Source organism: Pleurodeles waltl, chromosome 3_1 (genome assembly GCF_031143425.1).
Source record: "Pleurodeles waltl isolate 20211129_DDA chromosome 3_1, aPleWal1.hap1.20221129, whole genome shotgun sequence".
Classification (NCBI taxonomy): domain Eukaryota; kingdom Metazoa; phylum Chordata; class Amphibia; order Caudata; family Salamandridae; genus Pleurodeles; species Pleurodeles waltl.
Window position 1 is genome coordinate 678844666 of NC_090440.1, and position 144179 is coordinate 678988844.

Below are 144179 nucleotides of genomic sequence, written 5' to 3' on the forward strand. Positions count from 1 at the left end.
CACAACATGGACACATCACATTTTTTTAAAGAAAACAGAGGTGTTTTTTGCAAAGTGCCTACCTGTAGGTTTTGGCCTCTAGCTCAGCTGGCACCTAGGGAAACCTACCAAACCTGTGCATTTTTTAAAACTAGAGACTTAGGGGAATCCAAGAGGGGGTGACTTGTGGGGCTCTGACCAGGTTCTGTTACCCAGAATCCTTTGCAAACCTCAACATTTGGCTTAAAAAACACATGTTCCTCACATTTCTGTGACAGAAAGTTCTGGAATCTGAGAGGAGGCACAAATTTCCTTCCACCCAGCGTTCCCCCAAGTCTCCCGATAAAAATGATACCTCACTTGTGTGGGTAGGCCTAGCACCCGCTATAGGAAATGCCCCAAAGCACAACGTGGACACATCCCATTTTTTGACAGAAAACAGAGCTGTTTTTTGCAAAGTGCCTTCCTGTAGATTTTGGCCTCTAGCTCAGCCGGCACCTAGGGAAACCTACCAAACCGGTGCATTTTTTAAAACTAGAGATCTAGGGGAATCCAAGATGGGGTGACTTGTGGGGCTCTGACCAGGTTCTGTTACCCAGAATCCTCTGCAAACCTCAAACTTTGGCTAAAAAAAACACATTTTCCTTAAATTTTGGTGATAGAAAGTCCTTGATTCAGAGAGGAGGCACAAATTTCCTTCCACCCAGCGTTCCCCCAAGTCTCCCGATACAAATGATACCTCACTTGTTTGGGTAGGCCTAGCGCCCGTGACAGGAAACGCCCCAAAACACAACGTGGACACATCCCATTTTTTGACAGAAAACAGAGGTGTTTTTTGCAAAGTGCCTACCTGTAGATTTTGGCCTCTAGCTCAGCCGGCACCTAGGGAAACCTACCAAACCTGTGCATTTTTTAAAACTAGAGACCTAGGGGAATCCAAGATGGGGTGACTTGTGGGGCTCTGACCAGGTTCTGTTACCCAGAATCCTCTGCAAACCTCAAACTTTGGCTAAAAAAACACATTTTCCTCACATTTCGGGGACAGAAAGTTCTGGAATCTGAGAGGAGCAACAAATTTCCTGCCACCCAGTGTTCCCCCAAGTCTCCCGATAAAAATGATACCTCACTTGTGTGGGTAGGCCTAGCGCCCGCGACAGGAAACGCCACAAAAGACAACGTGGACACATCACATATTTTGAAAGAAAACAGAGGTGTTTTTTGCAAACTGCCTACCTGTAGATTTTGGCCTCTAGCTCAACCGGCACATAGGGAAACCTACAAAACCTGTGCATTTGTGAAAACTAGAGACCTAGGAGAATCCAAGGTGGGGTGACTTGTGGGGCTCTGACCAGGTTCTGTTATCCAGAATCCTTTGCAAACCTCAAACTTTGGCTAAAAAAAACACATTTTCCTTAAATTTTGGTGATAGAAAGTCCTTGAATCAGAGAGGAGGCACAAATTTCCTTCCACCCAGCGTTCCCCCAAGTCTCCCGATAAAAATGATACCTCACTTGTGTGGGTAGGCCTAGCGCCCACGACAGGAAACGCCCCAAAAGACAACGTGGACACATCACATATTTTGAAAGAAAACAGAGGTGTTTTTTGCAAAGTGCCTACCTGTAGATTTTGGCGTCTAGCTCAGCCGGCACCTAGGGAAACCTACCAAACCTGTGCATTTTTGAAAACTAGAGACCTAGGGAAATCCAAGATGGGGTGATTTGTGGGGCTCTGACCACTTCTGTTACCCAGAATCCTTTGCAAACCTCAAACTTTGGCTAAAAAAACACATTTTCCTCATATTTTGGTGATAGAAAGTCCTTGATTCAGAGAGGAGGCACAAATTTCCTTCCACCCAGCGTTCCCCCAAGTCTTCCGATACAAATGATACCTCACTTGTTTGGGTAGGCCTAGCGCCCGCGACAGGAAACACCCCAAAACACAACGTGGACACATCCCATTTTTTGACAGAAAACAGAGGTGTTTTTTGCAAAGTGCCTACCTGTAGATTTTGGCCTCTAGCTCAGCCGGCACCTAGGGAAACCTACCAAACCTGTGTATTTTTTAAAACTAGAGACCTAGGGGAATCCAAGATGGGGTGATTTGTGGGGCTCTGACCACTTCTGTTACCCAGAATCCTTTGCAAACCTCAAACTTTGGCTAAAAAAACACATTTTCCTCATATTTTGGTGACAGTAAGTCCTGGAATCAGAGAGGAGGCACAAATTTCCTGCCACCCAGCGTTCCCCCAAGTCTCCCGATAAAAATGATACCTCACTTGTGTGGGTAGGCCTAGCGCCCGCGACAGGAAACGCCCCAAAAGACAACATGGACACATCACATTTTTTTAAAGAAAACAGAGGTGTTTTTTGCAAAGTGCCTACCTGTAGATTTTGGCCTCTAGCTCAGCCGGCACCTAGGGAAACCTACCAAACCTGTGCATTTTTGAAAACTAGAGACCTAGGGGAATCCAAGATGGGATGACTTGTGGGGCTCTGACCAAGTTCTCTTACCCAGAATCCTTTGCAAACCTCAAAATTTGGCTAAAAAAACACATTTTCCTCACATTTCGGTGAAAGCAAGTTTTGGAATCTGAGAGGAGGGACAAATTTCCTTCCACCCAGCGTTCCCCCAAGTCTCCCAATAGAAATGGTACCTCACTTGTGTGGGTAGGCCTAGGGTTCGCAACAGGATATGCCCCAAAACACAACGTGAACACATCCCATTTTTTCACAGAAAACAGAGCTGTTTTTTGCAAAGTGCCTACCTGTAGATTTTGGCCTCTAGCTCAGCCGGCACCTAGGGAAACCTAGCACACCTGTGCATTTTTTAAAACTAGAGACCTAGGGGAATCCAAGATGGGGTGACTTGTGGGGCTCTGACCAAGTTCTGTTACCCAGAATCCTCTGCAAACCTCAAACTTTGGCTAAAAAAAACACATTTTCCTTAAATTTTGGTGACAGAAAGTCCTGGAATCTGAGAGGAGGCACAAATTTCCTTCCACCCAGCGTTCCCCCAAGTCTCCCGATAAAAATGATACCTCACTTGTGTGGGTAGGCCTAGCACCCGCGACAGGAAATGCCCCAAAGCACAACGTGGACACATCCTATTTTTTGACAGAAAACAGAGCTGTTTTTTGCAAAGTGCCTTCCTGTAGATTTTGGCCTCCAGGTCAGCCGGCACCTAGGGAAACCTACCAAACCGGTGCATTTTTTAAAACTAGAGATCTAGGGGAATCCAAGATGGGGTGACTTGTGGGGCTCTGACCAGGTTCTGTTACCCAGAATCCTCGGCAAACCTCAAACTTTGGCTAAAAAAAACAAATTTTCCTTAAATTTTGGTGATAGAAAGTCCTTGATTCAGAGAGGAGGCACAAATTTCCTTCCACCCAGCGTTCCCCCAAGTCTTCCGATACAAATGATACCTCACTTGTTTGGGTAGGCCTAGCGCCCGCGACAGGAAACACCCCAAAACACAACGTGGACACATCCCATTTTTTGACAGAAAACAGAGGTGTTTTTTGCAAAGTGCCTACCTGTAGATTTTGGCCTCTAGCTCAGCCGCCACCTAGGGAAACCTACCAAACCTGTGCATTTTTTAAAACTAGAGACCTAGGGGAATCCAAGATGGGGTGATTTGTGGGGCTCTGACCACTTCTGTTACCCAGAATCCTTTGCAAACCTCAAACTTTGGCTAAAAAAACACATTTTCCTCATATTTTGGTGATAGAAAGTCCTTGATTCAGAGAGGAGGCACAAATTTCCTTCCACCCAGCGTTCCCCCAAGCCTTCCGATACAAATGATACCTCACTTGTTTGGGTAGGCATAGCGCCCGCGACAGGAAACACCCCAAAACACAACGTGGACACATCCCATTTTTTGACAGAAAACAGAGGTGTTTTTTGCAAAGTGCCTACCTGTAGATTTTGGCCTCTAGCTCAGCCGGCACCTAGGGAAACCTACCAAACCTGTGCATTATTTAAAACTAGAGACCTAGGGGAATGCAAGAGGGGGTGACTTGTGGGGCTCTGACCAGATTCTGTTACCCAGAATCCTTTGCAAACGTCAAAATGTGGCTAAAAAAACACATGTTCCTCAAACTTCTGTGACAGAAAGTTCTGGAATGTGAGAGGAGGCACAAATTTCCTTCCACCCAGCGTTCCCCCAAGTCTCCCGATACAAATTATACCTCACTTGTGTGGGTAGGACTAGCACCTGCGACAGGAAATGCCCCAAAGCACAACGTGGACACATCCCATTTTTTGACAGAAAACAGAGCTGTTTTTTGCAAAGTGCCTACCTGTAGATTTTGGCCTCTAGCTCAGCCGGCACCTAGGGAAACCTACCAAACCTGTGCCTCTTTGAAAACTAGAGATCTAGGGGAATCCAAGATGGGGTGACTTGTGGGGCTCTGACCAGGTTCTGTTACCCAGAATCCTCTGCAAACCTCAAACTTTGGCTAAAAAAAACAAATTTTCCTTAAATTTTGGTGACAGAAAGTCCTTGATTCAGAGAGGAGGCACAAATTTCCTTCCACCCAGCGTTCCCCCAAGTCTCCCGATAAAAATGATACCTCACTTGTTTGGGTAGGCCTAGCGCCCGCGACAGTAAACGCCCCAAAACACAACGTGGACACATCCCATTTTTTCACAGAAAACAGAGCTGTTTTTTGCAAAGTGCCTACCTGTAGATTTTGGCCTCTAGCTCAGCTGGCACCTAGGGAAACCTAGCACACCTGTGCATTTATGAAAACTAGAGACCTAGGGGAATCCAAGATGGGGTGACTTGAGGGGCTCTGACCAGGTTCTGTTATCCAGAATCCCTTGCAAACCTCAAAATTTGGCTGAAGGAACACATTTTCCTCACATTTCGTTGACAGAAAGTTCTGGAATCTAAGCGGAGGGACAAATTTCCTTCCAGCCAGCGTTCCCCCAAGTCTCCCGATAAAAATGATATCTCACTTGTGTGGGTAGGCCTCGCGCCCGTGACAGGAAACGCCCCAAAACACAACATGGACACATCACATTTTTTTAAAGAAAACAGAGGTGTTTTTTGCAAAGTGCCTACCTGTAGGTTTTGGCCTCTAGCTCAGCTGGCACCTAGGGAAACCTACCAAACCTGTGCATTTTTTAAAACTAGAGACTTAGGGGAATCCAAGAGGGGGTGACTTGTGGGGCTCTGACCAGGTTCTGTTACCCAGAATCCTTTGCAAACCTCAACATTTGGCTTAAAAAACACATGTTCCTCACATTTCTGTGACAGAAAGTTCTGGAATCTGAGAGGAGGCACAAATTTCCTTCCACCCAGCGTTCCCCCAAGTCTCCCGATAAAAATGATACCTCACTTGTGTGGGTAGGCCTAGCACCCGCTACAGGAAATGCCCCAAAGCACAACGTGGACACATCCCATTTTTTGACAGAAAACAGAGCTGTTTTTTGCAAAGTGCCTTCCTGTAGATTTTGGCCTCTAGCTCAGCCGGCACCTAGGGAAACCTACCAAACCGGTGCATTTTTTAAAACTAGAGATCTAGGGGAATCCAAGATGGGGTGACTTGTGGGGCTCTGTCCAGGTTCTGTTACCCAGAATCCTCTGCAAACCTCAAACTTTGGCTAAAAAAAACACATTTTCCTTAAATTTTTGTGATAGAAAGTCCTTGATTCAGAGAGGAGGCACAAATTTCCTTCCACCCAGCGTTCCCCCAAGTCTCCCGATACAAATGATACCTCACTTGTTTGGGTAGGCCTAGCGCCCGCGACAGGAAACGCCCCAAAAGACAACGTGGACACATCACATTTTTTTAAAGAAAACAGAGGTGTTTTTTGCAAAGTGCCTACCTGTAGATTTTGGCCTCTAGCTCAGCCGGCACCTAGGGAAACCTACCAAACCTGTGCATTTTTGAAAACTAGAGACCTAGGGGAATCCAAGATGGGATGACTTGTGGGGCTCTGACCAAGTTCTCTTACCCAGAATCCTTTGCAAACCTCAAAATTTGGCTAAAAAAACACATTTTCCTCACATTTCGGTGAAAGCAAGTTTTGGAATCTGAGAGGAGGGACAAATTTCCTTCCACCCAGTGTTCCCCCAAGTCTCCCAATAGAAATGGTACCTCACTTGTGTGGGTAGGCCTAGGGTTCGCAACAGGATATGCCCCAAAACACAACGTGAACACATCCCATTTTTTCACAGAAAACAGAGCTGTTTTTTGCAAAGTGCCTACCTGTAGATTTTGGCCTCTAGCTCAGCCGGCACCTAGGGAAACCTAGCACACCTGTGCATTTTTTAAAACTAGAGACCTAGGGGAATCCAAGATGGGGTGACTTGTGGGGCTCTGACCAAGTTCTGTTACCCAGAATCCTCTGCAAACCTCAAACTTTGGCTAAAAAAAACAAATTTTCCTTAAATTTTGGTGACAGAAAGTCCTGGAATCTGAGAGGAGGCACAAATTTCCTTCCACCCAGCGTTCCCCCAAGTCTCCCGATAAAAATGATACCTCACTTGTGTGGGTAGGCCTAGCACCCGCGACAGGAAATGCCCCAAAGCACAACGTGGACACATCCCATTTTTTGACAGAAAACAGAGCTGTTTTTTGCAAAGTGCCTTCCTGTATATTTTGGCCTCTAGGTCAGCCGGCACCTAGGGAAACCTACCAAACCGGTGCATTTTTTAAAACTAGAGATCTAGGGGAATCCAAGATGGGGTGACTTGTGGGGCTCTGACCAGGTTCTGTTACCCAGAATCCTCGGCAAACCTCAAACTTTGGCTAAAAAAAACAAATTTTCCTTAAATTTTGGTGATAGAAAGTCCTTGATTCAGAGAGGAGGCACAAATTTCCTTCCACCCAGCGTTCCCCCAAGTCTTCCGATACAAATGATACCTCACTTGTTTGGGTAGGCCTAGCGCCCGCGACAGGAAACACCCCAAAACACAACGTGGACACATCCCATTTTTTGACAGAAAACAGAGGTGTTTTTTGCAAAGTGCCTACCTGTAGATTTTGGCCTCTAGCTCAGCCGCCACCTAGGGAAACCTACCAAACCTGTGCATTTTTTAAAACTAGAGACCTAGGGGAATCCAAGATGGGGTGATTTGTGGGGCTCTGACCACTTCTGTTACCCAGAATCCTTTGCAAACCTCAAACTTTGGCTAAAAAAACACATTTTCCTCATATTTTGGTGATAGAAAGTCCTTGATTCAGAGAGGAGGCACAAATTTCCTTCCACCCAGCGTTCCCCCAAGCCTTCCGATACAAATGATACCTCACTTGTTTGGGTAGGCATAGCGCCCGCGACAGGAAACACCCCAAAACACAACGTGGACACATCCCATTTTTTGACAGAAAACAGAGGTGTTTTTTGCAAAGTGCCTACCTGTAGATTTTGGCCTCTAGCTCAGCCGGCACCTAGGGAAACCTACCAAACCTGTGCATTATTTAAAACTAGAGACCTAGGGGAATGCAAGAGGGGGTGACTTGTGGGGCTCTGACCAGATTCTGTTACCCAGAATCCTTTGCAAACGTCAAAATGTGGCTAAAAAAACACATGTTCCTCAAACTTCTGTGACAGAAAGTTCTGGAATGTGAGAGTAGGCACAAATTTCCTTCCACCCAGCGTTCCCCCAAGTCTCCCGATACAAATTATACCTCACTTGTGTGGGTAGGACTAGCACCTGCGACAGGAAATGCCCCAAAGCACAACGTGGACACATCCCATTTTTTGACAGAAAACAGAGCTGTTTTTTGCAAAGTGCCTACCTGTAGATTTTGGCCTCTAGCTCAGCCGGCACCTAGGGAAACCTACCAAACCTGTGCCTCTTTGAAAACTAGAGATCTAGGGGAATCCAAGATGGGGTGACTTGTGGGGCTCTGACCAGGTTCTGTTACCCAGAATCCTCTGCAAACCTCAAACTTTGGCTAAAAAAAACACATTTTCCTTAAATTTTGGTGACAGAAAGTCCTTGATTCAGAGAGGAGGCACAAATTTCCTTCCACCCAGCGTTCCCCCAAGTCTCCCGATAAAAATGATACCTCACTTGTTTGGGTAGGCCTAGCGCCCGCGACAGTAAACGCCCCAAAACACAACGTTGACACATCCCATTTTTTCACAGAAAACAGAGCTGTTTTTTGCAAAGTGCCTACCTGTAGATTTTGGCCTCTAGCTCAGCTGGCACCTAGGGAAACCTAGCACACCTGTGCATTTATGAAAACTAGAGACCTAGGGGAATCCAAGATGGGGTGACTTGAGGGGCTCTGACCAGGTTCTGTTATCCAGAATCCCTTGCAAACCTCAAAATTTGGCTGAAGGAACACATTTTCCTCACATTTCGTTGACAGAAAGTTCTGGAATCTAAGCGGAGGGACAAATTTCCTTCCAGCCAGCGTTCCCCCAAGTCTCCCGATAAAAATGATATCTCACTTGTGTGGGTAGGCCTCGCGCCCGTGACAGGAAACGCCCCAAAACACAACATGGACACATCACATTTTTTTAAAGAAAACAGAGGTGTTTTTTGCAAAGTGCCTACCTGTAGGTTTTGGCCTCTAGCTCAGCTGGCACCTAGGGAAACCTACCAAACCTGTGCATTTTTTAAAACTAGAGACTTAGGGGAATCCAAGAGGGGGTGACTTGTGGGGCTCTGACCAGGTTCTGTTACCCAGAATCCTTTGCAAACCTCAGCATTTGGCTTAAAAAACACATGTTCCTCACATTTCTGTGACAGAAAGTTCTGGAATCTGAGAGGAGGCACAAATTTCCTTCCACCCAGCGTTCCCCCAAGTCTCCCGATAAAAATGATACCTCACTTGTGTGGGTAGGCCTAGCACCCGCTACAGGAAATGCCCCAAAGCACAACGTGGACACATCCCATTTTTTGACAGAAAACAGAGCTGTTTTTTGCAAAGTGCCTTCCTGTAGATTTTGGCCTCTAGCTCAGCCGGCACCTAGGGAAACCTACCAAACCGGTGCATTTTTTAAAACTAGAGATCTAGGGGAATCCAAGATGGGGTGACTTGTGGGGCTCTGACCAGGTTCTGTTACCCAGAATCCTCTGCAAACCTCAAACTTTGGCTAAAAAAAACACATTTTCCTTAAATTTTGGTGATAGAAAGTCCTTGATTCAGAGAGGAGGCACAAATTTCCTTCCACCCAGCGTTCCCCCAAGTCTCCCGATACAAATGATACCTCACTTGTTTGGGTAGGCCTAGCGCCCGTGACAGGAAACGCCCCAAAACACAACGTGGACACATCCCATTTTTTGACAGAAAACAGAGGTGTTTTTTGCAAAGTGCCTACCTGTAGATTTTGGCCTCTAGCTCAGCCGGCACCTAGGGAAACCTACCAAACCTGTGCATTTTTTAAAACTAGAGACCTAGGGGAATCCAAGATGGGGTGACTTGTGGGGCTCTGACCAGGTTCTGTTACCCAGAATCCTCTGCAAACCTCAAACTTTGGCTAAAAAAACACATTTTCCTCACATTTCGGGGACAGAAAGTTCTGGAATCTGAGAGGAGCAACAAATTTCCTGCCACCCAGTGTTCCCCCAAGTCTCCCGATAAAAATGATACCTCACTTGTGTGGGTAGGCCTAGCGCCCGCGACAGGAAACGCCACAAAAGACAACGTGGACACATCACATATTTTGAAAGAAAACAGAGGTGTTTTTTGCAAACTGCCTACCTGTAGATTTTGGCCTCTAGCTCAACCGGCACATAGGGAAACCTACAAAACCTGTGCATTTGTGAAAACTAGAGACCTAGGAGAATCCAAGGTGGGGTGACTTGTGGGGCTCTGACCAGGTTCTGTTATCCAGAATCCTTTGCAAACCTCAAACTTTGGCTAAAAAAAACACATTTTCCTTAAATTTTGGTGATAGAAAGTCCTTGAATCAGAGAGGAGGCACAAATTTCCTTCCACCCAGCGTTCCCCCAAGTCTCCCGATAAAAATGATACCTCACTTGTGTGGGTAGGCCTAGCGCCCACGACAGGAAACGCCCCAAAAGACAACGTGGACACATCACATATTTTGAAAGAAAACAGAGGTGTTTTTTGCAAAGTGCCTACCTGTAGATTTTGGCGTCTAGCTCAGCCGGCACCTAGGGAAACCTACCAAACCTGTGCATTTTTGAAAACTAGAGACCTAGGGAAATCCAAGATGGGGTGATTTGTGGGGCTCTGACCACTTCTGTTACCCAGAATCCTTTGCAAACCTCAAACTTTGGCTAAAAAAACACATTTTCCTCATATTTTGGTGATAGAAAGTCCTTGATTCAGAGAGGAGGCACAAATTTCCTTCCACCCAGCGTTCCCCCAAGTCTTCCGATACAAATGATACCTCACTTGTTTGGGTAGGCCTAGCGCCCGCGACAGGAAACACCCCAAAACACAACGTGGACACATCCCATTTTTTGACAGAAAACAGAGGTGTTTTTTGCAAAGTGCCTACCTGTAGATTTTGGCCTCTAGCTCAGCCGGCACCTAGGGAAACCTACCAAACCTGTGTATTTTTTAAAACTAGAGACCTAGGGGAATCCAAGATGGGGTGATTTGTGGGGCTCTGACCACTTCTGTTACCCAGAATCCTTTGCAAACCTCAAACTTTGGCTAAAAAAACACATTTTCCTCATATTTTGGTGACAGTAAGTCCTGGAATCAGAGAGGAGGCACAAATTTCCTGCCACCCAGCGTTCCCCCAAGTCTCCCGATAAAAATGATACCTCACTTGTGTGGGTAGGCCTAGCGCCCGCGACAGGAAACGCCCCAAAAGACAACGTGGACACATCACATTTTTTTAAAGAAAACAGAGGTGTTTTTTGCAAAGTGCCTACCTGTAGATTTTGGCCTCTAGCTCAGCCGGCACCTAGGGAAACCTACCAAACCTGTGCATTTTTGAAAACTAGAGACCTAGGGGAATCCAAGATGGGATGACTTGTGGGGCTCTGACCAAGTTCTCTTACCCAGAATCCTTTGCAAACCTCAAAATTTGGCTAAAAAAACACATTTTCCTCACATTTCGGTGAAAGCAAGTTTTGGAATCTGAGAGGAGGGACAAATTTCCTTCCACCCAGCGTTCCCCCAAGTCTCCCAATAGAAATGGTACCTCACTTGTGTGGGTAGGCCTAGGGTTCGCAACAGGATATGCCCCAAAACACAACGTGAACACATCCCATTTTTTCACAGAAAACAGAGCTGTTTTTTGCAAAGTGCCTACCTGTAGATTTTGGCCTCTAGCTCAGCCGGCACCTAGGGAAACCTAGCACACCTGTGCATTTTTTAAAACTAGAGACCTAGGGGAATCCAAGATGGGGTGACTTGTGGGGCTCTGACCAAGTTCTGTTACCCAGAATCCTCTGCAAACCTCAAACTTTGGCTAAAAAAAACACATTTTCCTTAAATTTTGGTGACAGAAAGTCCTGGAATCTGAGAGGAGGCACAAATTTCCTTCCACCCAGCGTTCCCCCAAGTCTCCCGATAAAAATGATACCTCACTTGTGTGGGTAGGCCTAGCACCCGCGACAGGAAATGCCCCAAAGCACAACGTGGACACATCCTATTTTTTGACAGAAAACAGAGCTGTTTTTTGCAAAGTGCCTTCCTGTAGATTTTGGCCTCCAGGTCAGCCGGCACCTAGGGAAACCTACCAAACCGGTGCATTTTTTAAAACTAGAGATCTAGGGGAATCCAAGATGGGGTGACTTGTGGGGCTCTGACCAGGTTCTGTTACCCAGAATCCTCGGCAAACCTCAAACTTTGGCTAAAAAAAACAAATTTTCCTTAAATTTTGGTGATAGAAAGTCCTTGATTCAGAGAGGAGGCACAAATTTCCTTCCACCCAGCGTTCCCCCAAGTCTTCCGATACAAATGATACCTCACTTGTTTGGGTAGGCCTAGCGCCCGCGACAGGAAACACCCCAAAACACAACGTGGACACATCCCATTTTTTGACAGAAAACAGAGGTGTTTTTTGCAAAGTGCCTACCTGTAGATTTTGGCCTCTAGCTCAGCCGCCACCTAGGGAAACCTACCAAACCTGTGCATTTTTTAAAACTAGAGACCTAGGGGAATCCAAGATGGGGTGATTTGTGGGGCTCTGACCACTTCTGTTACCCAGAATCCTTTGCAAACCTCAAACTTTGGCTAAAAAAACACATTTTCCTCATATTTTGGTGATAGAAAGTCCTTGATTCAGAGAGGAGGCACAAATTTCCTTCCACCCAGCGTTCCCCCAAGCCTTCCGATACAAATGATACCTCACTTGTTTGGGTAGGCATAGCGCCCGCGACAGGAAACACCCCAAAACACAACGTGGACACATCCCATTTTTTGACAGAAAACAGAGGTGTTTTTTGCAAAGTGCCTACCTGTAGATTTTGGCCTCTAGCTCAGCCGGCACCTAGGGAAACCTACCAAACCTGTGCATTATTTAAAACTAGAGACCTAGGGGAATGCAAGAGGGGGTGACTTGTGGGGCTCTGACCAGATTCTGTTACCCAGAATCCTTTGCAAACGTCAAAATGTGGCTAAAAAAACACATGTTCCTCAAACTTCTGTGACAGAAAGTTCTGGAATGTGAGAGGAGGCACAAATTTCCTTCCACCCAGCGTTCCCCCAAGTCTCCCGATACAAATTATACCTCACTTGTGTGGGTAGGACTAGCACCTGCGACAGGAAATGCCCCAAAGCACAACGTGGACACATCCCATTTTTTGACAGAAAACAGAGCTGTTTTTTGCAAAGTGCCTACCTGTAGATTTTGGCCTCTAGCTCAGCCGGCACCTAGGGAAACCTACCAAACCTGTGCCTCTTTGAAAACTAGAGATCTAGGGGAATCCAAGATGGGGTGACTTGTGGGGCTCTGACCAGGTTCTGTTACCCAGAATCCTCTGCAAACCTCAAACTTTGGCTAAAAAAAACAAATTTTCCTTAAATTTTGGTGACAGAAAGTCCTTGATTCAGAGAGGAGGCACAAATTTCCTTCCACCCAGCGTTCCCCCAAGTCTCCCGATAAAAATGATACCTCACTTGTTTGGGTAGGCCTAGCGCCCGCGACAGTAAACGCCCCAAAACACAACGTGGACACATCCCATTTTTTCACAGAAAACAGAGCTGTTTTTTGCAAAGTGCCTACCTGTAGATTTTGGCCTCTAGCTCAGCTGGCACCTAGGGAAACCTAGCACACCTGTGCATTTATGAAAACTAGAGACCTAGGGGAATCCAAGATGGGGTGACTTGAGGGGCTCTGACCAGGTTCTGTTATCCAGAATCCCTTGCAAACCTCAAAATTTGGCTGAAGGAACACATTTTCCTCACATTTCGTTGACAGAAAGTTCTGGAATCTAAGCGGAGGGACAAATTTCCTTCCAGCCAGCGTTCCCCCAAGTCTCCCGATAAAAATGATATCTCACTTGTGTGGGTAGGCCTCGCGCCCGTGACAGGAAACGCCCCAAAACACAACATGGACACATCACATTTTTTTAAAGAAAACAGAGGTGTTTTTTGCAAAGTGCCTACCTGTAGGTTTTGGCCTCTAGCTCAGCTGGCACCTAGGGAAACCTACCAAACCTGTGCATTTTTTAAAACTAGAGACTTAGGGGAATCCAAGAGGGGGTGACTTGTGGGGCTCTGACCAGGTTCTGTTACCCAGAATCCTTTGCAAACCTCAACATTTGGCTTAAAAAACACATGTTCCTCACATTTCTGTGACAGAAAGTTCTGGAATCTGAGAGGAGGCACAAATTTCCTTCCACCCAGCGTTCCCCCAAGTCTCCCGATAAAAATGATACCTCACTTGTGTGGGTAGGCCTAGCACCCGCTACAGGAAATGCCCCAAAGCACAACGTGGACACATCCCATTTTTTGACAGAAAACAGAGCTGTTTTTTGCAAAGTGCCTTCCTGTAGATTTTGGCCTCTAGCTCAGCCGGCACCTAGGGAAACCTACCAAACCGGTGCATTTTTTAAAACTAGAGATCTAGGGGAATCCAAGATGGGGTGACTTGTGGGGCTCTGTCCAGGTTCTGTTACCCAGAATCCTCTGCAAACCTCAAACTTTGGCTAAAAAAAACACATTTTCCTTAAATTTTTGTGATAGAAAGTCCTTGATTCAGAGAGGAGGCACAAATTTCCTTCCACCCAGCGTTCCCCCAAGTCTCCCGATACAAATGATACCTCACTTGTTTGGGTAGGCCTAGCGCCCGCGACAGGAAACGCCCCAAAAGACAACGTGGACACATCACATTTTTTTAAAGAAAACAGAGGTGTTTTTTGCAAAGTGCCTACCTGTAGATTTTGGCCTCTAGCTCAGCCGGCACCTAGGGAAACCTACCAAACCTGTGCATTTTTGAAAACTAGAGACCTAGGGGAATCCAAGATGGGATGACTTGTGGGGCTCTGACCAAGTTCTCTTACCCAGAATCCTTTGCAAACCTCAAAATTTGGCTAAAAAAACACATTTTCCTCACATTTCGGTGAAAGCAAGTTTTGGAATCTGAGAGGAGGGACAAATTTCCTTCCACCCAGTGTTCCCCCAAGTCTCCCAATAGAAATGGTACCTCACTTGTGTGGGTAGGCCTAGGGTTCGCAACAGGATATGCCCCAAAACACAACGTGAACACATCCCATTTTTTCACAGAAAACAGAGCTGTTTTTTGCAAAGTGCCTACCTGTAGATTTTGGCCTCTAGCTCAGCCGGCACCTAGGGAAACCTAGCACACCTGTGCATTTTTTAAAACTAGAGACCTAGGGGAATCCAAGATGGGGTGACTTGTGGGGCTCTGACCAAGTTCTGTTACCCAGAATCCTCTGCAAACCTCAAACTTTGGCTAAAAAAAACAAATTTTCCTTAAATTTTGGTGACAGAAAGTCCTGGAATCTGAGAGGAGGCACAAATTTCCTTCCACCCAGCGTTCCCCCAAGTCTCCCGATAAAAATGATACCTCACTTGTGTGGGTAGGCCTAGCACCCGCGACAGGAAATGCCCCAAAGCACAACGTGGACACATCCCATTTTTTGACAGAAAACAGAGCTGTTTTTTGCAAAGTGCCTTCCTGTATATTTTGGCCTCTAGGTCAGCCGGCACCTAGGGAAACCTACCAAACCGGTGCATTTTTTAAAACTAGAGATCTAGGGGAATCCAAGATGGGGTGACTTGTGGGGCTCTGACCAGGTTCTGTTACCCAGAATCCTCGGCAAACCTCAAACTTTGGCTAAAAAAAACAAATTTTCCTTAAATTTTGGTGATAGAAAGTCCTTGATTCAGAGAGGAGGCACAAATTTCCTTCCACCCAGCGTTCCCCCAAGTCTTCCGATACAAATGATACCTCACTTGTTTGGGTAGGCCTAGCGCCCGCGACAGGAAACACCCCAAAACACAACGTGGACACATCCCATTTTTTGACAGAAAACAGAGGTGTTTTTTGCAAAGTGCCTACCTGTAGATTTTGGCCTCTAGCTCAGCCGCCACCTAGGGAAACCTACCAAACCTGTGCATTTTTTAAAACTAGAGACCTAGGGGAATCCAAGATGGGGTGATTTGTGGGGCTCTGACCACTTCTGTTACCCAGAATCCTTTGCAAACCTCAAACTTTGGCTAAAAAAACACATTTTCCTCATATTTTGGTGATAGAAAGTCCTTGATTCAGAGAGGAGGCACAAATTTCCTTCCACCCAGCGTTCCCCCAAGCCTTCCGATACAAATGATACCTCACTTGTTTGGGTAGGCATAGCGCCCGCGACAGGAAACACCCCAAAACACAACGTGGACACATCCCATTTTTTGACAGAAAACAGAGGTGTTTTTTGCAAAGTGCCTACCTGTAGATTTTGGCCTCTAGCTCAGCCGGCACCTAGGGAAACCTACCAAACCTGTGCATTATTTAAAACTAGAGACCTAGGGGAATGCAAGAGGGGGTGACTTGTGGGGCTCTGACCAGATTCTGTTACCCAGAATCCTTTGCAAACGTCAAAATGTGGCTAAAAAAACACATGTTCCTCAAACTTCTGTGACAGAAAGTTCTGGAATGTGAGAGTAGGCACAAATTTCCTTCCACCCAGCGTTCCCCCAAGTCTCCCGATACAAATTATACCTCACTTGTGTGGGTAGGACTAGCACCTGCGACAGGAAATGCCCCAAAGCACAACGTGGACACATCCCATTTTTTGACAGAAAACAGAGCTGTTTTTTGCAAAGTGCCTACCTGTAGATTTTGGCCTCTAGCTCAGCCGGCACCTAGGGAAACCTACCAAACCTGTGCCTCTTTGAAAACTAGAGATCTAGGGGAATCCAAGATGGGGTGACTTGTGGGGCTCTGACCAGGTTCTGTTACCCAGAATCCTCTGCAAACCTCAAACTTTGGCTAAAAAAAACACATTTTCCTTAAATTTTGGTGACAGAAAGTCCTTGATTCAGAGAGGAGGCACAAATTTCCTTCCACCCAGCGTTCCCCCAAGTCTCCCGATAAAAATGATACCTCACTTGTTTGGGTAGGCCTAGCGCCCGCGACAGTAAACGCCCCAAAACACAACGTTGACACATCCCATTTTTTCACAGAAAACAGAGCTGTTTTTTGCAAAGTGCCTACCTGTAGATTTTGGCCTCTAGCTCAGCTGGCACCTAGGGAAACCTAGCACACCTGTGCATTTATGAAAACTAGAGACCTAGGGGAATCCAAGATGGGGTGACTTGAGGGGCTCTGACCAGGTTCTGTTATCCAGAATCCCTTGCAAACCTCAAAATTTGGCTGAAGGAACACATTTTCCTCACATTTCGTTGACAGAAAGTTCTGGAATCTAAGCGGAGGGACAAATTTCCTTCCAGCCAGCGTTCCCCCAAGTCTCCCGATAAAAATGATATCTCACTTGTGTGGGTAGGCCTCGCGCCCGTGACAGGAAACGCCCCAAAACACAACATGGACACATCACATTTTTTTAAAGAAAACAGAGGTGTTTTTTGCAAAGTGCCTACCTGTAGGTTTTGGCCTCTAGCTCAGCTGGCACCTAGGGAAACCTACCAAACCTGTGCATTTTTTAAAACTAGAGACTTAGGGGAATCCAAGAGGGGGTGACTTGTGGGGCTCTGACCAGGTTCTGTTACCCAGAATCCTTTGCAAACCTCAGCATTTGGCTTAAAAAACACATGTTCCTCACATTTCTGTGACAGAAAGTTCTGGAATCTGAGAGGAGGCACAAATTTCCTTCCACCCAGCGTTCCCCCAAGTCTCCCGATAAAAATGATACCTCACTTGTGTGGGTAGGCCTAGCACCCGCTACAGGAAATGCCCCAAAGCACAACGTGGACACATCCCATTTTTTGACAGAAAACAGAGCTGTTTTTTGCAAAGTGCCTTCCTGTAGATTTTGGCCTCTAGCTCAGCCGGCACCTAGGGAAACCTACCAAACCGGTGCATTTTTTAAAACTAGAGATCTAGGGGAATCCAAGATGGGGTGACTTGTGGGGCTCTGACCAGGTTCTGTTACCCAGAATCCTCTGCAAACCTCAAACTTTGGCTAAAAAAAACACATTTTCCTTAAATTTTGGTGATAGAAAGTCCTTGATTCAGAGAGGAGGCACAAATTTCCTTCCACCCAGCGTTCCCCCAAGTCTCCCGATACAAATGATACCTCACTTGTTTGGGTAGGCCTAGCGCCCGTGACAGGAAACGCCCCAAAACACAACGTGGACACATCCCATTTTTTGACAGAAAACAGAGGTGTTTTTTGCAAAGTGCCTACCTGTAGATTTTGGCCTCTAGCTCAGCCGGCACCTAGGGAAACCTACCAAACCTGTGCATTTTTTAAAACTAGAGACCTAGGGGAATCCAAGATGGGGTGACTTGTGGGGCTCTGACCAGGTTCTGTTACCCAGAATCCTCTGCAAACCTCAAACTTTGGCTAAAAAAACACATTTTCCTCACATTTCGGGGACAGAAAGTTCTGGAATCTGAGAGGAGCAACAAATTTCCTGCCACCCAGTGTTCCCCCAAGTCTCCCGATACAAATGATACCTCACTTGTGTGGGTAGGCCTAGCGCCCGCGACAGGAAACGCCACAAAAGACAACGTGGACACATCACATATTTTGAAAGAAAACAGAGGTGTTTTTTGCAAAGTGCCTACCTGTAGATTTTGGCCTCTAGCTCAACCGGCACATAGGGAAACCTACAAAACCTGTGCATTTGTGAAAACTAGAGACCTAGGAGAATCCAAGGTGGGGTGACTTGTGGGGCTCTGACCAGGTTCTGTTATCCAGAATCCTTTGCAAACCTCAAACTTTGGCTAAAAAAAACACATTTTCCTTAAATTTTGGTGATAGAAAGTCCTTGAATCAGAGAGGAGGCACAAATTTCCTTCCACCCAGCGTTCCCCCAAGTCTCCCGATAAAAATGATACCTCACTTGTGTGGGTAGGCCTAGCGCCCACGACAGGAAACGCCCCAAAAGACAACGTGGACACATCACATATTTTGAAAGAAAACAGAGGTGTTTTTTGCAAAGTGCCTACCTGTAGATTTTGGCGTCTAGCTCAGCCGGCACCTAGGGAAACCTACCAAACCTGTGCATTTTTGAAAACTAGAGACCTAGGGAAATCCAAGATGGGGTGATTTGTGGGGCTCTGACCACTTCTGTTACCCAGAATCCTTTGCAAACCTCAAACTTTGGCTAAAAAAACACATTTTCCTCATATTTTGGTGATAGAAAGTCCTTGATTCAGAGAGGAGGCACAAATTTCCTTCCACCCAGCGTTCCCCCAAGTCTTCCGATACAAATGATACCTCACTTGTTTGGGTAGGCCTAGCGCCCGCGACAGGAAACACCCCAAAACACAACGTGGACACATCCCATTTTTTGACAGAAAACAGAGGTGTTTTTTGCAAAGTGCCTACCTGTAGATTTTGGCCTCTAGCTCAGCCGGCACCTAGGGAAACCTACCAAACCTGTGCATTATTTAAAACTAGAGACCTAGGGGAATCCAAGAGGGGGTGACTTGTGGGGCTCTGACCAGATTCTGTTACCCAGAATCCTTTGCAAACGTCAAAATGTGGCTAAAAAAACACATGTTCCTCACATTTCTGTGACAGAAAGTTCTGGAATCTGAGAGGAGGCACAAATTTCCTTCCACCCAGCGTTCCCCCAAGTCTCCCGATACAAATGATACCTCACTTGTGTGGGTAGGCCTAGCACCCGCGACAGGAAATGCCCCAAAGCACAACGTGGACACATACCATTTTTTGACAGAAAACAGAGCTGTTTTTTGCAAAGTGCCTACCTGTAGATTTTGGCCTCTACCTCAGGGAAACCTAGGGAAACCTACCATACCTGTGCATTTTTGAAAGCTAGAGACCTAGGGGAATCCAAGATGGGGTGACTTGTGGGGCTCTGACCAGATTCTGTTACCCAGAATTCTTTGCAAACCTCAAAATTTGGCTAAAAAAACAAATTTTCCTCACGGTTTGGTGACAGCAAGTTTTGGAAACTGAGAGGAGGGACACATTTTCCTTCCACCCAGCGTTCCCCCAAGTCTCCCAATAGAAATGGTACCTCACTTGTGTGGGTAGGCCTAGCACCTGCGACAGGATATGCCCCAAAACACGTGAAAACATCCCATTTTTTCACAGAAAACAGAGCTGTTTTTTGCAAAGTGCCTACCTGTAGATTTTGGACTCTAGCTCAGCCGGCACCTAGGGAAACCTTCCAAACCTGTGCATTTTTGAAAACTAGAGACCTAGGGGAATCCAAGATGTGGTGAGTTGTGGGGCTCTGACCAGGTTCTGTTACACAGAATCCGTTGCAAACCTCTACATTTGGCTAAAAGAACACATTTTCCTCACATTTCGGGGACAGAAAGTTCTGGAATCTGAGAGGAGCCACAAATTTCCTTCCACCCAGCGTTCCCCCAAGTCTCCCGATAAAAATTATACCTCACTTGTGTGGGTAGGCCTATCACCCGTGACAGGAAACGCCCCAAAACACAACGTGGACACATCACATTTTTTGAAAGAAAACAGAGGTGTTTTTTGCAAAGTGCCTACCTGTAGATTTTGGCTTCTAGCTCAGCCAGCACCTAGGGAAACCTACCAAACCTGTGCATTATTTAAAACTAGGGACCTAGGGGAATCCAAGAGGGGGTGACTTGTGGGGCTCTGACCAGATTCTGTTACCCAGAATCCTTTGCAAACGTCAAAATGTGGCTAAAAAAACACATGTTCCTCAAACTTCTGTGACAGAAAGTTCTGGAATGTGAGAGGAGGCACAAATTTCCTTCCACCCAGCGTTCCCCCAAGTCTCCCGATACAAATTATACCTCACTTGTGTGGGTAGGACTAGCACCTGCGACAGGAAATGCCCCAAAGCACAACGTGGACACATCCCATTTTTTGACAGAAAACAGAGCTGTTTTTTGCAAAGTGCCTACCTGTAGATTTTGGCCTCTAGCTCAGCCGGCACCTAGGGAAACCTACCAAACCTGTACCTCTTTGAAAACTAGAGATCTAGGGGAATCCAAGATGGGGTGACTTGTGGGGCTCTGACCAGGTTCTGTTACCCAGAATCCTCTGCAAACCTCAAACATTGGCTAAAAAAAACAAATTTTCCTTAAATTTTGGTGACAGAAAGTCCTTGATTCAGAGAGGAGGCACAAATTTCCTTCCACCCAGCGTTCCCCCAAGTCTCCCGATAAAAATGATACCTCACTTGTTTGGGTAGGCCTAGCGCCCGCGACAGTAAACGCCCCAAAACACAACGTGGACACATCCCATTTTTTTACAGAAAACAGAGCTGTTTTTTGCAAAGTGCCTACCTGTAGATTTTGGCCTCTAGCTCAGCTGGCACCTAGGGAAACCTAGCACACCTGTGCATTTATGAAAACTAGACACCTAGGGGAATCCAAGATGGGGTGACTTGAGGGGCTCTGACCAGGTTCTGTTATCCAGAATCCCTTGCAAACCTCAAAATTTGGCTGAAGGAACACATTTTCCTCACATTTCGTTGACAGAAAGTTCTGGAATCTAAGCGGAGGGACAAATTTCCTTCCAGCCAGCGTTCCCCCAAGTCTCCAGATAAAAATGATATCTCACTTGTGTGGGTAGGCCTCGCGCCCGTGACAGGAAACGCCCCAAAACACAACATGGACACATCACATTTTTTTAAAGAAAACAGAGGTGTTTTTTGCAAAGTGCCTACCTGTAGGTTTTGGCCTCTAGCTCAGCTGGCACCTAGGGAAACCTACCAAACCTGTGCATTTTTTAAAACTAGAGACTTAGGGGAATCCAAGAGGGGGTGACTTGTGGGGCTCTGACCAGGTTCTGTTACCCAGAATCCTTTGCAAACCTCAACATTTGGCTTAAAAAACACATGTTCCTCACATTTCTGTGACAGAAAGTTCTGGAATCTGAGAGGAGGCACAAATTTCCTTCCACCCAGCGTTCCCCCAAGTCTCCCGATAAAAATGATACCTCACTTGTGTGGGTAGGCCTAGCACCCGCTACAGGAAATGCCCCAAAGCACAACGTGGACACATCCCATTTTTTGACAGAAAACAGAGCTGTTTTTTGCAAAGTGCCTTCCTGTAGATTTTGGCCTCTAGCTCAGCCGGCACCTAGGGAAACCTACCAAACCGGTGCATTTTTTAAAACTAGAGATCTAGGGGAATCCAAGATCGGGTGACTTGTGGGGCTCTGACCAGGTTCTGTTACCCAGAATCCTCTGCAAACCTCAAACTTTGGCTAAAAAAACCACATTTTCCTTAAATTTTGGTGATAGAAAGTCCTTGATTCAGAGAGGAGGCACAAATTTCCTTCCACCCAGCGTTCCCCCAAGTCTCCCGATACAAATGATACCTCACTTGTTTGGGTAGGCCTAGCGCCCGCGACAGTAAACGCCCCAAAACACAACGTGGACACATCCCATTTTTTCACAGAAAACAGAGCTGTTTTTTGCAAAGTGCCTACCTGTAGATTTTGGCCTCTAGCTCAGCTGGCACCTAGGGAAACCTAGCACACCTGTGCATTTATGAAAACTAGAGACCTAGGGGAATCCAAGATGGGGTGACTTGAGGGGCTCTGACCAGGTTCTGTTATCCAGAATCCCTTGCAAACCTCAAAATTTGGCTGAAGGAACACATTTTCCTCACATTTCGTTGACAGAAAGTTCTGGAATCTAAGCGGAGGGACAAATTTCCTTCCAGCCAGCGTTCCCCCAAGTCTCCCGATAAAAATGATATCTCACTTGTGTGGGTAGGCCTCGCGCCCGTGACAGGAAACGCCCCAAAACACAACATGGACACATCACATTTTTTTAAAGAAAACAGAGGTGTTTTTTGCAAAGTGCCTACCTGTAGGTTTTGGCCTCTAGCTCAGCTGGCACCTAGGGAAACCTACCAAACCTGTGCATTTTTTAAAACTAGAGACTTAGGGGAATCCAAGAGGGGGTGACTTGTGGGGCTCTGACCAGGTTCTGTTACCCAGAATCCTTTGCAAACCTCAACATTTGGCTTAAAAAACACATGTTCCTCACATTTCTGTGACAGAAAGTTCTGGAATCTGAGAGGAGGCACAAATTTCCTTCCACCCAGCGTTCCCCCAAGTCTCCCGATAAAAATGATACCTCACTTGTGTGGGTAGGCCTAGCACCCGCTATAGGAAATGCCCCAAAGCACAACGTGGACACATCCCATTTTTTGACAGAAAACAGAGCTGTTTTTTGCAAAGTGCCTTCCTGTAGATTTTGGCCTCTAGCTCAGCCGGCACCTAGGGAAACCTACCAAACCGGTGCATTTTTTAAAACTAGAGATCTAGGGGAATCCAAGATGGGGTGACTTGTGGGGCTCTGACCAGGTTCTGTTACCCAGAATCCTCTGCAAACCTCAAACTTTGGCTAAAAAAAACACATTTTCCTTAAATTTTGGTGATAGAAAGTCCTTGATTCAGAGAGGAGGCACAAATTTCCTTCCACCCAGCGTTCCCCCAAGTCTCCCGATACAAATGATACCTCACTTGTTTGGGTAGGCCTAGCGCCCGTGACAGGAAACGCCCCAAAACACAACGTGGACACATCCCATTTTTTGACAGAAAACAGAGGTGTTTTTTGCAAAGTGCCTACCTGTAGATTTTGGCCTCTAGCTCAGCCGGCACCTAGGGAAACCTACCAAACCTGTGCATTTTTTAAAACTAGAGACCTAGGGGAATCCAAGATGGGGTGACTTGTGGGGCTCTGACCAGGTTCTGTTACCCAGAATCCTCTGCAAACCTCAAACTTTGGCTAAAAAAACACATTTTCCTCACATTTCGGGGACAGAAAGTTCTGGAATCTGAGAGGAGCAACAAATTTCCTGCCACCCAGTGTTCCCCCAAGTCTCCCGATAAAAATGATACCTCACTTGTGTGGGTAGGCCTAGCGCCCGCGACAGGAAACGCCACAAAAGACAACGTGGACACATCACATATTTTGAAAGAAAACAGAGGTGTTTTTTGCAAACTGCCTACCTGTAGATTTTGGCCTCTAGCTCAACCGGCACATAGGGAAACCTACAAAACCTGTGCATTTGTGAAAACTAGAGACCTAGGAGAATCCAAGGTGGGGTGACTTGTGGGGCTCTGACCAGGTTCTGTTATCCAGAATCCTTTGCAAACCTCAAACTTTGGCTAAAAAAAACACATTTTCCTTAAATTTTGGTGATAGAAAGTCCTTGAATCAGAGAGGAGGCACAAATTTCCTTCCACCCAGCGTTCCCCCAAGTCTCCCGATAAAAATGATACCTCACTTGTGTGGGTAGGCCTAGCGCCCACGACAGGAAACGCCCCAAAAGACAACGTGGACACATCACATATTTTGAAAGAAAACAGAGGTGTTTTTTGCAAAGTGCCTACCTGTAGATTTTGGCGTCTAGCTCAGCCGGCACCTAGGGAAACCTACCAAACCTGTGCATTTTTGAAAACTAGAGACCTAGGGAAATCCAAGATGGGGTGATTTGTGGGGCTCTGACCACTTCTGTTACCCAGAATCCTTTGCAAACCTCAAACTTTGGCTAAAAAAACACATTTTCCTCATATTTTGGTGATAGAAAGTCCTTGATTCAGAGAGGAGGCACAAATTTCCTTCCACCCAGCGTTCCCCCAAGTCTTCCGATACAAATGATACCTCACTTGTTTGGGTAGGCCTAGCGCCCGCGACAGGAAACACCCCAAAACACAACGTGGACACATCCCATTTTTTGACAGAAAACAGAGGTGTTTTTTGCAAAGTGCCTACCTGTAGATTTTGGCCTCTAGCTCAGCCGGCACCTAGGGAAACCTACCAAACCTGTGTATTTTTTAAAACTAGAGACCTAGGGGAATATAAGATGGGGTGATTTGTGGGGCTCTGACCACTTCTGTTACCCAGAATCCTTTGCAAACCTCAAACTTTGGCTAAAAAAACACATTTTCCTCATATTTTGGTGACAGTAAGTCCTGGAATCAGAGAGGAGGCACAAATTTCCTGCCACCCAGCGTTCCCCCAAGTCTCCCGATAAAAATGATACCTCACTTGTGTGGGTAGGCCTAGCGCCCGCGACAGGAAACGCCCCAAAAGACAACGTGGACACATCACATTTTTTTAAAGAAAACAGAGGTGTTTTTTGCAAAGTGCCTACCTGTAGATTTTGGCCTCTAGCTCAGCCGGCACCTAGGGAAACCTACCAAACCTGTGCATTTTTGAAAACTAGAGACCTAGGGGAATCCAAGATGGGATGACTTGTGGGGCTCTGACCAAGTTCTCTTACCCAGAATCCTTTGCAAACCTCAAAATTTGGCTAAAAAAACACATTTTCCTCACATTTCGGTGAAAGCAAGTTTTGGAATCTGAGAGGAGGGACAAATTTCCTTCCACCCAGCTTTCCCCCAAGTCTCCCAATAGAAATGGTACCTCACTTGTGTGGGTAGGCCTAGGGTTCGCAACAGGATATGCCCCAAAACACAACGTGAACACATCCCATTTTTTCACAGAAAACAGAGCTGTTTTTTGCAAAGTGCCTACCTGTAGATTTTGGCCTCTAGCTCAGCCGGCACCTAGGGAAACCTAGCACACCTGTGCATTTTTTAAAACTAGAGACCTAGGGGAATCCAAGATGGGGTGACTTGTGGGGCTCTGACCAAGTTCTGTTACCCAGAATCCTCTGCAAACCTCAAACTTTGGCTAAAAAAAACACATTTTCCTTAAATTTTGGTGACAGAAAGTCCTGGAATCTGAGAGGAGGCACAAATTTCCTTCCACCCAGCGTTCCCCCAAGTCTCCCGATAAAAATGATACCTCACTTGTGTGGGTAGGCCTAGCACCCGCGACAGGAAATGCCCCAAAGCACAACGTGGACACATCCCATTTTTTGACAGAAAACAGAGCTGTTTTTTGCAAAGTGCCTTCCTGTAGATTTTGGCCTCCAGGTCAGCCGGCACCTAGGGAAACCTACCAAACCGGTGCATTTTTTAAAACTAGAGATCTAGGGGAATCCAAGATGGGGTGACTTGTGGGGCTCTGACCAGGTTCTGTTACCCAGAATCCTCGGCAAACCTCAAACTTTGGCTAAAAAAAACAAATTTTCCTTAAATTTTGGTGATAGAAAGTCCTTGATTCAAAGAGGAGGCACAAATTTCCTTCCACCCAGCGTTCCCCCAAGTCTTCCGATACAAATGATACCTCACTTGTTTGGGTAGGCCTAGCGCCCGCGACAGGAAACACCCCAAAACACAACGTGGACACATCCCATTTTTTGACAGAAAACAGAGGTGTTTTTTGCAAAGTGCCTACCTGTAGATTTTGGCCTCTAGCTCAGCCGCCACCTAGGGAAACCTACCAAACCTGTGCATTTTTTAAAACTAGAGACCTAGGGGAATCAAAGATGGGGTGATTTGTGGGGCTCTGACCACTTCTGTTACCCAGAATCCTTTGCAAACCTCAAACTTTGGCTAAAAAAACACATTTTCCTCATATTTTGGTGATAGAAAGTCCTTGATTCAGAGAGGAGGCACAAATTTCCTTCCACCCAGCGTTCCCCCAAGCCTTCCGATACAAATGATACCTCACTTGTTTGGGTAGGCATAGCGCCCGCGACAGGAAACACCCCAAAACACAACGTGGACACATCCCATTTTTTGACAGAAAACAGAGGTGTTTTTTGCAAAGTGCCTACCTGTAGATTTTGGCCTCTAGCTCAGCCGGCACCTAGGGAAACCTACCAAACCTGTGCATTATTTAAAACTAGAGACCTAGGGGAATGCAAGAGGGGGTGACTTGTGGGGCTCTGACCAGATTCTGTTACCCAGAATCCTTTGCAAACGTCAAAATGTGGCTAAAAAAACACATGTTCCTCAAACTTCTGTGACAGAAAGTTCTGGAATGTGAGAGGAGGCACAAATTTCCTTCCACCCAGCGTTCCCCCAAGTCTCCCGATAAAAATGATACCTCACTTGTTTGGGTAGGCCTAGCGCCCGCGACAGTAAACGCCCCAAAACACAACGTGGACACATCCCATTTTTTGACAGAAAACAGAGCTGTTTTTTGCAAAGTGCCTACCTGTAGATTTTGGCCTCTAGCTCAGCCGGCACCTAGGGAAACCTACCAAACCTGTGCCTCTTTGAAAACTAGAGATCTAGGGGAATCCAAGATGGGGTGACTTGTGGGGCTCTGACCAGGTTCTGTTACCCAGAATCCTCTGCAAACCTCAAACTTTGGCTAAAAAAAACACATTTTCCTTAAATTTTGGTGACAGAAAGTCCTTGATTCAGAGAGGAGGCACAAATTTCCTTCCACCCAGCGTTCCCCCAAGTCTCCCGATAAAAATGATACCTCACTTGTTTGAGTAGGCCTAGCGCCCGCGACAGTAAACGCCCCAAAACACAACGTGGACACATCCCATTTTTTCACAGAAAACAGAGCTGTTTTTTGCAAAGTGCCTACCTGTAGATTTTGGCCTCTAGCTCAGCTGGCACCTAGGGAAACCTAGCACACCTGTGCATTTATGAAAACTAGAGACCTAGGGGAATCCAAGATGGGGTGACTTGAGGGGCTCTGACCAGGTTCTGTTATCCAGAATCCCTTGCAAACCTCAAAATTTGGCTGAAGGAACACATTTTCCTCACATTTCGTTGACAGAAAGTTCTGGAATCTAAGCGGAGGGACAAATTTCCTTCCAGCCAGCGTTCCCCCAAGTCTCCCGATAAAAATGATATCTCACTTGTGTGGGTAGGCCTCGCGCCCGTGACAGGAAACGCCCCAAAACACAACATGGACACATCACATTTTTTTAAAGAAAACAGAGGTGTTTTTTGCAAAGTGCCTACCTGTAGGTTTTGGCCTCTAGCTCAGCTGGCACCTAGGGAAACCTACCAAACCTGTGCATTTTTTAAAACTAGAGACTTAGGGGAATCCAAGAGGGGGTGACTTGTGGGGCTCTGACCAGGTTCTGTTACCCAGAATCCTTTGCAAACCTCAGCATTTGGCTTAAAAAACACATGTTCCTCACATTTCTGTGACAGAAAGTTCTGGAATCTGAGAGGAGGCACAAATTTCCTTCCACCCAGCGTTCCCCCAAGTCTCCCGATAAAAATGATACCTCACTTGTGTGGGTAGGCCTAGCACCCGCTACAGGAAATGCCCCAAAGCACAACGTGGACACATCCCATTTTTTGACAGAAAACAGAGCTGTTTTTTGCAAAGTGCCTTCCTGTAGATTTTGGCCTCTAGCTCAGCCGGCACCTAGGGAAACCTACCAAACCGGTGCATTTTTTAAAACTAGAGATCTAGGGGAATCCAAGATGGGGTGACTTGTGGGGCTCTGACCAGGTTCTGTTACCCAGAATCCTCTGCAAACCTCAAACTTTGGCTAAAAAAAACACATTTTCCTTAAATTTTGGTGATAGAAAGTCCTTGATTCAGAGAGGAGGCACAAATTTCCTTCCACCCAGCGTTCCCCCAAGTCTCCCGATACAAATGATACCTCACTTGTTTGGGTAGGCCTAGCGCCCGTGACAGGAAACGCCCCAAAACACAACGTGGACACATCCCATTTTTTGACAGAAAACAGAGGTGTTTTTTGCAAAGTGCCTACCTGTAGATTTTGGCCTCTAGCTCAGCCGGCACCTAGGGAAACCTACCAAACCTGTGCATTTTTTAAAATTAGAGACCTAGGGGAATCCAAGATGGGGTGACTTGTGGGGCTCTGACCAGGTTCTGTTACCCAGAATCCTCTGCAAACCTCAAACTTTGGCTAAAAAAACACATTTTCCTCACATTTCGGGGACAGAAAGTTCTGGAATCTGAGAGGAGCAACAAATTTCCTGCCACCCAGTGTTCCCCCAAGTCTCCCGATAAAAATGATACCTCACTTGTGTGGGTAGGCCTAGCGCCCGCGACAGGAAACGCCACAAAAGACAACGTGGACACATCACATATTTTGAAAGAAAACAGAGGTGTTTTTTGCAAAGTGCCTACCTGTAGATTTTGGCCTCTAGCTCAACCGGCACATAGGGAAACCTACAAAACCTGTGCATTTGTGAAAACTAGAGACCTAGGAGAATCCAAGGTGGGGTGACTTGTGGGGCTCTGACCAGGTTCTGTTATCCAGAATCCTTTGCAAACCTCAAACTTTGGCTAAAAAAAACACATTTTCCTTAAATTTTGGTGATAGAAAGTCCTTGAATCAGAGAGGAGGCACAAATTTCCTTCCACCCAGCGTTCCCCCAAGTCACCCGATAAAAATGATACCTCACTTGTGTGGGTAGGCCTAGCGCCCACGACAGGAAACGCCCCAAAAGACAACGTGGACACATCACATATTTTGAAAGAAAACAGAGGTGTTTTTTGCAAAGTGCCTACCTGTAGATTTTGGCGTCTAGCTCAGCCGGCACCTAGGGAAACCTACCAAACCTGTGCATTTTTGAAAACTAGAGACCTAGGGAAATCCAAGATGGGGTGATTTGTGGGGCTCTGACCACTTCTGTTACCCAGAATCCTTTGCAAACCTCAAACTTTGGCTAAAAAAACACATTTTCCTCATATTTTGGTGATAGAAAGTCCTTGATTCAGAGAGGAGGCACAAATTTCCTTCCACCCAGCGTTCCCCCAAGTCTTCCGATACAAATGATACCTCACTTGTTTGGGTAGGCCTAGCGCCCGCGACAGGAAACACCCCAAAACACAACGTGGACACATCCCATTTTTTGACAGAAAACAGAGGTGTTTTTTGCAAAGTGCCTACCTGTAGATTTTGGCCTCTAGCTCAGCCGGCACCTAGGGAAACCTACCAAACCTGTGCATTATTTAAAACTAGAGACCTAGGGGAATCCAAGAGGGGGTGACTTGTGGGGCTCTGACCAGATTCTGTTACCCAGAATCCTTTGCAAACGTCAAAATGTGGCTAAAAAAACACATGTTCCTCACATTTCTGTGACAGAAAGTTCTGGAATCTGAGAGGAGGCACAAATTTCCTTCCACCCAGCGTTCCCCCAAGTCTCCCGATACAAATGATACCTCACTTGTGTGGGTAGGCCTAGCACCCGCGACAGGAAATGCCCCAAAGCACAACGTGGACACATACCATTTTTTGACAGAAAACAGAGCTGTTTTTTGCAAAGTGCCTACCTGTAGATTTTGGCCTCTACCTCAGGGAAACCTAGGGAAACCTACCATACCTGTGCATTTTTGAAAGCTAGAGACCTAGGGGAATCCAAAATGGGGTGACTTGTGGGGCTCTGACCAGATTCTGTTACCCAGAATTCTTTGCAAACCTCAAAATTTGGCTAAAAAAACAAATTTTCCTCACGGTTTGGTGACAGCAAGTTTTGGAAACTGAGAGGAGGGACACATTTTCCTTCCACCCAGCGTTCCCCCAAGTCTCCCAATAGAAATGGTACCTCACTTGTGTGGGTAGGCCTAGCACCTGCGACAGGATATGCCCCAAAACACGTGAAAACATCCCATTTTTTCACAGAAAACAGAGCTGTTTTTTGCAAAGTGCCTACCTGTAGATTTTGGACTCTAGCTCAGCCGGCACCTAGGGAAACCTTCCAAACCTGTGCATTTTTGAAAACTAGAGACCTAGGGGAATCCAAGATGTGGTGAGTTGTGGGGCTCTGGCCAGGTTCTGTTACACAGAATCCGTTGCAAACCTCTACATTTGGCTAAAAGAACACATTTTCCTCACATTTCGGGGACAGAAAGTTCTGGAATCTGAGAGGAGCCACAAATTTCCTTCCACCCAGCGTTCCCCCAAGTCTCCCGATAAAAATTATACCTCACTTGTGTGGGTAGGCCTATCACCCGTGACAGGAAACGCCCCAAAACACAACGTGGACACATCACATTTTTTGAAAGAAAACAGAGGTGTTTTTTGCAAAGTGCCTACCTGTAGATTTTGGCTTCTAGCTCAGCCAGCACCTAGGGAAACCTACCAAACCTGTGCATTATTTAAAACTAGAGACCTAGGGGAATCCAAGAGGGGGTGACTTGTGGGGCTCTGACCAGATTCTGTTACCCAGAATCCTTTGCAAACGTCAAAATGTGGCTAAAAAAACACATGTTCCTCAAACTTCTGTGACAGAAAGTTCTGGAATGTGAGAGGAGGCACAAATTTCCTTCCACCCAGCGTTCCCCCAAGTCTCCCGATAAAAATTATACCTCACTTGTGTGGGTAGGCCTATCACCCGTGACAGGAAACGCCCCAAAACACAACGTGGACACATCACATTTTTTGAAAGAAAACAGAGGTGTTTTTTGCAAAGTGCCTACCTGTAGATTTTGGCTTCTAGCTCAGCCAGCACCTAGGGAAACCTACCAAACCTGTGCATTATTTAAAACTAGAGACCTAGGAGAATCCAAGGTGGGGTGACTTGTGGGGCTCTGACCAGGTTCTGTTATCCAGAATCCTTTGCAAACCTCCAACTTTGGCTAAAAAAAACACATTTTCCTTAAATTTTGGTGATAGAAAGTCCTTGAATCAGAGAGGAGGCACAAATTTCCTTCCACCCAGCGTTCCCCCAAGTCACCCGATAAAAATGATACCTCACTTGTGTGGGTAGGCCTAGCGCCCACGACAGGAAACGCCCCAAAAGACAACGTGGACACATCACATATTTTGAAAGAAAACAGAGGTGTTTTTTGCAAAGTGCCTACCTGTAGATTTTGGCGTCTAGCTCAGCCGGCACCTAGGGAAACCTACCAAACCTGTGCATTTTTGAAAACTAGAGACCTAGGGAAATCCAAGATGGGGTGATTTGTGGGGCTCTGACCACTTCTGTTACCCAGAATCCTTTGCAAACCTCAAACTTTGGCTAAAAAAACACATTTTCCTCATATTTTGGTGATAGAAAGTCCTTGATTCAGAGAGGAGGCACAAATTTCCTTCCACCCAGCGTTCCCCCAAGTCTTCCGATACAAATGATACCTCACTTGTTTGGGTAGGCCTAGCGCCCGCGACAGGAAACACCCCAAAACACAACGTGGACACATCCCATTTTTTGACAGAAAACAGAGGTGTTTTTTGCAAAGTGCCTACCTGTAGATTTTGGCCTCTAGCTCAGCCGGCACCTAGGGAAACCTACCAAACCTGTGCATTATTTAAAACTAGAGACCTAGGGGAATCCAAGAGGGGGTGACTTGTGGGGCTCTGACCAGATTCTGTTACCCAGAATCCTTTGCAAACGTCAAAATGTGGCTAAAAAAAAACATGTTCCTCACATTTCTGTGACAGAAAGTTCTGGAATCTGAGAGGAGGCACAAATTTCCTTCCACTCAGCGTTCCCCCAAGTCTCCCGATACAAATGATACCTCACTTGTGTGGGTAGGCCTAGCACCCGCGACAGGAAATGCCCCAAAGCACAACGTGGACACATACCATTTTTTGACAGAAAACAGAGCTGTTTTTTGCAAAGTGCCTACCTGTAGATTTTGGCCTCTACCTCAGGGAAACCTAGGGAAACCTACCATACCTGTGCATTTTTGAAAGCTAGAGACCTAGGGGAATCCAAAATGGGGTGACTTGTGGGGCTCTGACCAGATTCTGTTACCCAGAATTCTTTGCAAACCTCAAAATTTGGCTAAAAAAACAAATTTTCCTCACGGTTTGGTGACAGCAAGTTTTGGAAACTGAGAGGAGGGACACATTTTCCTTCCACCCAGCGTTCCCCCAAGTCTCCCAATAGAAATGGTACCTCACTTGTGTGGGTAGGCCTAGCACCTGCGACAGGATATGCCCCAAAACACGTGAAAACATCCCATTTTTTCACAGAAAACAGAGCTGTTTTTTGCAAAGTGCCTACCTGTAGATTTTGGACTCTAGCTCAGCCGGCACCTAGGGAAACCTTCCAAACCTGTGCATTTTTGAAAACTAGAGACCTAGGGGAATCCAAGATGTGGTGAGTTGTTGGGCTCTGACCAGGTTCTGTTACACAGAATCCGTTGCAAACCTCTACATTTGGCTAAAAGAACACATTTTCCTCACATTTCGGGGACAGAAAGTTCTGGAATCTGAGAGGAGCCACAAATTTCCTTCCACCCAGCGTTCCCCCAAGTCTCCCGATAAAAATTATACCTCACTTGTGTGGGTAGGCCTATCACCCGTGACAGGAAACGCCCCAAAACACAACGTGGACACATCACATTTTTTGAAAGAAAACAGAGGTGTTTTTTGCAAAGTGCCTACCTGTAGATTTTGGCTTCTAGCTCAGCCAGCACCTAGGGAAACCTACCAAACCTGTGCATTATTTAAAACTAGAGACCTAGGGGAATCCAAGAGGGGTGACTTGTGGGGCTCTGACCAGATTCTGTTACCCAGAATCCTTTGCAAACGTCAAAATGTGGCTAAAAAAACACATGTTCCTCAAACTTCTGTGACAGAAAGTTCTGGAATGTAAGAGGAGGCACAAATTTCCTTCCACCCAGCGTTCCCCCAAGTCTCCCGATAAAAATTATACCTCACTTGTGTGGGTAGGCCTATCACCCGTGACAGGAAACGCCCCAAAACACAACGTGGACACATCACATTTTTTGAAAGAAAACAGAGGTGTTTTTTGCAAAGTGCCTACCTGTAGATTTTGGCTTCTAGCTCAGCCAGCACCTAGGGAAACCTACCAAACCTGTGCATTATTTAAAACTAGAGACCTAGGAGAATCCAAGGTGGGGTGACTTGTGGGGCTCTGACCAGGTTCTGTTATCCAGAATCCTTTGCAAACCTCAAACTTTGGCTAAAAAAAACACATTTTCCTTAAATTTTGGTGATAGAAAGTCCTTGAATCAGAGAGGAGGCACAAATTTCCTTCCACCCAGCGTTCCCCCAAGTCACCCGATAAAAATGATACCTCACTTGTGTGGGTAGGCCTAGCGACCACGACAGGAAACGCCCCAAAAGACAACGTGGACACATCACATATTTTGAAAGAAAACAGAGGTGTTTTTTGCAAAGTGCCTACCTGTAGATTTTGGCGTCTAGCTCAGCCGGCACCTAGGGAAACCTACCAAACCTGTGCATTTTTGAAAACTAGAGACCTAGGGAAATCCAAGATGGGGTGATTTGTGGGGCTCTGACCACTTCTGTTACCCAGAATCCTTTGCAAACCTCAAACTTTGGCTAAAAAAACACATTTTCCTCATATTTTGGTGATAGAAAGTCCTTGATTCAGAGAGGAGGCACAAATTTCCTTCCACCCAGCGTTCCCCCAAGTCTTCCGATACAAATGATACCTCACTTGTTTGGGTAGGCCTAGCGCCCGCGACAGGAAACACCCCAAAACACAACGTGGACACATCCCATTTTTTGACAGAAAACAGAGGTGTTTTTTGCAAAGTGCCTACCTGTAGATTTTGGCCTCTAGCTCAGCCGGCACCTAGGGAAACCTACCAAACCTGTGCATTATTTAAAACTAGAGACCTAGGGGAATCCAAGAGGGGGTGACTTGTGGGGCTCTGACCAGATTCTGTTACCCAGAATCCTTTGCAAACGTCAAAATGTGGCTAAAAAAAAACATGTTCCTCACATTTCTGTGACAGAAAGTTCTGGAATCTGAGAGGAGGCACAAATTTCCTTCCACTCAGCGTTCCCCCAAGTCTCCCGATACAAATGATACCTCACTTGTGTGGGTAGGCCTAGCACCCGCGACAGGAAATGCCCCAAAGCACAACGTGGACACATACCATTTTTTGACAGAAAACAGAGCTGTTTTTTGCAAAGTGCCTACCTGTAGATTTTGGCCTCTACCTCAGGGAAACCTAGGGAAACCTACCATACCTGTGCATTTTTGAAAGCTAGAGACCTAGGGGAATCCAAAATGGGGTGACTTGTGGGGCTCTGACCAGATTCTGTTACCCAGAATTCTTTGCAAACCTCAAAATTTGGCTAAAAAAACAAATTTTCCTCACGGTTTGGTGACAGCAAGTTTTGGAAACTGAGAGGAGGGACACATTTTCCTTCCACCCAGCGTTCCCCCAAGTCTCCCAATAGAAATGGTACCTCACTTGTGTGGGTAGGCCTAGCACCTGCGACAGGATATGCCCCAAAACACGTGAAAACATCCCATTTTTTCACAGAAAACAGAGCTGTTTTTTGCAAAGTGCCTACCTGTAGATTTTGGACTCTAGCTCAGCCGGCACCTAGGGAAACCTTCCAAACCTGTGCATTTTTGAAAACTAGAGACCTAGGGGAATCCAAGATGTGGTGAGTTGTGGGGCTCTGACCAGGTTCTGTTACACAGAATCCGTTGCAAACCTCTACATTTGGCTAAAAGAACACATTTTCCTCACATTTCGGGGACAGAAAGTTCTGGAATCTGAGAGGAGCCACAAATTTCCTTCCACCTAGCGTTCCCCCAAGTCTCCCGATAAAAATTATACCTCACTTGTGTGGGTAGGCCTATCACCCGTGACAGGAAACGCCCCAAAACACAACGTGGACACATCACATTTTTTGAAAGAAAACAGAGGTGTTTTTTGCAAAGTGCCTACCTGTAGATTTTGGCTTCTAGCTCAGCCAGCACCTAGGGAAACCTACCAAACCTGTGCATTATTTAAAACTAGAGACCTAGGGGAATCCAAGAGGGGGTGACTTGTGGGGCTCTGACCAGATTCTGTTACCCAGAATCCTTTGCAAACGTCAAAATGTGGCTAAAAAAACACATGTTCCTCAAACTTCTGTGACAGAAAGTTCTGGAATGTGAGAGGAGGCACAAATTTCCTTCCACCCAGCGTTCCCCCAAGTCTCCCGATACAAATTATACCTCACTTGTGTGGGTAGGACTAGCACCTGCGACAGGAAATGCCCCAAAGCACAACGTGGACACATCCCATTTTTTGACAGAAAACAGAGCTGTTTTTTGCAAAGTGCCTACCTGTAGATTTTGGCCTCTAGCTCAGCCGGCACCTAGGGAAACCTACCAAACCTGTACCTCTTTGAAAACTAGAGATCTAGGGGAATCCAAGATGGGGTGACTTGTGGGGCTCTGACCAGGTTCTGTTATCCAGAATCCTCTGCAAACCTCAAACATTGGCTAAAAAAAACAAATTTTCCTTAACTTTTGGTGACAGAAAGTCCTTGATTCAGAGAGGAGGCACAAATTTCCTTCCACCCAGCGTTCCCCCAAGTCTCCCGATAAAAATGATACCTCACTTGTTTGGGTAGGCCTAGCGCCCGCGACAGTAAACGCCCCAAAACACAACGTGGACACATCCCATTTTTTTACAGAAAACAGAGCTGTTTTTTGCAAAGTGCCTACCTGTAGATTTTGGCCTCTAGCTCAGCTGGCACCTAGGGAAACCTAGCACACCTGTGCATTTATGAAAACTAGAGACCTAGGGGAATCCAAGATGGGGTGACTTGAGGGGCTCTGACCAGGTTCTGTTATCCAGAATCCCTTGCAAACCTCAAAATTTGGCTGAAGGAACACATTTTCCTCACATTTCGTTGACAGAAAGTTCTGGAATCTAAGCGGAGGGACAAATTTCCTTCCAGCCAGCGTTCCCCCAAGTCTCCAGATAAAAATGATATCTCACTTGTGTGGGTAGGCCTCGCGCCCGTGACAGGAAACGCCCCAAAACACAACATGGACACATCACATTTTTTTAAAGAAAACAGAGGTGTTTTTTGCAAAGTGCCTACCTGTAGGTTTTGGCCTCTAGCTCAGCTGGCACCTAGGGAAACCTACCAAACCTGTGCATTTTTTAAAACTAGAGACTTAGGGGAATCCAAGAGGGGGTGACTTGTGGGGCTCTGACCAGGTTCTGTTACCCAGAATCCTTTGCAAACCTCAACATTTGGCTTAAAAAACACATGTTCCTCACATTTCTGTGACAGAAAGTTCTGGAATCTGAGAGGAGGCACAAATTTCCTTCCACCCAGCGTTCCCCCAAGTCTCCCGATACAAATGATACCTCACTTGTTTGGGTAGGCCTAGCGCCCGCGACAGTAAACGCCCCAAAACACAACGTGGACACATCCCATTTTTTCACAGAAAACAGAGCTGTTTTTTGCAAAGTGCCTACCTGTAGATTTTGGCCTCTAGCTCAGCTGGCACCTAGGGAAACCTAGCACACCTGTGCATTTATGAAAACTAGAGACCTAGGGGAAACCAAGATGGGGTGACTTGAGGGGCTCTGACCAGGTTCTGTTATCCAGAATCCCTTGCAAACCTCAAAATTTGGCTGAAGGAACACATTTTCCTCACATTTCGTTGACAGAAAGTTCTGGAATCTAAGCGGAGGGACAAATTTCCTTCCAGCCAGCGTTCCCCCAAGTCTCCCGATAAAAATGATATCTCACTTGTGTGGGTAGGCCTCGCGCCCGTGACAGGAAATGCCCCAAAACACAACATGGACACATCACATTTTTTTAAAGAAAACAGAGGTGTTTTTTGCAAAGTGCCTACCTGTAGGTTTTGGCCTCTAGCTCAGCTGGCACCTAGGGAAACCTACCAAACCTGTGCATTTTTTAAAACTAGAGACTTAGGGGAATCCAAGAGGGGGTGACTTGTGGGGCTCTGACCAGGTTCTGTTACCCAGAATCCTTTGCAAACCTCAACATTTGGCTTAAAAAACACATGTTCCTCACATTTCTGTGACAGAAAGTTCTGGAATCTGAGAGGAGGCACAAATTTCCTTCCACCCAGCGTTCCCCCAAGTCTCCCGATAAAAATGATACCTCACTTGTGTGGGTAGGCCTAGCACCCGCTACAGGAAATGCCCCAAAGCACAACGTGGACACATCCCATTTTTTGACAGAAAACAGAGCTGTTTTTTGCAAAGTGCCTTCCTGTAGATTTTGGCCTCTAGCTCAGCCGGCACCTAGGGAAACCTACCAAACCGGTGCATTTTTTAAAACTAGAGATCTAGGGGAATCCAAGATGGGGTGACTTGTGGGGCTCTGACCAGGTTCTGTTACCCAGAATCCTCTGCAAACCTCAAACTTTGGCTAAAAAAAACACATTTTCCTTAAATTTTGGTGATAGAAAGTCCTTGATTCAGAGAGGAGGCACAAATTTCCTTCCACCCAGCGTTCCCCCAAGTCTCCCGATACAAATGATACCTCACTTGTTTGGGTAGGCCTAGCGCCCGTGACAGGAAACGCCCCAAAACACAACGTGGACACATCCCATTTTTTGACAGAAAACAGAGGTGTTTTTTGCAAAGTGCCTACCTGTAGATTTTGGCCTCTAGCTCAGCCGGCACCTAGGGAAACCTACCAAACCTGTGCATTTTTTAAAACTAGAGACCTAGGGGAATCCAAGATGGGGTGACTTGTGGGGCTCTGACCAGGTTCTGTTACCCAGAATCCTCTGCAAACCTCAAACTTTGGCTAAAAAAACACATTTTCCTCACATTTCGGGGACAGAAAGTTCTGGAATCTGAGAGGAGCAACAAATTTCCTGCCACCCAGTGTTCCCCCAAGTCTCCCGATAAAAATGATACCTCACTTGTGTGGGTAGGCCTAGCGCCCGCGACAGGAAACGCCACAAAAGACAACGTGGACACATCACATATTTTGAAAGAAAACAGAGGTGTTTTTTGCAAAGTGCCTACCTGTAGATTTTGGCCTCTAGCTCAACCGGCACATAGGGAAACCTACAAAACCTGTGCATTTGTGAAAACTAGAGACCTAGGAGAATCCAAGGTGGGGTGACTTGTGGGGCTCTGACCAGGTTCTGTTATCCAGAATCCTTTGCAAACCTCAAACTTTGGCTAAAAAAAACACATTTTCCTTAAATTTTGGTGATAGAAAGTCCTTGAATCAGAGAGGAGGCACAAATTTCCTTCCACCCAGCGTTCCCCCAAGTCTCCCGATAAAAATGATACCTCACTTGTGTGGGTAGGCCTAGCGCCCACGACAGGAAACGCCCCAAAAGACAACGTGGACACATCACATATTTTGAAAGAAAACAGAGGTGTTTTTTGCAAAGTGCCTACCTGTAGATTTTGGCGTCTAGCTCAGCCGGCACCTAGGGAAACTTACCAAACCTGTGCATTTTTGAAAACTAGAGACCTAGGGAAATCCAAGATGGGGTGATTTGTGGGGCTCTGACCACTTCTGTTACCCAGAATCCTTTGCAAACCTCAAACTTTGGCTAAAAAAACACATTTTCCTCATATTTTGGTGATAGAAAGTCCTTGATTCAGAGAGGAGGCACAAATTTCCTTCCACCCAGCGTTCCCTCAAGTCTTCCGATACAAATGATACCTCACTTGTTTGGGTAGGCCTAGCGCCCGCGACAGGAAACACCCCAAAACACAACGTGGACACATCCCATTTTTTGACAGAAAACAGAGGTGTTTTTTGCAAAGTGCCTACCTGTAGATTTTGGCCTCTAGCTCAGCCGGCACCTAGGGAAACCTACCAAACCTGTGCATTATTTAAAACTAGAGACCTAGGGGAATCCAAGAGGGGGTGACTTGTGGGGCTCTGACCAGATTCTGTTACCCAGAATCCTTTGCAAACGTCAAAATGTGGCTAAAAAAACACATGTTCCTCACATTTCTGTGACAGAAAGTTCTGGAATCTGAGAGGAGGCACAAATTTCCTTCCACCCAGCGTTCCCCCAAGTCTCCCGATACAAATGATACCTCACTTGTGTGGGTAGGCCTAGCACCCGCGACAGGAAATGCCCCAAAGCACAACGTGGACACATACCATTTTTTGACAGAAAACAGAGCTGTTTTTTGCAAAGTGCCTACCTGTAGATTTTGGCCTCTACCTCAGGGAAACCTAGGGAAACCTACCATACCTGTGCATTTTTGAAAGCTAGAGACCTAGGGGAATCCAAGATGGGGTGACTTGTGGGGCTCTGACCAGATTCTGTTACCCAGAATTCTTTGCAAACCTCAAAATTTGGCTAAAAAAACAAATTTTCCTCACGGTTTGGTGACAGCAAGTTTTGGAAAGTGAGAGGAGGGACACATTTTCCTTCCACCCAGCGTTCCCCCAAGTCTCCCAATAGAAATGGTACCTCACTTGTGTGGGTAGGCCTAGCACCTGCGACAGGATATGCCCCAAAACACGTGAAAACATCCCATTTTTTCACAGAAAACAGAGCTGTTTTTTGCAAAGTGCCTACCTGTAGATTTTGGACTCTAGCTCAGCCGGCACCTAGGGAAACCTTCCAAACCTGTGCATTTTTGAAAACTAGAGACCTAGGGGAATCCAAGATGTGGTGAGTTGTGGGGCTCTGACCAGGTTCTGTTACACAGAATCCGTTGCAAACCTCTACATTTGGCTAAAAGAACACATTTTCCTCACATTTCGGGGACAGAAAGTTCTGGAATCTGAGAGGAGCCACAAATTTCCTTCCACCCAGCGTTCCCCCAAGTCTCCCGATAAACATTATACCTCACTTGTGTGGGTAGGCCTATCACCCGTGACAGGAAACGCCCCAAAACACAACGTGGACACATCACATTTTTTGAAAGAAAACAGAGGTGTTTTTTGCAAAGTGCCTACCTGTAGATTTTGGCTTTTGCTCAGCCAGCACCTAGGGAAACCTACCAAACCTGTGCATTATTTAAAACTAGAGACCTAGGGGAATCCAAGAGGGGGTGACTTGTGGGGCTCTGACCAGATTCTGTTACCCAGAATCCTTTGCAAACGTCAAAATGTGGCTAAAAAAACACATGTTCCTCAAACTTCTGTGACAGAAAGTTCTGGAATGTGAGAGGAGGCACAAATTTCCTTCCACCCAGCGTTCCCCCAAGTCTCCCGATACAAATTATACCTCACTTGTGTGGGTAGGACTAGCACCTGCGACAGGAAATGCCCCAAAGCACAACGTGGACACATCCCATTTTTTGACAGAAAACAGAGCTGTTTTTTGCAAAGTGCCTACCTGTAGATTTTGGCCTCTAGCTCAGCCGGCACCTAGGGAAACCTACCAAACCTGTACCTCTTTGAAAACTAGAGATCTAGGGGAATCCAAGATGGGGTGACTTGTGGGGCTCTGACCAGGTTCTGTTACCCAGAATCCTTTGCAAACCTCAACATTTGGCTTAAAAAACACATGTTCCTCACATTTCTGTGACAGAAAGTTCTGGAATCTGAGAGGAGGCACAAATTTCCTTCCACCCAGCGTTCCCCCAAGTCTCCCGATAAAAATGATACCTCACTTGTGTGGGTAGGCCTAGCACCCGCTACAGGAAATGCCCCAAAGCACAACGTGGACACATCCCATTTTTTGACAGAAAACAGAGCTGTTTTTTGCAAAGTGCCTTCCTGTAGATTTTGGCCTCTAGCTCAGCCGGCACCTAGGGAAACCTACCAAACCGGTGCATTTTTTAAAACTAGAGATCTAGGGGAATCCAAGATGGGGTGACTTGTGGGGCTCTGACCAGGTTCTGTTACACAGAATCCTCTGCAAACCTCAAACTTTGGCTAAAAAAAACAAATTTTCCTTAAATTTTGGTGATAGAAAGTTCTTGATTCAGAGAGGAGGCACAAATTTCCTTCCACCCAGCGTTCCCCCAAGTCTCCCGATACAAATGATACCTCACTTGTTTGGGTAGGCCTAGCGCCCGTGACAGGAAACGCCCCAAAACACAACGTGGACACATCCCATTTTTTGACAGAAAACAGAGGTGTTTTTTGCAAAGTGCCTACCTGTAGATTTTGGCCTCTAGCTCAGCCGGCACCTAGGGAAACCTACCAAACCTGTGCATTTTTTAAAACTAGAGACCTAGGGGAATCCAAGATGGGGTGACTTGTGGGGCTCTGACCAGGTTCTGTTACCCAGAATCCTCTGCAAACCTCAAACTTTGGCTAAAAAAACACATTTTCCTCACATTTCGGGGACAGAAAGTTCTGGAATCTGAGAGGAGCAACAAATTTCCTGCCACCCAGTGTTCCCCCAAGTCTCCCGATAAAAATGATACCTCACTTGTGTGGGTAGGCCTAGCGCCCGCGACAGGAAACGCCACAAAAGACAACGTGGACACATCACATATTTTGAAAGAAAACAGAGGTGTTTTTTGCAAAGTGCCTACCTGTAGATTTTGGCGTCTAGCTCAGCCGGCACCTAGGGAAACCTACCAAACCTGTGCATTTTTGAAAACTAGAGACCTAGGGAAATCCAAGATGGGGTGACTTGTGGGGCTCTGACCAGGTTCTGTTACCCAGAATCCTTTGCAAACCTCAAAATTTGGCTAAAAAAACACATTTTCCTCACGTTTCGGTGACAGCAAGATTTGGAAACTGAGAGGAGGGACACATTTCCTTCCACCCATAGTTCCCCCAAGTCTCCCGATAAAAATTATACCTCACTTGTGTGGGTAGGCCTAGCGCCCGTGACAGGAAACGCCCCAAAACACAACGTGGACACATCACATTTTTTGAAAGAAAACAGAGGTGTTTTTTGCAAAGTGCCTACCTGTAGATTTTGGCTTCTAGCTCAGCCGGCACCTAGGGAAACCTAACAAACCTGTGCATTATTTAAAACTAGAGACCTAGGAGAATCCAAGAGGGGGTGACTTGTGGGGCTCTGACCAGATTCTGTTACCCAGAATCCTTTGCAAACCTCAAAATGTGGCAAAAAAACACATGTTCCTCATATTTATGTGACAGAGAGTTCTGGAATCTGAGAGGAGGCAAAACTTTCCTTCCACCCAGCGTTCCCCCAAGTCTCCCGATAAAAATGATACCTCACTTGTGTGGGTAGGCCTAGGTCCCACGACAGGAAATGCCCCAAAGCACAACGTGGACACATCCCATTTTTTGATAGAAAACAGAGCTGTTTTTTGCAAAGTGCCTACCTGTAGATTTTGGCCTCTAGCTCAGCTGGCACCTAGGGAAACCTAGCACACCTGTGCATTTTTGAAAACTAGAGACCTAGGGGAATCCAAGATGGGGTGACTTGAGGGGCTCTGACCAGGTTCTGTTACCCAGAATCCTTTGCAAACCTCAAAATTTGGCTAAAAAAACACATGTTCCTCACATTTCTGTGACAGAAAGTTCTTGAATCTGAGAGGAGGCACAAATTTCCTTCCACCCAGCGTTCCCCCAAGTCTCCCGATAAAAATGATGTCTCACTTGTGTGGGTAGGCCTAGCGCCCGTGACAGGAAACTCCCCAAAACACAACGTGGACACATCACATTTTTTGAAAGAAAACAGAGGTGTTTTTTGCAAAGTGCCTACCTGTAAATTTTGGCCTCTAGCTCAGCCGGCACCTAGGGAAATCTACCAAACCTGTGCATTTTCTAAAACTAGAGACTTAGGGGAATCCAAGAGGGGGTGACTTGGGTGGCTCTGACCAGGCTCTGTTACCCAGAATCCTTTGCAAACCTCAAAATTTGGTTAAAAAACACATGTTCCTCACATTTCTGTGACAGAAAGTTCTGGAATCTGAGAGGAGGCACAAATTTCCTTCCACCCAGCATTCCCCCAAGTCTCCCGATAAAAATGATATCTCACTTGTGTGGGTAGGCCTAGCTCACGCGACAGGAAATGCCCTAAAGCACAACGTGGACACATCCCATTTTTTGATAGAAAACAGAGCTGTTTTTTGCAAAGTGCCTACGTGTAGATGTTGGCCTCTAGCTCAGCTGGCACCTAGGGAAACCTAGCACACCTGTGCATTTTTGAAAACTAGAGACCTAGGGGAATCCAAGATGGGGTGACTTGAGGGGCTCTGACCAGGTTCTGTTACACAGAATCCTTTGCAAACCTCAAAATTTGGCTAAAAGAACACATTTTCCTCACATTTCGTTGACAGCAAGTTCTGGAATCTAAGAGGAGGGACAAATTTCCTTCCACCCAGCGTTCCCCCAAGTCTCCCGATAAAAATGATCTCTCACTTGTGTGGGTAGGCCTAGCGCCCGTGACAGGAAACGCCCCAAAACACAACGTGGACACATCACATTTTTTTAAAGAAAACAGAGGTGTTTTTTGCAAAGTGCCTACCTGTAGGTTTTGGCCTCTAGCTCAGCCGGCACCTAGGGAAACCTACCAAACCTGTGCATTTTTTAAAACTAGAGACTTAGGGGAATCCAAGAGGGGGTGACCTGTGGGGCTCTGACCAGGCTCTGTTACCCAGAATCCTTTGCAAACCTCACAATTTGGCTAAAAAAACACATGTTCCTCACGTTTCTATGACAGAAAGTTCTGGAATCTGAGAGGAAGCACAAATTTCCTTCCACCCAGCGTTCCCCCAAGTCTCCCGATACAAATGATACCTCACTTGTGTGGGTAGGCCTAACACCCCCGACAGGAAATGCCCCAAAGCACAACATGGACACATCCCATTTTTTGACAGAAAACAGAGCTGTTTTTTGCAAAGTGCCTTCCTGTAGATTTTGGCCTCTAGCTCAGCCGGCACCTAGGGAAACCTACCAAACCTGTGCATTTTTTAAAACTAGAGATCTAGGGGAATCCAAGATGGGGTGACTTGTGGGGCTCTGACCAGGTTCTGTTACCCAGAATCCTCTGCAAACCTCAAACTTTGGCTAAAAAAAACACATTTTCCTTAAATTTTGGTGATAGGAAGTCCTTGATTCAGAGAGGAGGCACAAATTTCCTTCCACCCAGCGTTCCCCCAAGTTTCCCGATACAAATGATACCTCACTTGTTTGGGTAGGCCTAGCGCCCGTGACAGGAAACGCCCCAAAACACAATGTGGACACATCCCATTTTTTGACAGAAAACAGAGGTGTTTTTTGCAAAGTGCCTACCTCTAGATTTTGGCCTCTAGCTCAGCCGGCACCTAGGGAAACCTACCAAACCTGTGCATTTTTTAAAACTAGAGACTTAGGGGAATCCAAGAGGGGGTGACTTGTGGGGCTCTGACCAGGCTCTGTTACCCAGAATCCTTTGCAAACCTCACAATTTGGGTAAAAAAACACATGTTCCTCATATTTCTGTGACAGAATGTTCTGGAATCTGAGAGGAGGCACAAATTTCCTTCCACCCAGCGTTCCCCCAGGTCTCCCGTTAAAAATGATACCTCACTTGTCTGGGTAGGCCTAGCACCCGCGACAGGAAATGCCCCAAAGCACAACGTGGACACATCCCATTTTTTGACAGAAAACAGAGCTGTTTTTTGCAAAGTGCCTTCCTGTAGATTTTGGCCTCTAGCTCAGCCGGCACCTAGGGAAACCTACCAAACCGGTGCATTTTTTTAAACTAGAGATCTAGGGGAATCCAAGATGGGGTGACTTGTGGGGCTCTGACCAGGTTCTGTTACCCAGAATCCTCTGCAAACCTCAAACTTTGGCTAAAAAAAACACATTTTCCTTAAATTTTGGTGATAGAAAGTCCTTGATTCAGAGAGGAGGCACAAATTTCCTTCCACCCAGCGTTCCCCCAAGTCTCCCGATACAAATGATACCTCACTTGTTTGGGTAGGCCTGGCGCCCGTGACAGGAAACGCCCCAAAACACAACGTGGACACATCCCATTTTTTGACAGAAAACAGAGGTGTTTTTTGCAAAGTGCCTACCTGTAGATTTAGGCCTCTAGCTCAGCCGGCACCTAGGGAAACCTACCAAACCTGTGCATTTTTTAAAACTAGAGACCTAGGGGAATCCAAGATGGGGAGACTTGTGGGGCTCTGACCAGGTTCTGTTACCCAGAATCCTCTGCAAACCTCAAACTTTGGCTAAAAAAACACATTTTCCTCACATTTCGGGGACAGAAAGTTCTGGAATCTGAGAGGAGCAACAAATTTCCTGCCACCCAGTGTTCCCCCAAGTCTCCCGATAAAAATGATACCTCACTTGTGTGGGTAGGCCTAGCGCCCGCGACAGGAAACGCCACAAAAGACAACGTGGACACATCACATATTTTGAAAGAAAACAGAGGTGTTTTTTGCAAACTGCCTACCTGTAGATTTTGGCCTCTAGCTCAACCGGCACATAGGGAAACCTACAAAACCTGTGCATTTGTGAAAACTAGAGACCTAGGAGAATCCAAGGTGGGGTGACTTGTGGGGCTCTGACCAGGTTCTGTTATCCAGAATCCTTTGCAAACCTCAAACTTTGGCTAAAAAAAACACATTTTCCTTAAATTTTGGTGATAGAAAGTCCTTGAATCAGAGAGGAGGCACAAATTTCCTTCCACCCAGCGTTCCCCCAAGTCTCCCGATAAAAATGACACCTCACTTGTGTGGGTAGGCCTAGAGCCCACGACAGGAAACGCCCCAAAAGACAACGTGGACACATCACATATTTTGAAAGAAAACAGAGGTGTTTTTTGCAAAGTGCCTACCTGTAGATTTTGGCGTCTAGCTCAGCCGGCACCTAGGGAAACCTACCAAACCTGTGCATTTTTGAAAACTAGAGACCTAGGGAAATCCAAGATGGGGTGACTTGTGGGGCTCTGACCAGGTTCTGTTACCCAGAATCCTTTGCAAACCTCAAAATTTGGCTAAAAAAACACATTTTCCTCACGTTTCGGTGACAGCAAGATTTGGAAACTGAGAGGAGGGACACATTTCCTTCCACCCATAGTTCCCCCAAGTCTCCCGATAAAAATTATACCTCACTTGTGTGGGTAGGCCTAGCGCCCGTGACAGGAAACGCCCCAAAACACAACGTGGACACATCACATTTTTTGAAAGAAAACAGAGGTGTTTTTTGCAAAGTGCCTACCTGTAGATTTTGGCTTCTAGCTCAGCCGGCACCTAGGGAAACCTAACAAACCTGTGCATTATTTAAAACTAGAGACCTAGGAGAATCCAAGAGGGGGTGACTTGTGGGGCTCTGACCAGATTCTGTTACCCAGAATCCTTTGCAAACCTCAAAATGTGGCAAAAAAACACATGTTCCTCATATTTATGTGACAGAAAGTTCTGGAATCTGAGAGGAGGCAAAACTTTCCTTCCACCCAGCGTTCCCCCAAGTCTCCCGATAAAAATGATACCTCACTTGTGTGGGTAGGCCTAGGTCCCACGACAGGAAATGCCCCAAAGCACAACGTGGACACATCCCATTTTTTGATAGAAAACAGAGCTGTTTTTTGCAAAGTGCCTACCTGTAGATTTTGGCCTCTAGCTCAGCTGGCACCTAGGGAAACCTAGCACACCTGTGCATTTTTGAAAACTAGAGACCTAGGGGAATCCAAGATGGGGTGACTTGAGGGGCTCTGACCAGGTTCTGTTACCCAGAATCCTTTGCAAACCTCAAAATTTGGCTAAAAAAACACATGTTCCTCACATTTCTGTGACAGAAAGTTCTTGAATCTGAGAGGAGGCACAAATTTCCTTCCACCCAGCGTTCCCCCAAGTCTCCCGATAAAAATGATGTCTCACTTGTGTGGGTAGGCCTAGCGCCCGTGACAGGAAACTCCCCAAAACACAACGTGGACACATCACATTTTTTGAAAGAAAACAGAGGTGTTTTTTGCAAAGTGCCTACCTGTAAATTTTGGCCTCTAGCTCAGCCGGCACCTAGGGAAACCTACCAAACCTGTGCATTTTCTAAAACTAGAGACTTAGGGGAATCCAAGAGGGGGTGACTTGGGTGGCTCTGACCAGGCTCTGTTACCCAGAATCCTTTGCAAACCTCAAAATTTGGTTAAAAAACACATGTTCCTCACATTTCTGTGACAGAAAGTTCTGGAATCTGAGAGGAGGCACAAATTTCCTTCCACCCAGCATTCCCCCAAGTCTCCCGATAAAAATGATATCTCACTTGTGTGGGTAGGCCTAGCTCACGCGACAGGAAATGCCCTAAAGCACAACGTGGACACATCCCATTTTTTGATAGAAAACAGAGCTGTTTTTTGCAAAGTGCCTACGTGTAGATGTTGGCCTCTAGCTCAGCTGGCACCTAGGGAAACCTAGCACACCTGTGCGTTTTTGAAAACTAGAGACCTAGGGGAATCCAAGATGGGGTGACTTGAGGGGCTCTGACCAGGTTCTGTTACACAGAATCCTTTGCAAACCTCAAAATGTGGCTAAAAGAACACATTTTCCTCACATTTCGTTGACAGCAAGTTCTGGAATCTAAGAGGAGGGACAAATTTCCTTCCACCCAGCGTTCCCCCAAGTCTCCCGATAAAAATGATCTCTCACTTGTGTGGGAAGGCCTAGCGCCCGTGACAGGAAACGCCCCAAAACACAACGTGGACACATCACATTTTTTGAAAGAAAACAGAGGTGTTTTTTGCAAAGTGCCTACCTGTAGGTTGTGGCCTCTAGCTCAGCCGGCACCTAGGGAAACCTACCAAACCTGTGCATTTTTTAAAACTAGAGACTTAGGGGAATCCAAGAGGGGGTGACCTGTGGGGCTCTGACCAGGCTCTGTTACCCAGAATCCTTTGCAAACCTCACAATTTGGCTAAAAAAACACATGTTCCTCACGTTTCTATGACAGAAAGTTCTGGAATCTGAGAGGAAGCACAAATTTCCTTCCACCCAGCGTTCCCCCAAGTCTCCCGATACAAATGATACCTCACTTGTGTGGGTAGGCCTAGCACCCCCGACAGGAAATGCCCCAAAGCACAACATGGACACATCCCATTTTTTGACAGAAAACAGAGCTGTTTTTTGCAAAGTGCCTTCCTGTAGATATTGGCCTCTAGCTCAGCCGGCACCTAGGGAAACCTACCAAACCTGTGCATTTTTTAAAACTAGAGATCTAGGGGAATCCAAGATGGGGTGACTTGTGGGGCTCTGACCAGGTTCTGTTACCCAGAATCCTCTGCAAACCTCAAACTTTGGCTAAAAAAAACACATTTTCCTTACATTTTGGTAACAGAAAGTCCATGATTCAGAGAGGAGGCACAAATTTCCTTCCACCCAGCGTTCCCCCAAGTCTCCCGATAAAAATGATGACTCACTTGTGTGGGTAGGCCTCGCGCCCGTGACAGGAAATGCCCCAAAACACAACATGGACACATCACATTTTTTTAAAGAAAACAGAGGTGTTTTTTGCAAAGTGCCTACCTGTAGGTTTTGGCCTCTAGCTCAGCTGGCACCTAGGGAAACCTACCAAACCTGTGCATTTTTTAAAACTAGAGACTTAGGGGAATCCAAGAGGGGGTGACTTGTGGGGCTCTGACCAGGTTCTGTTACCCAGAATCCTTTGCAAACCTCAACATTTGGCTTAAAAAACACATGTTCCTCACATTTCTGTGACAGAAAGTTCTGGAATCTGAGAGGAGGCACAAATTTCCTTCCACCCAGCGTTTCCCCAAGTCTCCCGATAAAAATGATACCTCACTTGTGTGGGTAGGCCTAGCACCCGCTACAGGAAATGCCCCAAAGCACAACGTGGACACATCCCATTTTTTGACAGAAAACAGAGCTGTTTTTTGCAAAGTGCCTTCCTGTAGATTTTGGCCTCTAGCTCAGCCGGCACCTAGGGAAACCTACCAAACCGGTGCATTTTTTAAAACTAGAGATCTAGGGGAATCCAAGATGGGGTGACTTGTGGGGCTCTGACCAGGTTCTGTTACCCAGAATCCTCTGCAAACCTCAAACTTTGGCTAAAAAAAACACATTTTCCTTAAATTTTGGTGATAGAAAGTCCTTGATTCAGAGAGGAGGCACAAATTTCCTTCCACCCAGCGTTCCCCCAAGTCTCCCGATACAAATGATACCTCACTTGTTTGGGTAGGCCTAGCGCCCGTGACAGGAAACGCCCCAAAACACAACGTGGACACATCCCATTTTTTGACAGAAAACAGAGGTGTTTTTTGCAAAGTGCCTACCTGTAGATTTTGGCCTCTAGCTCAGCCGGCACCTAGGGAAACCTACCAAACCTGTGCATTTTTTAAAACTAGAGACCTAGGGGAATCCAAGATGGGGTGACTTGTGGGGCTCTGACCAGGTTCTGTTACCCAGAATCCTCTGCAAACCTCAAACTTTGGCTAAAAAAACACATTTTCCTCACATTTCGGGGACAGAAAGTTCTGGAATCTGAGAGGAGCAACAAATTTCCTGCCACCCAGTGTTCCCCCAAGTCTCCCGATAAAAATGATACCTCACTTGTGTGGGTAGGCCTAGCGCCCGCGACAGGAAACGCCACAAAAGACAACGTGGACACATCACATATTTTGAAAGAAAACAGAGGTGTTTTTTGCAAACTGCCTACCTGTAGATTTTGGCCTCTAGCTCAACCGGCACATAGGGAAACCTACAAAACCTGTGCATTTGTGAAAACTAGAGACCTAGGAGAATCCAAGGTGGGGTGACTTGTGGGGCTCTGACCAGGTTCTGTTATCCAGAATCCTTTGCAAACCTCAAACTTTGGCTAAAAAAAACACATTTTCCTTAAATTTTGGTGATAGAAAGTCCTTGAATCAGAGAGGAGGCACAAATTTCCTTCCACCCAGCGTTCCCCCAAGTCTCCCGATAAAAATGATACCTCACTTGTGTGGGTAGGCCTAGCGCCCACGACAGGAAACGCCCCAAAAGACAACGTGGACACATCACATATTTTGAAAGAAAACAGAGGTGTTTTTTGCAAAGTGCCTACCTGTAGATTTTGGCGTCTAGCTCAGCCGGCACCTAGGGAAACTTACCAAACCTGTGCATTTTTGAAAACTAGAGACCTAGGGAAATCCAAGATGGGGTGATTTGTGGGGCTCTGACCACTTCTGTTACCCAGAATCCTTTGCAAACCTCAAACTTTGGCTAAAAAAACACATTTTCCTCATATTTTGGTGATAGAAAGTCCTTGATTCAGAGAGGAGGCACAAATTTCCTTCCACCCAGCGTTCCCTCAAGTCTTCCGATACAAATGATACCTCACTTGTTTGGGTAGGCCTAGCGCCCGCGACAGGAAACACCCCAAAACACAACGTGGACACATCCCATTTTTTGACAGAAAACAGAGGTGTTTTTTGCAAAGTGCCTACCTGTAGATTTTGGCCTCTAGCTCAGCCGGCACCTAGGGAAACCTACCAAACCTGTGCATTATTTAAAACTAGAGACCTAGGGGAATCCAAGAGGGGGTGACTTGTGGGGCTCTGACCAGATTCTGTTACCCAGAATCCTTTGCAAACGTCAAAATGTGGCTAAAAAAACACATGTTCCTCACATTTCTGTGACAGAAAGTTCTGGAATCTGAGAGGAGGCACAAATTTCCTTCCACCCAGCGTTCCCCCAAGTCTCCCGATACAAATGATACCTCACTTGTGTGGGTAGGCCTAGCACCCGCGACAGGAAATGCCCCAAAGCACAACGTGGACACATACCATTTTTTGACAGAAAACAGAGCTGTTTTTTGCAAAGTGCCTACCTGTAGATTTTGGCCTCTACCTCAGGGAAACCTAGGGAAACCTACCATACCTGTGCATTTTTGAAAGCTAGAGACCTAGGGGAATCCAAGATGGGGTGACTTGTGGGGCTCTGACCAGATTCTGTTACCCAGAATTCTTTGCAAACCTCAAAATTTGGCTAAAAAAACAAATTTTCCTCACGGTTTGGTGACAGCAAGTTTTGGAAAGTGAGAGGAGGGACACATTTTCCTTCCACCCAGCGTTCCCCCAAGTCTCCCAATAGAAATGGTACCTCACTTGTGTGGGTAGGCCTAGCACCTGCGACAGGATATGCCCCAAAACACGTGAAAACATCCCATTTTTTCACAGAAAACAGAGCTGTTTTTTGCAAAGTGCCTACCTGTAGATTTTGGACTCTAGCTCAGCCGGCACCTAGGGAAACCTTCCAAACCTGTGCATTTTTGAAAACTAGAGACCTAGGGGAATCCAAGATGTGGTGAGTTGTGGGGCTCTGACCAGGTTCTGTTACACAGAATCCGTTGCAAACCTCTACATTTGGCTAAAAGAACACATTTTCCTCACATTTCGGGGACAGAAAGTTCTGGAATCTGAGAGGAGCCACAAATTTCCTTCCACCCAGCGTTCCCCCAAGTCTCCCGATAAAAATTATACCTCACTTGTGTGGGTAGGCCTATCACCCGTGACAGGAAACGCCCCAAAACACAACGTGGACACATCACATTTTTTGAAAGAAAACAGAGGTGTTTTTTGCAAAGTGCCTACCTGTAGATTTTGGCTTTTGCTCAGCCAGCACCTAGGGAAACCTACCAAACCTGTGCATTATTTAAAACTAGAGACCTAGGGGAATCCAAGAGGGGGTGACTTGTGGGGCTCTGACCAGATTCTGTTACCCAGAATCCTTTGCAAACGTCAAAATGTGGCTAAAAAAACACATGTTCCTCAAACTTCTGTGACAGAAAGTTCTGGAATGTGAGAGGAGGCACAAATTTCCTTCCACCCAGCGTTCCCCCAAGTCTCCCGATACAAATTATACCTCACTTGTGTGGGTAGGACTAGCACCTGCGACAGGAAATGCCCCAAAGCACAACGTGGACACATCCCATTTTTTGACAGAAAACAGAGCTGTTTTTTGCAAAGTGCCTACCTGTAGATTTTGGCCTCTAGCTCAGCCGGCACCTAGGGAAACCTACCAAACCTGTACCTCTTTGAAAACTAGAGATCTAGGGGAATCCAAGATGGGGTGACTTGTGGGGCTCTGACCAGGTTCTGTTTCCCAGAATCCTCTGCAAACCTCAAACTTTGGCTAAAAAAAACAAATTTTCTTTAAATTTTGGTGACAGAAAGTCCTTGATTCAGAGAGGAGGCACAAATTTCCTTCCACCCAGCGTTCCCCCAAGTCTCCCGATAAAAATGATACCTCACTTGTTTGGGTAGGCCTAGCGCCCGCGACAGTAAACGCCCCAAAACACAACGTGGACACATCCCATTTTTTCACAGAAAACAGAGCTGTTTTTTGCAAAGTGCCTACCTGTAGATTTTGGCCTCTAGCTCAGCTGGCACCTAGGGAAACCTAGCACACCTGTGCATTTATGAAAACTAGAGACCTAGGGGAATCCAAGATGGGGTGACTTGAGGGGCTCTGACCAGGTTCTGTTATCCAGAATCCCTTGCAAACCTCAAAATTTGGCTGAAGGAACACATTTTCCTCACATTTCGTTGACAGAAAGTTCTGGAATCTAAGCGGAGGGACAAATTTCCTTCCAGCCAGCGTTCCCCCAAGTCTCCCGATAAAAATGATATCTCACTTGTGTGGGTAGGCCTCGCGCCCGTGACAGGAAACGCCCCAAAACACAACATGGACACATCACATTTTTTTAAAGAAAACAGAGGTGTTTTTTGCAAAGTGCCTACCTGTAGGTTTTGGCCTCTAGCTCAGCTGGCACCTAGGGAAACCTACCAAACCTGTGCATTTTTTAAAACTAGAGACTTAGGGGAATCCAAGAGGGGGTGACTTGTGGGGCTCTGACCAGGTTCTGTTACCCAGAATCCTTTGCAAACCTCAACATTTGGCTTAAAAAACACATGTTCCTCACATTTCTGTGACAGAAAGTTCAGGAATCTGAGAGGAGGCACAAATTTCCTTCCACCCAGCGTTCCCCCAAGTCTCCCGATAAAAATGATACCTCACTTGTGTGGGTAGGCCTAGCACCCGCTACAGGAAATGCCCCAAAGCACAACGTGGACACTTCCCATTTTTTGACAGAAAACAGAGCTGTTTTTTGCAAAGTGCCTTCCTGTAGATTTTGGACTCTAGCTCAGCCGGCACCTAGGGAAACCTACCAAACCGGTGCATTTTTTAAAACTAGAGATCTAGGGGAATCCAAGATGGGGTGACTTGTGGGGCTCTGACCAGGTTCTGTTACCCAGAATCCTCTGCAAACCTCAAACTTTGGCTAAAAAAAACACATTTTCCTTAAATTTTGGTGATAGAAAGTCCTTGATTCAGAGAGGAGGCACAAATTTCCTTCCACCCAGCGTTCCCCCAAGTCTCCCGATACAAATGATACCTCACTTGTTTGGGTAGGCCTAGCGCCCGTGACAGGAAACGCCCCAAAACACAACGTGGACACATCCCATTTTTTGACAGAAAACAGAGGTGTTTTTTGCAAAGTGCCTACCTGTAGATTTTGGCCTCTAGCTCAGCCGGCACCTAGGGAAACCTACCAAACCTGTGCATTTTTTAAAACTAGAGACCTAGGGGAATCCAAGATGGGGTGACTTGTGGGGCTCTGACCAGGTTCTGTTACCCAGAATCCTCTGCAAACCTCAAACTTTGGCTAAAAAAACACATTTTCCTCACATTTCGGGGACAGAAAGTTCTGGAATCTGAGAGGAGCAACAAATTTCCTGCCACCCAGTGTTCCCCCAAGTCTCCCGATAAAAATGATACCTCACTTGTGTGGGTAGGCCTAGCGCCCGCGACAGGAAACGCCACAAAAGACAACGTGGACACATCACATATTTTGAAAGAAAACAGAGGTGTTTTTTGCAAACTGCCTACCTGTAGATTTTGGCCTCTAGCTCAACCGGCACATAGGGAAACCTACAAAACCTGTGCATTTGTGAAAACTAGAGACCTAGGAGAATCCAAGGTGGGGTGACTTGTGGGGCTCTGACCAGGTTCTGTTATCCAGAATCCTTTGCAAACCTCAAACTTTGGCTAAAAAAAACACATTTTCCTTAAATTTTGGTGATAGAAAGTCCTTGAATCAGAGAGGAGGCACAAATTTCCTTCCACCCAGCGTTCCCCCAAGTCTCCCGATAAAAATGATACCTCACTTGTGTGGGTAGGCCTAGCGCCCACGACAGGAAACGCCCCAAAAGACAACGTGGACACATCACATATTTTGAAAGAAAACAGAGGTGTTTTTTGCAAAGTGCCTACCTGTAGATTTTGGCGTCTAGCTCAGCCGGCACCTAGGGAAACCTACCAAACCTGTGCATTTTTGAAAACTAGAGACCTAGGGAAATCCAAGATGGGGTGACTTGTGGGGCTCTGACCAGGTTCTGTTACCCAGAATCCTTTGCAAACCTCAAAATTTGGCTAAAAAAACACATTTTCCTCACGTTTCGGTGACAGCAAGATTTGGAAACTGAGAGGAGGGACACATTTCCTTCCACCCATAGTTCCCCCAAGTCTCCCGATAAAAATTATACCTCACTTGTGTGGGTAGGCCTAGCGCCCGTGACAGGAAACGCCCCAAAACACAACGTGGACACATCACATTTTTTGAAAGAAAACAGAGGTGTTTTTTGCAAAGTGCCTACCTGTAGATTTTGGCTTCTAGCTCAGCCGGCACCTAGGGAAACCTAACAAACCTGTGCATTATTTAAAACTAGAGACCTAGGAGAATCCAAGAGGGGGTGACTTGTGGGGCTCTGACCAGATTCTGTTACCCAGAATCCTTTGCAAACCTCAAAATGTGGCAAAAAAACACATGTTCCTCATATTTATGTGACAGAGAGTTCTGGAATCTGAGAGGAGGCAAAACTTTCCTTCCACCCAGCGTTCCCCCAAGTCTCCCGATAAAAATGATACCTCACTTGTGTGGGTAGGCCTAGGTCCCACGACAGGAAATGCCCCAAAGCACAACGTGGACACATCCCATTTTTTGATAGAAAACAGAGCTGTTTTTTGCAAAGTGCCTACCTGTAGATTTTGGCCTCTAGCTCAGCTGGCACCTAGGGAAACCTAGCACACCTGTGCATTTTTGAAAACTAGAGACCTAGGGGAATCCAAGATGGGGTGACTTGAGGGGCTCTGACCAGGTTCTGTTACCCAGAATCCTTTGCAAACCTCAAAATTTGGCTAAAAAAACACATGTTCCTCACATTTCTGTGACAGAAAGTTCTTGAATCTGAGAGGAGGCACAAATTTCCTTCCACCCAGCGTTCCCCCAAGTCTCCCGATAAAAATGATGTCTCACTTGTGTGGGTAGGCCTAGCGCCCGTGACAGGAAACTCCCCAAAACACAACGTGGACACATCACATTTTTTGAAAGAAAACAGAGGTGTTTTTTGCAAAGTGCCTACCTGTAAATTTTGGCCTCTAGCTCAGCCGGCACCTAGGGAAATCTACCAAACCTGTGCATTTTCTAAAACTAGAGACTTAGGGGAATCCAAGAGGGGGTGACTTGGGTGGCTCTGACCAGGCTCTGTTACCCAGAATCCTTTGCAAACCTCAAAATTTGGTTAAAAAACACATGTTCCTCACATTTCTGTGACAGAAAGTTCTGGAATCTGAGAGGAGGCACAAATTTCCTTCCACCCAGCATTCCCCCAAGTCTCCCGATAAAAATGATATCTCACTTGTGTGGGTAGGCCTAGCTCACGCGACAGGAAATGCCCTAAAGCACAACGTGGACACATCCCATTTTTTGATAGAAAACAGAGCTGTTTTTTGCAAAGTGCCTACGTGTAGATGTTGGCCTCTAGCTCAGCTGGCACCTAGGGAAACCTAGCACACCTGTGCGTTTTTGAAAACTAGAGACCTAGGGGAATCCAAGATGGGGTGACTTGAGGGGCTCTGACCAGGTTCTGTTACACAGAATCCTTTGCAAACCTCAAAATTTGGCTAAAAGAACACATTTTCCTCACATTTCGTTGACAGCAAGTTCTGGAATCTAAGAGGAGGGACAAATTTCCTTCCACCCAGCGTTCCCCCAAGTCTCCCGATAAAAATGATCTCTCACTTGTGTGGGTAGGCCTAGCGCCCGTGACAGGAAACGCCCCAAAACACAACGTGGACACATCACATTTTTTTAAAGAAAACAGAGGTGTTTTTTGCAAAGTGCCTACCTGTAGGTTTTGGCCTCTAGCTCAGCCGGCACCTAGGGAAACCTACCAAACCTGTGCATTTTTTAAAACTAGAGACTTAGGGGAATCCAAGAGGGGGTGACCTGTGGGGCTCTGACCAGGCTCTGTTACCCAGAATCCTTTGCAAACCTCACAATTTGGCTAAAAAAACACATGTTCCTCACGTTTCTATGACAGAAAGTTCTGGAATCTGAGAGGAAGCACAAATTTCCTTCCACCCAGCGTTCCCCCAAGTCTCCCGATACAAATGATACCTCACTTGTGTGGGTAGGCCTAGCACCCCCGACAGGAAATGCCCCAAAGCACAACATGGACACATCCCATTTTTTGACAGAAAACAGAGCTGTTTTTTGCAAAGTGCCTTCCTGTAGATTTTGGCCTCTAGCTCAGCCGGCACCTAGGGAAACCTACCAAACCTGTGCATTTTTTAAAACTAGAGATCTAGGGGAATCCAAGATGGGGTGACTTGTGGGGCTCTGACCAGGTTCTGTTACCCAGAATCCTCTGCAAACCTCAAACTTTGGCTAAAAAAAACACATTTTCCTTAAATTTTGGTGATAGGAAGTCCTTGATTCAGAGAGGAGGCACAAATTTCCTTCCACCCAGCGTTCCCCCAAGTTTCCCGATACAAATGATACCTCACTTGTTTGGGTAGGCCTAGCGCCCGTGACAGGAAACGCCCCAAAACACAATGTGGACACATCCCATTTTTTGACAGAAAACAGAGGTGTTTTTTGCAAAGTGCCTACCTCTAGATTTTGGCCTCTAGCTCAGCCGGCACCTAGGGAAACCTACCAAACCTGTGCATTTTTTAAAACTAGAGACTTAGGGGAATCCAAGAGGGGGTGACTTGTGGGGCTCTGACCAGGCTCTGTTACCCAGAATCCTTTGCAAACCTCACAATTTGGGTAAAAAAACACATGTTCCTCATATTTCTGTGACAGAATGTTCTGGAATCTGAAAGGAGGCACAAATTTCCTTCCACCCAGCGTTCCCCCAGGTCTCCCGTTAAAAATGATACCTCACTTGTCTGGGTAGGCCTAGCACCCGCGACAGGAAATGCCCCAAAGCACAACGTGGACACATCCCATTTTTTGACAGAAAACAGAGCTGTTTTTTGCAAAGTGCCTTCCTGTAGATTTTGGCCTCTAGCTCAGCCGGCACCTAGGGAAACCTACCAAACCGGTGCATTTTTTAAAACTAGAGATCTAGGGGAATCCAAGATGGGGTGACTTGTGGGGCTCTGACCAGGTTCTGTTACCCAGAATCCTCTGCAAACCTCAAACTTTGGCTAAAAAAAACACATTTTCCTTAAATTTTGGTGATAGAAAGTCCTTGATTCAGAGAGGAGGCACAAATTTCCTTCCACCCAGCGTTCCCCCAAGTCTCCCGATACAAATGATACCTCACTTGTTTGGGTAGGCCTGGCGCCCGTGACAGGAAACGCCCCAAAACACAACGTGGACACATCCCATTTTTTGACAGAAAACAGAGGTGTTTTTTGCAAAGTGCCTACCTGTAGATTTAGGCCTCTAGCTCAGCCGGCACCTAGGGAAACCTACCAAACCTGTGCATTTTTTAAAACTAGAGACCTAGGGGAATCCAAGATGGGGAGACTTGTGGGGCTCTGACCAGGTTCTGTTACCCAGAATCCTCTGCAAACCTCAAACTTTGGCTAAAAAAACACATTTTCCTCACATTTCGGGGACAGAAAGTTCTGGAATCTGAGAGGAGCAACAAATTTCCTGCCACCCAGTGTTCCCCCAAGTCTCCCGATAAAAATGATACCTCACTTGTGTGGGTAGGCCTAGCGCCCGCGACAGGAAACGCCACAAAAGACAACGTGGACACATCACATATTTTGAAAGAAAACAGAGGTGTTTTTTGCAAACTGCCTACCTGTAGATTTTGGCCTCTAGCTCAACCGGCACATAGGGAAACCTACAAAACCTGTGCATTTGTGAAAACTAGAGACCTAGGAGAATCCAAGGTGGGGTGACTTGTGGGGCTCTGACCAGGTTCTGTTATCCAGAATCCTTTGCAAACCTCAAACTTTGGCTAAAAAAAACACATTTTCCTTAAATTTTGGTGATAGAAAGTCCTTGAATCAGAGAGGAGGCACAAATTTCCTTCCACCCAGCGTTCCCCCAAGTCTCCCGATAAAAATGATACCTCACTTGTGTGGGTAGGCCTAGCGCCCACGACAGGAAACGCCCCAAAAGACAACGTGGACACATCACATATTTTGAAAGAAAACAGAGGTGTTTTTTGCAAAGTGCCTACCTGTAGATTTTGGCGTCTAGCTCAGCCGGCACCTAGGGAAACCTACCAAACCTGTGCATTTTTGAAAACTAGAGACCTAGGGAAATCCAAGATGGGGTGACTTGTGGGGCTCTGACCAGGTTCTGTTACCCAGAATCCTTTGCAAACCTCAAAATTTGGCTAAAAAAACACATTTTCCTCACGTTTCGGTGACAGCAAGATTTGGAAACTGAGAGGAGGGACACATTTCCTTCCACCCATAGTTCCCCCAAGTCTCCCGATAAAAATTATACCTCACTTGTGTGGGTAGGCCTAGCGCCCGTGACAGGAAACGCCCCAAAACACAACGTGGACACATCACATTTTTTGAAAGAAAACAGAGGTGTTTTTTGCAAAGTGCCTACCTGTAGATTTTGGCTTCTAGCTCAGCCGGCACCTAGGGAAACCTAACAAACCTGTGCATTATTTAAAACTAGAGACCTAGGAGAATCCAAGAGGGGGTGACTTGTGGGGCTCTGACCAGATTCTGTTACCCAGAATCCTTTGCAAACCTCAAAATGTGGCAAAAAAACACATGTTCCTCATATTTATGTGACAGAAAGTTCTGGAATCTGAGAGGAGGCAAAACTTTCCTTCCACCCAGCGTTCCCCCAAGTCTCCCGATAAAAATGATACCTCACTTGTGTGGGTAGGCCTAGGTCCCACGACAGGAAATGCCCCAAAGCACAACGTGGACACATCCCATTTTTTGATAGAAAACAGAGCTGTTTTTTGCAAAGTGCCTACCTGTAGATTTTGGCCTCTAGCTCAGCTGGCACCTAGGGAAACCTAGCACACCTGTGCATTTTTGAAAACTAGAGACCTAGGGGAATCCAAGATGGGGTGACTTGAGGGGCTCTGACCAGGTTCTGTTACCCAGAATCCTTTGCAAACCTCAAAATTTGGCTAAAAAAACACATGTTCCTCACATTTCTGTGACAGAAAGTTCTTGAATCTGAGAGGAGGCACAAATTTCCTTCCACCCAGCGTTCCCCCAAGTCTCCCGATAAAAATGATGTCTCACTTGTGTGGGTAGGCCTAGCGCCCGTGACAGGAAACTCCCCAAAACACAACGTGGACACATCACATTTTTTGAAAGAAAACAGAGGTGTTTTTTGCAAAGTGCCTACCTGTAAATTTTGGCCTCTAGCTCAGCCGGCACCTAGGGAAACCTACCAAACCTGTGCATTTTCTAAAACTAGAGACTTAGGGGAATCCAAGAGGGGGTGACTTGGGTGGCTCTGACCAGGCTCTGTTACCCAGAATCCTTTGCAAACCTCAAAATTTGGTTAAAAAACACATGTTCCTCACATTTCTGTGACAGAAAGTTCTGGAATCTGAGAGGAGGCACAAATTTCCTTCCACCCAGCATTCCCCCAAGTCTCCCGATAAAAATGATATCTCACTTGTGTGGGTAGGCCTAGCTCACGCGACAGGAAATGCCCTAAAGCACAACGTGGACACATCCCATTTTTTGATAGAAAACAGAGCTGTTTTTTGCAAAGTGCCTACGTGTAGATGTTGGCCTCTAGCTCAGCTGGCACCTAGGGAAACCTAGCACACCTGTGCGTTTTTGAAAACTAGAGACCTAGGGGAATCCAAGATGGGGTGACTTGAGGGGCTCTGACCAGGTTCTGTTACACAGAATCCTTTGCAAACCTCAAAATGTGGCTAAAAGAACACATTTTCCTCACATTTCGTTGACAGCAAGTTCTGGAATCTAAGAGGAGGGACAAATTTCCTTCCACCCAGCGTTCCCCCAAGTCTCCCGATAAAAATGATCTCTCACTTGTGTGGGAAGGCCTAGCGCCCGTGACAGGAAACGCCCCAAAACACAACGTGGACACATCACATTTTTTGAAAGAAAACAGAGGTGTTTTTTGCAAAGTGCCTACCTGTAGGTTGTGGCCTCTAGCTCAGCCGGCACCTAGGGAAACCTACCAAACCTGTGCATTTTTTAAAACTAGAGACTTAGGGGAATCCAAGAGGGGGTGACCTGTGGGGCTCTGACCAGGCTCTGTTACCCAGAATCCTTTGCAAACCTCACAATTTGGCTAAAAAAACACATGTTCCTCACGTTTCTATGACAGAAAGTTCTGGAATCTGAGAGGAAGCACAAATTTCCTTCCACCCAGCGTTCCCCCAAGTCTCCCGATACAAATGATACCTCACTTGTGTGGGTAGGCCTAGCACCCCCGACAGGAAATGCCCCAAAGCACAACATGGACACATCCCATTTTTTGACAGAAAACAGAGCTGTTTTTTGCAAAGTGCCTTCCTGTAGATATTGGCCTCTAGCTCAGCCGGCACCTAGGGAAACCTACCAAACCTGTGCATTTTTTAAAACTAGAGATCTAGGGGAATCCAAGATGGGGTGACTTGTGGGGCTCTGACCAGGTTCTGTTACCCAGAATCCTCTGCAAACCTCAAACTTTGGCTAAAAAAAACACATTTTCCTTACATTTTGGTAACAGAAAGTCCATGATTCAGAGAGGAGGCACAAATTTCCTTCCACCCAGCGTTCCCCCAAGTCTCCCGATAAAAATGATGACTCACTTGTTTGGGTAGGCCTAGCGCCCGTGACAGGAAACGCCCCAAAACACAACGTGGACACATCCCATTTTTTGACAGAAAATAGAGGTGTTTTTTGCAAAGTGCCTACCTGTAGATTTTGGCCTCTAGCTCAGCTGGCACCTAGGGAAACCTACCAAACCTGTGCATTTTTTTAAACTAGAGACTTAGGGGAATCCAAGAGGGGGTGACTTGTGGGGCTCTGACCAGGTTCTGTTACCCAGAATCCTTTGCAAACCTCAACATTTGGCTTAAAAAACACATGTTCCTCACATTTCTGTGACAGAAAGTTCTAGAATCTGAGAGGAGGCACAAATTTCCTTCCACCCAGCGTTCCCCCAAGTCTCCCGATAAAAATGATACCTCACTTGTGTGGGTAGGCCTAGCACCCGCGACAGGAAATGCCCCAAAGCACAACGTGGACACATCCCATTTTTTGACAGAAAACAGAGCTGTTTTTTGCAAAGTGCCTTCCTGTAGATTTTGGCCTCTAGCTCAGCCGGCACCTAGGGAAACCTACCAAACCGGTGCATTTTTTAAAACTAGAGATCTAGGGGAATACAAGATGGGGTGACTTGTGGGGCTCTGACCAGGTTCTGTTACCCAGAATCCTCTGCAAACCTCAAACTTTGGCTAAAAAAAACACATTTTCTTTAAATTTTGGTGATAGGAAGTCCTTGATTCAGAGAGGAGGCACAAATTTCCTTCCACCCAGCGTTCCCCCAAGTTTCCCGATACAAATGATACCTCACTAGTTTGGGTAGGCCTAGCGCCCGTGACAGGAAACGCCCCAAAACACAATGTGGACACATCCCATTTTTTGACAGAAAACAGAGGTGTTTTTTGCAAAGTGCCTACCTGTAGATTTTGGCCTCTAGCTCAGCCGGCACCTAGGGAAACCTACCAAACCTGTGCATTTTTTAAAACTAGAGACTTAGGGGAATCCAAGAGGGGGTGACTTGTGGGGCTCTGACCAGGCTCTGTTACCCAGAATCCTTTGCAAACCTCACAATTTGGCTAAAAAAACACATGTTCCTCATATTTCTGTGACAGAATGTTCTGGAATCTGAGAGGAGGCACAAATTTCCTTCCACCCAGCGTTCCCCCAGGTCTCCCGTTAAAAATGATACCTCACTTGTCTGGGTAGGCCTAGCACCCGCGACAGGAAATGCCCCAAAGCACAACGTGGACACATCCCATTTTTTGACAGAAAACAGAGCTGTTTTTTGCAAAGTGCCTTCCTGTAGATTTTGGCCTCTAGCTCAGCCGGCACCTAGGGAAACCTACCAAACCGGTGCATTTTTTAAAACTAGAGATCTAGGGGAATCCAAGATGGGGTGACTTGTGGGGCTCTGACCAGGTTCTGTTACCCAGAATCCTCTGCAAACCTCAAACTTTGGCTAAAAAAAACACATTTTCCTTAAATTTTGGTGATAGAAAGTCCTTGATTCAGAGAGGAGGCACAAATTTCCTTCCACCCAGCGTTCCCCCAAGTCTCCCGATACAAATGATACCTCACTTGTTTGGGTAGGCCTAGCGCCCGTGACAGGAAACGCCCCAAAACACAACGTGGACACATCCCATTTTTTGACAGAAAACAGAGGTGTTTTTTGCAAAGTGCCTACCTGTAGATTTTGGCCTCTAGCTCAGCCGGCACCTAGGGAAACCTACCAAACCTGTGCATTTTTTAAAACTAGAGACCTAGGGGAATCCAAGATGGGGTGACTTGTGGGGCTCTGACCAGGTTCTGTTACCCAGAATCCTCTGCAAACCTCAAACTTTGGCTAAAAAAACACATTTTCCTCACATTTCGGGGACAGAAAGTTCTGGAATCTGAGAGGAGCAACAAATTTCCTGCCACCCAGTGTTCCCCCAAGTCTCCCGATAAAAATGATACCTCACTTGTGTGGGTAGGCCTAGCGCCCGCGACAGGAAACGCCACAAAAGACAACGTGGACACATCACATATTTTGAAAGAAAACAGAGGTGTTTTTTGCAAACTGCCTACCTGTAGATTTTGGCCTCTAGCTCAACCGGCACATAGGGAAACCTACAAAACCTGTGCATTTGTGAAAACTAGAGACCTAGGAGAATCCAAGGTGGGGTGACTTGTGGGGCTCTGACCAGGTTCTGTTATCCAGAATCCTTTGCAAACCTCAAACTTTGGCTAAAAAAAACACATTTTCCTTAAATTTTGGTGATAGAAAGTCCTTGAATCAGAGAGGAGGCACAAATTTCCTTCCACCCAGCGTTCCCCCAAGTCTCCCGATAAAAATGATACCTCACTTGTGTGGGTAGGCCTAGCGCCCACGACAGGAAACGCCCCAAAAGACAACGTGGACACATCACATATTTTGAAAGAAAACAGAGGTGTTTTTTGCAAAGTGCCTACCTGTAGATTTTGGCGTCTAGCTCAGCCGGCACCTAGGGAAACCTACCAAACCTGTGCATTTTTGAAAACTAGAGACCTAGGGAAATCCAAGATGGGGTGACTTGTGGGGCTCTGACCAGGTTCTGTTACCCAGAATCCTTTGCAAACCTCAAAATTTGGCTAAAAAAACACATTTTCCTCACGTTTCGGTGACAGCAAGATTTGGAAACTGAGAGGAGGGACACATTTCCTTCCACCCATAGTTCCCCCAAGTCTCCCGATAAAAATTATACCTCACTTGTGTGGGTAGGCCTAGCGCCCGTGACAGGAAACGCCCCAAAACACAACGTGGACACATCACATTTTTTGAAAGAAAACAGAGGTGTTTTTTGCAAAGTGCCTACCTGTAGATTTTGGCTTCTAGCTCAGCCGGCACCTAGGGAAACCTAACAAACCTGTGCATTATTTAAAACTAGAGACCTAGGAGAATCCAAGAGGGGGTGACTTGTGGGGCTCTGACCAGATTCTGTTACCCAGAATCCTTTGCAAACCTCAAAATGTGGCAAAAAAACACATGTTCCTCATATTTATGTGACAGAAAGTTCTGGAATCTGAGAGGAGGCAAAACTTTCCTTCCACCCAGCGTTCCCCCAAGTCTCCCGATAAAAATGATACCTCACTTGTGTGGGTAGGCCTAGGTCCCACGACAGGAAATGCCCCAAAGCACAACGTGGACACATCCCATTTTTTGATAGAAAACAGAGCTGTTTTTTGCAAAGTGCCTACCTGTAGATTTTGGCCTCTAGCTCAGCTGGCACCTAGGGAAACCTAGCACACCTGTGCATTTTTGAAAACTAGAGACCTAGGGGAATCCAAGATGGGGTGACTTGAGGGGCTCTGACCAGGTTCTGTTACCCAGAATCCTTTGCAAACCTCAAAATTTGGCTAAAAAAACACATGTTCCTCACATTTCTGTGACAGAAAGTTCTTGAATCTGAGAGGAGGCACAAATTTCCTTCCACCCAGCGTTCCCCCAAGTCTCCCGATAAAAATGATGTCTCACTTGTGTGGGTAGGCCTAGCGCCCGTGACAGGAAACTCCCCAAAACACAACGTGGACACATCACATTTTTTGAAAGAAAACAGAGGTGTTTTTTGCAAAGTGCCTACCTGTAAATTTTGGCCTCTAGCTCAGCCGGCACCTAGGGAAACCTACCAAACCTGTGCATTTTCTAAAACTAGAGACTTAGGGGAATCCAAGAGGGGGTGACTTGGGTGGCTCTGACCAGGCTCTGTTACCCAGAATCCTTTGCAAACCTCAAAATTTGGTTAAAAAACACATGTTCCTCACATTTCTGTGACAGAAAGTTCTGGAATCTGAGAGGAGGCACAAATTTCCTTCCACCCAGCATTCCCCCAAGTCTCCCGATAAAAATGATATCTCACTTGTGTGGGTAGGCCTAGCTCACGCGACAGGAAATGCCCTAAAGCACAACGTGGACACATCCCATTTTTTGATAGAAAACAGAGCTGTTTTTTGCAAAGTGCCTACGTGTAGATGTTGGCCTCTAGCTCAGCTGGCACCTAGGGAAACCTAGCACACCTGTGCGTTTTTGAAAACTAGAGACCTAGGGGAATCCAAGATGGGGTGACTTGAGGGGCTCTGACCAGGTTCTGTTACACAGAATCCTTTGCAAACCTCAAAATGTGGCTAAAAGAACACATTTTCCTCACATTTCGTTGACAGCAAGTTCTGGAATCTAAGAGGAGGGACAAATTTCCTTCCACCCAGCGTTCCCCCAAGTCTCCCGATAAAAATGATCTCTCACTTGTGTGGGAAGGCCTAGCGCCCGTGACAGGAAACGCCCCAAAACACAACGTGGACACATCACATTTTTTGAAAGAAAACAGAGGTGTTTTTTGCAAAGTGCCTACCTGTAGGTTGTGGCCTCTAGCTCAGCCGGCACCTAGGGAAACCTACCAAACCTGTGCATTTTTTAAAACTAGAGACTTAGGGGAATCCAAGAGGGGGTGACCTGTGGGGCTCTGACCAGGCTCTGTTACCCAGAATCCTTTGCAAACCTCACAATTTGGCTAAAAAAACACATGTTCCTCACGTTTCTATGACAGAAAGTTCTGGAATCTGAGAGGAAGCACAAATTTCCTTCCACCCAGCGTTCCCCCAAGTCTCCCGATACAAATGATACCTCACTTGTGTGGGTACGCCTAGCACCCCCGACAGGAAATGCCCCAAAGCACAACATGGACACATCCCATTTTTTGACAGAAAACAGAGCTGTTTTTTGCAAAGTGCCTTCCTGTAGATATTGGCCTCTAGCTCAGCCGGCACCTAGGGAAACCTACCAAACCTGTGCATTTTTTAAAACTAGAGATCTAGGGGAATCCAAGATGGGGTGACTTGTGGGGCTCTGACCAGGTTCTGTTACCCAGAATCCTCTGCAAACCTCAAACTTTGGCTAAAAAAAACACATTTTCCTTACATTTTGGTAACAGAAAGTCCATGATTCAGAGAGGAGGCACAAATTTCCTTCCACCCAGCGTTCCCCCAAGTCTCCCGATAAAAATGATGACTCACTTGTTTGGGTAGGCCTAGCGCCCGTGACAGGAAACGCCCCAAAACACAACGTGGACACATCCCATTTTTTGACAGAAAATAGAGGTGTTTTTTGCAAAGTGCCTACCTGTAGATTTTGGCCTCTAGCTCAGCTGGCACCTAGGGAAACCTACCAAACCTGTGCATTTTTTTAAACTAGAGACTTAGGGGAATCCAAGAGGGGGTGACTTGTGGGGCTCTGACCAGGTTCTGTTACCCAGAATCCTTTGCAAACCTCAACATTTGGCTTAAAAAACACATGTTCCTCACATTTCTGTGACAGAAAGTTCTAGAATCTGAGAGGAGGCACAAATTTCCTTCCACCCAGCGTTCCCCCAAGTCTCCCGATAAAAATGATACCTCACTTGTGTGGGTAGGCCTAGCACCCGCGACAGGAAATGCCCCAAAGCACAACGTGGACACATCCCATTTTTTGACAGAAAACAGAGCTGTTTTTTGCAAAGTGCCTTCCTGTAGATTTTGGCCTCTAGCTCAGCCGGCACCTAGGGAAACCTACCAAACCGGTGCATTTTTTAAAACTAGAGATCTAGGGGAATACAAGATGGGGTGACTTGTGGGGCTCTGACCAGGTTCTGTTACCCAGAATCCTCTGCAAACCTCAAACTTTGGCTAAAAAAAACACATTTTCTTTAAATTTTGGTGATAGGAAGTCCTTGATTCAGAGAGGAGGCACAAATTTCCTTCCACCCAGCGTTCCCCCAAGTTTCCCGATACAAATGATACCTCACTAGTTTGGGTAGGCCTAGCGCCCGTGACAGGAAACGCCCCAAAACACAATGTGGACACATCCCATTTTTTGACAGAAAACAGAGGTGTTTTTTGCAAAGTGCCTACCTGTAGATTTTGGCCTCTAGCTCAGCCGGCACCTAGGGAAACCTACCAAACCTGTGCATTTTTTAAAACTAGAGACTTAGGGGAATCCAAGAGGGGGTGACTTGTGGGGCTCTGACCAGGCTCTGTTACCCAGAATCCTTTGCAAACCTCACAATTTGGCTAAAAAAACACATGTTCCTCATATTTCTGTGACAGAATGTTCTGGAATCTGAGAGGAGGCACAAATTTCCTTCCACCCAGCGTTCCCCCAGGTCTCCCGTTAAAAATGATACCTCACTTGTCTGGGTAGGCCTAGCACCCGCGACAGGAAATGCCCCAAAGCACAACGTGGACACATCCCATTTTTTGACAGAAAACAGAGCTGTTTTTTGCAAAGTGCCTTCCTGTAGATTTTGGCCTCTAGCTCAGCCGGCACCTAGGGAAACCTACCAAACCGGTGCATTTTTTAAAACTAGAGATCTAGGGGAATCCAAGATGGGGTGACTTGTGGGGCTCTGACCAGGTTCTGTTACCCAGAATCCTCTGCAAACCTCAAACTTTGGCTAAAAAAAACACATTTTCCTTAAATTTTGGTGATAGAAAGTCCTTGATTCAGAGAGGAGGCACAAATTTCCTTCCACCCAGCGTTCCCCCAAGTCTCCCGATACAAATGATACCTCACTTGTTTGGGTAGGCCTAGCGCCCGTGACAGGAAACGCCCCAAAACACAACGTGGACACATCCCATTTTTTGACAGAAAACAGAGGTGTTTTTTGCAAAGTGCCTACCTGTAGATTTTGGCCTCTAGCTCAGCCGGCACCTAGGGAAACCTACCAAACCTGTGCATTTTTTAAAACTAGAGACCTAGGGGAATCCAAGATGGGGTGACTTGTGGGGCTCTGACCAGGTTCTGTTACCCAGAATCCTCTGCAAACCTCAAACTTTGGCTAAAAAAACACATTTTCCTCACATTTCGGGGACAGAAAGTTCTGGAATCTGAGAGGAGCAACAAATTTCCTGCCACCCAGTGTTCCCCCAAGTCTCCCGATAAAAATGATACCTCACTTGTGTGGGTAGGCCTAGCGCCCGCGACAGGAAACGCCACAAAAGACAACGTGGACACATCACATATTTTGAAAGAAAACAGAGGTGTTTTTTGCAAACTGCCTACCTGTAGATTTTGGCCTCTAGCTCAACCGGCACATAGGGAAACCTACAAAACCTGTGCATTTGTGAAAACTAGAGACCTAGGAGAATCCAAGGTGGGGTGACTTGTGGGGCTCTGACCAGGTTCTGTTATCCAGAATCCTTTGCAAACCTCAAACTTTGGCTAAAAAAAACACATTTTCCTTAAATTTTGGTGATAGAAAGTCCTTGAATCAGAGAGGAGGCACAAATTTCCTTCCACCCAGCGTTCCCCCAAGTCTCCCGATAAAAATGATACCTCACTTGTGTGGGTAGGCCTAGCGCCCACGACAGGAAACGCCCCAAAAGACAACGTGGACACATCACATATTTTGAAAGAAAACAGAGGTGTTTTTTGCAAAGTGCCTACCTGTAGATTTTGGCGTCTAGCTCAGCCGGCACCTAGGGAAACCTACCAAACCTGTGCATTTTTGAAAACTAGAGACCTAGGGAAATCCAAGATGGGGTGACTTGTGGGGCTCTGACCAGGTTCTGTTACCCAGAATCCTTTGCAAACCTCAAAATTTGGCTAAAAAAACACATTTTCCTCACGTTTCGGTGACAGCAAGATTTGGAAACTGAGAGGAGGGACACATTTCCTTCCACCCATAGTTCCCCCAAGTCTCCCGATAAAAATTATACCTCACTTGTGTGGGTAGGCCTAGCGCCCGTGACAGGAAACGCCCCAAAACACAACGTGGACACATCACATTTTTTGAAAGAAAACAGAGGTGTTTTTTGCAAAGTGCCTACCTGTAGATTTTGGCTTCTAGCTCAGCCGGCACCTAGGGAAACCTAACAAACCTGTGCATTATTTAAAACTAGAGACCTAGGAGAATCCAAGAGGGGGTGACTTGTGGGGCTCTGACCAGATTCTGTTACCCAGAATCCTTTGCAAACCTCAAAATGTGGCAAAAAAACACATGTTCCTCATATTTATGTGACAGAAAGTTCTGGAATCTGAGAGGAGGCAAAACTTTCCTTCCACCCAGCGTTCCCCCAAGTCTCCCGATAAAAATGATACCTCACTTGTGTGGGTAGGCCTAGGTCCCACGACAGGAAATGCCCCAAAGCACAACGTGGACACATCCCATTTTTTGATAGAAAACAGAGCTGTTTTTTGCAAAGTGCCTACCTGTAGATTTTGGCCTCTAGCTCAGCCTGCACCTAGGGAAACCTAGCACACCTGTGCATTTTTGAAAACTAGAGACCTAGGGGAATCCAAGATGGGGTGACTTGAGGGGCTCTGACCAGGTTCTGTTACCCAGAATCCTTTGCAAACCTCAAAATTTGGCTAAAAAAACACATGTTCCTCACATTTCTGTGACAGAAAGTTCTTGAATCTGAGAGGAGGCACAAATTTCCTTCCACCCAGCGTTCCCCCAAGTCTCCCGATAAAAATGATGTCTCACTTGTGTGGGTAGGCCTAGCGCCCGTGACAGGAAACTCCCCAAAACACAACGTGGACACATCACATTTTTTGAAAGAAAACAGAGGTGTTTTTTGCAAAGTGCCTACCTGTAAATTTTGGCCTCTAGCTCAGCCGGCACCTAGGGAAACCTACCAAACCTGTGCATTTTCTAAAACTAGAGACTTAGGGGAATCCAAGAGGGGGTGACTTGGGTGGCTCTGACCAGGCTCTGTTACCCAGAATCCTTTGCAAACCTCAAAATTTGGTTAAAAAACACATGTTCCTCACATTTCTGTGACAGAAAGTTCTGGAATCTGAGAGGAGGCACAAATTTCCTTCCACCCAGCATTCCCACAAGTCTCCCGATAAAAATGATATCTCACTTGTGTGGGTAGGCCTAGCTCACGCGACAGGAAATGCCCTAAAGCACAACGTGGACACATCCCATTTTTTGATAGAAAACAGAGCTGTTTTTTGCAAAGTGCCTACGTGTAGATGTTGGCCTCTAGCTCAGCTGGCACCTAGGGAAACCTAGCACACCTGTGCGTTTTTGAAAACTAGAGACCTAGGGGAATCCAAGATGGGGTGACTTGAGGGGCTCTGACCAGGTTCTGTTACACAGAATCCTTTGCAAACCTCAAAATTTGGCTAAAAGAACACATTTTCCTCACATTTCGTTGACAGCAAGTTCTGGAATCTAAGAGGAGGGACAAATTTCCTTCCACCCAGCGTTCCCCCAAGTCTCCCGATAAAAATGATCTCTCACTTGTGTGGGTAGGCCTAGCGCCCGTGACAGGAAACGCCCCAAAACACAACGTGGACACATCACATTTTTTGAAAGAAAACAGAGGTGTTTTTTGCAAAGTGCCTACCTGTAGGTTTTGGCCTCTAGCTCAGCCGGCACCTAGGGAAACCTACCAAACCTGTGCATTTTTTAAAACTAGAGACTTAGGGGAATCCAAGAGGGGGTGACCTGTGGGGCTCTGACCAGGCTCTGTTACCCAGAATCCTTTGCAAACCTCACAATTTGGCTAAAAAAACACATGTTCCTCACGTTTCTATGACAGAAAGTTCTGGAATCTGAGAGGAAGCACAAATTTCCTTCCACCCAGCGTTCCCCCAAGTCTCCCGATACAAATGATACCTCACTTGTCTGGGTAGGCCTAGCACCCCCGACAGGAAATGCCCCAAAGCACAACATGGACACATCCCATTTTTTGACAGAAAACAGAGCTGTTTTTTGCAAAGTGCCTTCCTGTAGATTTTGGCCTCTAGCTCAGCCGGCACCTAGGGAAACCTACCAAACCTGTGCATTTTTTAAAACTAGAGATCTAGGGGAATCCAAGATGGGGTGACTTGTGGGGCTCTGACCAGGTTCTGTTACCCAGAATCCTCTGCAAACCTCAAACTTTGGCTAAAAAAAACACATTTTCCTTAAATTTTGGTAACAGAAAGTCCATGATTCAGAGAGGAGGCACAAATTTCCTTCCACCCAGCGTTCCCCCAAGTCTCCCGATAAAAATGATGACTCACTTGTTTGGGTAGGCCTAGCGCCCGTGACAGGAAACGCCCCAAAACACAACGTGGACACATCCCATTTTTTGACAGAAAATAGAGGTGTTTTTTGCAAAGTGCCTACCTGTAGATTTTGGCCTCTAGCTCAGCTGGCACCTAGGGAAACCTACCAAACCTGTGCATTTTTTTAAACTAGAGACTTAGGGGAATCCAAGAGGGGGTGACTTGTGGGGCTCTGACCAGGTTCTGTTACCCAGAATCCTTTGCAAACCTCAACATTTGGCTTAAAAAACACATGTTCCTCACATTTCTGTGACAGAAAGTTCTGGAATCTGAGAGGAGGCACAAATTTCCTTCCACCCAGCGTTCCCTCAAGTCTCCCGATAAAAATGATACCTCACTTGTGTGGGTAGGCCTAGCACCCGCGACAGGAAATGCCCCAAAGCACAACGTGGACACATCCCATTTTTTGACAGAAAACAGAGCTGTTTTTTGCAAAGTGCCTTCCTGTAGATTTTGGCCTCTAGCTCAGCCGGCACCTCGGGAAACCTACCAAACCGGTGCATTTTTTAAAACTAGAGATCTAGGGGAATACAAGATGGGGTGACTTGTGGGGCTCTGACCAGGTTCTGTTACCCAGAATCCTCTGCAAACCTCAAACTTTGGCTAAAAAAAACACATTTTCCTTAAATTTTGGTGATAGAAAGTCCTTGATTCAGAGAGGAGGCACAAATTTCCTTCCACCCAGCGTTCCCCCAAGTTTCCCGATACAAATGATACCTCACTTGTTTGGGTAGGCCTAGCGCCCGTGACAGGAAACGCCCCAAAACACAATGTGGACACATCCCATTTTTTGACAGAAAACAGAGGTGTTTTTTGCAAAGTGCCTACCTGTAGATTTTGGCCTCTAGCTCAGCCGGCACCTAGGGAAACCTACCAAACCTGTGCATTTTTTAAAACTAGAGACTTAGGGGAATCCAAGAGGGGGTGACTTGTGGGGCTCTGACCAGGCTCTGTTACCCAGAATCCTTTGCAAACCTCACAATTTGGCTAAAAAAACACATGTTCCTCATATTTCTGTGACAGAATGTTCTGGAATCTGAGAGGAGGCACAAATTTCCTTCCACCCAGCGTTCCCCCAGGTCTCCCGTTAAAAATGATACCTCACTTGTCTGGGTAGGCCTAGCACCCGCGACAGGAAATGCCCCAAAGCACAACGTGGACACATCCCATTTTTTGACAGAAAACAGAGCTGTTTTTTGCAAAGTGCCTTTCTGTAGATTTGGGCCTCTAGCTCAGCCGGCACTTAGGGAAACCTACGAAACCTGTGCATTTTTTAAAACTAGAGATGTAGGGGAATCAAAGATGGGGTCACTTGTGGGGCTCTGACCAGGTTCTGTTACCCAGAATCCTCTGCAAACCTCAAACTTTGGCTAAAAAAAACACATTTTCCTTAAATCTTGGTAACAGAATGTCCTTGATTCAGAGAGGAGTCACAAATTTCCTTCCACCCAGCGTTCCCCCAAGTCTCCCGATAAACATGATAACTCACTTGTTTGGGTAGGCCTAGCGCCCGCGACAGGAAACGCCCCAAAACACAACGTGGACACATCCCATTTTTTGACAGAAAACAGAGGTGTTTTTTGCAAAGTGCTTACCTGTAGATTTTGGCCTCTAGCTCAGCCGGCACCTAGGGAAACCTACCAAACCTGTGCCTTTTTTGTAAACTAGAGACCTAGGGGAATCAAAGATGAGGTGACTTGTGGGACTCTGACCAGGTTCTGTTACCCAGAATCCTTTGCAAACCTCAAAATTTGGCTAAAAAAACACATTTTCCTCACGTTTCGGTGACAGCAAGTTTTGGAAACTGAGAGGAGGGACAAATTTCCTTCCACCCAGCATTCCCCCAAGTCTCCCAATAGAAATGGTACCTCACTTGTGTGGGTAGGCCTAGCACCCGCGACAGGATATGCCCCAAAACACAACGTGAACACATCCCATTTTTTCACAGAAAACAGAGCTGTTTTTGCAAAGTGTCTACCTGTAGATTTTGGCCTCTAGCTCAGCCGGCACCTAGGGAAAACTCCAAACCTGTGCATTTTTCAAAACTAGAGACTTAGGGGAATCCAAGAGGGGGTGACTTGTGGGGCTCTGACCAGGTTCTGTTACCCAGAATCCTTTGCAAACCTCAAAATGTGGCTAAAAAAACACATGTTCCTCACATTTCTGTGACAGAAAGTTCTGGAATCTGAGAGGAGGCACGAATTTCCTTCCACCCAGCGTTCCCCCAAGTCTCCCGATAAAAATGATACCTCACTTGTGTGGGTAGGCCTAGCACCCGCGACACGAAATGCCCCATAGCACAACGTGGACACATCCCATTTTTTGACAGAAAACAGAGCTTTTTTTTTGCAAAGTGCCTACCTGTAGATTTTGGCCTCTAGCTCAGCCGGCACCTAGGGAAACCTACCAAAACTGTGCATTTTTTAAAACTAGAGACCTAGGGGAATCCAAGATGGGGTGACTTGTGGGGCTCTGACCAGGTTCTGTTACCCAGAATCCTCTGCAAACCTCAAACTTTGGCTAAAAAAAACAAATTTTCCTTAAATTTTGGTGATAGAAAGTCCTTGAATCAGAGAGGAGGCACAAATTTCCTTCCACCCAGCATTCCCCCAAGTCTCCCGCTAAAAATTGTGCCTCACTTGTGTGGGTAGGCCTAGCTCCCGCGACAGGAAATGCCCCAAAGCACAACGTGGACACATCCCATTTTTTGATAGAAAACAGAGCTGTTTTTTGCAAAGTGCCTACGTGTAGATTTTGGCCTCTAGCTCAGCTGGCACCTAGGGAAACCTAGCACACCTGTGAATTTTTGAAAACTAGAGACCTAGGGGAATCCAAGATGGGGTGACTTGAGGGGCTCTGACCAGGTTCTGTTACCCAGAATCCTTTGCAAACCTGAAAATGTGGCTAAAAGAACACATTTTCCTCACATTTCGTTGACAGGAAGATCTGGAATCTAAGAGGAGGGACAAATTTCCTTCCACCCAGCGTTCCCCCAAGTCTCCCAATAAAAATGAAATCTCACTTGTGTGGGTAGGCCTAGCGCCCGTGACAGGAAACACCCCAAAACACAACATGGACACATCACATTTTTTGAAAGAAAACAGAGGTGTTTTTTGCAAAGTGCCTACCTGTAGGTTTTGGCCTCTAGCTCAGCCGGCACCTAGGGAAACCTACCAAACCTGTGCATTTTTTTAAACTAGAGACTTAGGGGAATCCAAGAGGGGGTGACTTGTGGGGCTCTGACCAGGCTCTGTTAGCCAGAATCCTTTGCAAACCTCACAATTTGGTTAAAAAAACACATTTTCCTTACATTTTGGTGACAGAAAGTCCTTGATTCAGAGAGGAGGCACAAATTTCCTTCCACCCAGCATTCCCCCAAGTCTCCCGATAAAAATGATATCTCACTTGTGTGGGTAGGCCTAGCTCACGCGACAGGAAATGCCCTAAAGCACAACGTGGACACATCCCATTTTTTGATAGAAAACAGAGCTGTTTTTTGCAAAGTGCCTACGTGTAGATGTTGGCCTCTAGCTCAGCTGGCACTTAGGGAAACCTAGCACACCTGTGCGTTTTTGAAAACTAGAGACCTAGGGGAATCCAAGATGGGGTGACTTGAGGGGCTCTGACCAGGTTCTGTTACACAGAATCCTTTGCAAACCTCAAAATGTGGCTAAAAGAACACATTTTCCTCACATTTCGTTGACAGCAAGTTCTGGAATCTAAGAGGAGGGACAAATTTCCTTCCACCCAGCGTTCCCCCAAGTCTCCCGATAAAAATGATCTCTCACTTGTGTGGGTAGGCCTAGCGCCCGTGACAGGAAACGCCCCAAAACACAACGTGGACACATCACATTTTTTGAAAGAAAACAGAGGTGTTTTTTGCAAAGTGCCTACCTGTAGGTTTTGGCCTCTAGCTCAGCCGGCACCTAGGGAAACCTACCAAACCTGTGCATTTTTTAAAACTAGAGACTTAGGGGAATCCAAGAGGGGGTGACCTGTGGGGCTCTGACCAGGCTCTGTTACCCAGAATCCTTTGCAAACCTCACAATTTGGCTAAAAAAACACATGTTCCTCACATTTCTGTGACAGAAAGTTCTGGAATCTGAGAGGAGGCACAAATTTCCTTCCACCCAGCGTTCCCCCAAGTCTCCCGATAAAAATGATGACTCACTTGTTTGGGTAGGCCTAGCGCCCGTGACAGGAAACGCCCCAAAACACAACGTGGACACATCCCATTTTTTGACAGAAAATAGAGGTGTTTTTTGCAAAGTGCCTACCTGTAGATTTTGGCCTCTAGCTCAGCTGGCACCTAGGGAAACCTACCAAACCTGTGCATTTTTTAAAACTAGAGACTTAGGGGAATCCAAGAGGGGGTGACTTGTGGGGCTCTGACCAGGTTCTGTTACCCAGAATCCTTTGCAAACCTCAACATTTGGCTTAAAAAACACATGTTCCTCACATTTCTGTGACAGAAAGTTCTGGAATCTGAGAGGAGGCACAAATTTCCTTCCACCCAGCGTTCCCCCAAGTCTCCCGATAAAAATGATACCTCACTTGTGTGGGTAGGCCTAGCACCCGCGACAGGAAATGCCCCAAAGCACAACGTGGACACATCCCATTTTTTGACAGAAAACAGAGCTGTTTTTTGCAAAGTGCCTTCCTGTAGATTTTGGCCTCTAGCTCAGCCGGCACCTAGGGAAACCTACCAAACCGGTGCATTTTTTAAAACTAGAGATCTAGGGGAATACAAGATGGGGTGACTTGTGGGGCTCTGACCAGGTTCTGTTACCCAGAATCCTCTGCAAACCTCAAACTTTGGCTAAAAAAAAACACATTTTCCTTAAATTTTGGTGATAGAAAGTCCTTGAATCAGAGAGGAGGCACAAATTTCCTTCCACCCAGCGTTCCCCCAAGTCTCCCGCTAAAAATTGTGCCTCACTTGTGTGGGTAGGCCTAGCTCCCGCGACAGGAAATGCCCCAAAGCACAACGTGGACACATCCCATTTTTTGATAGAAAACAGAGCTGTTTTTTGCAAAGTGCCTACGTGTAGATTTTGGCCTCTAGCTCAGCTGGCACCTAGGGAAACCTAGCACACCTGTGAATTTTTGAAAACTAGAGACCTAGGGGAATCCAAGATGGGGTGACTTGAGGGGCTCTGACCAGGTTCTGTTACCCAGAATCCTTTGCAAACCTGAAAATGTGGCTAAAAGAACACATTTTCCTCACATTTCGTTGACAGGAAGATCTGGAATCTAAGAGGAGGGACAAATTTCCTTCCACCCAGCGTTCCCCCAAGTCTCCCAATAAAAATGAAATCTCACTTGTGTGGGTAGGCCTAGCGCCCGTGACAGGAAACACCCCAAAACACAACATGGACACATCACATTTTTTGAAAGAAAACAGAGGTGTTTTTTGCAAAGTGCCTACCTGTAGGTTTTGGCCTCTAGCTCAGCCGGCACCTAGGGAAACCTACCAAACCTGTGCATTTTTTTAAACTAGAGACTTAGGGGAATCCAAGAGGGGGTGACTTGTGGGGCTCTGACCAGGCTCTGTTAGCCAGAATCCTTTGCAAACCTCACAATTTGGTTAAAAAAACACATTTTCCTTACATTTTGGTGACAGAAAGTCCTTGATTCAGAGAGGAGGCACAAATTTCCTTCCACCCAGCATTCCCCCAAGTCTCCCGATAAAAATGATATCTCACTTGTGTGGGTAGGCCTAGCTCACGCGACAGGAAATGCCCTAAAGCACAACGTGGACACATCCCATTTTTTGATAGAAAACAGAGCTGTTTTTTGCAAAGTGCCTACGTGTAGATGTTGGCCTCTAGCTCAGCTGGCACTTAGGGAAACCTAGCACACCTGTGCGTTTTTGAAAACTAGAGACCTAGGGGAATCCAAGATGGGGTGACTTGAGGGGCTCTGACCAGGTTCTGTTACACAGAATCCTTTGCAAACCTCAAAATGTGGCTAAAAGAACACATTTTCCTCACATTTCGTTGACAGCAAGTTCTGGAATCTAAGAGGAGGGACAAATTTCCTTCCACCCAGCGTTCCCCCAAGTCTCCCGATAAAAATGATCTCTCACTTGTGTGGGTAGGCCTAGCGCCCGTGACAGGAAACGCCCCAAAACACAACGTGGACACATCACATTTTTTGAAAGAAAACAGAGGTGTTTTTTGCAAAGTGCCTACCTGTAGGTTTTGGCCTCTAGCTCAGCCGGCACCTAGGGAAACCTACCAAACCTGTGCATTTTTTAAAACTAGAGACTTAGGGGAATCCAAGAGGGGGTGACCTGTGGGGCTCTGACCAGGCTCTGTTACCCAGAATCCTTTGCAAACCTCACAATTTGGCTAAAAAAACACATGTTCCTCACATTTCTGTGACAGAAAGTTCTGGAATCTGAGAGGAGGCACAAATTTCCTTCCACCCAGCGTTCCCCCAAGTCTCCCGATAAAAATGATGACTCACTTGTTTGGGTAGGCCTAGCGCCCGTGACAGGAAACGCCCCAAAACACAACGTGGACACATCCCATTTTTTGACAGAAAATAGAGGTGTTTTTTGCAAAGTGCCTACCTGTAGATTTTGGCCTCTAGCTCAGCTGGCACCTAGGGAAACCTACCAAACCTGTGCATTTTTTAAAACTAGAGACTTAGGGGAATCCAAGAGGGGGTGACTTGTGGGGCTCTGACCAGGTTCTGTTACCCAGAATCCTTTGCAAACCTCAACATTTGGCTTAAAAAACACATGTTCCTCACATTTCTGTGACAGAAAGTTCTGGAATCTGAGAGGAGGCACAAATTTCCTTCCACCCAGCGTTCCCCCAAGTCTCCCGATAAAAATGATACCTCACTTGTGTGGGTAGGCCTAGCACCCGCGACAGGAAATGCCCCAAAGCACAACGTGGACACATCCCATTTTTTGACAGAAAACAGAGCTGTTTTTTGCAAAGTGCCTTCCTGTAGATTTTGGCCTCTAGCTCAGCCGGCACCTAGGGAAACCTACCAAACCGGTGCATTTTTTAAAACTAGAGATCTAGGGGAATACAAGATGGGGTGACTTGTGGGGCTCTGACCAGGTTCTGTTACCCAGAATCCTCTGCAAACCTCAAACTTTGGCTAAAAAAAACACATTTTCCTTAAATTTTGGTGATAGAAAGTCCTTGAATCAGAGAGGAGGCACAAATTTCCTTCCACCCAGCGTTCCCCCAAGTCTCCCGCTAAAAATTGTGCCTCACTTGTGTGGGTAGGCCTAGCTCCCGCGACAGGAAATGCCCCAAAGCACAACGTGGACACATCCCATTTTTTGATAGAAAACAGAGCTGTTTTTTGCAAAGTGCCTACGTGTAGATTTTGGCCTCTAGCTCAGCTGGCACCTAGGGAAACCTAGCACACCTGTGAATTTTTGAAAACTAGAGACCTAGGGGAATCCAAGATGGGGTGACTTGAGGGGCTCTGACCAGGTTCTGTTACCCAGAATCCTTTGCAAACCTGAAAATGTGGCTAAAAGAACACATTTTCCTCACATTTCGTTGACAGGAAGATCTGGAATCTAAGAGGAGGGACAAATTTCCTTCCACCCAGCGTTCCCCCAAGTCTCCCAATAAAAATGAAATCTCACTTGTGTGGGTAGGCCTAGCGCCCGTGACAGGAAACACCCCAAAACACAACATGGACACATCACATTTTTTGAAAGAAAACAGAGGTGTTTTTTGCAAAGTGCCTACCTGTAGGTTTTGGCCTCTAGCTCAGCCGGCACCTAGGGAAACCTACCAAACCTGTGCATTTTTTTAAACTAGAGACTTAGGGGAATCCAAGAGGGGGTGACTTGTGGGGCTCTGACCAGGCTCTGTTAGCCAGAATCCTTTGCAAACCTCACAATTTGGTTAAAAAAACACATTTTCCTTACATTTTGGTGACAGAAAGTCCTTGATTCAGAGAGGAGGCACAAATTTCCTTCCACCCAGCATTCCCCCAAGTCTCCCGATAAAAATGATATCTCACTTGTGTGGGTAGGCCTAGCTCACGCGACAGGAAATGCCCTAAAGCACAACGTGGACACATCCCATTTTTTGATAGAAAACAGAGCTGTTTTTTGCAAAGTGCCTACGTGTAGATGTTGGCCTCTAGCTCAGCTGGCACTTAGGGAAACCTAGCACACCTGTGCGTTTTTGAAAACTAGAGACCTAGGGGAATCCAAGATGGGGTGACTTGAGGGGCTCTGACCAGGTTCTGTTACACAGAATCCTTTGCAAACCTCAAAATGTGGCTAAAAGAACACATTTTCCTCACATTTCGTTGACAGCAAGTTCTGGAATCTAAGAGGAGGGACAAATTTCCTTCCACCCAGCGTTCCCCCAAGTCTCCCGATAAAAATGATCTCTCACTTGTGTGGGTAGGCCTAGCGCCCGTGACAGGAAACGCCCCAAAACACAACGTGGACACATCACATTTTTTGAAAGAAAACAGAGGTGTTTTTTGCAAAGTGCCTACCTGTAGGTTTTGGCCTCTAGCTCAGCCGGCACCTAGGGAAACCTACCAAACCTGTGCATTTTTTAAAACTAGAGACTTAGGGGAATCCAAGAGGGGGTGACCTGTGGGGCTCTGACCAGGCTCTGTTACCCAGAATCCTTTGCAAACCTCACAATTTGGCTAAAAAAACACATGTTCCTCACATTTCTGTGACAGAAAGTTCTGGAATCTGAGAGGAGGCACAAATTTCCTTCCACCCAGCGTTCCCCCAAGTCTCCCGATAAAAATGATGACTCACTTGTTTGGGTAGGCCTAGCGCCCGTGACAGGAAACGCCCCAAAACACAACGTGGACACATCCCATTTTTTGACAGAAAATAGAGGTGTTTTTTGCAAAGTGCCTACCTGTAGATTTTGGCCTCTAGCTCAGCTGGCACCTAGGGAAACCTACCAAACCTGTGCATTTTTTAAAACTAGAGACTTAGGGGAATCCAAGAGGGGGTGACTTGTGGGGCTCTGACCAGGTTCTGTTACCCAGAATCCTTTGCAAACCTCAACATTTGGCTTAAAAAACACATGTTCCTCACATTTCTGTGACAGAAAGTTCTGGAATCTGAGAGGAGGCACAAATTTCCTTCCACCCAGCGTTCCCCCAAGTCTCCCGATAAAAATGATACCTCACTTGTGTGGGTAGGCCTAGCACCCGCGACAGGAAATGCCCCAAAGCACAACGTGGACACATCCCATTTTTTGACAGAAAACAGAGCTGTTTTTTGCAAAGTGCCTTCCTGTAGATTTTGGCCTCTAGCTCAGCCGGCACCTAGGGAAACCTACCAAACCGGTGCATTTTTTAAAACTAGAGATCTAGGGGAATACAAGATGGGGTGACTTGTGGGGCTCTGACCAGGTTCTGTTACCCAGAATCCTCTGCAAACCTCAAACTTTGGCTAAAAAAACACATTTTCCTTAAATTTTGGTGATAGAAAGTCCTTGATTCAGAGAGGAGGCACAAATTTCCTTCCACCCAGCGTTCCCCCAAGTTTCCCGATACAAATGATACCTCACTTGTTTGGGTAGGCCTAGCGCCCGTGACAGGAAACGCCCCAAAACACAATGTGGACACATCCCATTTTTTGACAGAAAACAGAGGTGTTTTTTGCAAAGTGCCTACCTTTAGATTTTGGCCTCTAGCTCAGCCGGCACCTAGGGAAACCTACCAAACCTGTGCATTTTTTAAAACTAGAGACTTAGGGGAATCCAAGAGGGGGTGACTTGTGGGGCTCTGACCAGGCTCTGTTACCCAGAATCCTTTGCAAACCTCACAATTTGGATAAAAAAACACATGTTCCTCATATTTCTGTGACAGAATGTTCTGGAATCTGAGAGGAGGCACAAATTTCCTTCCACCCAGCGTTCCCCCAAGTCTCCCGATAAAAATGATACCTCACTTGTGTGGGAAAGCCTAGCACCCGCGACAGGAAATGCCCCAAAGCACAACGTGGACACATCCCATTTTTTGACAGAAAACAGAGCTGTTTTTTGCAAAGTGCCTTCCTGTAGATTTGGGCCTCTAGCTCAGCCGGCACTTAGGGAAACCTACGAAACCTGTGCATTTTTTAAAACTAGAGATGTAGGGGAATCAAAGATGGGGTCACTTGTGGGGCTCTGACCAGGTTCTGTTACCCAGAATCCTCTGCAAACCTCAAACTTTGGCTAAAAAAAACACATTTTCCTTAAATTTTGGTAACAGAAAGTCCTTGATTCAGAGAGGAGTCACAAATTTCCTTCCACCCAGCGTTCCCCCAAGTCTCCCGATAAACATGATAACTCACTTGTTTGGGTAGGCCTAGCGCCCGCGACAGGAAACGCCCCAAAACACAACGTGGACACATCCCATTTTTTGACAGAAAACAGAGGTGTTTTTTGCAAAGTGCTTACCTGTAGATTTTGGCCTCTAGCTCAGCCGGCACCTAGGGAAACCTACCAAACCTGTGCCTTTTTTGTAAACTAGAGACCTAGGGGAATCAAAGATGAGGTGACTTGTGGGACTCTGACCAGGTTCTGTTACCCAGAATCCTTTGCAAACCTCAAAATTTGGCTAAAAAAACACATTTTCCTCACGTTTCGGTGACAGCAAGTTTTGGAAACTGAGAGGAGGGACAAATTTCCTTCCACCCAGCATTCCCCCAAGTCTCCCAATAGAAATGGTACCTCACTTGTGTGGGTAGGCCTAGCACCCGCGACAGGATATGCCCCAAAACACAACGTGAACACATCCCATTTTTTCACAGAAAACAGAGCTGTTTTTGCAAAGTGTCTACCTGTAGATTTTGGCCTCTAGCTCAGCCGGCACCTAGGGAAAACTCCAAACCTGTGCATTTTTCAAAACTAGAGACTTAGGGGAATCCAAGAGGGGGTGACTTGTGGGGCTCTGACCAGGTTCTGTTACCCAGAATCCTTTGCAAACCTCAAAATGTGGCTAAAAAAACACATGTTCCTCACATTTCTGTGACAGAAAGTTCTGGAATCTGAGAGGAGGCACGAATTTCCTTCCACCCAGCGTTCCCCCAAGTCTCCCGATAAAAATGATACCTCACTTGTGTGGGTAGGCCTAGCACCCGCGACACGAAATGCCCCATAGCACAACGTGGACACATCCCATTTTTTGACAGAAAACAGAGCTTTTTTTTTGCAAAGTGCCTACCTGTAGATTTTGGCCTCTAGCTCAGCCGGCACCTAGGGAAACCTACCAAAACTGTGCATTTTTTAAAACTAGAGACCTAGGGGAATCCAAGATGGGGTGACTTGTGGGGCTCTGACCAGGTTCTGTTACCCAGAATCCTCTGCAAACCTCAAACTTTGGCTAAAAAAAACACATTTTCCTTAACTTTTGGTGATAGAAAGTCCTTGAATCAGAGAGGAGGCACAAATTTCCTTCCACCCAGCGTTCCCCCAAGTCTCCCGCTAAAAATTGTGCCTCACTTGTGTGGGTAGGCCTAGCTCCCGCGACAGGAAATGCCCCAAAGCACAACGTGGACACATCCCATTTTTTGATAGAAAACAGAGCTTTTTTTTGCAAAGTGCCTACGTGTAGATTTTGGCCTCTAGCTCAGCTGGCACCTAGGGAAACCTAGCACACCTGTGATTTTTTGAAAACTAGAGACCTAGGGGAATCCAAGATGGGGTGACTTGAGGGGCTCTGACCAGGTTCTGTTACCCAGAATCCTTTGCCAACCTGAAAATGTGGCTAAAAGAACACATTTTCCTCACATTTCGTTGACAGGAAGATCTGGAATCTAAGAGGAGGGACAAATTTCCTTCCACCCAGCGTTCCCCCAAGTCTCCCAATAAAAATGAAATCTCACTTGTGTGGGTAGGCCTAGCGCCCGTGACAGGAAACACCCCAAAACACAACATGGACACATCACATTTTTTGAAAGAAAACAGAGGTGTTTTTTGCAAAGTGCCTACCTGTAGGTTTTGGCCTCTAGCTCAGCCGGCACCTAGGGAAACCTACCAAACCTGTGCATTTTTTTAAACTAGAGACTTAGGGGAATCCAAGAGGGGGTGACTTGTGGGGCTCTGACCAGGCTCTGTTAGCCAGAATCCTTTGCAAACCTCACAATTTGGTTAAAAAAACACATTTTCCTTACATTTTGGTGACAGAAAGTCCTTGATTCAGAGAGGAGGCACAAATTTCCTTCCACCCAGCATTCCCCCAAGTCTCCCGATAAAAATGATATCTCACTTGTGTGGGTAGGCCTAGCTCACGCGACAGGAAATGCCCTAAAGCACAACGTGGACACATCCCATTTTTTGATAGAAAACAGAGCTGTTTTTTGCAAAGTGCCTACGTGTAGATGTTGGCCTCTAGCTCAGCTGGCACCTAGGGAAACCTAGCACACCTGTGCGTTTTTGAAAACTAGAGACCTAGGGGAATCCAAGATGGGGTGACTTGAGGGGCTCTGACCAGGTTCTGTTACACAGAATCCTTTGCAAACCTCAAAATGTGGCTAAAAGAACACATTTTCCTCACATTTCGTTGACAGCAAGTTCTGGAATCTAAGAGGAGGGACAAATTTCCTTCCACCCAGCGTTCCCCCAAGTCTCCCGATAAAAATGATCTCTCACTTGTGTGGGTAGGCCTAGCGCCCGTGACAGGAAAGGCCCCAAAACACAACGTGGACACATCACATTTTTTGAAAGAAAACAGAGGTGTTTTTTGCAAAGTGCCTACCTGTAGGTTTTGGCCTCTAGCTCAGCCGGCACCTAGGGAAACCTACCAAACCTGTGCATTTTTTAAAACTAGAGACTTAGGGGAATCCAAGAGGGGGTGACCTGTGGGGCTCTGACCAGGCTCTGTTACCCAGAATCCTTTGCAAACCTCACAATTTGGCTAAAAAAACACATGTTCCTCACATTTCTGTGACAGAAAGTTCTGGAATCTGAGAGGAGGCACAAATTTCCTTCCACCCAGCGTTCCCCCAAGTCTCCCGATAAAAATGATGACTCACTTGTTTGGGTAGGCCTAGCGCCCGTGACAGGAAACGCCCCAAAACACAACGTGGACACATCCCATTTTTTGACAGAAAATAGAGGTGTTTTTTGCAAAGTGCCTACCTGTAGATTTTGGCCTCTAGCTCAGCTGGCACCTAGGGAAACCTACCAAACCTGTGCATTTTTTAAAACTAGAGACTTAGGGGAATCCAAGAGGGGGTGACTTGTGGGGCTCTGACCAGGTTCTGTTACCCAGAATCCTTTGCAAACCTCAACATTTGGCTTAAAAAACACATGTTCCTCACATTTCTGTGACAGAAAGTTCTGGAATCTGAGAGGAGGCACAAATTTCCTTCCACCCAGCGTTCCCCCAAGTCTCCCGATAAAAATGATACCTCACTTGTGTGGGTAGGCCTAGCACCCGCGACAGGAAATGCCCCAAAGCACAACGTGGACACATCCCATTTTTTGACAGAAAACAGAGCTGTTTTTTGCAAAGTGCCTTCCTGTAGATTTTGGCCTCTAGCTCAGCTGGCACCTAGGGAAACCTACCAAACCTGTGCATTTTTTAAAACTAGAGACTTAGGGGAATCCAAGAGGGGGTGACCTGTGGGGCTCTGACCAGGCTCTGTTACCCAGAATCCTTTGCAAACCTCACAATTTGGCTAAAAAAACACATGTTCCTCACATTTCTGTGACAGAAAGTTCTGGAATCTGAGAGGAGGCACAAATTTCCTTCCACCCAGCGTTCCCCCAAGTCTCCCGATAAAAATGATGACTCACTTGTTTGGGTAGGCCTAGCGCCCGCGACAGGAAACGCCCCAAAACACAACGTGGACACATCCCATTTTTTGACAGAAAACAGAGGTGTTTTTTGCAAAGTGCTTACCTGTAGATTTTGGCCTCTAGCTCAGCCGGCACCTAGGGAAACCTACCAAACCTGTGCCTTTTTTGTAAACTAGAGACCTAGGGGAATCAAAGATGAGGTGACTTGTGGGACTCTGACCAGGTTCTGTTACCCAGAATCCTTTGCAAACCTCAAAATTTGGCTAAAAAAACACATTTTCCTCACGTTTCGGTGACAGCAAGTTTTGGAAACTGAGAGGAGGGACAAATTTCCTTCCACCCAGCATTCCCCCAAGTCTCCCAATAGAAATGGTACCTCACTTGTGTGGGTAGGCCTAGCACCCGCGACAGGATATGCCCCAAAACACAACGTGAACACATCCCATTTTTTCACAGAAAACAGAGCTGTTTTTGCAAAGTGTCTACCTGTAGATTTTGGCCTCTAGCTCAGCCGGCACCTAGGGAAAACTCCAAACCTGTGCATTTTTCAAAACTAGAGACTTAGGGGAATCCAAGAGGGGGTGACTTGTGGGGCTCTGACCAGGTTCTGTTACCCAGAATCCTTTGCAAACCTCAAAATGTGGCTAAAAAAACACATGTTCCTCACATTTCTGTGACAGAAAGTTCTGGAATCTGAGAGGAGGCACGAATTTCCTTCCACCCAGCGTTCCCCCAAGTCTCCCGATAAAAATGATACCTCACTTGTGTGGGTAGGCCTAGCACCCGCGACACGAAATGCCCCATAGCACAACGTGGACACATCCCATTTTTTGACAGAAAACAGAGCTTTTTTTTTGCAAAGTGCCTACCTGTAGATTTTGGCCTCTAGCTCAGCCGGCACCTAGGGAAACCTACCAAAACTGTGCATTTTTTAAAACTAGAGACCTAGGGGAATCCAAGATGGGGTGACTTGTGGGGCTCTGACCAGGTTCTGTTACCCAGAATCCTCTGCAAACCTCAAACTTTGGCTAAAAAAAACACATTTTCCTTAACTTTTGGTGATAGAAAGTCCTTGAATCAGAGAGGAGGCACAAATTTCCTTCCACCCAGCGTTCCCCCAAGTCTCCCGCTAAAAATTGTGCCTCACTTGTGTGGGTAGGCCTAGCTCCCGCGACAGGAAATGCCCCAAAGCACAACGTGGACACATCCCATTTTTTGATAGAAAACAGAGCTTTTTTTTGCAAAGTGCCTACGTGTAGATTTTGGCCTCTAGCTCAGCTGGCACCTAGGGAAACCTAGCACACCTGTGATTTTTTGAAAACTAGAGACCTAGGGGAATCCAAGATGGGGTGACTTGAGGGGCTCTGACCAGGTTCTGTTACCCAGAATCCTTTGCCAACCTGAAAATGTGGCTAAAAGAACACATTTTCCTCACATTTCGTTGACAGGAAGATCTGGAATCTAAGAGGAGGGACAAATTTCCTTCCACCCAGCGTTCCCCCAAGTCTCCCAATAAAAATGAAATCTCACTTGTGTGGGTAGGCCTAGCGCCCGTGACAGGAAACACCCCAAAACACAACATGGACACATCACATTTTTTGAAAGAAAACAGAGGTGTTTTTTGCAAAGTGCCTACCTGTAGGTTTTGGCCTCTAGCTCAGCCGGCACCTAGGGAAACCTACCAAACCTGTGCATTTTTTTAAACTAGAGACTTAGGGGAATCCAAGAGGGGGTGACTTGTGGGGCTCTGACCAGGCTCTGTTAGCCAGAATCCTTTGCAAACCTCACAATTTGGTTAAAAAAACACATTTTCCTTACATTTTGGTGACAGAAAGTCCTTGATTCAGAGAGGAGGCACAAATTTCCTTCCACCCAGCATTCCCCCAAGTCTCCCGATAAAAATGATATCTCACTTGTGTGGGTAGGCCTAGCTCACGCGACAGGAAATGCCCTAAAGCACAACGTGGACACATCCCATTTTTTGATAGAAAACAGAGCTGTTTTTTGCAAAGTGCCTACGTGTAGATGTTGGCCTCTAGCTCAGCTGGCACCTAGGGAAACCTAGCACACCTGTGCGTTTTTGAAAACTAGAGACCTAGGGGAATCCAAGATGGGGTGACTTGAGGGGCTCTGACCAGGTTCTGTTACACAGAATCCTTTGCAAACCTCAAAATGTGGCTAAAAGAACACATTTTCCTCACATTTCGTTGACAGCAAGTTCTGGAATCTAAGAGGAGGGACAAATTTCCTTCCACCCAGCGTTCCCCCAAGTCTCCCGATAAAAATGATACCTCACTTGTGTGGGTAGGCCTAGCACCCGCGACAGGAAATGCCCCAAAGCACAACGTGGACACATCCCATTTTTTGACAGAAAACAGAGCTGTTTTTTGCAAAGTGCCTTCCTGTAGATTTTGGCCTCTAGCTCAGCCGGCACCTAGGGAAACCTACCAAACCGGTGCATTTTTTAAAACTAGAGATCTAGGGGAATACAAGATGGGGTGACTTGTGGGGCTCTGACCAGGTTCTGTTACCCAGAATCCTCTGCAAACCTCAAACTTTGGCTAAAAAAACAAATTTTCCTTAAATTTTGGTGATAGAAAGTCCTTGATTCAGAGAGGAGGCACAAATTTCCTTCCACCCAGCGTTCCCCCAAGTTTCCCGATACAAATGATACCTCACTTGTTTGGGTAGGCCTAGCGCCCGTGACAGGAAACGCCCCAAAACACAATGTGGACACATCCCATTTTTTGACAGAAAACAGAGCTGTTTTTTGCAAAGTGCCTTCCTGTAGATTTTGGCCTCTAGCTCAGCCGGCACCTAGGGAAACCTAGCACACCTGTGCGTTTTTGAAAACTAGAGACCTAGGGGAATCCAAGATGGGGTGACTTGAGGGGCTCTGACCAGGTTCTGTTACACAGAATCCTTTGCAAACCTCAAAATGTGGCTAAAAGAACACATTTTCCTCACATTTCGTTGACAGCAAGTTCTGGAATCTAAGAGGAGGGACAAATTTCCTTCCACCCAGCGTTCCCCCAAGTCTCCCGATAAAAATGATCTCTCACTTGTGTGGGTAGGCCTAGCGCCCGTGACAGGAAAGGCCCCAAAACACAACGTGGACACATCACATTTTTTGAAAGAAAACAGAGGTGTTTTTTGCAAAGTGCCTACCTGTAGGTTTTGGCCTCTAGCTCAGCCGGCACCTAGGGAAACCTACCAAACCTGTGCATTTTTTAAAACTAGAGACTTAGGGGAATCCAAGAGGGGGTGACCTGTGGGGCTCTGACCAGGCTCTGTTACCCAGAATCCTTTGCAAACCTCACAATTTGGCTAAAAAAACACATGTTCCTCACATTTCTGTGACAGAAAGTTCTGGAATCTGAGAGGAGGCACAAATTTCCTTCCACCCAGCGTTCCCCCAAGTCTCCCGATAAAAATGATGACTCACTTGTTTGGGTAGGCCTAGCGCCCGTGACAGGAAACGCCCCAAAACACAACGTGGACACATCCCATTTTTTGACAGAAAATAGAGGTGTTTTTTGCAAAGTGCCTACCTGTAGATTTTGGCCTCTAGCTCAGCTGGCACCTAGGGAAACCTACCAAACCTGTGCATTTTTTAAAACTAGAGACTTAGGGGAATCCAAGAGGGGGTGACTTGTGGGGCTCTGACCAGGTTCTGTTACCCAGAATCCTTTGCAAACCTCAACATTTGGCTTAAAAAACACATGTTCCTCACATTTCTGTGACAGAAAGTTCTGGAATCTGAGAGGAGGCACAAATTTCCTTCCACCCAGCGTTCCCCCAAGTCTCCCGATAAAAATGATACCTCACTTGTGTGGGTAGGCCTAGCACCCGCGACAGGAAATGCCCCAAAGCACAACGTGGACACATCCCATTTTTTGACAGAAAACAGAGCTGTTTTTTGCAAAGTGCCTTCCTGTAGATTTTGGCCTCTAGCTCAGCCGGCACCTAGGGAAACCTAGCACACCTGTGCGTTTTTGAAAACTAGAGACCTAGGGGAATCCAAGATGGGGTGACTTGAGGGGCTCTGACCAGGTTCTGTTACACAGAATCCTTTGCAAACCTCAAAATGTGGCTAAAAGAACACATTTTCCTCACATTTCGTTGACAGCAAGTTCTGGAATCTAAGAGGAGGGACAAATTTCCTTCCACCCAGCGTTCCCCCAAGTCTCCCGATAAAAATGATCTCTCACTTGTGTGGGTAGGCCTAGCGCCCGTGACAGGAAACGCCCCAAAACACAACGTGGACACATCACATTTTTTGAAAGAAAACAGAGGTGTTTTTTGCAAAGTGCCTACCTGTAGGTTTTGGCCTCTAGCTCAGCCGGCACCTAGGGAAACCTACCAAACCTGTGCATTTTTTTAAAACTAGAGACTTAGGGGAATCCAAGAGGGGGTGACCTGTGGGGCTCTGACCAGGCTCTGTTACCCAGAATCCTTTGCAAACCTCACAATTTGGCTAAAAAAACACATGTTCCTCACATTTCTGTGACAGAAAGTTCTGGAATCTGAGAGGAGGCACAAATTTCCTTCCACCCAGCGTTCCCCCAAGTCTCCCGATAAAAATGATGACTCACTTGTTTGGGTAGGCCTAGCGCCCGTGACAGGAAACGCCCCAAAACACAACGTGGACACATCCCATTTTTTGACAGAAAATAGAGGTGTTTTTTGCAAAGTGCCTACCTGTAGATTTTGGCCTCTAGCTCAGCTGGCACCTAGGGAAACCTACCAAACCTGTGCATTTTTTAAAACTAGAGACTTAGGGGAATCCAAGAGGGGGTGACTTGTGGGGCTCTGACCAGGTTCTGTTACCCAGAATCCTTTGCAAACCTCAACATTTGGCTTAAAAAACACATGTTCCTCACATTTCTGTGACAGAAAGTTCTGGAATCTGAGAGGAGGCACAAATTTCCTTCCACCCAGCGTTCCCCCAAGTCTCCCGATAAAAATGATACCTCACTTGTGTGGGTAGGCCTAGCACCCGCGACAGGAAATGCCCCAAAGCACAACGTGGACACATCCCATTTTTTGACAGAAAACAGAGCTGTTTTTTGCAAAGTGCCTTCCTGTAGATTTTGGCCTCTAGCTCAGCCGGCACCTAGGGAAACCTACCAAACCGGTGCATTTTTTAAAACTAGAGATCTAGGGGAATACAAGATGGGGTGACTTGTGGGGCTCTGACCAGGTTCTGTTACCCAGAATCCTCTGCAAACCTCAAACTTTGGCTAAAAAAACAAATTTTCCTTAAATTTTGGTGATAGAAAGTCCTTGATTCAGAGAGGAGGCACAAATTTCCTTCCACCCAGCGTTCCCCCAAGTTTCCCGATACAAATGATACCTCACTTGTTTGGGTAGGCCTAGCGCCCGTGACAGGAAACGCCCCAAAACACAATGTGGACACATCCCATTTTTTGACAGAAAACAGAGGTGTTTTTTGCAAAGTGCCTACCTGTAGATTTTGGCCTCTAGCTCAGCCGGCACCTAGGGAAACCTACCAAACCTGTGCATTTTTTAAAACTAGAGACTTAGGGGAATCCAAGAGGGGGTGACTTGTGGGGCTCTGACCAGGCTCTGTTACCCAGAATCCTTTGCAAACCTCACAATTTGGCTAAAAAAACACATGTTCCTCATATTTCTGTGACAGAATGTTCTGGAATCTGAGAGGAGGCACAAATTTCCTTCCACCCAGCGTTCCCCCAGGTCTCCCGTTAAAAATGATACCTCACTTGTCTGGGAAAGCCTAGCACCCGCGACAGGAAATGCCCCAAAGCACAACGTGGACACATCCCATTTTTTGACAGAAAACAGAGCTGTTTTTTGCAAAGTGCCTTCCTGTAGATTTGGGCCTCTAGCTCAGCCGGCACTTAGGGAAACCTACGAAACCTGTGCATTTTTTAAAACTAGAGATGTAGGGGAATCAAAGATGGGGTCACTTGTGGGGCTCTGACCAGGTTCTGTTACCCAGAATCCTCTGCAAACCTCAAACTTTGGCTAAAAAAAACACATTTTCCTTAAATTTTGGTAACAGAAAGTCCTTGATTCAGAGAGGAGTCACAAATTTCCTTCCACCCAGCGTTCCCCCAAGTCTCCCGATAAACATGATAACTCACTTGTTTGGGTAGGCCTAGCGCCCGTGACAGGAAACGCCCCAAAACACAACGTGGACACATCCCATTTTTTTACAGAAAACAGAGGTGTTTTTTGCAAAGTGCTTACCTGTAGATTTTGGCCTCTAGCTCAGCCGGCACCTAGGGAAACCTACCAAACCTGTGCCTTTTTTGTAAACTAGAGACCTAGGGGAATCAAAGATGAGGTGACTTGTGGGACTCTGACCAGGTTCTGTTACCCAGAATCCTTTGCAAACCTCAAAATTTGGCTAAAAAAACACATTTTCCTCTCGTTTCGGTGACAGCAAGTTTTGGAAACTGAGAGGAGGGACAAATTTCCTTCCACCCAGCATTCCCCCAAGTCTCCCAATAGAAATGGTACCTCACTTGTGTGGGTAGGCCTAGCACCCGCGACAGGATATGCCCCAAAACACAACGTGAACACATCCCATTTTTTCACAGAAAACAGAGCTGTTTTTGCAAAGTGTCTACCTGTAGATTTTGGCCTCTAGCTCAGCCGGCACCTAGGGAAAACTCCAAACCTGTGCATTTTTCAAAACTAGAGACTTAGGGGAATCCAAGAGGGGGTGACTTGTGGGGCTCTGACCAGGTTCTGTTACCCAGAATCCTTTGCAAACCTCAAAATGTGGCTAAAAAAACACATGTTCCTCACATTTCTGTGACAGAAAGTTCTGGAATCTGAGAGGAGGCACGAATTTCCTTCCACCCAGCGTTCCCCCAAGTCTCCCGATAAAAATGATACCTCACTTGTGTGGGTAGGCCTAGCACCCGCGACACGAAATGCCCCATAGCACAACGTGGACACATCCCATTTTTTGACAGAAAACAGAGCTTTTTTTTTGCAAAGTGCCTACCTGTAGATTTTGGCCTCTAGCTCAGCCGGCACCTAGGGAAACCTACCAAAACTGTGCATTTTTTAAAACTAGAGACCTAGGGGAATCCAAGATGGGGTGACTTGTGGGGCTCTGACCAGGTTCTGTTACCCAGAATCCTCTGCAAACCTCAAACTTTGGCTAAAAAAAACAAATTTTCCTTAAATTTTGGTGATAGAAAGTCCTTGAATCAGAGAGGAGGCACAAATTTCCTTCCACCCAGCATTCCCCCAAGTCTCCCGCTAAAAATTGTGCCTCACTTGTGTGGGTAGGCCTAGCTCCCGCGACAGGAAATGCCCCAAAGCACAACGTGGACACATCCCATTTTTTGATAGAAAACAGAGCTGTTTTTTGCAAATTGCCTACGTGTAGATTTTGGCCTCTAGCTCAGCTGGCACGTAGGGAAACCTAGCACACCTGTGAATTTTTGAAAACTAGAGACTTAGGGGAATCCAAGATGGGGTGACTTGAGGGGCTCTGACCAGGTTCTGTTACCCAGAATCCTTTGCAAACCTGAAAATGTGGCTAAAAGAACACATTTTCCTCACATTTCGTTGACAGGAAGATCTGGAATCTAAGAGGAGGGACAAATTTCCTTCCACCCAGCGTTCCCCCAAGTCTCCCAATAAAAATGAAATCTCACTTGTGTGGGTAGGCCTAGCGCCCGTGACAGGAAACACCCCAAAACACAACATGGACACATCACATTTTTTGAAAGAAAACAGAGGTGTTTTTTGCAAAGTGCCTACCTGTAGGTTTTGGCCTCTAGCTCAGCCGGCACCTAGGGAAACCTACCAAACCTGTGCATTTTTTTAAACTAGAGACTTAGGGGAATCCAAGAGGGGGTGACTTGTGGGGCTCTGACCAGGCTCTGTTAGCCAGAATCCTTTGCAAACCTCACAATTTGGTTAAAAAAACACATTTTCCTTACATTTTGGTGACAGAAAGTCCTTGATTCAGAGAGGAGGCACAAATTTCCTTCCACCCAGCGTTCCCCCAAGTCTCCCAATAAAAATGATACCTCACTTGTGTGGGTAGGCCTAGCGCCCACGACAGTAAACGCCCCAAAACACAACGTGGACACATCCCATTTTTTCACAGAAAACAGAGCTGTTTTTTGCAAAGTGCCTACCTGTAGATTTTGGCCTCTAGCTCAGCTGGCACCTAGGGAAACCTAGCACACCTGTGCATTTATGAAAACTAGAGACCTAGGGGAATCCAAGATGGGGTGACTTGTGGGGCTCAGACCAGGTTCTGTTATCCAGAATCCTTTGCAAACCTCAAAATTTGGCTGAAGGAACACATTTTCCTCACATTTAGTTGACAGAAAGTTCTGGAATCTAAGCGGGGGGACAAATTTCCTTCCAGCCAGCGTTCACCCAAGTCTCCCGATAAAAATGATACCTCACTTGTGTGGGTAGACCTAGCGCCCGCGACAGTAAACGCCCCAAAACACAAAGTGGACACATCCCATTTTTTCACAGAAAACAGAGCTGTTTTTTGCAAAGTGCCTACCTGTAGAGTTTGGCCTCTAGCTCAGCTGGCACTTAGGGAAACCTAGCACACCTGTGCATTTATGAAAACTAGAGACCTAGGGGAATCCAAGATGGGGTGACTTGAGGGGCTCTGACCAGGTTCTGTTATCCAGAATCCTTTGCAAACCTCAAAATTTGGCTGAAGGAACATATTTTCCTCACATTTCGTTGACAGAAAGTTCTGGAATCTAAGCGGAGTGACAAATTTCCTTCCAGCCAGCGTTCCCCTAAGTCTCCCGATAAAAATGATATCTCACTTGTGTGGGTAGGCCTAGCGCCCGTGACAGGAAACGCCCCAAAACACAACATGGACACATCACATTTTTTGAAAGAAAACAGAGGTGTTTTTTGCAAAGTGCCTACCTGTAGGTTTTGGCCTCTAGGTCAGCTGGCACCTAGGGAAACCTACCAAATCTGTGCATTTTTTAAAACTAGAGACTTAGGGGAATCCAAGAGGGGGTGACTTGTGGGGCTCTGAACAGGTTCTGTTACCCAGAATCCTTTGCAAACCTCAAAATTTGGCTAAAAAAACACATGTTCCTCACATTTCTGTGACAGAAAGTTCTGGAATCTGAGAGGAGGCACGAATTTCCTTCCACCCAGCGTTCCCCCAAGTCTCCCGATAATAATTATACCTCACTTGTGTGGGTAGGCCTAGCACCCGCGACAGGCAATGCCCCAAAGCACAACGTGGACACATCCCATTTTTTGACAGAAAACAGAGCTGTTGTTTGCAAACTGCCTTCCTGTAGATTTTGGCCTCTAGCTCAGCCAGCACCTAGGGAAACTTACCAAACCGGTGCATTTTATAAAACTAGAGATCTAGGGGAATCCAAGATGGGGTGACTTGTGGGGCTCTGACCAGGTTCTGTTACCCAGAATCCTCTGCAAACCTCAAACTGTGGCTAAAAAAAACACATTTTCCTTAAATTTTGGTGATAGAAAGTCCTTGATTCAGAGAGGAGGCACAAATTTCCTTCCACCCAGCGTTCCCCCAAGTCTCCCGATACAAATGATACCTCACTTGTTTGGGTAGGCCTAGCACCCGCGACAGGAAACGCCCCAAAACACAACGTGGACACATCCCATTTTTTGACAGAAAACAGAGATGTTTTTTGCAAAGTGCCTACCTGTAGATTTTGGCCTCTAGCTCAGCCGGCACCTAGGGAAACCTACCAAACCGGTGCATTTTTTAAAACTAGAGACCTAGAGGAATCCAAGATGGGGTGACTTGTGGGGCTCTGACCAGGTTCTGTTACCCAGAATCCTCTGCAAACCTCAAACTTTAGCTAAAAAACACATTTTCCTTAAAGTTTGGTGATAAAAAGTCCTTGAATCAGAGACGAGGCACAAATTTCCTTCCACCCAGCGTTCCCCCAAGTCTCCCGATAAAAATTATGCCTCACTTGTGTGGGTAGGCCTAGCGCCCGTGACAGGAAACACCCCAAAACACAACGTGGACACATCAAATTTTTTTAAAGAAAACAGAGGTGTTTTTTGCAAAGTGCCTACCTGTAGATTTTGGCCTCAAGCTCAGCCAGCAGCTAGGGAACCTACCAAACCTGTGCATTTTTGAAAACTAGAGACCTAGGGGAATCCAAGATGGGATGACTTGTGGGGCTCTGACCAGGTTCTGTTACCCAGAATCCTTTGCAAACCTCAAAATTTGGCTAAAAAAACACATTTTCCTCACATTTCGGTGAAAGCAAGTTTTGGAATCTGAGAGGAGGGACAAATTTCCTTCCACCCAGTGTTCCCCCAAGTCTCCCAATAGAAATGGTACCTCACTTGTGTGGGTAGGCCTAGGGTTCGCAACAGGATATGCCCCAAAACACAACGTGAACACATCCCATTTTTTCACAGAAAACAGAGCTGTTTTTTGTAAAGTGCCTACCTGTAGATTTTGGCCTCTAGCTCAGCCAGCACCTAGGGAAACCTAGCACACCTGTGCATTTTTTAAAACTAGAGACCTAGGGGAATCCAAGATGGGGTGACTTGTGGGGCTCTGACCAGGTTCTCTTACCCAGAATCCTCTGCAAACCTCAAACTTTGGCTAAAAAAAACACATTTTCCTTAAATTTTGGAGACAGAAAGTCCTGGAATCTGAGAGGAGGCACAAATTTCCTTCCACCCAGCGTTCCCCCTAGTCTCCCGATACAAATTATACCTCACTTGTGTGGGTAGGCCTAGCACCTGTGACAGGAAATGCCCCAAAGCACAACGTGGACACATCCCATTTTTTGACAGAAAACAGAGCTGTTTTTTGCAAAGTGCCTACCTGTAGATTTTGGCCTCTAGCTCAGCCGGCACCTAGGGAAACCTACCAAACCTGTGCCTCTTTGAAAACTAGAGATCTAGGGGAATCCAAGATGGGGTGACTTGTGGGGCTCTGACCAGGTTCTGTTACCCAGAATCCTCTGCAAACCTCAAACTTTGGCTAAAAAAAACACATTTTCCTTATATTTTGGTGACAGAAAGTCCTTGATTCAGAGAGGAGGCACAAATTTCCTTCCACCCAGCGTTCCCCCAAGTCTCCCGATAAAAATGATACCTCACTTGTGTGGCTAGGCCTAGCGCCCGCGACAGTAAACGCCCCAAAACACAACGTGGACACATCCCATTTTTTCACAGAAAACAGAGCTGTTTTTTGCAAAGTGCCTACTTGTAGATTTTGGCCTCTAGCTCAGCTGGCACCTAGGGAAACCTAGCACACCTGTGCATTTATGAAAACTAGAGACCTAGGGGAATCCAAGATGGGGTGACTTGAGGGGCTCTGACCAGGTTCTGTTATCCAGAATCCCTTGCAAACCTCAAAATTTGGCTGAAGGAACACATTTTCCTCACATTTCGTTGACAGAAAGTTCTGGAATCTAAGCGGAGGGACAAATTTCCTTCCAGCCAGCGTTCCCCCAAGTCTCCCGATAAAAATGATATCTCACTTGTGTGGGTAGGCCTAGCGCCCATGACAGGAAACGCCCCAAAACACAACATGGACACATCACATTTTTTTTAAAGAAAACAGAGGTGTTTTTTGCAAAGTGCCTACCTGTAGGTTTTGGCCTCTAGCTCAGCTGGCACCTAGGGAAACCTACCAAACCTGTGCATTTTTTAAAACTAGAGACTTAGGGGAATCCAAGAGGGGGTGACTTGTGGGGCTCTGACCAGGTTCTGTTACCCAGAATCCTTTGCAAACCTCAAAATTTGGCTAAAAAAACACATGTTCCTCACATTTCTGTGACAGAAAGCTCTGGAATCTGAGAGGAGGCACAAATTTCCTTCCACCCAGTGTTCCCCCAAGTCTCCCGATAAAAATGATACCTCACTTGTGTGGGTAGGCCTAGCATCCACGACAGGAAATGCCCCAAAGCACAACGTGGACACATCCCATTTTTTTTACAGAAAACAGAGCTGTTTTTTGCAAAGTGCCTTCCTGTAGATTTTGGCCTCTAGCTCAGCCGGCACCTAGGGAAACCTACCAAACCGGTGCATTTTTTAAAACTAGAGATCATGGGGAATCCAAGATGGGGTGACTTGTGGGGCTCTGACCAGGTTCTGTTACCCAGAATCCTCTGCAAACCTCAAACTTTGGCTAAAAAAAACACATTTTCCTTAAATTTTGGTGATAGAAAGTCCTTGATTCAGAGAGGAGGCACAAATTTCCTTCCACCCAGCGTTCCCCCAAGTCTCCCGATACAAATGATACCTCACTTGTTTGGGTAGGCCTAGCGCCCGCGACAGGAAACGCCCCAAAACAGAACGTGGACACATCCCATTTTTTGACAGAAAACAGAGGTGTTTTTTGCAAAGTGCCTACCTGTAGATTTTGGCCGCTAGCTCAGCCGGCACCTAGGGAAACCTACCAAACCTGTGCCTTTTTTAAAACTAGAGACCTAGGGGAATCCAAGATGGGGTGACTTGTGGGGCTCTGACCAGGTTCTGTTACCCAGAATCCTCTGCAAACCTCAAACTTTGGCTAAAAAAACACATTTTCCTCACATTTCGGGGACAGAAAGTTCTGGAATCTGAGAGGAGCAACAAATTTCCTGCCACCCAGTGTTCCCCCAAGTCTCCTGATAAAAATGATACCTCACTTGTGTGGGTAGGCCTAGCGCCCGCAACAGGAAACGCCCCAAAAGACAACGTGGACACATCACATATTTTGAAAGAAAACAGAGGTGTTTTTTGCAAAGTGCCTACCTGTAGATTTTGGCCTCTAGCTCAGCCGGCACATAGGGAAACCTAGAAAACCTGTGCATTTGTGAAAACTAAAGACCTAGGGGAATCCAAGGTGGGGTGACTTGTGGGCCTCTGACCAGGTTCTGTTATCCAGAATCCTTTGCAAACCTCAAACTTTGGCTAAAAGAACACATTTTCCTCACATTTCGGTGACAGAAAGTTCTGGAATCTGGGAGGAGCCACAAATTTCCTTCCACCCAGCGTTCCCCCAAGTCTCCCGATAAAAATGATACCTCACTTGTGTGGGTAGGCCTAGCGCCTGCGACAGGAAGCGCCCCAAAAGACAACGTGGACAGATCACATATTTTGAAAGAAAACAGAGGTGTTTTTTGCAATGTGCCTACGTGTAGATTTTGGCCTCTAGCTCAGCTGGCACCTAGGGAAACCTAGCACACCTGTGCATTTTTGAAAACTAGAGACCTAGGGGAATCCAAGATGGGGTGACTTGAGGGGCTCTGACCAGGTTCTGTTACCCAGAATCCTTTGCAAACCTGAACATTTGGCTAAAAGAACACATTTTCCTCACATTTCGTTGACAGCAAGATCTGGAATCTAAGAGGAGGGACAAATTTCCTTCCACCCAGCGTTCCCCCAAGTCTCCCGATAAAAATGAAATCTCACTTGTGTGGGTAGGCCTAGCGCCCGTGACAGGAAACACCCCAAAACACAACATGGACACATCACATTTTTTGAAAGAAAACAGAGGTGTTTTTTGCAAAGTGCCTACCTGTAGGTTTTGGCCTCTAGCTCAGCCGGCACCTAGGGAAACCTACCAAACCTGTGCATTGTTTAAAACTAGAGACTTAGGGGAATCCAAGAGGGGGTGATTTGTGGGGCTCTGACCAGGCTCTGTTACCCAGAATCCTTTGCAAACCTCACAATTTGGCTAAAAAAACACATGTTCCTCATATTTCTGTGACAGAAAGTTCTGGAATCTGAGAGGAGGCACAAATTTCCTTCCACCCAGCGTTCCCCCAAGTCTCCCGATAAAAATGATACCTCACTTTTGTGGGTAGGCCTAGCACCCGCGACAGGAAATGCCCCAAAGCACAACGTGGACACATCCCATTTTTTGACAGAAAACAGAGGTGTTTTTTGCAAAGTGCCTTCCTGTAGATTTTGGCCTCTAGCTCAGCCGGCACCTAGGGAAACCTACCAAACCGGTGCATTTTTTAAAACTAGAGATCTAGGGGAATCCAAGATGGGGTGACTTGTGGGGCTCTGACCAGGTTCTGTTACCCAGAATCCTCTGCAAACCTCAAACTTTGGCTAAAAAAAACACATTTTCCTTAAATTTTGGTGATAGAAAGTCCTTGATTCAGAGAGGAGGCACAAATTTCCTTCCACCCAGCGTTCCCCCAAGTCTCCCGATACAAATGATACCTCACTTGTTTGGGTAGGCCTAGCGCCCGCGACAGGAAACGCCCCAAAACACAACGTGGACACATCCCATTTTTTGACAGAAAACAGAGGTGTTTTTTGCAAAGTGCCTACCTGTAGATTTTGGCCTCTAGCTCAGCCGGCACCTAGGGAAACCTACCAAACCTGTGCATTTATTAAAACTAGATACCTAGGGGAATCCAAGATGGGGTGACTTGTGGGGCTCTGACCATGTTCTGTTACCCAGAATCCTCTGCAAACCTCAAACTTTGGCTAAAAAAACACATTTTCCTCACATTTCGGGGACAGAAAGTTCTGGAATCTGAGAGGAGCAACAAATTTCCTGCCACCCAGTGTTCCCCCAAGTCTCCCGATAAAAATGATACCTCACTTGTGTGGGTAGGCCTAGCGCCCGCGACAGGAAACGCCCCAAAAGACAACGTGGACACATCACATATTTTGACAAAAAACAGAGCTGTTTTTTGCAAAGTGCCTTCCTGTAGATTTTGGCCTCTAGCTCAGCCGGCACCTAGGGAAACCTACCAAACCGGTGCATTTTATAAAACTAGAGATCTAGGGGAATCCAAGATGGGGTGACTTGTGGGGCTCTGACCAGGTTCTGTTACCCAGAATCCTCTGCAAACCTCAAACTTTGGCTAAAAAAAACACATGTTCCTTAAATTTTGGTGATAGAAAGTCCTTGATTCAGAGAGGAGGCACAAATTTCCTTCCACCCAGCGTTCCCCCAAGTCTCCCGATACAAATGATACCTCACTTGTTTGGGTAGGCCTAGCGCCCGTGACAGGAAACGCCCCAAAACACAACGTGGACACATCCCATTTTTTGACAGAAAACAGAGATGTTTTTTGCAAAGTGCCTACCTGTAGATTTTGGCCTCTAGTTCAGCCGGCACCTAGGGAAACCTACCAAACCTGTGCATTTTTTATAACTAGAGACCTAGGGGAATCCAAGATGGGGTGACTTGTGGGGCTCTGACCAGGTTCTGTTACCCAGAATCCTCTGCAAACCTCAAACTTTAGCTAAAAAAACACATTTTCCTTACATTTCGGGGACAGAAAGTTCTGGAATCTGAGAGGAGCAACAAATTTCCTGCCACCCAGTGTTCCCCCAAGTCTCCCGATAAAAATGATACCTCACGTGTGTGGGTAGGCCTAGCGCCCGTGACAGGAAACGCCCCAAAAGACAAAGTGGACACATCACATATTTTGAAAGAAAACAGAGGTGTTTTTTGCAAAGTGCCTATCTGTAGATTTTGGCCTCTAGCTCAGCCGGCACATAGGGAAACCTACAAAACCTGTGCATTTGTCAAAACTAGAGACCTAGGGGAATCCAAGGTGGGGTGACTTGTGGGGCTCTGACCAGGTTCTGTTATCCAGAATCCTTTGCAAACCTCAAACTTTGGCTAAAAGAACACATTTTCCTCACATTTCGGTGACAGAAAGTTCTGGAATCTGAGAGGAGCCACAAATTTCCTTCCACCCAGCGTTCCCCCAAGTCTCCCGATAAAAATGATACCTCACTTGTGTGGGTAGGCCTAGCGCCCGCAACAGGAAGCGCCCCAAAAGACAACGTGGACAGATCACATATTTTGAAAGAAAACAGAGGTGTTTTTTGCAAAGTGCCTACGTATAGATTTTGGCCTCTAGCTCAGCTGGCACCTAGGGAAACCTAGCACACCTGTGCATTTTTGAAAACTAGAGACCTAGGGGAATCCAAGATGGGGTGACTTGAGGGGCTCTGACCAGGTTCTGTTACCCAGAATCCTTTGCAAACCTGAACATTTGGCTAAAAGAACACATTTTCCTCACATTTCGTTGACAGCAAGATCTGGAATCTAAGAGGAGGGACAAATTTCCTTCCACCCAGCGTTCCCCCAAGTCTCCTGATAAAAATGAAATCTCACTTGTGTGGGTAGGCCTAGCGCCCGTGACAGGAAACACCCCAAAACACAACATGGACACATCACATTTTTTGAAAGAAAACAGAGGTGTTTTTTGCAAAGTGCCTACCTGTAGGTTTTGGCCTCTAGCTCAGCCGGCACCTAGGGAAACCTACCAAACCTGTGCATTTTTTAAAACTAGAGACTTAGGGGAATCCAAGAGGGGGTGACTTGTGGGGCTCTGACCAGGCTCTGCTACCCAGAATCCTTTGCAAACCTCACAATTTGGCTAAAAAAACACATGTTCCTCATATTTCTGTGACAGAAAGTTCTGGAATCTGAGAGGAGGCACAAATTTCCTTCCACCCAGCGTTCCCCCAAGTCTCCCGATAAAAATGATACCTCACTTTTGTGGGTAGGCCTAGCACCCGCGACAGGAAATGCCCCAAAGCACAACGTGAACACATCCCATTTTTTGACAGAAAACAGAGCTGTTTTTTGCAAAGTGCCTTCCTGTAGATTTTGGCCTCTAGCTCAGCCGGCACCTAGGGAAACCTACCAAACCGGTGCATTTTTTAAAACTAGAGATCTAGGGGAATCCAAGATGGGGTGACTTGTGGGGCTCTGACCAGGTTCTGTTACCCAGAATCCTCTGCAAACCTCAAACTTTGGCTAAAAAAAACACATTTTCCTTAAATTTTGGTGATAGAAAGTCCTTGATTCAGAGAGGAGGCACAAATTTCCTTCCACCCAGCGTTCCCCCAAGTCTCCCGATACAAATGATACCTCACTTGTTTGGGTAGGCCTAGCGCCCGCGACAGGAAACGCCCCAAAACACAACGTGGACACATCCCATTTTTTGACAGAAAACAGAGGTGTTTTTTGCAAAGTGCCTACCTGTAGATTTTGGCCTCTAGCTCAGCCGGCACCTAGGGAAACCTACCAAACCTGTGCATTTATTAAAACTAGATACCTAGGGGAATCCAAGATGGGGTGATTTGTGGGGCTCTGACCATGTTCTGTTACCCAGAATCCTCTGCAAACCTCAAACTTTGGCTAAAAAAACACATTTTCCTCACATTTCGGGGACAGAAAGTTCTGGAATCTGAGAGGAGCAACAAATTTCCTGCCACCCAGTGTTCCCCCAAGTCTCCCGATAAAAATGATACCTCACTTGTGTGGGTAGGCCTAGCGCCCGCGACAGGAAACGCCCCAAAAGACAACGTGGACACATCACATATTTTGACAGAAAACAGAGCTGTTTTTTGCAAAGTGCCTTCCTGTAGATTTTGGCCTCTAGCTCAGCCGGCACCTAGGGAAACCTACCAAACCGGTGCATTTTATAAAACTAGAGATCTAGGGGAATCCAAGATGGGGTGACTTGTGGGGCTCTGACCAGGTTCTGTTACCCAGAATCCTCTGCAAACCTCAAACTTTGGCTAAAAAAAACACATGTTCCTTAAATTTTGGTGATAGAAAGTCCTTGATTCAGAGAGGAGGCACAAATTTCCTTCCACCCAGCGTTCCCCCAAGTCTCCCGATACAAATGATACCTCACTTGTTTGGGTAGGCCTAGCGCCCGTGACAGGAAACGCCCCAAAACACAACGTGGACACATCCCATTTTTTGACAGAAAACAGAGATGTTTTTTGCAAAGTGCCTACCTGTAGATTTTGGCCTCTAGTTCAGCCGGCACCTAGGGAAACCTACCAAACCTGTGCATTTTTTATAACTAGAGACCTAGGGGAATCCAAGATGGGGTGACTTGTGGGGCTCTGACCAGGTTCTGTTACCCAGAATCCTCTGCAAACCTCAAACTTTAGCTAAAAAAACACATTTTCCTTACATTTCGGGGACAGAAAGTTCTGGAATCTGAGAGGAGCAACAAATTTCCTGCCACCCAGTGTTCCCCCAAGTCTCCCGATAAAAATGATACCTCACGTGTGTGGGTAGGCCTAGCGCCCGTGACAGGAAACGCCCCAAAAGACAACGTGGACACATCACATATTTTGAAAGAAAACAGAGGTGTTTTTTGCAAAGTGCCTATCTGTAGATTTTGGCCTCTAGCTCAGCCGGCACATAGGGAAACCTACAAAACCTGTGCATTTGTCAAAACTAGAGACCTAGGGGAATCCAAGGTGGGGTGACTTGTGGGGCTCTGACCAGGTTCTGTTATCCAGAATCCTTTGCAAACCTCAAACTTTGGCTAAAAGAACACATTTTCCTCACATTTCGGTGACAGAAAGTTCTGGAATCTGAGAGGAGCCACAAATTTCCTTCCACCCAGCGTTCCCCCAAGTCTCCCGATAAAAATGATACCTCACTTGTGTGGGTAGGCCTAGCGCCCGCAACAGGAAGCGCCCCAAAAGACAACGTGGACAGATCACATATTTTGAAAGAAAACAGAGGTGTTTTTTGCAAAGTGCCTACGTGTAGATTTTGGCCTCTAGCTCAGCTGGCACCTAGGGAAACCTAGCACACCTGTGCATTTTTGAAAACTAGAGACCTAGGGGAATCCAAGATGGGGTGACTTGAGGGGCTCTGACCAGGTTCTGTTACCCAGAATCCTTTGCAAACCTGAACATTTGGCTAAAAGAACACATTTTCCTCACATTTCGTTGACAGCAAGATCTGGAATCTAAGAGGAGGGACAAATTTCCTTCCACCCAGCGTTCCCCCAAGTCTCCTGATAAAAATGAAATCTCACTTGTGTGGGTAGGCCTAGCGCCCGTGACAGGAAACACCCCAAAACACAACATGGACACATCACATTTTTTGAAAGAAAACAGAGGTGTTTTTTGCAAAGTGCCTACCTGTAGGTTTTGGCCTCTAGCTCAGCCGGCACCTAGGGAAACCTACCAAACCTGTGCATTTTTTAAAACTAGAGACTTAGGGGAATCCAAGAGGGGGTGACTTGTGGGGCTCTGACCAGGCTCTGCTACCCAGAATCCTTTGCAAACCTCACAATTTGGCTAAAAAAACACATGTTCCTCATATTTCTGTGACAGAAAGTTCTGGAATCTGAGAGGAGGCACAAATTTCCTTCCACCCAGCGTTCCCCCAAGTCTCCCGATAAAAATGATACCTCACTTTTGTGGGTAGGCCTAGCACCCGCGACAGGAAATGCCCCAAAGCACAACGTGGACACATCCCATTTTTTGACAGAAAACAGAGGTGTTTTTTGCAAAGTGCCTTCCTGTAGATTTTGGCCTCTAGCTCAGCCGGCACCTAGGGAAACCTACCAAATCGGTGCATTTTTTAAAACTAGAGATCTAGGGGAATCCAAGATGGGGTGACTTGTGGGGCTCTGACCAGGTTCTGTTACCCAGAATCCTCTGCAAACCTCAAACTTTGGCTAAAAAAAACACATTTTCCTTAAATTTTGGTGATAGAAAGTCCTTGATTCAGAGAGGAGGCACAAATTTCCTTCCACCCAGCGTTCCCCCAAGTCTCCCGATACAAATGATACCCCACTTGTTTGGGTAGGCCTAGCGCCCGCGACAGGAAATGCCCCAAAACACAACGTGGACACATCCCATTTTTTGACAGAAAACAGGTGATTTTTGCAAAGTGCCTACCTGTAGATTTTGGCCTCTAGCTCAGCCGGCACCTAGGGAAACCTACCAAACCTGTGCATTTTTTAAAACTAGATACCTAGGGGAATCCACGATGGGGTGACTTGTGGGGCTCTGACCATGTTCTGTTACCCAGAATCCTCTGCAAACCTCAAACTTTGCCTAAAAAAACACATTTTCCTCACATTTCGGGGACAGAAAGTTCTGGAATCTGAGAGGAGCAACAAATTTCCTGCCACCCAGTGTTCCCCCAAGTCTCCCGATGAAAATGATACCTCACTTGTGTGGGTAGGCCTAGCGCCCGCGACAGGAAACGCCCCAAAAGACAACGTGGACACATCACATATTTTGACAGAAAACAGAGCTGTTTTTTGCAAAGTGCCTTCCTGTAGATTTTGGCCTCTAGCTCAGCCGGCACCTAGTGAAACCTACCAAACCGGTGCATTTTATAAAACTAGAGATCTAGGGGAATCCAAGATGGGGTGACTTGTGGGGCTCTGACCAGGTTCTGTTACCCAGAATCCTCTGCAAACCTCAAACTTTGGCTAAAAAAAACACATTTTCCTTAAATTTTGGTGATAGAAAGTCCTTGATTCAGAGAGGAGGCACAAATTTCCTTCCACCCAGCGTTCCCCCAAGTCTCCCGATACAAATGATACCTCACTTGTTTAGGTAGGCCTAGCGCCCGTGACAGGAAATGCCCCAAAACACAACGTGGACACATCCCATTTTTTGACAGAAAACAGAGATGTTTTATGCAAAGTGCCTACCTGTAGATTTTGGCCTCTAGTTCAGCCGGCACCTAGGGAAACCTACCAAACCTGTGCATTTTTTATAACTAGATACCTAGGGGAATCCAAGATGGGGTGACTTGTGGGGCTCTGACCAGGTTCTGTTACCCAGAATCCTCTGCAAACCTCAAACATTAGCTAAAAAAACACATTTTCCTTAAAGTTTGGTGATAAAAAGTCCTTGAATCAGAGACGAGGCACAAATTTCCTTCCACCCAGCGTTCCCCCAAATCTCCCGATAAAAATTATGCCTCACTTGTGTGGGTAGGCCTAGCGCCCGTGACAGGAAACGCCCCAAAACACAACGTGGACACATCACATTTTTTTAAAGAAAACAGAGGTGTTTTTTGCAAAGTGCCTACCTGTAGATTTTGGCCTCAAGCTCAGCCGGCAGCTAGGGAATCTACCAAACCTGTGCATTTTTTAAAACTAGAGACCTAGGGGAATCCAAGATGGGATGACTTGTGGGGCTCTGACCAGGTTCTGTTACCCAGAATCCTTTGCAAACCTCAAAATTTGGCTAAAAAAACACATTTTCCTCACATTTCGGTGAAAGCAAGTTTTGGAATCTGAGAGGAGGGACAAATTTCCTTCCACCCAGCGTTCCCCCAAGTCTCCCAATAGAAATGGTACCTCACTTGTCTGGGTAGGCCTAGGGTTCGCAACAGGATATGCCCCAAAACACAACGTGAACACATCCCATTTTTTCACAGAAAACAGAGCTGTTTTTTGCAAAGTGCCTACCTGTAGATTTTGGCCTCTAGCTCAGCCGGCACCTAGGGAAACCTAGCACACCTGTGCATTTTTTAAAACTAGAGACCTAGGGGAATCCAAGATGGGGTGACTTGTGGGGCTCTGACCAGGTTCTGTTACCCAGAATCCTCTGCAAACCTCAAACTTTGGCTAAAAAAAACACATTTTCCTTAAATTTTGGTGACAGAAAGTCCTGGAATCTGAGAGGAGGCACAAATTTCCTTCCACCCAGCGTTCCCCCAAGTCTCCTGATAAAAATGAAATCTCACTTGTGTGGGTAGGCCTAGCGCCCGTGACAGGAAACACCCCAAAACACAACATGGACACATCACATTTTTTGAAAGAAAACAGAGGTGTTTTTTGCAAAGTGCCTACCTGTAGGTTTTGGCCTCTAGCTCAGCCGGCACCTAGGGAAACCTACCAAACCTGTGCATTTTTTAAAACTAGAGACTTAGGGGAATCCAAGAGGGGGTGACTTGTGGGGCTCTGACCAGGCTCTGCTACCCAGAATCCTTTGCAAACCTCACAATTTGGCTAAAAAAACACATGTTCCTCATATTTCTGTGACAGAAAGTTCTGGAATCTGAGAGGAGGCACAAATTTCCTTCCACCCAGCGTTCCCCCAAGTCTCCCGATAAAAATGATACCTCACTTTTGTGGGTAGGCCTAGCACCCGCGACAGGAAATGCCCCAAAGCACAACGTGGACACATCCCATTTTTTGACAGAAAACAGAGCTGTTTTTTGCAAAGTGCCTTCCTGTAGATTTTGGCCTCTAGCTCAGCCGGCACCTAGGGAAACCTACCAAACCGGTGCATTTTTTAAAACTAGAGATCTAGGGGAATCCAAGATGGGGTGACTTGTGGGGCTCTGACCAGGTTCTGTTACCCAGAATCCTCTGCAAACCTCAAACTTTGGCTAAAAAAAACACATTTTCCTTAAATTTTGGTGATAGAAAGTCCTTGATTCAGAGAGGAGGCACAAATTTCCTTCCACCCAGCGTTCCCCCAAGTCTCCCGATACAAATGATACCTCACTTTTTTGGGTAGGCCTAGCGCCCGCGACAGGAAATGCCCCAAAACACAACGTGGACACATCCCATTTTTTGACAGAAAACAGGTGATTTTTGCAAAGTGCCTACCTGTAGATTTTGGCCTCTAGCTCAGCCGGCACCTAGGGAAACCTACCAAACCTGTGCATTTTTTAAAACTAGATATAAAGGGGAATCCAAGATGGGGTGACTTGTGGGGCTCTGACCATGTTCTGTTACCCAGAATCCTCTGCAAACCTCAAACTTTGCCTAAAAAAACACATTTTCCTCACATTTCGGGGACAGAAAGTTCTGGAATCTGAGAGGAGCAACAAATTTCCTGCCACCCAGTGTTCCCCCAAGTCTCCCGATGAAAATGATACCTCACTTGTGTGGGTAGGCCTAGCGCCCGCGACAGGAAACGCCCCAAAAGACAACGTGGACACATCACATATTTTGACAGAAAACAGAGCTGTTTTTTGCAAAGTGCCTTCCTGTAGATTTTGGCCTCTAGTTCAGCCGGCACCTAGTGAAACCTACCAAACCGGTGCATTTTATAAAACTAGAGATCTAGGGGAATCCAAGATGGGGTGACTTGTGGGGCTCTGACCAGGTTCTGTTACCCAGAATCCTCTGCAAACCTCAAACTTTGGCTAAAAAAAACACATTTTCCTTAAATTTTGGTGATAGAAAGTCCTTGATTCAGAGAGGAGGCACAAATTTCCTTCCACCCAGCGTTCCCCCAAGTCTCCCGATACAAATGATACCTCACTTGTTTAGGTAGGCCTAGCGCCCGTGACAGGAAACGCCTCAAAACACAACGTGGACACATCCCATTTTTTGACAGAAAACAGAGATGTTTTATGCAAAGTGCCTACCTGTAGATTTTGGCCTCTAGTTCAGCCGGCACCTAGGGAAACCTACCAAACCTGTGCATTTTTTATAACTAGATACCTAGGGGAATCCAAGATGGGGTGACTTGTGGGGCTCTGACCAGGTTCTGTTACCCAGAATCCTCTGCAAACCTCAAACTTTAGCTAAAAAAACACATTTTCCTTAAAGTTTGGTGATAAAAAGTCCTTGAATCAGAGACGAGGCACAAATTTCCTTCCACCCAGCGTTCCCCCAAGTCTCCCGATAAAAATTATGCCTCACTTGTGTGGGTAGGCCTAGCGCCCGTGACAGGAAACGCCCCAAAACACAACGTGGACACATCACATTTTTTTAAAGAAAACAGAGGTGTTTTTTGCAAAGTGCCTACCTGTAGATTTTGGCCTCAAGCTCAGCCGGCAGCTAGGGAATCTACCAAACCTGTGCATTTTTTAAAACTAGAGACCTAGGGGAATCCAAGATGGGATGACTTGTGGGGCTCTGACCAGGTTCTGTTACCCAGAATCCTTTGCAAACCTCAAAATTTGGCTAAAAAAACACATTTTCCTCACATTTCGGTGAAAGCAAGTTTTGGAATCTGAGAGGAGGGACAAATTTCCTTCCACCCAGCGTTCCCCCAAGTCTCCCAATAGAAATGGTACCTCACTTGTGTGGGTAGGCCTAGGGTTCGCAACAGGATATGCCCCAAAACACAATGTGAACACATCCCATTTTTTCACAGAAAACAGAGCTGTTTTTTGCAAAGTGCCTACCTGTAGATTTTGGCCTCTAGCTCAGCCGGCACCTAGGGAAACCTAGCACACCTGTGCATTTTTTAAAACTAGAGACCTAGGGGAATCCAAGATGGGGTGACTTGTGGGGCTCTGACCAGGTTCTGTTACCCAGAATCCTCTGCAAACCTCAAACTTTGGCTAAAAAAAACACATTTTCCTTAAATTTTGGTGACAGAAAGTCCTGGAATCTGAGAGGAGGCACAAATTTCCTTCCACCCAGCGTTCCCCCAAGTCTCCCGATACAAATTATACCTCACTTGCGTGGGTAGGCCTAGCACCTGCGACAGGAAATGCCCCAAAGCACAACGTGGACACATCCCATTTTTTGACAGAAAACAGAGCTGTTTTTTGCAAAGTGCCTACCTGTAGATTTTGGCATCTAGCTCAGCCGGCACCTAGGGAAACCTACCAAACCTGTGCCTCTTTGAAAACTAGAGATCTAGGGGAATCCAAGATGGGGTGACTTGTGGGGCTCTGACCAGGTTCTGTTACCCAGAATCCTCTGCAAACCTCAAACTTTGGCTAAAAAAAACAAATTTTCCTTAAATTTTGGTGACAGAAAGTCCTTGATTCAGAGAGGGGGCACAAATTTCCTTCCACCCAGCGTTCCCCCAAGTCTCCCGATAAAAATGATACCTCACTTGTGTGGGTAGGCCTAGCGCCCGCGACAGTAAACGCCCCAAAACACAACGTGGACACATCCCATTTTTTCACAGAAAACAGAGCTGTTTTTTGCAAAGTGCCTACCTGTAGATTTTGGCCTCTAGCTCAGCTGGCACCTAGGGAAACCTAGCACACCTGTGCATTTATGAAAACTAGAGACCTAGGGGAATCCAAGATGGGGTGACTTGAGGGGCTCTGACCAGGTTCTGTTACCCAGAATCCTTTGCAAACCTGAACATTTGGCTAAAAGAACACATTTTCCTCACATTTCGTTGACAGAAAGTTCTGGAATCTAAGCGGAGGGACAAATATCCTTCCAGCCAGCGTTCCCCCAAGTCTCCTGATAAAAATGAAATCTCACTTGTGTGGTTAGGCCTAGCGCCCATGACAGGAAACGCCCCAAAACACAACATGGACACATCACATTTTTTTAAAGAAAACAGAGGTGTTTTTTGCAAAGTGCCTACCTGAAGGTTTTGGCCTCTAGCTCAGCTGGCACCTAGGGAAACCTACCAAACCTGTGCATTTTTTAAAACTAGAGACTTAGGTGAATCCAAGAGGGGGTGACTTGTGGGGCTCTGACCAGGTTCTGTTACCCAGAATCCTATGCAAACCTCACAATTTGGCTAAAAAAACACATGTTCCTCATATTTCTGTGACAGAAAGTTCTGGAATCTGAGAGGAGGCACAAATTACCTTCCCCCAGCGTTCCCCCAAGTCTCCCGATAAAAATGATACCTCACTTGTGTGGGTAGGCCTAGCGCCCGCGACAGTAAACGCCCCAAAACACAACGTGGACACATCCCATTTTTTTAAAGAAAACAGAGGTGTTTTTTGCAAAGTGCCTTCCTGTAGATTTTGCCTCTAGCTCAGCCGGCACCTAGGGAAACCTACCAAACCGGTGCATTTTTTAAAACTAGAGACCTAGGGGAATCCAAGATGGGGTGACTTGAGGGGCTCTGACCAGGTTCTGTTATCCAGAATCCCTTGCAAACCTCAAAATTTGGCCGAAGGAACACATTTTCCTCACATTTCGTTGACAGAAAGTTCTGGAATCTAAGCGGAGGGACAAATATCCTTCCAGCCAGCGTTCCCCCAAGTCTCCCGATAAAAATGATATCTCACTTGTGTGGTTAGGCCTAGCGCCCATGACAGGAAACGCCCCAAAACACAACATGGACACATCACATTTTTTTAAAGAAAACAGAGGTGTTTTTTGCAAAGTGCCTACCTGTAGGTTTTGGCCTCTAGCTCAGCTGGCACCTAGGGAAACCTACCAAACCTGTGCATTTTTTAAAACTAGAGACTTAGGGGAATCCAAGAGGGGGTGACTTGTGGGGCTCTGACCAGGTTCTGTTACCCAGAATCCTATGCAAACCTCAAAATTTGGCTAAAAAAACACATGTTCCTCACATTTCTGTGACAGAAAGCTCTGGAATCTGAGAGGAGGCACAAATTTCCTTCCCCCAGCGTTCCCCCAAGTCTCCCGATAAAAATGATACCTCACTTGTGTGGGTAGGCCTAGCGCCCGCGACAGGAAACGCCCCAAAACACAACATGGACACATCACATTTTTTGAAAGAAAACAGAGGTGTTTTTTGCAAAGTGCCTTCCTGTAGATTTTGGCCTCTAGCTCAGCCGGCACCTAGGGAAACCTACCAAACCGGTGCATTTTTTAAAACTAGAGATCTAGGGGAATCCAAGATGGGGTGACTTGTGGGGCTCTGACCAGGTTCTGTTACCCAGAATCCTCTGCAAACCTCAAACTTTGGCTAAAAAAAACACATTTTCCTTAAATTTTGGTGATAGAAAGTCCTTGATTCAGAGAGGAGGCACAAATTTCCTTCCACCCAGCGTTCCCCCAAGTCTCCCGATACAAATTATACCTCACTTGTTTGGGTAGGCCTAGCGCCCGCGACAGGAAACGCCCCAAAACACAACGTGGACACATCCCATTTTTTGACAGAAAACAGAGGTGTTTTTTGCAAAGTGCCTTCCTGTAGATTTTGGCCTCTAGCTCAGCCGGCACCTAGGGAAACCTACCAAACCGGTGCATTTTTTTAAACTAGAGATCTAGGGGAATCCAAGATGGGGTGACTTGTGGGGCTCTGACCAGGTTCTGTTACCCAGAATCCTCTGCAAACCTCAAACTTTGGCTAAAAAAAACACATTTTCCTTAAATTTTGGTGATAGAAAGTCCTTGATTCAGAGAGGAGGCACAAATTTCCTTCCACCCAGCGTTCCCCCAAGTCTCCCGATACAAATGATACCTCACTTGTTTGGGTAGGCCTAGCGCCCGCGACAGGAAACGCCCCAAAACACAACGTGGACACATCCCATTTTTTGACAGAAAACAGAGCTGTTTTTTGCAAAGTGCCTACCTGTAGATTTTGGCCTCTAGCTCAGCCGGCACCTAGGGAAACCTACCAAACCTGTGCATTTATTAAAACTAGATACCTAGGGGAATCCAAGATGGGGTGACTTGTGGGGCTCTGACCATGTTCTGTTACCCAGAATCCTCTGCAAACCTCAAACTTTGGCTAAAAAAACACATTTTCCTCATATTTCGGGGACAGAAAGTTCTGGAATCTGAGAGGAGCAACAAATTTCCTGCCACCCAGTGTTCCCCCAAGTCTCCCGATAAAAATGATACCTCACTTGTGTGGGTAGGCCTAGCGCCCGCGACAGGAAACGCCCCAAAAGACAACGTGGACACATCACATATTTTGACAGAAAACAGAGCTGTTTTTTGCAAAGTGCCTTCCTGTAGATTTTGGCCTCTAGCTCAGCCGGCACCTAGGGAAACCTACCAAACCGGTGCATTTTATAAAACTAGAGATCTAGGGGAATCCAAGATGGGGTGACTTGTGGGGCTCTGACCAGGTTCTGTTACCCAGAATCCTCTGCAAACCTCAAACTTTGGCTAAAAAAAACACATGTTCCTTAAATTTTGGTGATAGAAAGTCCTTGATTCAGAGAGGAGGCACAAATTTCCTTCCACCCAGCGTTCCCCCAAGTCTCCCGATACAAATGATACCTCACTTGTTTGGGTAGGCCTAGCGCCCGTGACAGGAAACGCCCCAAAACACAACGTGGACACATCCCATTTTTTGACAGAAAACAGAGATGTTTTTTGCAAAGTGCCTACCTGTAGATTTTGGCCTCTAGTTCAGCCGGCACCTAGGGAAACCTACCAAACCTGTGCATTTTTTATAACTAGAGACCTAGGGGAATCCAAGATGGGGTGACTTGTGGGGCTCTGACCAGGTTCTGTTACCCAGAATCCTCTGCAAACCTCAAACTTTAGCTAAAAAAACACATTTTCCTTACATTTCGGGGACAGAAAGTTCTGGAATCTGAGAGGAGCAACAAATTTCCTGCCACCCAGTGTTCCCCCAAGTCTCCCGATAAAAATGATACCTCACGTGTGTGGGTAGGCCTAGCGCCCGTGACAGGAAACGCCCCAAAAGACAACGTGGACACATCACATATTTTGAAAGAAAACAGAGGTGTTTTTTGCAAAGTGCCTATCTGTAGATTTTGGCCTCTAGCTCAGCCGGCACATAGGGAAACCTACAAAACCTGTGCATTTGTCAAAACTAGAGACCTAGGGGAATCCAAGGTGGGGTGACTTGTGGGGCTCTGACCAGGTTCTGTTATCCAGAATCCTTTGCAAACCTCAAACTTTGGCTAAAAGAACACATTTTCCTCACATTTCGGTGACAGAAAGTTCTGGAATCTGAGAGGAGCCACAAATTTCCTTCCACCCAGCGTTCCCCCAAGTCTCCCGATAAAAATGATACCTCACTTGTGTGGGTAGGCCTAGCGCCCGCAACAGGAAGCGCCCCAAAAGACAATGTGGACAGATCACATATTTTGAAAGAAAACAGAGGTGTTTTTTGCAAAGTGCCTATGTGTAGATTTTGGCCTCTAGCTCAGCTGGCACCTAGGGAAACCTAGCACACCTGTGCATTTTTGAAAACTAGAGACCTAGGGGAATCCAAGATGGGGTGACTTGAGGGGCTCTGACCAGGTTCTGTTACCCAGAATCCTTTGCAAACCTGAACATTTGGCTAAAAGAACACATTTTCCTCACATTTCGTTGACAGCAAGATCTGGAATCTAAGAGGAGGCACAAATTTCCTTCCACCCAGCGTTCCCCCAAGTCTCCCGATAAAAATTATGCCTCACTTGTGTGGGTAGGCCTAGCGCCCGTGACAGGAAACGCCCCAAAACACAACGTGGACACATCACATTTTTTTAAAGAAAACAGAGGTGTTTTTTGCAAAGTGCCTACCTGTAGATTTTGGCCTCAAGCTCAGCCGGCAGCTAGGGAATCTACCAAACCTGTGCATTTTTTAAAACTAGAGACCTAGGGGAATCCAAGATGGGATGACTTGTGGGGCTCTGACCAGGTTCTGTTACCCAGAATCCTTTGCAAACCTCAAAATTTGGCTAAAAAAACACATTTTCCTCACATTTCGGTGAAAGCAAGTTTTGGAATCTGAGAGGAGGGACAAATTTCCTTCCACCCAGCGTTCCCCCAAGTCTCCCAATAGAAATGGTACCTCACTTGTGTGGGTAGGCCTAGGGTTCGCAACAGGATATGCCCCAAAACACAATGTGAACACATCCCATTTTTTCACAGAAAACAGAGCTGTTTTTTGCAAAGTGCCTACCTGTAGATTTTGGCCTCTAGCTCAGCCGGCACCTAGGGAAACCTAGCACACCTGTGCATTTTTTAAAACTAGAGACCTAGGGGAATCCAAGATGGGGTGACTTGTGGGGCTCTGACCAGGTTCTGTTACCCAGAATCCTCTGCAAACCTCAAACTTTGGCTAAAAAAAACACATTTTCCTTAAATTTTGGTGACAGAAAGTCCTGGAATCTGAGAGGAGGCACAAATTTCCTTCCACCCAGCGTTCCCCCAAGTCTCCCGATACAAATTATACCTCACTTGCGTGGGTAGGCCTAGCACCTGCGACAGGAAATGCCCCAAAGCACAACGTGGACACATCCCATTTTTTGACAGAAAACAGAGCTGTTTTTTGCAAAGTGCCTACCTGTAGATTTTGGCATCTAGCTCAGCCGGCACCTAGGGAAACCTACCAAACCTGTGCCTCTTTGAAAACTAGAGATCTAGGGGAATCCAAGATGGGGTGACTTCTGGGGCTCTGACCAGGTTCTGTTACCCAGAATCCTCTGCAAACCTCAAACTTTGGCTAAAAAAAACACATTTTCCTTAAATTTTGGTGACAGAAAGTCCTTGATTCAGAGAGGAGGCACAAATTTCCTTCCACCCAGCGTTCCCCCAAGTCTCCCGATAAAAATGATACCTCACTTGTGTGGGTAGGCCTAGCGCCCGCGACAGTAAACGCCCCAAAACACAACGTGGACACATCCCATTTTTTCACAGAAAACAGAGCTGTTTTTTGCAAAGTGCCTACCTGTAGATTTTGGCCTCTAGCTCAGCTGGCACCTAGGGAAACCTAGCACACCTGTGCATTTATGAAAACTAGAGACCTAGGGGAATCCAAGATGGGGTGACTTGAGGGGCTCTGACCAGGTTCTGTTACCCAGAATCCTTTGCAAACCTGAACATTTGGCTAAAAGAACACATTTTCCTCACATTTCGTTGACAGAAAGTTCTGGAATCTAAGCGGAGGGACAAATATCCTTCCAGCCAGCGTTCCCCCAAGTCTCCTGATAAAAATGAAATCTCACTTGTGTGGTTAGGCCTAGCGCCCATGACAGGAAACGCCCCAAAACACAACATGGACACATCACATTTTTTTAAAGAAAACAGAGGTGTTTTTTGCAAAGTGCCTACCTGAAGGTTTTGGCCTCTAGCTCAGCTGGCACCTAGGGAAACCTACCAAACCTGTGCATTTTTTAAAACTAGAGACTTAGGTGAATCCAAGAGGGGGTGACTTGTGGGGCTCTGACCAGGTTCTGTTACCCAGAATCCTATGCAAACCTCACAATTTGGCTAAAAAAACACATGTTCCTCATATTTCTGTGACAGAAAGTTCTGGAATCTGAGAGGAGGCACAAATTACCTTCCCCCAGCGTTCCCCCAAGTCTCCCGATAAAAATGATACCTCACTTGTGTGGGTAGGCCTAGCGCCCGCGACAGTAAACGCCCCAAAACACAACGTGGACACATCCCATTTTTTTAAAGAAAACAGAGGTGTTTTTTGCAAAGTGCCTTCCTGTAGATTTTGCCTCTAGCTCAGCCGGCACCTAGGGAAACCTACCAAACCGGTGCATTTTTTAAAACTAGAGACCTAGGGGAATCCAAGATGGGGTGACTTGAGGGGCTCTGACCAGGTTCTGTTATCCAGAATCCCTTGCAAACCTCAAAATTTGGCCGAAGGAACACATTTTCCTCACATTTCGTTGACAGAAAGTTCTGGAATCTAAGCGGAGGGACAAATATCCTTCCAGCCAGCGTTCCCCCAAGTCTCCCGATAAAAATGATATCTCACTTGTGTGGTTAGGCCTAGCGCCCATGACAGGAAACGCCCCAAAACACAACATGGACACATCACATTTTTTTAAAGAAAACAGAGGTGTTTTTGGCAAAGTGCCTACCTGTAGGTTTTGGCCTCTAGCTCAGCTGGCACCTAGGGAAACCTACCAAACCTGTGCATTTTTTAAAACTAGAGACTTAGGGGAATCCAAGAGGGGGTGACTTGTGGGGCTCTGACCAGGTTCTGTTACCCAGAATCCTATGCAAACCTCAAAATTTGGCTAAAAAAACACATGTTCCTCACATTTCTGTGACAGAAAGCTCTGGAATCTGAGAGGAGGCACAAATTTCCTTCCCCCAGCGTTCCCCCAAGTCTCCCGATAAAAATGATACCTCACTTGTGTGGGTAGGCCTAGCGCCCGCGACAGGAAACGCCCCAAAACACAACATGGACACATCACATTTTTTGAAAGAAAACAGAGGTGTTTTTTGCAAAGTGCCTTCCTGTAGATTTTGGCCTCTAGCTCAGCCGGCACCTAGGGAAACCTACCAAACCGGTGCATTTTTTAAAACTAGAGATCTAGGGGAATCCAAGATGGGGTGACTTGTGGGGCTCTGACCAGGTTCTGTTACCCAGAATCCTCTGCAAACCTCAAACTTTGGCTAAAAAAAACACATTTTCCTTAAATTTTGGTGATAGAAAGTCCTTGATTCAGAGAGGAGGCACAAATTTCCTTCCACCCAGCGTTCCCCCAAGTCTCCCGATACAAATTATACCTCACTTGTTTGGGTAGGCCTAGCGCCCGCGACAGGAAACGCCCCAAAACACAACGTGGACACATCCCATTTTTTGACAGAAAACAGAGGTGTTTTTTGCAAAGTGCCTTCCTGTAGATTTTGGCCTCTAGCTCAGCCGGCACCTAGGGAAACCTACCAAACCGGTGCATTTTTTTAAACTAGAGATCTAGGGGAATCCAAGATGGGGTGACTTGTGGGGCTCTGACCAGGTTCTGTTACCCAGAATCCTCTGCAAACCTCAAACTTTGGCTAAAAAAAACACATTTTCCTTAAATTTTGGTGATAGAAAGTCCTTGATTCAGAGAGGAGGCACAAATTTCCTTCCACCCAGCGTTCCCCCAAGTCTCCCGATACAAATGATACCTCACTTGTTTGGGTAGGCCTAGCGCCCGCGACAGGAAACGCCCCAAAACACAACGTGGACACATCCCATTTTTTGACAGAAAACAGAGCTGTTTTTTGCAAAGTGCCTACCTGTAGATTTTGGCCTCTAGCTCAGCCGGCACCTAGGGAAACCTACCAAACCTGTGCATTTATTAAAACTAGATACCTAGGGGAATCCAAGATGGGGTGACTTGTGGGGCTCTGACCATGTTCTGTTACCCAGAATCCTCTGCAAACCTCAAACTTTGGCTAAAAAAACACATTTTCCTCATATTTCGGGGACAGAAAGTTCTGGAATCTGAGAGGAGCAACAAATTTCCTGCCACCCAGTGTTCCCCCAAGTCTCCCGATAAAAATGATACCTCACTTGTGTGGGTAGGCCTAGCGCCCGCGACAGGAAACGCCCCAAAAGACAACGTGGACACATCACATATTTTGACAGAAAACAGAGCTGTTTTTTGCAAAGTGCCTTCCTGTAGATTTTGGCCTCTAGCTCAGCCGGCACCTAGGGAAACCTACCAAACCGGTGCATTTTATAAAACTAGAGATCTAGGGGAATCCAAGATGGGGTGACTTGTGGGGCTCTGACCAGGTTCTGTTACCCAGAATCCTCTGCAAACCTCAAACTTTGGCTAAAAAAAACACATGTTCCTTAAATTTTGGTGATAGAAAGTCCTTGATTCAGAGAGGAGGCACAAATTTCCTTCCACCCAGCGTTCCCCCAAGTCTCCCGATACAAATGATACCTCACTTGTTTGGGTAGGCCTAGCGCCCGTGACAGGAAACGCCCCAAAACACAACGTGGACACATCCCATTTTTTGACAGAAAACAGAGATGTTTTTTGCAAAGTGCCTACCTGTAGATTTTGGCCTCTAGTTCAGCCGGCACCTAGGGAAACCTACCAAACCTGTGCATTTTTTATAACTAGAGACCTAGGGGAATCCAAGATGGGGTGACTTGTGGGGCTCTGACCAGGTTCTGTTACCCAGAATCCTCTGCAAACCTCAAACTTTAGCTAAAAAAACACATTTTCCTTACATTTCGGGGACAGAAAGTTCTGGAATCTGAGAGGAGCAACAAATTTCCTGCCACCCAGTGTTCCCCCAAGTCTCCCGATAAAAATGATACCTCACGTGTGTGGGTAGGCCTAGCGCCCGTGACAGGAAACGCCCCAAAAGACAACGTGGACACATCACATATTTTGAAAGAAAACAGAGGTGTTTTTTGCAAAGTGCCTATCTGTAGATTTTGGCCTCTAGCTCAGCCGGCACATAGGGAAACCTACAAAACCTGTGCATTTGTCAAAACTAGAGACCTAGGGGAATCCAAGGTGGGGTGACTTGTGGGGCTCTGACCAGGTTCTGTTATCCAGAATCCTTTGCAAACCTCAAACTTTGGCTAAAAGAACACATTTTCCTCACATTTCGGTGACAGAAAGTTCTGGAATCTGAGAGGAGCCACAAATTTCCTTCCACCCAGCGTTCCCCCAAGTCTCCCGATAAAAATGATACCTCACTTGTGTGGGTAGGCCTAGCGCCCGCAACAGGAAGCGCCCCAAAAGACAATGTGGACAGATCACATATTTTGAAAGAAAACAGAGGTGTTTTTTGCAAAGTGCCTACGTGTAGATTTTGGCCTCTAGCTCAGCTGGCACCTAGGGAAACCTAGCACACCTGTGCATTTTTGAAAACTAGAGACCTAGGGGAATCCAAGATGGGGTGACTTGAGGGGCTCTGACCAGGTTCTGTTACCCAGAATCCTTTGCAAACCTGAACATTTGGCTAAAAGAACACATTTTCCTCACATTTCGTTGACAGCAAGATCTGGAATCTAAGAGGAGGGACAAATTTCCTTCCACCCAGCGTTCCCCCAAGTCTCCTGATAAAAATGAAATCTCACTTGTGTGGGTAGGCCTAGCGCCCGTGACAGGAAACACCCCAAAACACAACATGGACACATCACATTTTTTGAAAGAAAACAGAGGTGTTTTTTGCAAAGTGCCTACCTGTAGGTTTTGGCCTCTAGCTCAGCCGGCACCTAGGGAAACCTACCAAACCTGTGCATTTTTTAAAACTAGAGACTTAGGGGAATCCAAGAGGGGGTGACTTGTGGGGCTCTGACCAGGCTCTGCTACCCAGAATCCTTTGCAAACCTCACAATTTGGCTAAAAAAACACATGTTCCTCATATTTCTGTGACAGAAAGTTCTGGAATCTGAGAGGAGGCACAAATTTCCTTCCACCCAGCGTTCCCCCAAGTCTCCCGATAAAAATGATACCTCACTTTTGTGGGTAGGCCTAGCACCCGCGACAGGAAATGCCCCAAAGCACAACGTGGACACATCCCATTTTTTGACAGAAAACAGAGCTGTTTTTTGCAAAGTGCCTTCCTGTAGATTTTGGCCTCTAGCTCAGCCGGCACCTAGGGAAACCTACCAAACCGGTGCATTTTTTAAAACTAGAGATCTAGGGGAATCCAAGATGGGGTGACTTGTGGGGCTCTGACCAGGTTCTGTTACCCAGAATCCTCTGCAAACCTCAAACTTTGGCTAAAAAAAACACATTTTCCTTAAATTTTGGTGATAGAAAGTCCTTGATTCAGAGAGGAGGCACAAATTTCCTTCCACCCAGCGTTCCCCCAAGTCTCCCGATACAAATGATACCTCACTTGTTTGGGTAGGCCTAGCGCCCGCGACAGGAAACGCCCCAAAACACAACGTGGACACATCCCATTTTTTGACAGAAAACAGAGGTGTTTTTTGCAAAGTGCCTACCTGTAGATTTTGGCCTCTAGCTCAGCCGGCACCTATGGAAACCTACCAAACCTGTGCATTTATTAAAACTAGATACCTAGGGGAATCCAAGATGGGGTGATTTGTGGGGCTCTGACCATGTTCTGTTACCCAGAATCCTCTGCAAACCTCAAACTATGGCTAAAAAAACACATTTTCCTCACATTTCGGGGACAGAAAGTTCTGGAATCTGAGAGGAGCAACAAATTTCCTGCCACCCAGTGTTCCCCCAAGTCTCCCGATAAAAATGATACCTCACTTGTGTGGGTAGGCCTAGCGCCCGCGACAGGAAACGCCCCAAAAGACAACGTGGACACATCACATATTTTGACAGAAAACAGAGCTGTTTTTTGCAAAGTGCCTTCCTGTAGATTTTGGCCTCTAGCTCAGCCGGCACCTAGGGAAACCTACCAAACCGGTGCATTTTATAAAACTAGAGATCTAGGGGAATCCAAGATGGGGTGACTTGTGGGGCTCTGACCAGGTTCTGTTACCCAGAATCCTCTGCAAACCTCAAACTTTGGCTAAAAAAAACACATGTTCCTTAAATTTTGGTGATAGAAAGTCCTTGATTCAGAGAGGAGGCACAAATTTCCTTCCACCCAGCGTTCCCCCAAGTCTCCCGATACAAATGATACCTCACTTGTTTGGGTAGGCCTAGCGCCCGTGACAGGAAACGCCCCAAAACACAACGTGGACACATCCCATTTTTTGACAGAAAACAGAGATGTTTTTTGCAAAGTGCCTACCTGTAGATTTTGGCCTCTAGTTCAGCCGGCACCTAGGGAAACCTACCAAACCTGTGCATTTTTTATAACTAGAGACCTAGGGGAATCCAAGATGGGGTGACTTGTGGGGCTCTGACCAGGTTCTGTTACCCAGAATCCTCTGCAAACCTCAAACTTTAGCTAAAAAAACACATTTCCTTACATTTCGGGGACAGAAAGTTCTGGAATCTGAGAGGAGCAACAAATTTCCTGCCACCCAGTGTTCCCCCAAGTCTCCCGATAAAAATGATACCTCACGTGTGTGGGTAGGCCTAGCGCCCGTGACAGGAAACGCCCCAAAAGACAACGTGGACACATCACATATTTTGAAAGAAAACAGAGGTGTTTTTTGCAAAGTGCCTATCTGTAGATTTTGGCCTCTAGCTCAGCCGGCACATAGGGAAACCTACAAAACCTGTGCATTTGTCAAAACTAGAGACCTAGGGGAATCCAAGGTGGGGTGACTTGTGGGGCTCTGACCAGGTTCTGTTATCCAGAATCCTTTGCAAACCTCAAACTTTGGCTAAAAGAACACATTTTCCTCACATTTCGGTGACAGAAAGTTCTGGAATCTGAGAGGAGCCACAAATTTCCTTCCACCCAGCGTTCCCCCAAGTCTCCCGATAAAAATGATACCTCACTTGTGTGGGTAGGCCTAGCGCCCGCAACAGGAAGCGCCCCAAAAGACAACGTGGACAGATCACATATTTTGAAAGAAAACAGAGGTGTTTTTTGCAAAGTGCCTACGTGTAGATTTTGGCCTCTAGCTCAGCTGGCACCTAGGGAAACCTAGCACACCTGTGCATTTTTGAAAACTAGAGACCTAGGGGAATCCAAGATGGGGTGACTTGAGGGGCTCTGACCAGGTTCTGTTACCCAGAATCCTTTGCAAACCTGAACATTTGGCTAAAAGAACACATTTTCCTCACATTTCGTTGACAGCAAGATCTGGAATCTAAGAGGAGGGACAAATTTCCTTCCACCCAGCGTTCCCCCAAGTCTCCTGATAAAAATGAAATCTCACTTGTGTGGGTAGGCCTAGCGCCCGTGACAGGAAACACCCCAAAACACAACATGGACACATCACATTTTTTGAAAGAAAACAGAGGTGTTTTTTGCAAAGTGCCTACCTGTAGGTTTTGGCCTCTAGCTCAGCCGGCACCTAGGGAAACCTACCAAACCTGTGCATTTTTTAAAACTAGAGACTTAGGGGAATCCAAGAGGGGGTGACTTGTGGGGCTCTGACCAGGCTCTGCTACCCAGAATCCTTTGCAAACCTCACAATTTGGCTAAAAAAACACATGTTCCTCATATTTCTGTGACAGAAAGTTCTGGAATCTGAGAGGAGGCACAAATTTCCTTCCACCCAGCGTTCCCCCAAGTCTCCCGATAAAAATGATACCTCACTTTTGTGGGTAGGCCTAGCACCCGCGACAGGAAATGCCCCAAAGCACAACGTGGACACATCCCATTTTTTGACAGAAAACAGAGCTGTTTTTTGCAAAGTGCCTTCCTGTAGATTTTGGCCTCTAGCTCAGCCGGCACCTAGGGAAACCTACCAAACCGGTGCATTTTTTAAAACTAGAGATCTAGGGGAATCCAAGATGGGGTGACTTGTGGGGCTCTGACCAGGTTCTGTTACCCAGAATCCTCTGCAAACCTCAAACTTTGGCTAAAAAAAACACATTTTCCTTAAATTTTGGTGATAGAAAGTCCTTGATTCAGAGAGGAGGCACAAATTTCCTTCCACCCAGCGTTCCCCCAAGTCTCCCGATACAAATGATACCCCACTTGTTTGGGTAGGCCTAGCGCCCGCGACAGGAAATGCCCCAAAACACAACGTGGACACATCCCATTTTTTGACAGAAAACAGGTGATTTTTGCAAAGTGCCTACCTGTAGATTTTGGCCTCTAGCTCAGCCGGCACCTAGGGAAACCTACCAAACCTGTGCATTTTTTAAAACTAGATACCTAGGGGAATCCAAGATGGGGTGACTTGTGGGGCTCTGACCATGTTCTGTTACCCAGAATCCTCTGCAAACCTCAAACTTTGCCTAAAAAAACACATTTTCCTCACATTTCGGGGACAGAAAGTTCTGGAATCTGAGAGGAGCAACAAATTTCCTGCCACCCAGTGTTCCCCCAAGTCTCCCGATGAAAATGATACCTCACTTGTGTGGGTAGGCCTAGCGCCCGCGACAGGAAACGCCCCAAAAGACAACGTGGACACATCACATATTTTGACAGAAAACAGAGCTGTTTTTTGCAAAGTGCCTTCCTGTAGATTTTGGCCTCTAGCTCAGCCGGCACCTAGTGAAACCTACCAAACCGGTGCATTTTATAAAACTAGAGATCTAGGGGAATCCAAGATGGGGTGACTTGTGGGGCTCTGACCAGGTTCTGTTACCCAGAATACTCTGCAAACCTCAAACTTTGGCTAAAAAAAACACATTTTCCTTAAATTTTGGTGATAGAAAGTCCTTGATTCAGAGAGGAGGCACAAATTTCCTTCCACCCAGCGTTCCCCCAAGTCTCCCGATACAAATGATACCTCACTTGTTTAGGTAGGCCTAGCGCCCGTGACAGGAAACGCCCCAAAACACAACGTGGACACATCCCATTTTTTGACAGAAAACAGAGATGTTTTATGCAAAGTGCCTACCTGTAGATATTGGCCTCTAGTTCAGCCGGCACCTAGGGAAACCTACCAAACCTGTGCATTTTTTATAACTAGATACCTAGGGGAATCCAAGATGGGGTGACTTGTGGGGCTCTGACCAGGTTCTGTTACCCAGAATCCTCTGCAAACCTCAAACATTAGCTAAAAAAACACATTTTCCTTAAAGTTTGGTGATAAAAAGTCCTTGAATCAGAGACGAGGCACAAATTTCCTTCCACCCAGCGTTCCCCCAAATCTCCCGATAAAAATTATGCCTCACTTGTGTGGGTAGGCCTAGCGCCCGTGACAGGAAACGCCCCAAAACACAACGTGGACACATCAAATTTTTTTAAAGAAAACAGAGGTGTTTTTTGCAAAGTGCCTACCTGTAGATTTTGGCCTCAAGCTCAGCCGGCAGCTAGGGAATCTACCAAACCTGTGCATTTTTTAAAACTAGAGACCTAGGGGAATCCAAGATGGGATGACTTGTGGGGCTCTGACCAGGTTCTGTTACCCAGAATCCTTTGCAAACCTCAAAATTTGGCTAAAAAAACACATTTTCCTCACATTTCGGTGAAAGCAAGTTTTGGAATCTGAGAGGAGGGACAAATTTCCTTCCACCCAGCGTTCCCCCAAGTCTCCCAATAGAAATGGTACCTCACTTGTCTGGGTAGGCCTAGGGTTCGCAACAGGATATGCCCCAAAACACAACGTGAACACATCCCATTTTTTCACAGAAAACAGAGCTGTTTTTTGCAAAGTGCCTACCTGTAGATTTTGGCCTCTAGCTCAGCCGGCACCTAGGGAAACCTAGCACACCTGTGCATTTTTTAAAACTAGAGACCTAGGGGAATCCAAGATGGGGTGACTTGTGGGGCTCTGACCAGGTTCTGTTACCCAGAATCCTCTGCAAACCTCAAACTTTGGCTAAAAAAAACACATTTTCCTTAAATTTTGGTGACAGAAAGTCCTGGAATCTGAGAGGAGGCACAAATTTCCTTCCACCCAGCGTTCCCCCAAGTCTCCCGATACAAATTATACCTCACTTGTGTGGGTAGGCCTAGCACCTGCGACAGGAAATGCCCCAAAGCACAACGTGGACACATCCCATTTTTTGACAGAAAACAGAGCTGTTTTTTGCAAAGTGCCTACCTGTAGATTTTGGCCTCTAGCTCAGCCGGCACCTAGGGAAACCTACCAAACCTGTGCCTCTTTGAAAACTAGAGATCTAGGGGAATCCAAGATGGGGTGACTTGTGGGGCTCTGACCAGGTTCTGTTACCCAGAATCCGTTGCAAACCTCAAACTTTGGCTAAAAAAAACACATTTTCCTTAAATTTTGGTGACAGAAAGTCCTTGATTCAGAGAGGAGGCACAAATTTCCTTCCACCCAGCATTCCCCCAAGTCTCCCGATAAAAATGATACCTCACTTGTGTGGGTAGGCCTAGCGCCCGCGACAGTAAACGCCCCAAAACACAACGTGGACACATCCCATTTTTTCACAGAAAACAGAGCTGTTTTTTGCAAAGTGCCTACCTGTAGATTTTGGCCTCTAGCTCAGCTGGCACCTAGGGAAACCTAGCACACCTGTGCATTTATGAAAACTAGAGACCTAGGGGAATCCAAGATGGGGTGACTTGAGGGGCTCTGACCAGGTTCTGTTATCCAGAATCCCTTGCAAACCTCAAAATTTGGCCGAAGGAACACATTTTCCTCACATTTCGTTGACAGAAAGTTCTGGAATCTAAGCGGAGGGACAAATATCCTTCCAGCCAGCGTTCCCCCAAGTCTCCCGATAAAAATGATATCTCACTTGTGTGGTTAGGCCTAGCGCCCATGACAGGAAACGCCCCAAAACACAACATGGACACATCACATTTTTTTAAAGAAAACAGAGGTGTTTTTTGCAAAGTGCCTACCTGTAGGTTTTGGCCTCTAGCTCAGCTGGCACCTAGGGAAATCTACCAAACCTGTGCATTTTTTAAAACTAGAGACTTAGGGGAATCCAAGAGGGGGTGACTTGTGGGGCTCTGACCAGGTTCTGTTACCCAGAATCCTATGCAAACCTCAAAATTTGGCTAAAAAAACACATGTTCCTCACATTTCTGTGACAGAAAGCTCTGGAATCTGAGAGGAGGCACAAATTTCCTTCCCCCAGCGTTCCCCCAAGTCTCCCGATAAAAATGATACCTCACTTGTGTGGGTAGGCCTAGCGCCCGCGACAGGAAACGCCCCAAAACACAACATGGACACATCACATTTTTTTAAAGAAAACAGAGGTGTTTTTTGCAATGTGCCTACGTGTAGATTTTGGCCTCTAGCTCAGCTGGCAGCTAGGGAAACCTAGCACACCTGTGCATTTTTGAAAACTAGAGACCTAGGGGAATCCAAGATGGGGTGACTTGAGGGGCTCTGACCAGGTTCTGTTACCCAGAATCCTTTGCAAACCTGAACATTTGGCTAAAAGAACACATTTTCCTCACATTTCGTTGACAGCAAGATCTGGAATCTAAGAGGAGGGACAAATTTCCTTCCACCCAGCGTTCCCCCAAGTCTCCCGATAAAAATGAAATCTCACTTGTGTGGGTAGGCCTAGCGCCCGTGACAGGAAACACCCCAAAACACAACATGGACACATCACATTTTTTGAAAGAAAACAGAGGTGTTTTCTGCAAAGTGCCTACCTGTAGGTTTTGGCCTCTAGCTCAGCCGGCACCTAGGGAAACCTACCAAACCTGTGCATTTTTTAAAACTAGAGACTTAGGGGAATCCAAGAGGGGGTGATTTGTGGGGCTCTGACCAGGCTCTGTTACCCAGAATCCTTTGCAAACCTCACAATTTGGCTAAAAAAACACATGTTCCTCATATTTCTGTGACAGAACGTTCTGGAATCTGAGAGGAGGCACAAATTTCCTTCCACCCAGCGTTCCCCCAAGTCTCCCGATAAAAATGATACCTCACTTTTGTGGGTAGGCCTAGCACCCGCGACAGGAAATGCCCCAAAGCACAACGTGGACACATCCCATTTTTTGACAGAAAACAGAGGTGTTTTTTGCAAAGTGCCTTCCTGTAGATTTTGGCCTCTAGCTCAGCCGGCACCTAGGGAAACCTACCAAACCGGTGCATTTTATAAAACTAGAGATCTAGGGGAATCCAAGATGGGGTGACTTGTGGGGCTCTGACCAGGTTCTGTTACCCAGAATCCTCTGCAAACCTCAAACTTTGGCTAAAAAAAACACATTTTCCTTAAATTTTGGTGATAGAAAGTCCTTGATTCAGAGAGGAGGCACAAATTTCCTTCCACCCAGCGTTCCCCCAAGTCTCCCGATACAAATGATACCTCACTTGTTTGGGTAGGCCTAGCGCCCGCGACAGGAAACGCCCCAAAACACAACGTGGACACATCCCATTTTTTGACAGAAAACAGAGGTGTTTTTTGCAAAGTGCCTACCTGTAGATTTTGGCCTCTAGCTCAGCCGGCACCTAGGGAAACCTACCAAACCTGTGCATTTATTAAAACTAGATACCTAGGGGAATCCAAGATGGGGTGACTTGTGGGGCTCTGACCATGTTCTGTTACCCAGAATCCTCTGCAAACCTCAAACTTTGGCTAAAAAAACACATTTTCCTCACATTTCGGGGACAGAAAGTTCTGGAATCTGAGAGGAGCAACAAATTTCCTGCCACCCAGTGTTCCCCCAAGTCTCCCGATAAAAATGATACCTCACTTGTGTGGGTAGGCCTAGCGCCCGCGACAGGAAACGCCCCAAAAGACAACGTGGACACATCACATATTTTGACAGAAAACAGAGCTGTTTTTTGCAAAGTGCCTTCCTGTAGATTTTGGCCTCTAGCTCAGCCGGCACCTAGGGAAACCTACCAAACCGGTGCATTTTATAAAACTAGAGATCTAGGGGAATCCAAGATGGGGTGACTTGTGGGGCTCTGACCAGGTTCTGTTACCCAGAATCCTCTGCAAACCTCAAACTTTGGCTAAAAAAAACACATGTTCCTTAAATTTTGGTGATAGAAAGTCCTTGATTCAGAGAGGAGGCACAAATTTCCTTCCACCCAGCGTTCCCCCAAGTCTCCCGATACAAATGATACCTCACTTGTTTGGGTAGGCCTAGCGCCCGTGACAGGAAACGCCCCAAAACACAACGTGGACACATCCCATTTTTTGACAGAAAACAGAGATGTTTTTTGCAAAGTGCCTACCTGTAGATTTTGGCCTCTAGTTCAGCCGGCACCTAGGGAAACCTACCAAACCTGTGCATTTTTTATAACTAGAGACCTAGGGGAATCCAAGATGGGGTGACTTGTGGGGCTCTGACCAGGTTCTGTTACCCAGAATCCTCTGCAAACCTCAAACTTTAGCTAAAAAAACACATTTTCCTTACATTTCGGGGACAGAAAGTTCTGGAATCTGAGAGGAGCAACAAATTTCCTGCCACCCAGTGTTCCCCCAAGTCTCCCGATAAAAATGATACCTCACGTGTGTGGGTAGGCCTAGCGCCCGTGACAGGAAACGCCCCAAAAGACAACGTGGACACATCACATATTTTGAAAGAAAACAGAGGTGTTTTTTGCAAAGTGCCTATCTGTAGATTTTGGCCTCTAGCTCAGCCGGCACATAGGGAAACCTACAAAACCTGTGCATTTGTCAAAACTAGAGACCTAGGGGAATCCAAGGTGGGGTGACTTGTGGGGCTCTGACCAGGTTCTGTTATCCAGAATCCTTTGCAAACCTCAAACTTTGGCTAAAAGAACACATTTTCCTCACATTTCGGTGACAGAAAGTTCTGGAATCTGAGAGGAGCCACAAATTTCCTTCCACCCAGCGTTCCCCCAAGTCTCCCGATAAAAATGATACCTCACTTGTGTGGGTAGGCCTAGCGCCCGCAACAGGAAGCGCCCCAAAAGACAACGTGGACAGATCACATATTTTGAAAGAAAACAGAGGTGTTTTTTGCAAAGTGCCTACGTGTAGATTTTGGCCTCTAGCTCAGCTGGCACCTAGGGAAACCTAGCACACCTGTGCATTTTTGAAAACTAGAGACCTAGGGGAATCCAAGATGGGGTGACTTGAGGGGCTCTGACCAGGTTCTGTTACCCAGAATCCTTTGCAAACCTGAACATTTGGCTAAAAGAACACATTTTCCTCACATTTCGTTGACAGCAAGATCTGGAATCTAAGAGGAGGGACAAATTTCCTTCCACCCAGCGTTCCCCCAAGTCTCCTGATAAAAATGAAATCTCACTTGTGTGGGTAGGCCTAGCGCCCGTGACAGGAAACACCCCAAAACACAACATGGACACATCACATTTTTTTAAAGAAAACAGAGGTGTTTTTTGCAAAGTGCCTACCTGTAGGTTTTGGCCTCTAGCTCAGCCGGCACCTAGGGAAACCTACCAAACCTGTGCATTTTTTAAAACTAGAGACTTAGGGGAATCCAAGAGGGGGTGACTTGTGGGGCTCTGACCAGGCTCTGCTACCCAGAATCCTTTGCAAACCTCACAATTTGGCTAAAAAAACACATGTTCCTCATATTTCTGTGACAGAAAGTTCTGGAATCTGAGAGGAGGGACAAATTTCCTTCCACCCAGCGTTCCCCCAAGTCTCCCAATAGAAATGGCACCTCACTTGTGTGGGTAGGCCTAGCACCCGCGACAGGATATGCCCCAAAACTCAACGTGAACACATCCCATTTTTTCACAGAAAACAGAGCTGTTTTTGCAAAGTGTCTACCTGTAGATTTTGGCCTCTAGCTCAGCCGGCACATAGGGAAAACTCCAAACCTGTGCATTTTTCAAAACTAGAGACTTAGGGGAATCCAAGAGGGAGTGACTTGTGGGGCTCTGACCAGGTTCTGTTACCCAGAATCCTTTGCAAACCTCAAAATGTGGCTAAAAAAACTCATGTTCCTCACATTTCTGTGACAGAAAGTTCTGGAATCTGAGAGGAGGCACGAATTTCCTTCCACCCAGCGTTCCACCAAGTCTCCCGATAAAAATGATACCTCACTTGTGTGGGTAGGCCTAGCACCCGCGACACGAAATGCCCCATAGCACAACGTGGACACATCCCATTTTTTAAACAGAAAACAGAGCTGTTTTTTGCAAAGTGCCTACCTGTAGATTTTGGCCTCTAGCTCAGCCGGCACATAGGGAAACCGACAAAACCTGTGCATTTTTGAAAACTAGAGACCTAGGGGAATCCAAGGTGGGGTGACTTGTGGGGCTCTGACCAGGTTCTGTTATCCAGAATCCTTTGCAAACCTCAAACTTAGGCTAAAAGAACACATTTTCCTCACATTTCGGTGACAGAAAGTTCTGGAATCTGAGAGGAGCCACAAATTTCCTTCCACCCAGCGTTCCCCCAAGTCTCCCGATAAAAATGATACCTCACTTGTGTGGGTAGGCCTAGCGCCCGCGAGAGGAAGCGCCCCAAAAGACAACGTGGACACATCCCATTTTTTGAAAGAAAACAGAGGTGTTTTTTGCAAAGTGCCTACGTGTAGATTTTGGCCTCTAGCTCAGCTGGCACCTAGGGAAACCTAGCACACCTGTGCATTTTTGAAAACTAGAGACCTAGGGGAATCCAAGATGGGGTGACTTGAGGGGCTCTGACCAGGTTCTGTTACCCAGAATCCTTTGCAAACCTGAACATTTGGCTAAAAGAACACATTGTCCTCACATTTCGTTGACAGCAAGATCTGGAATCTAAGAGGAGGGACAAATTTCCTTCCACCCAGCGTTCCCCCAAGTCTCCCGATAAAAATGAAATCTCACTTGTGTGGGTAGGCCTAGCGCCCGTGACAGGAAACACCCCAAAACACAACATGGACACATCACATTTTTTGAAAGAAAACAGAGGTGTTTTTTGCAAAGTGCCTACCTGTAGGTTTTGGCCTCTAGCTCAGCCGGCACCTAGGGAAACCTACCAAACCTGTGCATTTTTTAAAACTAGAGACTTAGGGGAATCCAAGAGGGGGTGACTTGTGGAGCTCTGACCAGGCTCTGTTACCCAGAATCCTTTGCAAACCTCACAATTTGGCTAAAAAAACACATGTTCCTCATATTTCTGTGACAGAAAGTTCTGGAATCTGAGAGGAGGCACAAATTTCCTTCCACCCAGCGTTCCCCCAAGTCTCCCGATAAAAATGATACCTCACTTGTGTGGGTAGGCCTAGCACCCGCGACAGGAAATGCCCAAAGCACAGCGTGGACACATCCCATTTTTTGACAGAAAACAGAGCTGTTTTTTGCAAAGTGCCTTCCTGTAGATTTTGGCCTCTAGCTCAGCCGGCACCTAGGGAAACCTACCAAACCTGTGCATTTTTTAAAACTAGATATCTAGGGGAATCCAAGATGGGGTGACTTGTGGGGCTCTGACCAGGTTCTGTTACCCAGAATCCTCTGCAAACCTCAAACTTTGGATAAAAAAACCACATTTTCCGTAAAATTTGGTAACAGAAAATCCTTGATTCGGAGAGGAGTCACAAATTTCCTTCCACCCAGCGTTCCCCCAAGTCTCCCGATAAAAATGATAACTCACTTGTTTGGGTAGGCATAGCGCCCGCGACAGGAAACGCCCCAAAACACAACGTGGACACATCCCATTTTTTTACAGAAAACAGAGGTGTTTTTTGCAAAGTGCTTACCTGTAGATTTTGGCCTCTAGCTCAGCCGGCACCTAGGGAAACCTACCAAACCTGTGCATATTTTAAAACTAGAGACCTAGGGGAATCAAAGATGAGGTGACTTGTGGGACTCTGACCAGGTTCTGTTACCCAGAATCCTTTGCAAACCTCAAAATTTGGCTAAAAAAACACATTTTCATCACGTTTCGGTGAAAGCAAGTTTTGGAAACTGAGAGGAGGGACAAATTTCCTTCCACCCAGCGTTCCCCCAAGTCTCCCACTAGAAATGGTACCTCACTTGTGTGGGTAGGCCTAGCACCCGCGACAGGATATGCCCCAAAACACAACGTGAACACATCCCATTTTTTCACAGAAAACAGAGCTGTTTTTGCAAAGTGTCTACCTGTAGATTTTGGCCTCTAGCTCAGCCGGCACCTAGGGAAAACTCCAAACCTGTGCATTTTTCAAAACTAGAGACTTAGGGGAATCCAAGAGGGGGTGACTTGTGGGGCTCTGACCAGGTTCTGTTACCCAGAATCCTTTGCAAACCTCAAAATGTGGCTAAAAAAACACATGTTCCTCACATTTCTGTGACAACAAGTTCTGGAATCTGAGAGGAGGCACGAATTTCCTTCCACCCAGCGTTCCCCCAAGTCTCCCGATAAAAATGATACCTCACTTGTGTGGGTGGGCCTAGCACCCGCGACACGAAATGCCCCATAGCACAACGTGGACACATCCCATTTTTTGACAGAAAACAGAGCTTTTTTTTTGCAAAGTGCCTACCTGTAGATTTTGGCCTCTAGCTCAGCCGGCACCTAGGGAAACCTACCAAAACTGTGCATTTTTTAAAACTAGAGACCTAGGGGAATCCAAGATGGGGTGACTTGTTGGGCTCTGACCAGGTTCTGTTACCCAGAATCCTCTGCAAACCTCAAACTTTGGCTAAAAAAAACACATTTTCCTTAAATTTTGGTGATAGAAAGTCCTTGAATCAGAGAGGAGGCACAAATTTCCTTCCACCCAGCGTTCCCCCAAGTCTCCCGCTAAAAATTGTGCCTCACTTGTGTTGGTAGGCCTAGCTCCCGCGACAGGAAATGCCCCAAAGCACACCGTGGACACATCCCATTTTTTGATAGAAAACAGAGCTGTTTTTTGCAAAGTGCCTACGTGTAGATTTTGGCCTCTAGCTCAGCTGGCACCTAGGGAAACCTAGCACACCTGTGCATTTTTGAAAACTAGAGACCTAGGGGAATCCAAGATGGGGTGACTTGAGGGGCTCTGACCAGGTTCTGTTACCCAGAATCTTTTGCAAACCTGAAAATTAGGCTAAAAGAACACATTTTCCTCACATTTCGTTGACAGCAAGATCTGGAATCTAAGAGAAGGGACAAATTTCCTTCCACCCAGCGTTTCCCCAAGTCTCCCGATAAAAATGAAATCTCACTTGTGTGGGTAGGCCTAGCGCCCGTGACAGGAAACACCCCAAAACACAACGTGGACACATCACATTTTTTGAAAGAAAACAGAGGTGTTTTTTGCAAAGTGCCTACCCGTAGGTTTTGGCCTCTAGCTCAGCCGGGACCTAGGGAAACCTACCAAACCTGTGCATTTTTTTAAACTAGAGACTTAGGGGAATCCAAGAGGGGGTGACTTGTGGGGCTCTGACCAGGCTCTGTTACCCAGAATCCTTTGCAAACCTCACAATTTGGCTAAAAGAACACATTTTGCTCACATTTCGTTGACAGCAAGACCTGGAATCTAAGAGGAGGGACAAATTTCCTTCCACCCAGCGTTCCCCCAAGTCTCCCGATAAAAATGATACCTCACTTGTGTGGGTAGGCCTAGCACCCGCGACAGGAAATGCCCCAAAGCACAACGTGGACACATCCCATTTTTTGACAGAAAACAGAGGTGTTTTTTGCAAAGTGCCTTCCTGTAGATTTTGGCCTCTAGCTCAGCCCGCACCTAGGGAAACCTACCAAACCTGTGCATTTTTTTAAACTAGAGACTTAGGGGAATCCAAGATGGGGTGAATTGTGGGGCTCTGACCAGGTTCTGTTACCCAGAATCCTCTGCAAACCTCAAACTTTGGCTAAAAAAAACACATTTTCCTTAAATGTTGGTAACAGAAAGTCCTTGATTCAGAGAGGAGGCATAAATTTCCTTCCACCCAGCGTTCCCCTAAGTCTCCCGATAAAAATTATAACTCACTTGTTTGGGTAGGCCTAGCGCCCGCGACAGGAAACGTCCCAAAACACAACGTGGACACATCCCATTTTTTGACAGAAAACAGAGGTGTTTTTTGCAATGTGCTTACCTGTAGATTTTGGCCTCTAGCTCAGCCGGCACCTAGGGAAATGTTAGACTTTTCATCCTTGGCGTGGTCTCCCTTAACTTTTTGCCTCTGTTCCCCAGGTTGTTGATGTGTGCTGGACTCTGATTTTATTGTTTTTGTTACTCTGGGCACTTTACCACTGCTAACCAGTGCTAAAGTGCAAGTGCTCCTGTTTAAAATGTGTACGTAATTGGTTCTCCATGATTGGCATATTTGTTTTACTGTTAAGTCCCTAGTAAAGTGCACTAGAGGTGCCCAGGGCCTGTAAATCAAATACTACTAGTGGGCCTGCAGCACTGGTTGTGCCACCCACATAAGTAGCTCTGTAATCATGTCTCAGACCTGCCACTGCAGTGTCTGTGTGTGTATTTTTACACTGTAAATTCGACTTGGCAAGTGTACCCAATTGCCAGGTCTAAACCTTCCCTTTTCTTACATGTAAGGCACCCCTAAGGTAGGCCCTAGGTAGCCCCAAGGGCAGGGTGCAGTGTATGGATAAGGTAGGACATATAGTAATGTGGTTTATATGTCCTGACATTGAAATACTGCCAATTTAGTTTTTCACTGTTGCAAAGCCTGTCTCTCTCATAGGATAATATGGGGGCTACCTTTAAATATGATTAAAGTGTAGATTCCCCTAGAGAGTAGATGGACATGTGGAGTTTGGGGTCCCTGAACTCACAATTTAAAAATACATCTTTTAGTAAAGTTGATTTTAAGATTGTGCGTTTGAAAATGCCACTTTTAGAAAGTGAGCATTTTCTTGCTTAAACCATTCTGTGACTCTGCCTTGCTTGTGGAATCCCTGTCTGGGTCAGTTTGACAGTTGGTTGTTTTTCACCTCACACCAGACAGTGACACAAAGGGAGCTGGGGTGTAACCTGCATTTCCTGATTAGCCATCTCTGCTAGGAGGGAGGCGTGGAGTGGTCACTCTCATCTGAAAGGACTGTGCCTGCCTCTAACAATGCCGGCTCCAACCCCCTGGTGTGTGTCTGAGGCCTTGCCTGGGCAAGGCAGGATTTCACAAGTAGGTGTGAGTCCCCTTTGAAGAAAGGTGACTTCAAAGACTAAAATGGGTATAAGAAGGGCACCCAAATCTACAGACTGGAGAAACACTTCTGGAACCAAGAGGAACCTCTGCCTGGAGAAGAGCTGAATAGCTGAGGAAGAAGAGCTGCCCTGCCTGTGACTGTGCTTTGTGGAGCTATCCTGCAGTTGCTGCTTCTGCCAGAGTAAGAGGGCAAAGACTGGACTTTGTGTGCCTTCCATCTTGAGAAGAAATCTCCAAGGGCTTGATCTAGAGCTTGCCTCCTGTTGTTTGAAGTCTCAGGGACAGCAAAGACTTCTCTCTGCCAGCACCTGGAGTCTCTGGAGAGACTCCTACTCTGCCCTGTGGTGCCCATCCAGTTCCTGGGACCCTGAAAGGAGAAGCTGGCAGCCTAAAGACAAGAAAATCCACGCACAGAGCGCCGTGCGGGGAAAAGATTGACGCAAATCCGATCTGCGGCTGAAAAAACGACGCGCCGCCGGCTCTGCAGCTGAGAAACGACGCTCGCAGGAAACGCGACCGAAAAATCGACGCACGGAGCAGGAGAAACGACGCGCAGCATCGCTGACGGAGGCTGGGAGATCGCAACCTGCGCGGCGGGATTTTCAAATCATCGTGCGGCTGGATTTTTGACTCAAGTACCGCCGTGCGGAGTTATTTTTGACGCACACCCGCCCGTGCAGGGTTATTTTTGACGCACACCAGGTACATTTTCACTCCAGCAGCGCTAGTGTGTTTTTAAAACTACTTAAAGACTCTTTTTGAGTTTTAATTAATAACTTGACTTGTGTATGGTGGATTTTTGTCGTTTTGGTCTTGTTTTGTTTAGATAAATATTTCTGATTTTTCTAAACTGGTGTTGTGTCATTTTGTAGTGTTTTCATTAAGTTACTGTGTGTGTTGGTACAAATACTTTACACCTAGCACTCTGAGGTTAAGCCTACTGCTCTGCCAAGCTACCAAGGGGGTAAGCAGGGGTTAGCTGAGGGTGATTCTCTTTTACCCTGACTAGAGTGAGGGTCTTTGCTTGAACAGGGGGTAACCTGACTGTCAACCAAAGACCCCATTCCTAACAGAAAACCTAACAAACCTGTGCATTTTTTAAAACTAGAGACCTAGGGGAATCAAAGATGAGGTGACTTGTGGGACTCTGACCAGGTTCTGTTACCCAGAATCCTTTGTAAACCTCAAAATTTGGCTAAAAAAACACATTTTCCTCATGTTTCGGTGACAGCAAGTTTTGGAAACTGAGAGGAGGGACAAATTTCCTTCCACCCAGCGTTCCCCCAAGTCTCCCAATAGAAATGGCACCTCACTTGTGTGGGTAGGCCTAGCACCCGCGACAGGATATGCCCCAAAACTCAACGTGAACACATCCCATTTTTTCACAGAAAACAGAGCTGTTTTTGCAAAGTGTCTACCTGTAGATTTTGGCCTCTAGCTCAGCCGGCACATAGGGAAAACTCCAAACCTGTGCATTTTTCAAAACTAGAGACTTAGGGGAATCCAAGAGGGGGTGACTTGTGGGGTTCCGACCAGGTTCTGTTCTCCAGAATCCTTTGCAAACCTCAAAATGTGGCTAAAAAAACACATGTTCCTCACATTTCTGTGACAGAAAGTTCTGGAATCTGAGAGGAGGCCCAAATTTCCTTCCACCCAGCGTTCCCCCTAGTCTCCCGATAAAAATGATACCTCACTTGTGTGGGTAGGCCTAGCACCCGCGACACGAAATGCCCCATAGCACAACGTGGACACATCCCATTTTTTGACAGAAAACAGAGCTTTTTTTTTGCAAAGTGCCTACCTGTAGATTTTGGCCTCTAGCTCAGCCGGCACCTAGGAAAACCTACCAAAACTGTGCATTTTTTAAAACTAGAGACCTAGGGGAATCCAAGATGGGGTGACTTGTGGGGCTCTGACCAGGTTCTGTTACCCAGAATCCTCTGCAAACCTCAAACTTAGGCTAAAAAAAACACATTTTCCTTAAATTTTGGTGATAGAAAGTCCTTGAATCAGAGAGGAGGCACAAATTTCCTTCCACCCAGCGTTCCCCCAAGTCTCCCGCTAAAAATTGTGCCTCACTTGTGTTGGTAGGCCTAGCTCCCGCGACAGGAAATGCCCCAAAGCACACCGTGGACACATCCCATTTTTTGATAGAAAACAGAGCTGTTTTTTGCAAAGTGCCTACGTGTAGATTTTGGCCTCTAGCTCAGCTGGCACCTAGGGAATCCTAGCACACCTGTGCATTTTTGAAAACTAGAGACCTAGGGGAATCCAAGATGGGGTGACTTGAGAGGCTCTGACCAGATTCTGTTACCCAGAATCTTTTGCAAACCTGAAAATTTGGCTAAAAGAACACATTTTCCTCACATTTCGTTGACAGCAAGATCTGGAATCTAAGAGGAGGGACAAATTTCCTTCCACCCAGCGTTCCCCCAAGTCTCCCGATAAAAATGAAATCTCACTTGTGTGGGTAGGCCTAGCGCCCGTGACAGGAAACACCCCAAAACACAACGTGGACACATCACATTTTTTGAAAGAAAACAGAGGTGTTTTTTGCAAAGTGCCTACCCGTAGGTTTTGGCCTCTAGCTCAGCCGGCACCTAGGGAAACCTACCAAACCTGTGCATTTTTTTAAACTAGAGACTTAGGGGAATCCAAGAGGGGGTGACTTGTGGGGCTCTGACCAGGCTCTGTTACCCAGAATCCTTTGCAAACCTCACAATTTGGCTAAAAGAACACATTTTCCTCACATTTCGTTGACAGCAAGATCTGGAATCTAAGAGGAGGGACAAATTTCCTTCCACCCAGCGTTCCCCCAAGTCTCCCGATAAAAATGATACCTCACTTGTGTGGGTAGGCCTAGCACCCGCGACAGGAAATGCCCCAAAGCACAACGTGGACACATCCCATTTTTTGACAGAAAACAGAGGTGTTTTTTGCAAAGTGCCTTCCTGTAGATTTTGGCCTCTAGCTCAGCCGGCACCTAGGGAAACCTACCAAACCTGTGCATTTGTTTAAACTAGAGACTTAGGGGAATCCAAGATGGGGTGACTTGTGGGGCTCTGACCAGGTTCTGTTACCCAGAATCCTCTGCAAACCTCAAACTTTGGCTAAAAAAAACACATTTTCCTTAAATTTTGGTAACAGAAAGTCCTTGATTCAGAGAGGAGGCATAAATTTCCTTCCACCCAGCGTTCCCCTAAGTCTCCCGATAAAAATGATAACTCACTTGTTTGGGTAGGCCTAGCGCCCGCGACAGGAAACGCCCCAAAACACAACGTGGACACATCCCATTTTTTGACAGAAAACAGAGGTGTTTTTTGCAATGTGCTTACCTGTAGATTTTGGCCTCTAGCTCAGCCGGCACCTAGGGAAATGTTAGACTTTTCATCCTTGGCGTGGTCTCCCTTAACTTTTTGCCTCTGTTCCCCAGGTTGTTGATGTGTGCTGGACTCTGATTTTATTGTTTTTGTTACTCTGGGCACTTTACCACTGCTAACCAGTGCTAAAGTGCAAGTGCTCCTGTTTAAAATGTGTACGTAATTGGTTCTCCATGATTGGCATATTTGTTTTACTGTTAAGTCCCTAGTAAAGTGCACTAGAGGTGCCCAGGGCCTGTAAATCAAATACTACTAGTGGGCCTGCAGCACTGGTTGTGCCACCCACATAAGTAGCTCTGTAATCATGTCTCAGACCTGCCACTGCAGTGTCTGTGTGTGTATTTTTACACTGTAAATTCGACTTGGCAAGTGTACCCAATTGCCAGGTCTAAACCTTCCCTTTTCTTACATGTAAGGCACCCCTAAGGTAGGCCCTAGGTAGCCCCAAGGGCAGGGTGCAGTGTATGGATAAGGTAGGACATATAGTAATGTGGTTTATATGTCCTGACAGTGAAATACTGCCAATTTCGTTTTTCACTGTTGCAAAGCCTGTCTCTCTCATAGGATAATATGGGGGCTACCTTTAAATATGATTAAAGTGTAGATTCCCCTAGAGAGTAGATGGACATGTGGAGTTTGGGGTCCCTGAACTCACAATTTAAAAATACATCTTTTAGTAAAGTTGATTTTAAGATTGTGCGTTTGAAAATGCCACTTTTAGAAAGTGAGCATTTTCTTGCTTAAACCATTCTGTGACTCTGCCTTGCTTGTGGATTCCCTGTCTGGGTCAGTTTGACAGTTGGTTGTTTTTCACCTCACACCAGACAGTGACACAAAGGGAGCTGGGGTGTAACCTGCATTTCCTGATTAGCCATCTCTGCTAGGAGGGAGGCGTGGAGTGGTCACTCGCATCTGAAAGGACTGTGCCTGCCTCTAACAATGCCGGCTCCAACCCCCTGGTGTGTGTCTGAGGCCTTGCCTGGGCAAGGCAGGATTTCACAAGTAGGTGTGAGTCCCCTTTGAAGAAAGCTGACTTCAAAGACTAAAATGGGTATAAGAAGGGCACCCAAATCTACAGACTGGAGAAACACTTCTGGAACCAAGAGGAACCTCTGCCTGGAGAAGAGCTGAATAGCTGAGGAAGAAGAGCAGCCCTGGCTGTGACTGTGCTTTGTGGAGCTATCCTGCAGTTGCTGCTTCTGCCAGAGTAAGAGGGCAAAGACTGGACTTTGTGTGCCTTCCATCTTGAGAAGAAATCTCCAAGGGCTTGATCTAGAGCTTGCCTCCTGTTGTTTGAAGTCTCAGGGACAGCAAAGACTTCTCTCTGCCAGCACCTGGAGTCTCTGGAGAGACTCCTACTCTGCCCTGTGGTGCCCATCCAGTTCCTGGGACCCTGAAAGGAGAAGCTGGCAGCCTAAAGACAAGAAAATCCAAGCACAGAGTGCCGTGCGGGGAAAAGATTGACGCAAATCCGATCTGCGGCTGAAAAAACGACGCGCCGCCGGCTCTGCAGCTGAGAAACGACGCTCGCAGGAAACGCGACCGAAAAATCGACGCACGGAGCAGGAGAAACGACGCGCAGCATCACTGACGGAGGCTGGGAGATCGCAACCTGCGCGGCGGGATTTTCAAATCATCGTGCGGCTGGATTTTTGACTCAAGTACCGCCGTGCCGAGTTATTTTTGACGCACACCCGCCCGTGCAGGGTTATTTTTGACGCACACCAGGTACATTTTCACTCCAGCAGCGCTAGTGTGTTTTTAAAACTACTTAAAGACTCTTTTTGAGTTTTAAATAATAACTTGACTTGTGTATGGTGGATTTTTGTCGTTTTGGTCTTGTTTTGTTTAGATAAATATTTCCTATTTTTCTAAACTGGTGTTGTGTCATTTTGTAGTGTTTTCATTAAGTTACTGTGTGTGTTGGTACAAATACTTTACACCTAGCACTCTGAGGTTAAGCCTACTGCTCTGCCAAGCTACCAAGGGGGTAAGCAGGGGTTAGCTGAGGGTGATTCTCTTTTACCCTGACTAGAGTGAGGGTCTTTGCTTGAACAGGGGGTAACCTGACTGTCAACCAAAGACTCCATTTCTAACAGGAAACCTAACAAACCTGTGCATTTTTTAAAACTAGAGACCTAGGGGAATCAAAGATGAGGTGACTTGTGGGACTCTGACCAGGTTCTGTTACCCAGAATCCTTTGCAAACCTCAAAATTTGGCTAAAAAAACACATTTTCCTCACATTTCGGTGACAGCAAGTTTTGGAAACTGAGAGGAGGGACAAATTTCCTTCCACCCAGCGTTCCCCCAAGTCTCCCAATAGAAATGGCACCTCACTTGTGTGGGTAGGCCTAGCACCCGCGACAGGATATGCCCCAAAACTCAACGTGAACACATCCCATTTTTTCACAGAAAACAGAGCTGTTTTTGCAAAGTGTCTACCTGTAGATTTTGGCCTCTAGCTCAGCCAGCACATAGGGAAAACTCCAAACCTGTGCATTTTTCAAAACTAGAGACTTAGGGGAATCCAAGAGGGGGTGACTTGTGGGGCTCTGACCAGGTTCTGTTACCCAGAATCCTTTGCAAACCTCGAAATGTGGCTAAAAAAACACATGTTCCTCACATTTCTGTGACAGAAAGTTCTGGAATCTGAGAGGAGGCACGAATTTCCTTCCACCCAGCGTTTCCCCAAGTCTCCCGATAAAAATGAAATCTCACTTGTGTGGGTAGGCCTAGCGCCCGTGACAGGAAACACCCCAAAACACAACGTGGACACATCACATTTTTTGAAAGAAAACAGAGGTGTTTTTTGCAAAGTGCCTACCCGTAGGTTTTGGCCTCTAGCTCAGCCGGCACCTAGGGAAACCTACCAAACCTGTGCATTTTTTTAAACTAGAGACTTAGGGGAATCCAAGAGGGGGTGACTTGTGGGGCTCTGACCAGGCTCTGTTACCCAGAATCCTTTGCAAACCTCACAATTTGGCTAAAAGAACACATTTTCCTCACATTTCGTTGACAGCAAGATCTGGAATCTAAGAGGAGGGACAAATTTCCTTCCACCCAGCGTTCCCCCAAGTCTCCCGATAAAAATGATACCTCACTTGTGTGGGTAGGCCTAGCACCCGCGACAGGAAATGCCCCAAAGCACAACGTGGACACATCCCATTTTTTGACAGAAAACAGAGGTGTTTTTTGCAAAGTGCCTTCCTGTAGATTTTGGCCTCTAGCTCAGCCGGCACCTAGGGAAACCTACCAAACCTGTGCATTTTTTTAAACTAGAGACTTAGGGGAATCCAAGATGGGGTGACTTGTGGGGCTCTGACCAGGTTCTGTTACCCAGAATCCTCTGCAAACCTCAAACTTTGGCTAAAAAAAACACATTTTCCTTACATTTTGGTAACAGAAAGTCCTTGATTCAGAGAGGAGGCATAAATTTCCTTCCACCCAGCGTTCCCCTAAGTCTCCCGATAAAAATGATAACTCACTTGTTTGGGTAGGCCTAGCGCCCGCAACAGGAAACGCCCCAAAACACAACGTGGACACATCCCATTTTTTGACAGAAAACAGAGGTGTTTTTTGCAATGTGCATACCTGTAGATTTTGGCCTCTAGCTCAGCCGGCACCTAGGGAAATGTTAGACTTTTCATCCTTGGCGTGGTCTCCCTTAACTTTTTGCCTCTGTTCCCCAGGTTGTTGATGTGTGCTGGACTCTGATTTTATTGTTTTTGTTACTCTGGGCACTTTACCACTGCTAACCAGTGCTAAAGTGCAAGTGCTCCTGTTTAAAATGTTTACGTAATTGGTTCTCCATGATTGGCATATTTGTTTTACTGTTAAGTCCCTAGTAAAGTGCACTAGAGGTGCCCAGGGCCTGTAAATCAAATACTACTAGTGGGCCTGCAGCACTGGTTGTGCCACCCACATAAGTAGCTCTGTAATCATGTCTCAGACCTGCCACTGCAGTGTCTGTGTGTGTATTTTTACACTGTAAATTCGACTTGGCAAGTGTACCCAATTGCCAGGTCTAAACCTTCCCTTTTCTTACATGTAAGGCACCCCTAAGGTAGGCCCTAGGTAGCCCCAAGGGCAGGGTGCAGTGTATGGATAAGGTAGGACATATAGTAATGTGGTTTATATGTCCTGACATTGAAATACTGCCAATTTCGTTTTTCACTGTTGCAAAGCCTGTCTCTCTCATAGGATAATATGGGGGCTACCTTTAAATATGATTAAAGTGTCGATTCCCCTAGAGAGTAGATGGACATGTGGAGTTTGGGGTCCCTGAACTCACAATTTAAAAATACATCTTTTAGTAAAGTTGATTTTAAGATTGTGCGTTTGAAAATGCCACTTTTAGAAAGTGAGCATTTTCTTGCTTAAACCATTCTGTGACTCTGCCTTGCTTGTGGATTCCCTGTCCGGGTCAGTTTGACAGTTGGTTGTTTTTCACCTCACACCAGACAGTGACACAAAGGGAGCTGGGGTGTAACCTGCATTTCCTGATTAGCCATCTCTGCTAGGAGGGAGGGGTGGAGTGGTCACTCTCATCTGAAAGGACTGTGCCTGCCTCTAACAATGCCGGCTCCAACCCCCTGGTGTGTGTCTGAGGCCTTGCCTGGGCAAGGCAGGATTTCACAAGTAGGTGTGAGTCCCATTTGAAGAAAGGTGACTTCAAAGACTAAAATGGGTATAAGAAGGGCACCCAAATCTACAGACTGGAGAAACACTTCTGGAACCAAGAGGAACCTCTGCCTGGAGAAGAGCTGAATAGCTGAGGAAGAAGAGCTGCCCTGCCTGTGACTGTGCTTTGTGGAGGTATCCTGCAGTTTCTGCTTCTGCCAGAGTAAGAGGGCAAAGACTGGACTTTGTGTGCCTTCCATCTTGAGAAGAAATCTCCAAAGGCTTGATCTAGAGCTTGCCTCCTGTTGTTTGAAGTCTCAGGGACAGCAAAGACTTCTCTCTGCCAGCACCTGGAGTCTCTGGAGAGACTCCTACTCTGCCCTGTGGTGCCCATCCAGTTCCTGGGACCCTGAAAGGAGAAGCTGGCAGCCTAAAGACAAGAAAATCCACGCACAGAGCGCCGTGCGGGGAAAAGATTGACGCAAATCCGATCTGCGGCTGAAAAAACGCCGCGCCGCCGGCTCTGCAGCTGAGAAACGACGCTCGCAGGAAACGCGACCGAAAAATCGACGCACGGAGCAGGAGAAACGACGCGCAGCATCACTGACGGAGGCTGGGAGATCGCAACCTGTGCGGCGGGATTTTCAAATCATCGTGCGGCTGGATTTTTGACTCAAGTACCGCCGTGCCGAGTTATTTTTGACGCACACCCGCCCGTGCAGGGTTATTTTTGACGCACACCAGGTACATTTTCACTCCAGCAGCGCTAGTGTGTTTTTAAAACTACTTAAAGACTCTTTTTGAGTTTTAATAACTTGACTTGTGTAGGGTGGATTTTTGTCGTTTTGGTCTTGTTTTGTTTAGATAAATATTTCCTATTTTTCTTAACTGGTATTGTGTCATTTTGTAGTGTTTTCATTAAGTTACTGTGTGTGTTGGTACAAATACTTACACCTAGCACTCTGAGGTTAAGCCTACTGCTCTGCCAAGCTACCAAGGGGGTAAGCAGGGGTTAGCTGAGGGTGATTCTCTTTTACCCAGACTAGAGTGAGGGTCTTTGCTTGAACAGGGGGTAACCTGACTGTCAACCAAAGACCCCATTTCTAACAGGAAACCTAACAAACCTGTGCATTTTTTAAAACTAGAGACCTAGGGCAATCAATGATGAGGTGACTTGTGGGACTCTGACCAGGTTCTGTTACCCAGAATCCTTTGCAAACCTCAAAATTGGGCTAAAAAAACACATTTTCCTCACATTTCGGTGACAGCAAGTTTTGGAAACTGAGAGGAGGGACAAATTTCCTTCCACCCAGCGTTCCCCCAAGACTCCCAATAGAAATGGCACCTCACTTGTGTGGGTAGGCCTAGCACCCGCGACAGGATATGCCCCAAAACTCAACGTGAACACATCCCATTTTTTCACAGAAAACAGAGCTGTTTTTGCAAAGTGTCTACCTGTAGATTTTGGCCTCTAGCTCAGCCGGCACATAGGGAAAACTCCAAACCTGTGCATTTTTCAAAACTAGAGACTTAGGGGAATCCAAGAGGGGGTGACTTGTGGGGCTCTGACCAGGTTCTGTTACCCAGAATCCTTTGCAAACCTCAAAATGTGGCTAAAAAAACACATGTTCCTCACATTTCTGTGACAGAAAGTTCTGGAATCTGAGAGGAGGCACGAATTTCCTTCCACCCAGCGTTCCCCCAAGTCTCCCGATAAAAATGATACCTCACTTGTGTGGGTAGGCCTAGCACCCGCGACACGAAATGCCCCATAGCACAACGTGGACACATCCCATTTTTTGACAAAAAACAGAGCTGTTTTTTGCAAAGTGCCTACCTGTAGATTTTGGCCTCTAGCTCAGCCGGCACCTAGGGAAACCTTCCAAACCTGTGCATTTTTTTAAACTAGAGACCTAGGGGAATCCAAGATGGGGTGACTTGTGGGGTTCTGACCAGGTTCTGTTACCCAGAATCCTCTGCAAACCTCAAACTTTGGCTAAAAAAAACACATTTTCCTTAAATTTTGGTGATAGAAAGTCCTTGAATCAGAGAGGAGGCACAAATTTCCTTCCACCCAGCGTTCCCCCAAGTCTCCCGCTAAACATTGTGCCT